We start from the raw sequence: 117862 nt of genomic DNA on the forward strand, positions 1-117862 counted from the left end.
AGCACCAGCCGCATTAGTCCTCAGTCCCATCGTGGACGGGTTTCGACTTACCAAGGTCCTCATGGACGGTGGCAGCGGACTAAACCTCATTTACGAGGACACACTCCACAAAATGGAAATAGACATGAGCCGTATCAAGCAAAGTAGCACAATCTTCCGAGGAATCATTCCTAGTCGGGAGGCGCGATGCGCGGGAAAAATCACACTTGACGTGGTATTCGGCACGCCCGAGAATTATCGGTCCGAAGACATCACTTTTCAAGTGGCCCCTTTCAGCAGTGGATACCACGCGCTGTTGGGGCGGGACGCTTTTACACGCTTCCAAGCCATACCTCATTGCGGGTATATGAAGCTCAAGATGCCCAGACCAAACAGTATTATCACCCTCGTCAGTGATCCGGACATAGCACTCCGCGCTGAAAACAAAACAGCATCCCTCGCCCTTGAGGCGCTATCCGAAGCCCTTGCGGCTGAAAAACTAACCGCACCACACTCTACGGTGGACAGGAATGATGTGATCCTCGACAAACGCCCCAAATCCACCTCCTTCAAACCAGTAGAAGAAATAGTCAAATTCCAGGTCCACCCAACGGACCCCAAGAAGACAGCATCCATCGGAGCGCAACTGAACCCAACAGTCGACGCCGCATTACAAGAGTTCCTGCGTGAAAACTGGGACATATTTGCCTGGCACCCTTCAGATATGCCAGGGATCCCACGCAAGCTCGCCGAACATAACCTCAATATATTAAAGGGATTCAAACTGGTCAAGCAAGCACTGCGATGCTTTTCCAAACCCAAGCCACAAGCCATGGGGGAGGAGCTGGCCAAGCTTATCGAAGCCGGATTCATTAGAGAAATCAAACATCCGGACTAGCTGGCAAACCTGGTGATGGTACCAAAGAAGGACAAATCCTAGCGCATGTGTGTCGATTTCAAGGACCTCAACAAGGCTTGCCTTAAGGATCCCTTCCCCCTCCCCCGCATTGATCAAATCATCGACGCCACCGCAGGACATGACTCACCGTGTTTCCTCGACGCATATTCCGGATACCATCAAATCAAAATGAAGGAGTCCGACCAAGCTACAACAGCATTTATTACCCCATATGGGCCATTTTGCTTCAACACCATGCCCTTTGGGCTCAAGAACGCCGGCGCCACATACCAACGCATGATCCAAACATGCCTGGAGAAGCAGACCCGCAAGACAGTTGAAGCTTACGTGGACGACGTCGTCATCAAAACTAGGCACGTCGAAACACTAATAGACAACTTACGTCTTACATTCGACAACCTCCGTGCGTATGACACTAAGCTCAACCCGGAAAAATGTGTCTTCGGCGTCCCTGCTGGAAAACTGCTGGGCTTCATCATTTCCAATAGAGGAATAGAAGCAAATCCAGCTAAAATCCGAGCTCTGTCACAGTTGGCTACGCCAACAGACCTCAAACAAGTTCAAAAACTAGCTGGTTGCATGGTAGCGTTAAGTCGCTTTATCTCCACATTAGGAGAAAAGGCACTACCACTTTATCGCCTTTTACGGCACACCGATAACCTCGAATGGACAGACACGGCGACTGCCGGACTGGAGGAAATAAAGGCCCTCCTAGCAAGCAACCCAATCCTGGCCGCACCAAACGCTGGCGAACCCATGTTGCTATACATATCGGCAACACACCAGGTGGTAAGTGATGTGCTCGTCGTCGAACGAGAGCAGGACGGACACAAATTCCCACTTCAAAAACCAATGTACTACGTATCTACTGTTCTCACACCATGCAAATCCCGGTACCCCCATTATCAAAAGATAGCATACGCGGTCTTCATGGCATCACGAAAGCTACGACACTACTTCCAGGAGTGTTCAATCACGGTGGCCTCTGAAGTACCACTGAATGACATAATAAACAACCGCGATACCACCGGCCGGATTGCCAAATGGGCTATCAAGATACTTCCATTCAACATAACATACAAGCCCCGTCAAGCCATCAAATCCCAAGTACTGGCAGACTTTGTCGCCGAATGGACAGAGGCCGAACTCCCTAAAGAGTACGGCACATATTCCAATTGGGTTATGTATTTTAACGGCTCCAAAATGTTGGCAGGGCTGGGAGCGGGCGTCATATTAACGTCCCCCACTGGAGATGTTGTCCAGTATGTACTCCAAATATTATACACAGACTCCAACAATGCAGCCGAATACGAGGCCCTATTGCACGGTCTGCAGATGGCCGTATCCATGGGCATACAACGCCTGGAGGTGCGCGGGGACTCAAACCTCGCAATATCTCAAATAAGCGGAGACTTTGATGCCAAAGATCCAAAGATGGCAGCTTATCGCAATGCCGTCATACAAATGTCGGCTCGGTTCGAGGGGCTTGAATTTCATCACGTCGCCCGAGAAAGTAACCAGGCGGCGGACGTCCTTGCTCGCATTGGCGCTAAGCGCGACCCCATCCCACCTAACATCTTCCTGGAAAGGCTTTTTAAGCCATCCGTGGTGTGGCAAGGGGAGGGCGGCAACAACAGTCCAGATCCGAACACAACCCCAGATTCCGAACACACCGATATCATCGGGGGCTCAGCCACCGAAATTACACCATCGGCCCATCTCATTATGGCAGTCATTGCCCCATGGACCAAACCCTTCTTGGCCTACATTGATAGGAAGGAGCTTCCCGAAGACCAGAACGAGGCCCGCCGCATTGTCCGGCGCTCGAAGGCTTACAAGGTTCACGACGGAGAGCTCTACAAGAAAAGCACTACCGGAGTACTTCAAAGCTGTATCTCCCAGGAGGAGGGGCGGCAGCTTTTGGCAGAAATTCACGCCGGTCTCGGTGGACACCACGCCGCAGCTCGGGCTCTCGTTAGCAAGGCCTTCCGCACTGGGTTTTATTGGTCGACAGCCTGAGCAGATGCACAAGACCTCGTCCAGCGCTGCGTGGGATGCCAACTCTTCGCCAACCAAAGCCACATGCCCCCAACTGCCTTACAAACTATCCCCATTACTTGGCCTTTCGCGGTTTGGGGACTAGACATGGTCGGACCCCTTAAAGGGGGAAGCCATAAGAAAAAATATCTACTGGTTATGGTGGACAAATTCACTAAGTGGATAGAGGCTAAACCAGTCAAAACGGCTGAGTCCGGCCCGGTGATAGAATTCATATCCGGGGTGGTGCACCGTTATGGTGTTCCACACAGCATCATCACCGACAACGGCTCTAATTTCACAGCCGACGAGGTAAAAACCTGGTGTACTAATCTTGGCATTAAACTTGATTACGCCTCCGTCTACCACCCGCAAACCAACGGTCAAGTCGAACGAGCCAATGGTCTTATTATGAGCGGCATCAAACCCAGACTAGTGCGGTCTTTGAAAGAATCAGACAAGCACTGGGTTGAGGAGCTCGACTCCGTACTCTGGGGGCTGCGGACTATGCCCAACTGTACTACCGGATACACAGCTTTCTTCATGGTGTATGGTGCAGAGGCTGTGTTGCCCTGCGATATTTTACATGACTCACCTCGAGTGCGTATGTACGAAGAGAAAGAGGCCGAGTTGGATCAGCAGGACAGCCTAGATGCCCTGGAGGAGGAGCGCGACATCGCCAAAGCCCGTTCAGCATTTTATCAACAACAGGCTCAAAGATATCAAAGCAGAGAAGTACGAGCCAAGACTTACAACGTTGGCGAACTCGTTCTACGCTTGCCAGATAGAAAAAGGACAAACTCAAGCCCAAATGGGAGGGTCCCTTCATAATTGACGAAGTTCTTACCGGAGGAGCATACCGTCCTCGTGATGCATCAGACAATCGCCTAGAGCCGAACCCCTGGAACGCGGCCAGACTCCGAAGGTTCTATGCCTAGCACCAAATTCTTTGTTTGTCTCCTTCTCCTCTATAGTTTCCATTACTTTTTCTCTCTTTTCCGCTTTTACTTCTTCGCTTTAAAGCTCTCATACAGCTCGACCGAACACCATTGACGTACACATCTTTATATATGTACGTCCATTATACCTGGGGGCTTCTTGAACAGAAGCTTTTTTATTATTCACAGAGCATCAAGCTCTTCACATTTGCGTTTTCTTCCATATGTACCTTTTCTTCACCATTATATGCATCGATATGACTTAAGTTTTGGCCAAGCTGGGTTGCCTGGCTCCTGTGCTTATGCCCTACGTTCCCGCTAGTTCGGCTAGGGCATAAAGGGAGCACCTCTGCGATTGTTACTGCCGGGTCATCCGGATGTGTACCTCAGACTGGGTGAAGCCGAAAGCTAGCGTTCTTAAGGGAATATTCGGTTAGTGAATTAAAGACGTTTTTGCATTTACTCCATTGTGAACCCCCAGAAGTTACATACACCATGATTTTTCAATCATAATTCGGACATGTACATTAGTACATGCACACCCAGGGAAAGGAACCCTTAACGGAACTATTCTCTCTAGAAGATGTTTCTTACGATCTTAATGTAATATAACATAACTAGCAGAATACAACTTGTCTGTTCAAGCAACTATGACCCCTACGCCTAGTTTTCTAGGCATACCCCGGTCTATTCGGCCGCGAGGGTATTCAGAAACACTCCGCACCCTCAGGTCCAGAGGTAGAAGCGAAAAGGTCTACCATGACAAATGCTATACAATTCAGCTAGAATTACACATGGTAAGGAAAGTACATAGTCACTTGGACTCAAACACTTCCTCCTCTATACCGTCCAACAGGCAGTCTAACTTACAATCCTGTTGGGAATATTTGGCGGCCACCTCTACTTGGTCATATACTAAACTAACGGGAATTTCTTCCCCATTTGACCCTAGCGGTGCAACCCGGGCCATGTGATTCGGATCCAGCTTGGTATATCGCGTTTTCACCATGGCCTAGGCTTCTCGCGCACCCTCTCGGCAGGCCGATATCTTCCATAGCAGGATACGCCGCCGCTCTCCCTTGAACAACTCTACAAGCTCCTCCATACTTCTTGGAGGGGAGGCGGATGGCCATAAGGCCTTGGCAACACTCCGCATGGCCAGCCGGGCATGCTCGTGCACTTGCGACAGACTTTGCAGCAGATCACTTGATGATCCGGACACCTCCTCTTCAGGACGGTCCGTCAATATGCCTGCAAACATAACTATATCAGTTCCACTTCTCTCCGAACTACTCTAAAAATAAGTTCAGATACATATTGAATATGCCGCCCCGCAACTTCTTATTCTCCTTCACGGAGTCAGCCAGCTGGGCCCGCACATCTTTCAACTCTTCACCCAATGTGGTGTTGGAATCCTGTAGCTTGTTTTTCTCGTCCCTGACGCGGGTCAGCACACACTTGCCTGTGGCGTGTAGCCTTTTCGCCACTCTTTCTCCCTCTTGGGCGATCTTCAACTTCTCTTCACGTTGATCAGGCGATCCTATTATGCGATCAGCAACAGTATTAGCACAGTTGATATAAAATTATTGTTCCTCGATGGAGGGGAACGTTACCGGAAGACGCCTTCTTGAAATTTTCCAGTTCGGCGGTAGCGGCATTCAGCTGCGCCCGACACTGCTCCATCTCTTGGGCTAGCAAAGCATTCTTCTCGGTAAATACCTGATTGTACAACGATCCTTAAATCAGTTGTGCCAACTACTTTGAGTCTCGGGGGCTACGGGCACATGGTTATCCTTTTTTGGACAAAGAAAACTTACCTGCACATCCGTCAGATATTGCTCCGTGGCTTTTCTAAGCCCGTCTCGAGCAGCCCGGATGTATGCGTCGCCTGAGCTAAAGGCATTGAATGCCTCTTCCGAGAACTTGGGGTCTCGTAAAACAGCCCTGCAGCGCCGATGATTCATGGCACTCTCTACCTCCGAGTTGGTGACGGACATATTTTCTGAACCCTCAGCCGAAGGGCAGTCCGGCGTTGTTCCTACACCGACCCCCCGTCTCTCCGACAGGACCTGAATCCCGGTCGACAGGAACACGGCTGGCCGGGCCCCCGGACATAGTCCGACGGACCCTTTTCCTGGAACTGGACGAACACACAAAGTCACAGTCGGGTGCGGCCGCTGAAAAAACATATTTATGGATCTGTACCTCTTCGATGAAAGCCTGGTTGTGTCCTCGCCGGCCTTCCTCTTCGAAGGCTGGCCCGGTGTGGGAGCCGATCTCCTCGGAATCGCCGAACGCCTCCTCTTTGGAGCACGAGATAGTATGGTGGGTAATGTAGAATAAGAGCACTCTTTTAAAAGGAGGTGTCTCTTGATTACTTACGCGCGAAATGGGAAGAAGGCCAGGGTAGTCGGTGGTGATGGCCACTTCTGTGCCATCATAGCTTGTCTGGTAAAACACTCCCTCTGCGAGCACCACGAATATATCCGGATCCTCCTCAAACCCAGGATCAAGCTCCCGGTTGTGGTTCTCCAACTGTGGGGCGGGACTATGAACTCCTTCGGTGACCTTTCGCCAGTGCTGTCATAACAAAAGGATTTGAAATTGATCAAAAGTAATCTGGAAGTGGAATGAGTGAAACAGAGGGGTTGAGGCTTACCCAGCTGGGGGGATCATACATAGAATACCCATCTCTGCGCTTAATGCGAAGAAATTCCTCTTCCTCCCCTTTAAACAGCTCGGCGAATATCTTGGCCAGAGCGGCGGGGGTATCCGGACCTTTCCGGCCACAGCGGGAGGCGTCATCCTCTCCATTATAGTGCCACATCGGCAGCCCTCTGTATTGTAGCGGCTGAACCCCTCGCACTATGGAGGTCGCCATTACCTCGATTATTGTGAGTCCGGACTGAGCGAGCGTCTTTATCTTGCTCATGAGTTGACGAACTTCTGCACTGTCATCCTCTTCAAGACTCCGGGGACGCCAACTGTGGCGTTTCTTCAGTGGAACACTCGCGAATTCGGGAAGACCCTTTCGAACTGGGTCAGGAAGTGCGACGTCCTCAATGTAGAACCATTCGGAAGGCCATTCTTCAGATGCCTTCCTTGGTGTGCTGGACAGATATCCGGTATTGGCGATACGCCACACTTCGGCTCCGCCCACTTCAAATATTGACCCCTCATGATTGCGCGGGACAAGACAGAACAATTTCCTCCACAACTCAAAATGGGCTTCAATGCCCAGGAATAATTCGATAAAGCGACATAACCCGCAATGTGCAGAATGGAGGCAGGGGTGAAGTTGTGCAGCTGGAGGCCATAGTATTCCAGAAGCCCTCGGAGGAACGGATGGATGGGAAATCCAACGCCTCTTAGCAGGTAGGGGATGAAACATACTCGCTCTCCCCGGATGGATTGGGAAAGTCCTCTGCCTGAGTCTCACCGTTGAAGAGGTCTAGCCCTGCTCGAACAGGGACTAGATCTGCAGGGGGAAGAAATCCCTGCGTCTGCAACTTTGTCAATTGACTATGGGACACTGAACACCTCTCCCACTCGCCTTTCTCTGGGCCGGAACGGGTGGAGGAGATGGGGACGCTAGCCATGCTGGAATGGTTTCTCTTAAATAGTCTCCGGGGATTTTTTTTCTCTGCGTGGTGCCGAATGAATCTAAGATCCAATCTCTTTAATAGGCGCTCTTCCTTGCATGGACGGGGTGTTATCTGCAAAAATACCCTGACCTTCCACCTTCGCTCGACACGTGGAAGACAAAGTTATTTAACACGCGGAAGCTGAGGGGAGCGACATTGGATCAATGGCCGAATACATTACTTGGAGATCATTAAAGGAGGAACCCGCCTTGTAATGCCGAAGACAATTTGTGTGCCGAACACTGCGCTATTAAAGACCGGTTCGGGGGCTACTGAGGGAGTCCTGGACTAAGGGGTCCTCGGGCGTCCGGCCTGTTATCCATGGGCCAGACTAATGGGCTGTGAAGGCATGAAGGCCGAAGACTACACCCGTGTCCGGATTGGACTCTACTTGGCGTGGAAGGCAAGCTTGACGACCGACTATGAAGATTCCTTCTTGTGTAACCGACTCTATGTAACCCTAGATCCCTCCGGTGTCTATATAAACTGGAGGGCGTAGTCCGGATAGGATACATTCATTACCATAGTCATACAGGCTAGGCTTTTAGGGTTTAGCCATTACGATCTCGTGGTAGATCAACTCTTGTAATACTCATATTCATCAAGATCAATCAAGCAGGAAGTAGGGTATTACCTCCATAGAGAGGGCCCGAACCTGGGTAAACATCGTGTCCCCCGTCTCCTGTTACCATCGATCCTAGACGCACGGTTCGGGACCCCCTACCCGAGATCCGCCGGTTTTGACACCGACACCAGCTAAAGGCCCGCCATGTTTTTTCAGACACTAGTGGGCTGGCCCGTTAATAGCCTGCCATGTTTTGGGCCAAATTGAGGCCCATAGCAGATCAGGCCTGTTCACATCCTGCTGTGTTTTTGGCCAAATTACGGCCCATATCGGATCAGGCCCGTTAACAGGCCACTGTTCTTTTGGGCCCATTCTAAGACAGGTTTGTATTTCAGCCTGTTAAATGCCTGTTAACCAGTTTGGCCCGATAATAGTTTCGGCCTGTTAGCGGCCCGTGGTGCATCTGGGACGTTGTTGGCCCGGTTTAACTTTAGGCCCTTTAACGGCCCATGCAAAAACTGGGCTATTTCTTGTCCGAAGTAACTTTAGGCCTCTTAACGGCCCGTAGTCTTCGTGGATAAATTTTAGCCCAACAGGCCTATCGGCCTATTAATGGCCTGTGGAACAGTTGGGCCTAATTACAGCCCGCGTTGAATCAGGCCTGCTTACAGCCCATCTGATAATGGCCCGTGAAACTTTTGGGCCTATGGCCCGCGTGGATACCGGCCTGCTTAAGGCCCATAATTTTATTGGGCCAAACTGGCCCGAGATATATTTTGGCCTGTTAACTGCTCGTCCTATTTGGGCCAAACATGGGCCTTAGGCAGTTTTGGCCTGTATTGGCCCGTGAATTTTTCGGCCTAACGCTGGCCCAATCTAGGTTTTAGCCTGTTAAAGCACATGGTATTCTCTGGCCCAGCTGGCTAGAACTTTACTCGGCCTGTTAAAGGTGGGAAACTACTATAGGTTTAGACCTGCTAATGGCCCAAGATGATTATAGGCCCACATTTTGGCCCATATGAGTAACGGGCCGGCCTGAAGACCAACAACACTGAGATCCACTGAACCTTTCGGCCCAAATTACAGCATACCGACCAAAGAATAAACCTAGACTATACAATAAAGAAATTACGGCATATTACATCCACTGGGAATTGAAGTTCGCTGCCGGTGCTAATAAAGCGCAACGTGATCGCGGATTACATACACTGGGCATCAAAGGTCGCCACCAGTGCATATAAACGCGCCGACAAAAGAATATACAAAACTAAGAGCACTTCAGAAGGCACTAGGCCTGGCCAGGACGGGCCCCGCAAGCAGCCGAACAAGCTGATGAGACCTCAGTTGTGTCAATGATAGATGCTCCATCCCTAGCTGTATGGCACGATAGTGTGCATGGCAGTCCTCTGACATCTTCTTTGCATCTTTGACTTCAAGTCGGAGCTGAGCTGAAGCAAGCCTTTCCGCTTTAAGTTGAGACTGAAGCAGTCAAACTGATTGAGGCAGCGACTGCACAGAGGTTGTCTCACACCTGCTGGTGAGTAGCTTCAACTCACTGTCTTCATCAAGACAGGACCTTGGGGTCATCTCGCTGTCCTCCATATGATTTGGCTCACTATCTTCCCTAAAGTTCTGCCTGGCATAAGAGATATGACTCTGAAAGAGAAACAAGGAGACACGTAACAGGTTTCACAATTATATAAGCAAATAAATGGATTTGTTCTGCATAAGGAACATGTTTTTACAACTACAATTTAAAACTGGTAGTTGTTGCAAACATCCAATCAGATGTAAACGGCAAAGTAAACAACAGTGGAGGAAATGATGCCTATCCAACTCTATACTAGAACAAAGTTTGAAGGCTTGAGAAGGATGAACTTACATTACATGTTAACACGGGCTGGACAAAGCCCATCTCCATGTTGATGGAAGGATAATTCAATAAATTCCCCAAAGAAAATTCTTTATAAGCGTTGCCATTTTTCTACATTTTGCAAAGAGTAAATATAGATCAAATAATATTGGAAGAAACAGAGGATAATGAAGCTCGGGTGCAGACTGATGACACATAATCAAATAGCAATTATAAGAACAGGGTTACAAGGCAAAAGGTACTGACAAGAGGAATGCAGACATCAATGTGTGCAGTGGCATTGCCTTTATTCAACATTTTGGTAAGAGTAAATGTAGATATGATAATTTGGAGAAAGTGGAGGGCAGGGCAGATAAGATGCAGAGTAATGTTAGACAATCAACTATCTCGCGATGCAAGTACAGTAATACCACCACTGTCCGTTATTACTTGTCGCTCAAATGGATGTATCTAGCACTATTAAGTTCTAAATACATCCAATTGATCAACAATTAATTTGATACAGAGGGAGTACATGACAACAGGTACATACATGAGCAATCCAAAACTTCATAACCATTGTGTTAATTCTACATTTATCTAAGAGTAAATATAGATCTTATAATTTCAAGCAAAGGGAGGATAAAGAAGCGAACATTTACAGTGATGCTACATAATCAAATAGCAATGAGTGTAAGTATGCTGACAAAGGGCAAGAGGTACTGACAAGAGCAATGCAGATCCCAGTATTGTTGTGAGATCCTATGATCCTTCGAGCAAGGAGCTTCATCTGGAATTAGTTTTCATACAAGAGAGAAGGTAAGGCACATGCAGAAATTTAGGAGTTCAAATTTTGAATTGATATCATAGACAGTACCTGACGCTGGGCTCTCAGCAGTTCTAATAGGGGTTTGGCCAGTGGAGTAGGGGTAGAGTGTGGTACAGTTGGGCCTGTGTTTTCTGTGGCTCCTGATCTATCTGATTTATCAGGTATCACTACCTTTTCCAAATACCTAGTTTGTACTCCTTGAGGATCTGCACTCACCCTCTTCCTTTTGGACATCTATTACGAAAGAACAACATTTGACTAGAAAAACATAGTATGACGACACATGGAATAGGTACAGAAAATGGATAGGTATGGCATATACTCATATATGATGCTTAAACTAAGCAGATGGTGTAACAAAGTAGAAGTAGTGCAAGAGGTCAGATGCAAAATATGTGTGACCAATTGCTACCTCTTGAGCAAGCGTTGGTTTTCCCTTGAAGAGGAAAGGGTGATGCAGCAAAGTAGCGTAAGTATTTCCCTAAGTTTTTTAGAACCAAGGTATCAATCCAGTAGAAGACTACACGCAAATCGCCTAGTACCTGCACAAATAATCAAGAACCTTGCAACCAACGCGATAAAGGGGTTGTCAATCCCTTCACGGCCACTTGCAAAAGTGAGATCTGATAAAAGATAATAAGATAGATATTTTTGGTATTTTTGTTGTATAGATTGAAAAGTAAAGATTGCAAAATAAACGGCAACAGAAATAGCTAGTTGACAGGAAACTAATATGATGTAAAATAGACCCGGGGGCCATAGGTTTCACTAGTGGCTTCTCTCATGATAGCATATATTACGGTGGGTGAACAAATTACTGCTGAGCAATTGATAGAAAAGTGCATAGTTATGAGAATATCTAGGCATGATCATGAACATAGGCATCACATCCGTGTCAAGTAGACCGAAACAATTCTGCATCTACTACTATTACTCCACACATCGACCGCTATCCAGCATGCATCTAGAGTATTAAGTTCATAAGAACAGAGTAACGCATTAGGCAAGATGACATGATGTAGAAGGATAAACTCAAGCAATATGATATAAACCCCATCTTCTTATCCTCGATGGCAACAATACAATACGTGTCGGTTCCCTTTCTGTCACTAGGATCGAGCACCGCAAGATTGAACCCAAAGCTAAGCACTTCTCCCATTGCAAGAAAGATCAATCTAGTAGGCCAAACTAAACCGATAATTCAAAGAGACTTGCAAAGATATCAAATCATGCATATAAGAATTCAGAGAAGAATCAAATATTGTTCATAGATAATCTTGATCATAAACCCACAATTCATCGGATCTCGACAAACACACCGCAAAAAGTATTACATCGAATAGATCTCCAAGAACATCGAGGAGAACTTTGTATTGAGAACCAAAGAGAGAGAAGAAGCAATCTAGCTAATAACTATGGACCCGAAGGTCTGTGGTAAACTACTCACACATCATCGGAGAGGCTATGGTGTTAATGTAGAAGCCCTCCGTGATCGAATCCCCCTCCGGTGGAGCGCCGAAAAAGGCCCCAAGATGGGATCTCACGGGTACAGAAGGTTGCGGCGGTGGAAAAGTGGTTTCCTGGCTCCCCTGGATGTTTTCAGGGTATAAGAGTATATATAGGCGAAAGAAGTAGGTCGGTCGAGCTACGAGGGGCCCACGAGGGTGGGGGCGCGCCCACCTGCTTCGTGGCCGCCTTGTTGCTTCCTTGACTTCCACTCGAAGTCTCCTGGATTGCGTTTGTTCCAAAAAAGTTCCTCGCGAAGGTTTCGTTCCGTTTGATATTCCTTTTCTGCGAAACACTGAAATAGGCAAAAAAAAACAGCATTTTGCACTGGGCCTTCGGTTAATAGGTTAGTCCCAAAAATAATATAAAAGAGTATATTAAAGCCCATTAAACATCCAAAACAGATAATATAATAGCATGGAACAATCAAAAATTATAGATACGTTGGAGACGTATCAGCATCCCCAAGCTTAATTCCTGCTCGTCCTCGAGTACGTAAATGATAAAAACAGAATTTTTGATGTGGAATGCTACCTAACATAATTTCCAATGTAATTTTTTATTGTGGCATGAATGTTTTGATCCAAAAGATTCTCGACAAAAGTTTAATATTGAAATAAAAATAATAATACTTCAAGCATGCTAACCAAGCAATTATGTCTTATCAAAATAACGTAGCCAAAGAAAGCTTATCCCTACAAAATCATATAGTTTGGTCATGCTTCATTTTCGTCACACAAAATGCTCCCATCATGCACAACCCCGATGACAAGCCAAGCAATTATTTCATACTTAGCATTTTCAAACTCTTTCAACTTTCACGCAATATATGAGCGCGAGCCATGGACATAGCACTATGGGTGGAATAGAATATGATGATGGAGGTTGTGTGAGAAGACAAAAAGGGAGAAAGTCTCACATTGACGCGGCTAATCAACGGGCTATGGAGATGCCCATTAATTGATGTCAATGCAAGGAGTAGGAATTGCCATGCAACGGATGCACTAGAGCTATAAATATATGAAAGCTCAACAAAAGAAACTAAGTGGGTGTCCATCCAACTTGCTTGCTCATGAATACCTAGGGCATTTTGAGGAAGCCCATCATTGGAATATACAAGCCAAGTTCTGTAATGAAAAATTCCCACTAGTATATGAAAGTGACAAAATAAGAGACTCTCTATCATGAAAATCATGGTGCTACTTTGAAGCACAAGTGTGGAAAAAGGATAGTAACATTGCCCCTTCTCTCTTTTTCTCTAATTTTTTTTTATTTGGGCCTTCTCTCTTTTTTTATGGCCTCTTTTTTTGGCTTCTTTGGCCTCTTTTATTTTATTTTTTTTATTTTTCGTCCGGAGGCTCATCCCGACTTGTGGGGGAATCATAGTCTCCATCATCCTTTCCTCACATGGGACAATGCTCTAATAATTAAAGTCATCACACTTTTATTTACTTATAACTCAAGAATTACAACTCAATGCTTAGAACAAAATATGACTCTATGTGAATGCCTCCGGCGGTGTACCGGGATATGCAATGAATCAAGAGTGACATGTATGAAAGAATTACGAAGGTGGCTTTGCCACAAATACAATGTCAACTACATGATCATGCAAAGCAATATGACAATGATGGAGCGTGTCATAATAAACGGAACGGTGGAAAGTTGCATGGCAATATATCTCGGAATGGCTATGGAAATGCCATAATACGTAGGTATGGTGGCTGTTTTGAGGAAGATATAAGGAGGCTTATGTGTGATAGAGCGTATCATATCACGGGGTTTGGACGCACCGGCGAAGTTTGCACCAACTCTTGAGGTGAGAAAGGGCAATGCACGGTACAGAAGAGGCTAGCAATGATGGAAGGGTGAGAGTGCGTATAATCCATGGACTCAACATTAGTCATAAAGAACTCACATACTTATTGCAGAAATCTACAAGTCATCAAAACCAAGCACTACGCGCATGCTCCTAGGGGGATAGATTGGTAGGAAAAGACCGTCGCTCGTCCCCGACCGCCACTCATAAGGAAAGCAATCAAAGAACACCTCATGCTTCAAATGTGTCACACAACGTTTACCATACGTGCATGGTACGGGACTTGCAAACTTCAACACAAGTATTTCTCAATTCCACAATTACTCAACTAGCACGACTCTAATATTACCATCTTTATATCTCAAAACAACTATCAAGTATCAAACTTCTCATAGTATTTAATGCACTCTATATGAAAGTTTTTATTATACCCATCTTGGATGCCTATCATATTAGGACTAATTTTATAGCCAAAGCAAATTACCATGCTGTTCTAAAAGACTCTCAAAATAATATAAGTGAAGCATGAGAGATCAATAATTTCTATAAAATAAAACCACCACCATGCTCTAAAAAGGTATAAGTGAAGCACTAGAGCAAAATTATCAAGCTCAAAAGATATAAGTGAAGCACATAGAGTATTCTAATAAATTCCGATTCATGTGTGTCTCTCCAAAAGGTGTGTACAGCAAGGATGATTGTGGTAAACTAAAAAGCAAAGACTCAAATCATACAAGACGCTCCAAGCAAAACACATACCATGTGGTGAATAAAAATATAGCCTCAAGTAAAGTTACCGATAGACGAAGACGAAAGAGGGGATGCCTTCCGGGGCATCCCCAAGCTAGGCTTTTGGTTGCCCTTGAATTTTACCTTGGGGTGCCTTGTGAATCCCCAAACTTAGGCTCTTGCCACGCCTTATTCCAAAATCCATCAAATCTTTACCCAAAAACTTGAAAACTTCACAACACAAAACTTAAACAGAAAATCTCATGAGCTCCGTTAGTGCAAGAAAACAAACCACCACTTTAAGGTACTGTAATAAAATCATTCTTTATTTATATTGGTGTTAAACCTACTGTATTCCAACTTCTCTATGGTTCATACCCCCCGATACTAGCCATAGATTCATCAACATAAGCAAACAACACACGAAAAACAGAATCTGTCAAAAACAGAACAGTCTATAGTAATCTGTATCAAACGTATACATATGGAACTCCAAAAATTCTGAAATAAATTGTTGGACGTGAGGAATTTATCTATTAATCATATGAAAAAATAATCAACCTAAAATCACTCTCCAGTAAAAAATTGTAGCTAATCTCGTGAGTGCTAAAGTTTCTGTTTTTTACAGCAAGATCGCAAAGACTTCACCCAAATCTTCCAAAAGGTTCTACTTGGCACAAACACTAATTAAAACATAAAACCACATCTAAACAGAGGCTAGATGAATTATTTATTACTAAACAAGAACAAAAAGCAAGGAACAAAAATAAAATTGGGTTGCCTCCCAACAAGCGCTATCGTTTAACACCCCTAGCTAGGCATTGATAATTTTAATGATGCTCACATCAAAGACAAGAATTAAAGCAGAAAGAGAGCATCATATAACACGTGATAAACACATCTAAGTCTAACATACTTCCTATGCATAGGCATTTTATAAGCAAACAAATTATCATAGCAAGCAAAAATTAGCATATGCAAGGAAGAAGAAAGAGACAATAGCAATCTCAACATGACGAGAGGTAATTTAGTAAGATAAAAATTTCTACAACCATATTTTCCTCTCTCATAATAATTACATGTAGGATCATAGGCAAATCCAACAAAATGGCTGTCACATAACATATTCTCTAGATGATCCACATGCATGTGAAGTTGACACTCTTCCAAAATAGTGGGATTATCATTAACTAAAGTCATGACCTCTCCAAACCCACTTTTATCAAAAATACCATAAGATTGAACATTCTCCAAATATGTGGGATCTAAAGTTGACACTCTTCCAAACCCACTTTCAATATTATTGCAAACACTATTATCAATCTCATATTCATCATGGGGCTTAAACAAATTTTCAAGATCATAAGAAGAATCACCCCAATCATGATCATTGCAACAAGTAGTAGACATAGCAAAACTAGCATCCCCAAGCTTAGGGTTTTGCATATTATTAGCATAATTGACATCAAGAGAATTTATAGTAAAATCATTACAATCATGCTTTTTATTCAAGGAGCTATCATGAATCTCTTCATAAATTTCTTCATCACAATTTTCAGATTCATGAATTTCAAGCAAAACCTCATAAAGATAATCTAGTGCACTCAAATCACTAGAAATTGGTTCATCATAATTGGATCTCTTAAAAATATTAGCAAGGGGATGAGGATCCATAAACTTTTAGCAAGCGAAGATGCAAGCAAAAAGAAGGCACATGGTAACACAAGATCGAACGGAAGGAGGGCGAAGAAAAGGCAAAGGTTTTTGGAAATCGTTTTAGAAGTGGGGGAGAGGAAAACGAGAGGCGAATGGCAAATAATGTAATGCAAGGGAGAAGAGTTTGTGATGGGTACTTGGTATGTCTTGACTTGAGCGTAGATCTCCTCGGCAACGGCGCCAGAAATCCTTCTTGCTACCTCTTGAGCATGTGTTGGTTTTCCCTTGAAGAGGAAAGGGTGATGCAGCAAAGTAGCATAAGTATTTCCCTCGGTTTTTGAGAACCAAGGTATCAATCCAGTAGGAGACTACACGCAAATCGCCTAGTACCTGCACAAACAATCAAGAACCTTGCAACCAACGCGATAAAGGGGTTGGCAATCCCTTCACGGCCACTTGCAAAAGTGAGATCTGATAAAAGATAATAAGATAAATATTTTTGGTATTTTTGTTGTATAGATTGAGAAGTAAAGATTGCAAAATAAACGGTGACAGAAATAGCTAGTTGACGGGAAACTAATATGATGTAAAATAGACCCGGGGGCCATAGGTTTCACTAGTGGCTTCTCTTATGATAGCATATATTACGGTGGGTGAACAAATTACTGCTGAGCAATTGGTAGAAAAGCGCATAGTTATGAGAATATCTAGGCATGATCATGAACATAGGTATCACGTCTGTGTCAAGTAGACCGGTTATTTTACTTCCTCTATACCGGAGTAGTACTATTTGTTGCACAGTATTAGTGACCGCCATATTTGAGCACAACATTATTATGCATGGACCTTGACTGTGTATGTCACCATGTGTCCAGATCTGAGATGCGCGTGTACCAGATGAACGGCACCGAGATCGACCCCCGTGATGCTACGTGGGTGCCGAGGAAGACTCTTGGAGAGTACTCACTTTTCATTGGGGACACCTACCCCATTGTGAAGCGGATGCCGCCTTCCGTGCACGACACCGAAGGTCTGCCGTTCATGAAGCATGGTTGTGTCTTTAGTGCGCACCGCCAGATGAACGACATGCTGGGACAGGCTATCCCTGATTTATGCCGCTTCAGCTTGGATTAGTCTCCATCGTGTGGAACCGGACTAGAAAGCTGCGACAATGATTCTTGTTGCCCACCGCTATGCATCATGCCATCCATGAAGAACACCTGGGACTGGAACCTGGAGGAGGACATGTAGCCCAGCTATAACATGTAAGTGGGGTATGGTAAATTGTGAACGGTGGTGCTGTGAATATATGTAGACTAGTCGTGCACAAATTTATCACATGAATTGGAGATGAACTTGTGTGGCATACTGGCATTTGTCCTTTACAATTTATTGCTAGTAAATGTGTTATGTGTATGTGCAACTTGTGTGGTTGTTGCATGGGATCCAACACGCTCTTTGAGAAAAAAAAAAGGTGGCACAGCTTTGGATATAGGTGACGTGGCGGCATCATACAGTAGCATCGTTCGCTATAGTTGTAATACTCCTACTAGGATGACAACTCCTATAAAACCTTGCACTTGGCTCTTTGCCTCTTCGGGAGGTTCAACAGTTCGTACTCGTGTGAACCTTGCACTTGGCTCTTCGCCTCTTCGGAAGGTCCAACAATGATGATACTACAGTACAATATGCTTCTGGCAATCTGACACCGATTGAACTGATGCACGTCCACTGCGAGGGCAAGGGTGAGCGAGAGGGAGAGGGAGAGGGTGCTGTAGTCAAAACCCTCTCCTCGTCCTGCGAGCCACCACGTGCGTGGGCGAGGAAGAGGCGTAGTAAGCAAGCTTCTCCTCGTTCGGCGAGTTGACGGGACACATCAAAGCAGTACTAGTACTAGTCCTTTCCGGTAATATGGCTTAATTTGAAACGAGAAAAATACACTGGCGGTCAGCGTATGTAACAATACGCTCTTTACGGTCACTATATATAGTTTTGCGGTGATTATACGATCACTAGCTCATCGTAGAGCACCTTATTGCACCCTACTGGCTGGCCACATAGTCGACGTGGCACTTTGTTGACTAGTTAAATTGTCACCTGGTTTCTGGGTCCCACCTGTCAGTTGGCAGAGCAAAGAAATCAGTTAAACAAAACTTTACGCAGGCACGACAGGAGTCCAACCCTTGCGCGCGAACCACCCTGGCTGTGTATGTGAGTGCATGCACGTGTACTCCCTCGGTCTTCCAACAAAGAGTGCACATCGGCTAAAAACAAAGAGTGTACATCTACACTTCCAATGCATTTAGCCTTTAATCTAAAATCGATATTGATTGACTAATGCACCAACTTGTGCTCTAGCTATAGGCTACATGTCTATCCTTAATTACAGCATGCAACAACCTTGATTTAATCTTCTTCTCTCAATGGTCACATGCACACATAAGTCTGCTACTTTTGGGCGTTAATTATGCCCTGGTCAATGTGTAAATCTCTAAATGTACAGTCCATGATGGACGTAGGGAGTAGGTTGAGCACTTGAGCGTGAGCGTGTGTGTTGCGTCGTGTGATGTGTGCCGCATGGGTGCGTGAGTGTTGCGTGCGTCCATGTGTACGTGTGAATGTTGCATGTTGCATGCAGGCATGCATGAGGCTTTTACTCCCTCCCATTGACATGTTCATATTTCAAGCTTCCTCTGTTCCCTCCATATGGTGATACTCCCTCTGTTCTCAAATATGGAGTAAAAGCCTCCCTCTGTTCCGAAATACGGAGTATCTATATTTCTAGAGATTTCAACAAGTGACTACATACGGAGCAAAATGAGTGAATCTACACTCTAAAATATGTCTACATACATCCGTATGTTGTATTCCATTTCAATGTCTAAAAAGACAATATTTAGGAATAGAGGGAGTAGCGAATAAACATTAAGTTCTCTTGTTTTTCCCTCCTTGGTCACGGTGCACAACCAAAGATGACTTATTCACCTGGGTGGAGGGAGTAGATGGTCAAAGTTTGACACAAAATTAATGCATTGGTAACATTATTTTTTGAGGAAAACGAGTGCATTAATTGAGTGTTTTTGCAAACTACAAAAATTATTCCACCACTCATCATCTACCTTGGTTGATGAGATTTTTGAATTGAGCCCTATAAACCGGAAAGGAGGTAGTACTAGTACTCCTACATTATTGGCGCCGGGTGCCTTGGCCAATGTTTCATCTTGTTAGACAGGATGATGAGCGTACAGGCATAGGGATACTGTAGATAGGAAGTCTTCGCGATCCATTATTCCCCATCTTGGTCAGAGAGAACTATTCAACTAGTCTTCACGGTGAAGTGACAATACACGCTGCAGCAGATGGGACACTTAATTAATAAGCTGAACCAGCGTGTTGGTGTTACTAAATCAGCCTTACCCAGTACTGCCATCATGTTTGCTAGTGGAGCACGCTTCCGCAAATATGACTACGCACCTCTCTCCTCCATTAACTGACATATGGGCCCTCTTGAGGTAGACCCATATGTCATCGACGTAACTATTTACACTCCGAAGGACGGTATATCCTGGTAGTAGTACTAGTAGAATTGAGATTTAATGCACTTTCTTCCCCGTCTTTCACTCTTCTTCCTCCTCTCTTCTTCTTCCTCCTCTCTTCCCCATCGTCGGCCGCACACCATTTCCCCCCGCTCACTGCTCACCTGCCTGCGCCATCTTCCTTGGTAGCTCGCGCGTACCATATCCCCCCGCTCACTGCTCGGCCACACACGCCATCTTCTTCGCTCGCCCGCCCGAATCCACTTCCCCGCTGGCTCGCTGGCACCGAAAACCCCAGTCACTCAGCGCCCTAAAAAAACCTATGGCAGAACCGACTGACACGCAGAGCTGCGATTGGAATTCCCTCCCCGATGTTCTCTTGGAGCAGATATGTAATCGTATGGACCTGCTCAGCACCGTCCGTGTGGCCGCATGCTCGGTGTCTTTGTACCATCTACTCGTCTGCAACCGGCCGGCTCTTTTCAAGACACCCTGCTTGCTGATGCCCGATCCTCCCAGGTGGTCCAGACACTGACTTAATGATCCTATGGAGGTTGCCGTGGTGCCCCTCGACATGCTACCACTACCCGTCCACCTGTCCTTCATGCACGGCCACTACTGGGCGGGCATGAAGGCCAACTGGATCGTCCTCGTCCACCAATCCGGTAGTCCGTGGTGTCTCGTGGATATCTACACCCAGCGAGAGATCACCCTTCCATCGTTGGATACCACCGCCATCAAGCCTCGCGGCCCGCCGGACACTCCTGCCTACTACGCACGAGACGCGTCGAGCTTTTGGCTCGACCTCTGTTTGCTGAAGGTTGTAATCTGCGAAGTGCCCACACCATCAGAAGACTACATGGATTACAAGCTCATTGACGTGTTCAACATGGGATTAGTCTATCTGGAATCCGGTCGCCATACATGGTTATGGCTCATCGTCAATCCTCTTCAGCCAACATTTCTGTCTATTGCTATAGTGCATGATGGCATCATTTACGCGGTCGATGCACAGATTGGCTGCCTATACTGGTGGAATCTATCGTCGTGTAATTGTTCTATCTCATCTCATCTTTACCTTATGAATACAACTGCCTGTTCATTGTTACAAATTTAGAATATATAGTATGTCTATAACCACATCATTGCTATATGTTCCTCTAATTTCCTAGATTTTTATGACCACACATGTTATTGTTAGAGTTGATATGAGAACAATTGGCATCTAATGATTGTTAGAATAGATATTATGAGTATAACCTCATGATTGCTATATGTTACTCTCATTTCCAGGATTTTTATAACAACGCATGTTATTGCTTAGAGTTGATATGATAACTGTAGTAAGTGTTATGGTAGAATATGAGTAGGTCTTGTCATATCTGTTTTCCTCTCATTGTTACATGATGTTTGGACCATGATATGTTGCTAGAATATGAAAGCCATTGGCTTAGTTTTTTAACTTGGGGTATGATTATGACCACGGCATTGCAATTCTCTGTCTATGATATGTGTGACTGTTATAATAATCTTAATTCCACACATACTCTGAACATGATTGTTTATTTTTTGTCCTTTTGGTCTCCAATTTGAATTGTTGCAGCACACGCAAATGCGCTGGCCTTCGTGATTCCAGGACCTGGAATCATACCAGCCGACGGGTGGTGGTTTATCGCTCATTCAACTGACAGCGGTCATTTGATGCTCATTTGCACGTACCAAATTGACCAAACCATTTCATCAAACCACATGCAGTACAATGCCTAGGGCGTTCGTGACATTGATGGCTATAGCTGCTTCGTGTTCGAGAAAGATCCCAGCTCCGTTGGGCCAGGCGTATTCAACTGGAGGCGGGTTTACAGCCTCGGCAACCACTCCATGTTCCTCGGTCTCAATTATCCGATCATCCAACCAATCATCGATCATATCACCAGCGATGATTACCGTGCTATGCAACTTCCATTCGCCAGGGGGAACTGTGTTTACACATCATACCATGGGTTTCATGAATCACCATATCCAGATATTCGTCGACACAGCTTGTTGCCAGATAATCTTCAGCGTGTGAAAGGCATCAAGCTTCCATGCGATGGCTGGCTTTTGGAAACCCGACATGCGGCGATGTGGTTCATGCCAACAGCAAATATGCACAACTTGATTCATACTGATATCTAGACTGAGCCATGTATCCTGTTGCTGTAGCATAACCCTCTTTTGTTGGATATTATGTACTGTTGTTAGTTTGAAGCACTCCTCTGGTTTGAAGGATAGATACCTTTCTGGGATCAAGTGCATCCTAACTCACCTGCGTAGGATGTACTTAAAATGATATATATATATATATATATATATATATATATATATATATATATATCAATTAGGCTTCAAGTGTGTACTTGTTGGTGAAAGTGTTGTCCAATGGGAATTATATTTTGTATTACTCATATAGCCTACAAAGTCTGTCGCACAGCCTTGTAACTTCTTACCCCATTTCTAAATTTGTACTAGTCCTCTATACCATATATTGCGCTACTCGTACTACTACCTCCCTCCTGGTTTACTGGTCCGCTTCGTAATTTGTGTCAAATTTTGACCATAAATTTCACTAACTAAATGTTAATGCATGTCACAAAAAATTATATCGTTTTATTCATATTTGAGCATAGTTTCCAATGGAATAATTTTTGGTGACATACATTGACATTTTGTTAGTTAAACCTATGGTTAAAATGTGACACTAAATACGACTAGTAAGTAGTACAGTAGCAGTACTAGTATAGGTCGGTCAAATTATTCATCATGTCCTCACATTGAATTGGCATGACAACATGCTGCACGTGAGGTGACACAAGAATCCCGACGGCGTGTTCGGGTATTGTGGACTTCAGATTTGGAGTACTACCACTTATCTGTCGAAATCTTTCACCATTCACTTAAAACAGTCGATTGATCATACATTGAGTACCATATAACTGAAATTAACCGATGCAACTCCAAGAAGGATTGGCCGGTGCTGCCGGCCGGCGTCAAGTTCGATCCCACGGATCAGGAGCTGATCGAGCACCTTGAGGCCAAAGTGAGTGCTGACAGTGTGAGATCTCACCCTCTCATCGATTTGTTCATACCAACCGTCGACAGCGAGCACGGCATATGCTACACCCATCCTGAGAAACTTCCAGGTAAGACACCGATCGGCCATCTACTTGCACAAACATATTCCTTTGTTTATAGCTCTATTTTTCTTTTTAGACGCAGACCTAGTGAAGCAATTACAATTTGACAGTTAATAAAAAGTGAAACAAGTGACTGCAACATGCCAAAGATGTTACGAAAATGCCAACTACGCACACTAAAATCTGTATTCGACAATACTGCAGGTATCACACTGAGTGGCCTAAGCAAGCATTTCTTCCAGCGCAATTCCAGGGCGTTCAAAAGGGGCACGTGGACGCGTTGCAAGATACAGTCGGAGTGCGGCATGCACACGATGTGGCATAAGACCGGCAATACCTTGCCGGTGATGGTCAATGGCCAGCAGACGGGCAGCAAAAAGGTTCTAGTGCTGCACACCAACAAGAACTTCGACCATTCCCGCAAAAAAAGAACATCGACCAGCAGAGGACCAACTGGGTGATGCACCAGTACCACCTCGGGGACCTGGAGCAAGAGAAGGAGCGGGACCTGGTCCTCTGCAAGATTTTCTACCAGACGAACACTAGGGCCAGTCTAAAAAGATTATAAGTTAGTTTGGTATTGGTACTTGTACTACCTTGTCGTCCGCAAGTTGGTATTGCTGTTAACGATCTTTCGGTATGAACTTGGCATTTGCTTCCAACCATCATGCCGAGGGTCGACATGGATAAGCTGAATCATTTGTTTCAAAACGAATTTTCAGGCACCTGATTTTTATTTGATGGGTAGCATAAGCACCTGCCGTTCGAATTCCCAGTTCTCCAAATTTTTCGAAACAAGTGCATGCACTTATTATCACGATGAAAAAACAATATACATGCTGCATCCCAGTTACCAGTCTGTACTTGCAGCATTCTCTCGTTTATTGAGCAGGTATATTGCTTTTTCAGGTCGAGCAAGTTTCAACTGGGCTGTAGACTGCCCAGGCTTGGTTTTGTTTTTCACAGGCCTAGCCCATGACGACAACGGGGCACAAAGATCCAGCAGGTATCTACTGGCCTCTGGCCCGCTAGCATTAGTTATATTTTGTCTTACAACATCCGGAAGCAGTTTTTTTACTAAATCAAACACACAGCCCAGTTCTATTTTCCTCTTGAAACGCCATGTCCTACTTCCGTTTTCTAATCTCTACCTATAGTTTTACTAGTTCATATACATGTATCATTATATTGAAAATACATAAAGTTCCCTTTTCATATTTACATCCTTATTTTTGTTGTTGTTTTCCCTCCCGGCGCTGATTTTTTTACCACTGGTTTTCCCTTAAACCAACTCAATTGTCCCACGTCTTGTTTGCCTACAAAAACAAAACGATTTTTTTGGCAAATCAATAAGTTCTTAAAAAAATGTTTATCAATTCGGGATTACAATAGTTCGGACTCCACCGAAATATGCAAAATAAGGTTGAACTGTTTGACCGTGGTCCTGGGCAGAAAATGGGTTGTAATAAATTACTTAAGGATTAGCAAATGGGCTACAAATTATTAAAAAATAGCAAATGGGCTCTATGTTGTCTGCCACAGATTTGGAGGCTGACTTGTGGGCCTACTAAGTTCATGCGTACACAAGGTTTCTCAAAAAAAGAAACTTAGTCAACAATCGACTCTACCAGCGTCAGACCGTTAGATGTCAATCTAATGGCAATCGTGCTTCTTCAGTCTGTGATCTTCCTGCTCCAGCCGCCCAAACCAGCGCCGGCGGAACCACCTGCTCCCGCCTCCCGTGGTCGGCTGTGCTGCTGGGCAAGCCTCACGGCCCCACCATACTTGCATCCCTGGCCTGGCTATCCCTCTACTCACCCACACCTCCTGTTATTTTTCAGTGACGGCAACCGAACCAGTCAACCCTCATACTTCCCATCGCGTGGGCAGCCACTGCCGTGTCTTCCCGGGCTCTGTGTCGTTCCCTTCGTAGGCCTCGCCGCCGTCCACCGCCCTGGTGCTCTCGGCGCGGCGTGGTCGACGAACGACATCCATCGGAAGTGGACTGTACGTGGAGAGGCTGACAGCTGGGTCCACGGCCGCACACAAGGAAATGCCTCCTTATTATGCGCAAAATAATGATTCCTCCACCTGACATCTGGGACCAACCGAAAGGGCCTCTGTATTTCGCGAAAAAAATGTTCCCGCCGCTGACAGCTAGGACCCACCAGCTATATCTTCGCACGCAAGGAAGTGCTTCCTTATTACGCACAAAAAATGAATACTCCCCCTGCTAGCTGGGACCCACCATATGGGAGGCTGACTTGTGGGCCTACTAAGATGACAGGGACGGAGGGCTTTGTCAACTTAGTCAATATGAATGATTCTAGCTCCAGTGACCGTACGATGTCCATCCAACGGCCGTAGTGCTTCTTCAACCTCTGGTCTTCTTGCTCCAACCGCCCAAACAAGCGTCGGTCGTGCCGCCTGCTCCTGCCTCCCGTGTCCGGCTGTGCTGCCACAGCTAGCCATGCCATCCGTCTATACTCACCCACACCTCCTATTATTCTCCGATGACGACAGCCTCACACCGCAGCCGAAGCAGTCAACCCACGTACTCCCCTCCGCGTGGGCATCCACTGCCGCGTCTTCCCCGGCTCCGCGTTGTCCCCTTCCTAGGCCTCGCCGTTGTCCACCGCCTTGGTGCTCTCGGCGCGGCGTGGTCAATGTGGTCAACGACCGACTTCCATCGGAAGGGCAATGTACATGGAGAGGCTAACAGCTGGGTCCACGGCCGCAGCAAGGAAGTGTCTCCTTATTACGCGCAAAATAATTATTCCTCCACCTGACAGCAGGGACCCACCGGACGGGCCACCGTATTTCACGAAAAAAAGTTTCCCCCCTAACTGTTGGGACCCACTAGCTACATCTTCACACGCAAGGAAGTGCGTCCATATTACGGGCAAAAAAATGATTCGCCCCCCTAACTGCTGGGACCCACCAGCTACATCTTCGCACGCAAGAAAGTGCGTGACAGTCAGGACCCACCTGGTCGAAGCGTACATAGTGTTGTTATTCTGGTCGCGAACGTGTACGTACATACGTTCGGTCTGTCTGCAGGCTGCAGCGATGAACCGTGGGCATGTAAGGAAGGGCACGTGTCATAGTAGAGGCGCGCACGTGTCGTAGTAGAGGCGCGCACGTAGCATGTACACATACGTACATCAGCCAGGGTGCAAGAAAGTAAATACATCCACGTACATACATATGGGTGGGGTCTCGAACGCCTACTCGTGCATACGTACGGCTAGGCTCATGTACATGGTTGGGTCGGAACGGAGAAACTGCATCGTTGTCATGTTCATGGGGAGGCAACGGAATGCATCGTGTTCATCGGGAGGCAATGGAATGCGTGCTGTTCATCGGGAGCCAACCGGCTTGGACGGAACAGCCGATGGAAACGAGGCCAGGCGTACTGCAGAATGGAGGAAACGGCCTTGTGTTCAACCGGCCACGGTCGAAATAGGGTCCTGTTCATCGGGAGGGGTCTGGCGTACCACAAAACGGAGGAAACGGACCTCCTACAGTGGAAACGGGGTCCTGTTGATCGGGAGGGGTGTGGCGTACCGCAAAACGAATGAAACGGACTTGTGTTGGAGCGCTACGGTTGAAACAGGGGTCTTGTTGCGTACCGCAAAACAGGACTCCACGGGATACTGTTCATCTCCACCGTCGACCTGCTCCAGCCTCCACGGGCTACTATTCATCCACCGTCGACCTCCTCCAGCCTCCACCTGCGACTGTTCATCCACGGGTTCCTGTTCATCCAGCCTCCACCGCGCGCTCCTCCACCGGCTACTGTTCAACCAGCCCTCTCCATGGGGTCCTGTTCAACCACCCCTCCACGGGCTACTGTTCATCCAGCCCTCCACCGGCTACTGTTCAACCAGCCCTCCATGGGGTCGTCCTGTTCATCCACCCCTTCACGGGGTCATGTTCATCCACCGGCTCGATCGATCGGGGTCCTGTTCATCCAGCGGCAACGGCCCCTACTACCACGGGGTCATGTTCATCCAACCCCCCACCGGGAACTGTTCATCCAAACCCCCCCAACAATGCTCACTGTTCATCAAGGGAAGGAGGCAGCAGTGTTCGATCGGCTTCAGTTAGCAGAAGTAGTGAAGGAATCACTCGGGTTCAGTTAACAGCAAGGGATCGATCGATCGCTCGGGTTCAGTAACGCATAGCCTGCAGTGCAATCGCTCGGGTTCAGTTAGAGCCCAACGCCTCGCTCGGGTTCAGTTAGAGCCCAACGCATTGCACACACACGCGTACGTACGAGAGAAACGTGCATCGCTCGGCCCCCGACCACCCACCATAACCGGGAACTCCCTGATATTTTCCTCGCCCTCACTTCTACCATAGTTTTTTCCGTCATGGACGGCCCAAAGAATGTGATGCATCTGCGTCTCCGGCCCGCCCAGGATGAAAAGCCCATTTTCTGTCATGATTTTTTGTCATAGAAGTAGGAGCCCACCACATCTATGATAATACCGGGTTTTGTCACAATTATCGTCATGGAAGTGTCATAAGTATGACAGGAAAAATTTCGTTCGGCCCAAAATGTCATGGATGTGTCTTTTTTTGTAGTGATTGCATTGAGAATCAAAAGAGAGAACAAACCATCCAGCTACTGCCTACTGACCCGTAGGTGTATGGTGAACTACTCATGCATCATCAGAGGAGCACCAATGAGGATAATGAACCCCTCTGTGATCGTGTTCCCCTCCGGCAGGGTACCAGAATAGGGCTCTAGATTGGATCCTGTGGTTCTAGAACTTACGACGGCTGGAATTGTGTTTTGTCGACTCCCCTAGGGTTTTTGGAATATTTGGGAATTTATAGAGCTAAGAGGTGGTGGAAAGGACTCCAGTTGGCCCACCACCCACCTGGGCACGCCAGGGGCCTCTGGCGCGCCTCGGTGGGTTCTTGGCCCCACAGGCGTCCCTTCTGGTGATTCCTTGGCTCCCAAGTTGTCTTCTGGTCCAAAAAAATCTCCAAAAAGTTTCGTGGCATTTGGACTTCGTTTGGTACTGATATTCTGCGAAGTAAAAAGCAACCAAAAAACAACAACTGGCACTGGGCACTATGTCAATAGATTAGTCCCAAAAAATGATATGAAGTTGCTATAAAATGAATGTAAAACATCCAAGAATGAAAATATAACAGCATGGAACAGTCAAAAATTATAGATACGTTAGAAGCGTATCAATATCTCACCCAAAACTTGAAAACTTCAATCACACAAAACTTAACGGAACTTCGTGAAATGCGTTAGTATAATAAAACAAATCATTCACTTGGGTACTATCAAGACAAGGTTCATCATTGTTTCCACATAATTCCTACTTTACTCCAACATTTCCACAATTCATATTGAGCAATATAAGCCATAGAAACTATAAAACAAGCAAACTATGCATTGAAAAATGAATCAATCGAAAAAAGAACAGTATATAATGATATGAATAAGCACCATACGTATGCAACTCCAAAAATTCTAAAAAAATTAGGAAAACGTAGAGAATGTGGATATAAATCATGTGTAAAAAATTTAGATCAAAATCATGTTCCAGAAAAATATAGGAATTTTTGCACTGAACGCAAAAGTTTCTGTTTTTCACAGAATCGAGTCAACTATCATCCACACTATCCCAAGGGCTTTAGTTGGTACTTTATTGAAACAAAAGCTATAAAACACGATTGCTATAGTATATTAGTCATGTGAACACGCAGAAACAGTCAGTAAAAGTATTGGGTTATCTCCCAATAAGAGCTTTTCTTTAATGCATTTTTAGCTAGGCATGATGATTCCAATGATGCTCGTATAAGAATAGTAATTGCAACATGCAAGAGAGCATCATGAATCACGTGGCAAACACATTTAAGCCTAACCCACTTCCTATGCATAGGGATTTTGTGAGCAAACAATTTATGGGAGGAAGAATCAACTAGCACAGGAAGGCAAAACAAGCATGACTTCAAAACTTTCAACACATAGAGAGGAAACTTGATATTACTGAGATATGTAAAAGCATATGTTCCTCTCTCATAATAATTTTTAGTAGCATCATGAATGAATTGAACAATATAGCTATCACATAAAGCATTCTTTTCATGATCCACAAGCATGGAAATTTTATTACTCTCCACACAAGCGAATTTGTTGTCATTCATAGGAGCGGGAATATCATATGAAACTAGAATACTATAAATTGTTTCCACATTAAAAGAGTATTGTTCAGTAAAAGGGTATTCATAATTATAAAAGTAATTATCACTACTTTTCATAATATAAGTATCATCAAAATAATCATCGTAAGTAGCAACTTTGTTCTCATCATAATCAATTGAAACCTCTTCCAAGATAGTGGAACCATTACTAAATAAAGTCATGACCTCTCCAAATCCACTTTTATCATTGTAATAAGATTCAACACCGTCCAAAATAAATATTGCAATCATCATTAATAGGAGGCATGCAATCATCATAACAAATTTGATCATTAAAAGTAGGGGGCTAAAAAGATCATCTTTATTAAGCAAAGCATCCCCAAGCTTGTGGTTTTGCATATCATTAGCATAATCACTCTTTCCATTAATATTATGAATAGCGCCAATAGTAGCAATTCTGTCATCATAATTTTCCAAGTTGGAGCAAAAAACATTCTCAAGATTATAAGAAGTGTCACTATCTTTCCAATCATAATTATCACAATTAATAATAGGCATAACAAAATCATCCTCAATAGTTCCTTCGGACATCGAGCCATAGGACAAAGAAGCAATATCATCATCAAGTGTATCATCTTCCACAATTATATTTGATTCATCCTCATGAGGTGCAACAATAATAGGAGCAACTTTATTTGGGAGAGATACCTTTTTACCTCTACTTTTTCATGTTTTCTTCTTCTTCACCACATCGTGTGTGGGTTTAATCAATTTTTTCGAGCTTCTTATTGATGAGATTGGTTGGATAGGAAGCTCCTTCTCGTCACCTGTTTCATCACGAGAGACAATAGGAGGGAAAGTGGAAATCTTTACCCTTTCATTAGCATTCATTTTGTATTATATTGGTTTTCCTGTCTTTCTATAGTTGGCAATATAAGCATTCTCATTGCAATTTACCACACAAAACATATAGATTTCTTGTAGACTAGTTTCAGTATAGTCTTGAAAATGAATGCTTCAAGCCAACTATTCTTATGTGTAAATTCTTCACACCCCAAAAATAGACAAAGTTCATTATAAAATTCAAGTGTGATCAAGTTATTACAATATTTGGCCACGATTCGATCATGAAAAAGTACGCATTGGAAATTAAAATGACCAACCCTATTGCAAAGTTCACAAGCATGGGATGAACAGAGCATAATTTTGTAGCAAATTCATCTATCACTCTAAGCCACCAATTGGTTTTATCATGTTTATGCTTCTTACAAAATCTATCATCCCTATAAAGCATGTCTTCACAAACTTTATGCACTCCACAAAAATTGACATGCTTAAAAGAAATCTTTTTCTCATGACTAGTACAATCATCATTAGTATTATGGATATTCATAGCAAGCATAATAACAGCATTGCAATCATGCTCATCATTCAAAGTATTTATTCCAAACATTTTATTGAATTCTTCTTCTAACGCTTTGGCACAATTTTCCTATCCATCATTTTCAAGAAACACATCATAAAGATAAAGAACTTGATGCAACTTCTATTCCATTTTCTTGTAGTTTTCTATTATAAAACCAAACTAGAAAATAAACAAGAAACTAAAAGATTCAATTGCAAGATCTAAATATATACCTTCAAGCACTCACCTCTCGGGCATAGTTTTGTAGGACAGTAGCAATTTTCCCTCAAGTGGATGACCTAAGGTTTATCAATCCGTGGGAGGTGTAGGATGAAGATGGTCTCTCTCAAATAACCCTGCAATCAAATACAAGAAATATCTTGTGTCTCCAACACACCCAATACAATGGTAAATTGTATAGGTGCACTAGTTTGGCGAAGAGATGGTGATACAAGTGTAGTATGGATAGTAGATATAGGTTTTTGTAATCTGAAAATATAAAATAGCAAGTGATAAAAGTGAGCACAAGCGGTATTGCAATGCTTGGAAACAAAGCCTAGGGTTCATAATTTCACTACTGCAATCTCTCAACAGTGGTAACATAAATGAATCACGTAACGATCCCTCAACGTGTGACAAAGAATCACTCCAAAGTTCTTATCTAGCGGAGAACATAAGATAAAATTGTTGTAGGGTTCGAAGCCAGCTCAAAGTTATCTTTTCCAATCAATCTATTGGGCCATCCCTATAAGTGTCACAAACATCCCTGTAGTTCGTACCAAAATAACACCATATGATACGCATCAACGAACTCTAATGTCACCTAGATACTCCAATGTCACTACAAGTATCCGTGAGTTGATTATTTCATATGCATCAAACAACTTCAGATTCAGAATATTCAATCAGACACAAAGAACTTCAAAGAGTGCCCCAAGGTTTCTACCGGAGAATGTAGGACGAAAACGTGTATCAACCCCTATGCATAGATTACCCCAATGTCACGATAATCTGCAAGTTGAATACCAAAACATATATCAAGTGAATCAATAGAACACCCGATTGTCACCATGGGTATCCACATGCAAGACATGCATCAAGTGTTCTCAAATCCAAAGAAGTATTCAATCCGATAATAGTGAGACCTCAAAGGTAAAAACTCAATTCATGACAACAAGATACAAAAGGGAGAAACACCATATGATCCAACTATATTAACAAATCTCGCAGAACATCAAGATCATGTCATTGGGATGATGAAGATGGCCTCCGGTGATGATTTGCCCCTCCGGCAGGGTGCCGGAATAGTGCTTCGATGGAGGTCGCTTTGGTACAGAGACTTGCGGCAGCGGAAGAACTCATCTAGGTCAAGTTTTGGAGTTTTTGGAATTTATAGGAATATTTGGCGTCGGTTTCACGTCAGGGGGGCCCACGAGGGAGCGACAAGCTCAATAAGCGTGCCCACCAAGCTTTTCGCTTCCTCGTGAGGCTTCTGGTCCTTCCTCGAAGCTTCGGGGGTCTCTTTTTGTCCATGAAAAATCACTGTAAGTTTTCATCCCATTCCGAGAACATTTATTTCTGCACAAAAAACAACACCACTGTAGTTCTGCTGAAAACAGTGTCAGCCCGGGATAGTTCCATTCAAATCATACCAAAACCATATAAAATTATTGTGAACATGGCACGAATACTTCATAAGTTATAGATACGTTGGAGACGTATCAGTGTTCACTTAGACGGACGTGCTTTGAAGGGACTCGGCGAGGTTGCTCCTGTCATTGATGGATCCCTGAAGACTGTAGATGTCCGAGTAGTGGTGTTGGCTTCTTCTTGTGGTGCTTCCTCTTGAGACTGCTCTTCTTCTTCATTGACAGTGAGTTATGCTTCATCAACTTGTTCTAGTTCAGCGGCCTCTTGGTCATGCATAATCATCGATCAATTGTTGTAAATGTTGTCTAAGAATTGCTAGGCTTGTGAGTGTGATTGCAATTTACAACCACACTAAAAAGCTGCTCAAACTTTTTGTACGTGTGAAACTGCGGAAAACGAGGTAATCACCATGCGTCTTGAGAATAATGCTAGGACGTATTGTTTTGCATGTTCATCTAATGCCACTGATACAAGAATTCGAACTAACCGGACTAATTTCATTCAAACACGACCATATTTCATATAAAGATGCCAGATTTCATTACATTTCAGACATTCTTCAACTAAAAAGCGTTGCTCGTCCAGCTCTGTAGGTATAATTAATTAACCTAATCTATGATCTACGGCGCCCATTCCCCGTGTCCGGCTGAGACCCGAAAACTAAAGCTTCTTCTCCAGCTCCACCTCGCCGCTCTCCAGCTCCGCCTCCGGAGCCATGGGAAATGAAGCTGTCCGACTCCACATTGCTGCCAAGCAGCTAATCGGCCATTGATATTCAACCCACCAGGCTTGGCTCAACCTGAGGGGAGGAGCGGTGGCCTTACTTGGACCCGAGTGGCGGCAACCTACCGTCTTCTACTCTTCCTCGTTTTGTGTGTGACACGGCCTTGTTACTAGCGGGGTGGGACCTTGGCGGAGCTGGTGATGTCGTCTGCCTCGTTGCCGGTGGCGCATGGCCTCGGCGGAGCTGGCAATGTCCTCCGCCTCGTTGCCGGTGGGGCGGGGCCTTGGTGGAGCCGGCGATATCCTCCGCTTCGTCGTAGGCCTCGCCAAACAGCGACTCGCATGTCTCGTCGCCCTCCTTGTAGGCGGCTGCAACGTCAACCACACGTTGGCGGTACCGCCAGCGTGCGAGGCGGCTCTCATGGGTGGAGCGGTACGACTCAAGCAGCGCCTCCTGCTCCTCAGCGATCTGCTCCTCCGCCTGTAGTTACTCCTGGAGGAGCTGGTGATTCTAGGCGGCGTCGGCTTGCGCCTCCCGGAACTACTCCTCTTGCTGATCCCTCACCATGTCCATGTATTGGGCACGGGCCTCACTGATGGTCATGGTGCAATGCACCGGCGAGGATGGCGCGGAGGAGGAGGTTGGCGCCAGCTTGTCGACGACCACGTTCTCCATTGGGACGTCGTCATCCTCCGGCTGCCTGCCGGCCAGCCAGCCAGTAGCAATGTCAGACATCTCCTTCTTCCGGTCCGTCGTCCGCCCGTCCCGGAGAGCGGTGGAGCGCGAGGAAGCCACGGTGGGAGTGGTGTGGCGAGGAGAAAGGGAATAAAGGCAGATGACTGCGGCTATGGCCATGGCAGCAGTTTATATAGCAATGGTGGGCCGTAGAGGGACAGACGGGTGGTGCCGAAGCAGCCGCCTTAGCAACCGCATGTCATTAATGTGGACGGCGGATGGGAGACAGTTGTGTCATTTTAATGTGGAGCAGTCACTTGCACCGGGAAGCGACGTTGACCGTTTTGGACGGGAAGCACACGCGGGCGAGGAGGGGGTTTGGGTGGGCCAAGGTGGTCAGGTCCAGCAGTCGAACATGCTGACTCGCCAGCAAGCTCGCCGAGCTCAGCGACGACTACCAGACGATGGACGAGGCTTCCGACCAGGAGCCGGCGCCACCGCCCGCGTTGGTTCATGACGTGTTACCATAGAGCAAGTGCGAGCGCACTTCGACGCCCTAATGGCAGAAGAGCTACTAGCGCTGCCAGAATCGGTGTTCCAGCAAGCGCGGGAGGACCAGTGTTCCAACGAGCACCGGCTCGCGGAGGGATAAATTGCCGGTGAATAGACGAACGACAATGCCATCACGGACATGGGGGCGATGATCCTAACTTCCTAAATGAGCAGCGGGTGCTGTACCAGACCATCTGTAGGGCCTGCGAGGTCCTCTCTATCATCCTCCGCCTTGTTGCGCTTGTCGTGGCGCCGCCGTCTCATGTTGTCAATATGGTCAGCAAACGAGAGGAATTAGGAGATGACTGTACGCGGAGAAGATGACAGTAGAGACCCACCACGGCCATGACCGTACGCAAGCAAGTGCCTCTGTTACTACAAGAAAAAGTAAAACTTCCTCCTAATGGTTTCATGACATCTGGGTCCCATCCCATTGTCAACGTAGTCAATAAAGGAGAGAATTGCACAAGGAGTGGCTAACAGTAGAGACCCAGCAGCTCGTGCAGTTTTTTAGCGATATTTTTCGTTCCTGAGATGGAGCAGGGTATCAACTAAGTTGTGCGGTGGTTGTGGCCCGTGTAGCCCGGGCTATTATTTTATTTTGACCAAATAACCAGCCCAGGGTTTTTTTCCTTTTTGAAAAGGCTAGCCCAACTTTATTTTTTCTTGACCGAATACCCAACGCAGGCCAACTTGTTTTTCTTCGCTCGGCTGGGTTGCAAAGATGAGGAGGGATGCATTCGCCTTGCCCAGAAGATGGACTTTAAGTAATAATAAATGGGTTGTAAATATAAAAAAACACAGCAAACTAGTAATTAGTTTCAAAATTTATTTTTTATGGATTTTGAGATTTTTAATTTCATTACATTTTTGTTGCGCGCACAAAATATCATTGGATTTTAACCTAATATAGATTTATTTTGAAATTAGATTGAATGTGACTCAGAATTCTGGGATAAAAATAGCTCGGATCACACCAAAAAAATTAACCCTGGTCCTGGCTAGAAAATGTGTTGTAATGTTAACAAACAGTAAATGGGCTGCAGTAAATTTCATAAGAATTAAAAATGGGTTGTAAATTATTAAAAATAGCAAATGGGTTGTATGTTGTCCGCCACAGATGTGATGCTGACTTGTTGGCCTACTAAGTTGACATGTACGCAAGGTTTTGTCAACTTATATTCAACACACGATTCTAGCAGCAGTGGCCTTGCATGTCCATCCAACGGCTGTCGTAGTTCGTCAATCTCAGATCTTCTTGCTTCAGCCGCCCAAACCACCGAAGGTGAGACCGCATGCTCCCGCCTGCCATGGCCAGCTGTGCTACCGCACAGACCTCACATGCCCACCCTACTCCCATCGCTGTCCAGGACATCCCTCTACTCACCCACACCTCATGTTATTCTTCAGCGACGGCAGCCTCACACCGCAGCCAAACCAGTCAACTCCCGTACTCCCCTCCACGTGGGCATCCACTACTCTGTCTTCACCGACTCCTGGTCGTTCCTTTCCTAGGCCTCACCGGCGTCCACCGCATTGGTTCTCTCGGCGCGGCGTGGTCAACATGGTCAACAAACAACAACCATCGAAAGAGGGATATACATGGAGAGGCTAACAGTAGCGATCCACATGGTCCATGGCCACACTTGCCTCCTTATTATGCGAAATAAAATGATTCCTGCCCCTGAGAGCTAGGACCCACGAGCTACATCTTCGCATGCAAGCAAGTGCTTCATTATTACGTGGGAAAAACAAGCTTCCTCCACCTGATAGATGGGACCCACCAGACATATCTTTGCATGCAAGGAAGTGCCTCCTTATTATGGGCAAAAAAATGATTCTCCACCTGACAGTTGGGACCCACCAGCTATATCTTTGCACGAAAGGAACCGTTTCCTTATTATGCGGGACAAAAAAAGCTTACTCCCCATGACACTGGGACCCACCAGCTGCATCTTCAGACGCAAAGAAGTGCCTCCATATTATGCGCAAAAAAAGATTCCTCCCCTGATAGTTGGGACCCACCGCCGATATCTTCGAACGCAAGAAACTGTTTGCTTATCCCCCTGACAGTTGGGACCCACCAGGTCCAAGAGTACGTACCATTATCTGTCTGGTCGCAAATGTGTACGTGCATACTGGTCGATCGGTTTCTATGCAACCATGAACCGTGGGCGTGTAAGGAGTGGCAAGTGTCGTAGTAGAGCCCCCGACGTAGCAGTTCAAGTAGCCCCATCTAAATCGTGTACACGTACGTACAGTCACGCTGCAAAAAATGCAACCACGTACGTACATACATGCGGGGTCTGGAACGCGTACTTGCGCAACGTATGGCTAGGGCTCAGTACATGGAGAGACAACGGACGGCAGCAATGGCATCCTATTCATCGGCAACCAACCGGCTAGGTCGAAACGGAGAAACGGCATCGTGTTCATCGGGAGGCAATCGACTAGGCCAGAATGCGTCGTTCATCGAGATCCAATCGTCTTGGACATAACAGCCAAGGTCATGTTCATCGACTCGGGGTCTGGCGTACCGTAAAACGGAGGAAACAGAGTTCTCTTCGACCACCTACGGTCGAAACGGGGTCCTGTTCATCGGGAGGGGTCTGGCGTACTGCAAAAAGGAGGAAACGGACTTCTATTCAACCGCCTACAGTCGAAACGGGGTCATGTTGATCGAGAGGGGTCAGACGTAGCTAGCCTATGGTCGAAATGGAGTTGTTCATCGGGAGGGGTGTGGTGTACCATAAAACGGGACTCCACGGTCTAATGTTCATCCACAGTCGACTTCCTCCAGCCTCCACCAGCTATTGTTCATCCACCATCGACTTCCTCCAGCCTCCACCGGCTACTGTTCATCCAGCCTCCACGTGGTCATTTTCATCCACCACCAACCGGCTGGGATGTGGTGGCCTCCTCGGGATCCTGTTCATCCAACGCCAACCGCATACACGGTTGGGGTCCTGTTCATCCACAACCAACCAACCAGCCAGACTCACCACACGTCTCGACTGGTTTTATGTACGTATCTGGTGCGCGCAGCAACATGCACTGTTCATCCAGAGGCAACCCAAAAGGCTAGCTACGTCTCGCATGGGGGATCGATAAGCTTCAGTAAGCAGCGAGAAGGATCGATCAGGTTCAGTTAGCAGGGAAGGAGTCGGTCGGGTTAAGTTAGCAGCGAAGGAATCGTTCGGGTTTAGTTAGCAGTGAAGGAATCGATCGATCGGCTTCAGCACATAGCAGTGTGATCGCTCGGGTTTAGTAAGCAAACGCCTCGCTCAGGTTCAGTTGGCGAACGCCTCGCACACACACACGTACAAGATAAACGCACAAACCACACTGCATCGCTCAACCCCTACCACCCAGCGTAACCGGGTACTCACCAAAAATTTCCTCGGCCTCACTTCTACCATGATTTTTTACGTCATGGACGGCCCAAAGAATGTCATGCAGGTCCGTCTCCGGCCCGCCCAGGACAAAAAAACTCATTTTGTCATAATTTTTTACCATAGAAGTAGGAGCCCACCACATCTATGATGATACATGTTTTTGTCACAATTATCGTCATAGAAGTGTCATAACCATGAAAGAAAAAGTTTTCGTTCGGGCCATAATGTCACGGATGTGTCTTTTTTTGTAGTGCTAGCAGGCCATACGACCACGCATACGAGCGTGTGTGGTCATATGGAACGTCGTCTTTTGCGTTGGCTCTTCGTGTGCGCCTCCCACTTGATCTCCTCTATCTCCTCTTTACTCCTTTCCATGTCTTGACTTGATTTCGTCCAGAAAAAACCCATTTCATGTGGAAACTAAAAAATAGGTTATTTGGATTCCTTTGCATTCATTAGTCATTAGTAGCAATATCGGAGCGAATATCTTGGTTTTTATGAAATATCTCTATGTAAACTCGGGTTTGATGAGCTTAAAATAACAGTCATCAGTTATATAGGCGAAATATTCTGAGGACCTAAATAATAGAGAGCTCTAATATTGATTAAGAGGCCCGTAGAAATTATGTTGGGGCTTTGGGCTAAAGAAAATAATAAAGGCCTAATAGGAAAATTTATTGGGCCCAATTGTGGGAGGCACCTCCTTACGGCTTGTTGGTCAAGCTAGAGGGGAAGGGGAGTTGGACGAGGACTCCTCGCCCTATGCGGTTCTCTTCCTCCCTCCTCTAATTCTTTGGTGATGCTGAACTCTGGACGACGAAGCTCTGCCGGATCATGAAGCCCGTATGCATGCAATCCGTACAGAGGTCGTGCTTTCGGTCTTCGATTCGAGGGATCATCATGGATGGACCGAGGGACTTCAAGAACGGTCTACACCAACTCTTCTTCCACTAAACTCGAAGTTAGTAACGATCTGATCTAACCTTGTGTGCATCTTCATAGTGATCCGGGAGTATGATCCGTATGGACAAAAATATATTTTCTACTACGTTTTCCAAAAAGCTACATGTAGATCCTGCATGGGCATGTGAGGACTTGCCCATGCAGCTCATATCGGCCACCACGTGCTCCATGCCGCCTCTCTATTAAAGAAACATGGGATGCCTACTACAACGCCCACGCCTCGGTTGTCTACCTTGGCAAAATCTTAACGCATACCTACATCGAAAAGGTGTTGTGGGCAGAGAGCGGTCGTGCCATCTGCCACCACTACGAGGAGAAACAAGCAGAACTGGTGGTAGAGAGGGGATTAAGATAATTAAGTGCACTCATTTTAAAAAATACCTACATAAAGAAAATGTTTAATGTGTATTTTTTAAAAATGTTAAGTTTGTGTTAAAAATCCTTGTCTTTTTAAAAAGCATTCAGGTGTATTATAAGATGTTCAGCATACATGGAAAATTTTGCTTTATGACAAAATTATTAATAACTAAAAAGTGAGAGCAAAACATAATAAACAACAAAACTAAAAGGGAGCAACTGAAAAACCAACAAAAAAGGAAAACCAAAAAGGAAAATAATAAAAATAACTGAAATTGAAAGATAAAAGAAAAAGGGAAAACACAAAAGGGGGAAATAGAAACATCGGGGAAAACCCTACAAAAACTGATTGAGAGAAAAATACATGGAAAACTGGCTGAGAAAGCAAAAAAAAACTAAGGAAAAATAAAAGAGACTGGAAATTTGTTCACATGGTAGGTAACAGGAGACGACGAACTTGGATGGAGCGAGCGCTGATGTGCATAACTCTGTCTATTTGACACTCCACCGTCCATAAAAAAAATTGACAACCCACCAAGACTCTTTAAAAAAATAGTACAGGTTTTTTATTAATAAATATGCACAAATTACAGTCCTTAAAAAACTACAATTACACATAAAAATACAACAACCTACTTACAAAAAAGCGCAACCAAGAGTTTAATTATTATTTTTCCGTGCCACCGTATACACGGTATAATTGCAAAAATAAATCCCGATAAAGAATCCTTTCTGTCATTTTCTAGAACTTCATCCGTTCTACCTATACTCTCGGATAACCCATAACATTGGTTTTCTTGAAACCCACTATCTAATCCAAGTTTTCTTGAAACCCCCATCCCAAAATGTAAGACGCTTTTTGATACTATCACAATCTCAAAAAACGTCTTATATTTCAGGACGGAGGGAGTAGTATTTTGTAAAAAAAAAATTGCTCACCAAACCCAACACAAAACCATAGGAGCTATATCTCACTAAGTGCAAGTGCTCCTTCCGTCTCGCCTGAATCTCCGTCTCTGTACTATAGCTACTGGGCAGCCCATTTCGTGTATTTTATTTCATTCCCTGTGTTTCGTTCGGGTTCGCGGGGTTTAGTTCGTGGTTTTCTTCTGTTTTTCTTTTTGTGTGGGTTTCTTCTCCAGTTTTTGCCTTTTCTTAGTTTTTGCTGTGGCTTTGTACTTTCTTTGGGTTTTTATTTCTTCGCCTTTTTTTCTTTTTCTTTTTTGCTTCTCTTGTGTTTTCTCCTCTGTTTTTTGCACTGTTTTTCTCCGGTGGTCTTGTTTCCTTTTTCTCTTTGGTTACTTTTGTTTGATTCTTTTTTACTTTTTCATTACCTTTATTTTTGCTTTTCTGTTTCTTTCTTAGTTTCATCAGGTTTCTTTGTTTGTCTTAGGTTTTGTTTTTCTTTTCCCTCATTTTTCTTCGTTTTCTCATGGGTTTCATGGTTTTCTTTAGGTTTTTCATTTTCTTTCTTTTTGAGATATTTCTTTCGTTTCTTTCTTCCGTTACTTTGGTTTTCATTGTTTTTTCTACATTTTTCATACATTAAGAACACTTTTATACAGGTATGTGTGTGTGTGGTATTTAAAATGTATATATGGGAAATATTTGTTTTTCTTTTGGTTTTCATTTGTTTTTTGTATATATCGGAAATATTTTTCTGTACATATTTAATTTTTTTTAATAAATGGTTTATAATTTCTAAAAAAATTAAAATGTATTTTTGTAATATATATGTTTAGAATATTTAGAAGTATAAAAAAGTAAAATCAAAAACAAAAAGGAAGAAAAAAAAGAAAGTGGACGCCTGCGCACCTCGGCCAACCCGGTATGCTGTTCTCTTTAGGCGAGGCTACCATCGAACTCGTGTCGAGCGACGTATAGGCACGCCCACTGTCTTCTTTGTATATGTTGCTCTCTTGGACCAGTATAGAGGACTAGAGGTCCATCAAAGCACATAGAGAAAAAAAATACCGCGAGGATGTCTTCCTTACTGCAAGAACGATCCTCGTCTCATCGATGGCGCTCCTCTAATGAGCCGACGCAATATTGTAGCGTCCTGTGAGTGGTTTTTGGAAGTTTCTGTCGACCAGTTTGAATCTGTTTTAGAAGTTTCCGTGTGGGATTTTTTTTCTTTATTTTACATGTTTAGTATCGATTTCTTTGGGATTTTTTCTTTTTTTTTCAAATACATGTTGAATTTTTTACATAATATATATTTTCATATACATGTTAAACATTTTATAAGTTCAGGTTAAACATTTTTTATTCGAGCAAATGTTGGAAATTTTGTGTTCTTATATGCAGGTTGAACATTTTTCAGACCCACGTTGAACATTTTAATTTTCCTGTTAATTTATTTTCCAAATAAATGTTGAACATTTGTCAAATGCACATGGCACATTTTTTAAATACATGCTGAACTTTTTTAGAACACACAATGAACATTATTCCTAAATGCCATGGACATTTTTTGAAAACATGCAAAATATTTATCAAACGCATATTTTACAACAAATATTGTACATTTTTTGTAAATTTTATGACCATTTTAAATAATGCGTGAAACATTTTTTATGTACAGACTTCTTTTTAATGGTACAAAACATTTTTCCAAAATTAGGCTAATAGTTTTTTACATTGTATAAACCATTTCTAATGGGCCAGGAAGTTATTTTGAAAACACAAGAAGTTTTAAGTATGGTGAATAATTTTTCGAATGATATGATTTTATGTTTGACAAATCAATAAAACATGTTTTACATTACGTAAAAAAATTATGTATGGTAAAATTTTCTGAAATTATGTAAAGTCAATTAGTAATATATTTAGGGTAAAGCTATTCCAAGCGTGAGTGTAGAATAGCTTATTCTACACCCCAGTAACGTTATGTATAAAATATAGTAAAACATTGTATAAAATGTATTAATTCTGAAGAAAAAATTACTGTCCAAGTTTTTAATTTCCTACATTGTCAACAAAATTACTATATTCTGTATGCTACGTTACTATATTTTGTGTAGAGCATTACTATTTTACACCCACGCTTAGTTTAGTTTAGTGTGTGTGTGTGTGTGTGTGTGAGTGTGTGTGTGTGTATATATATATATATATATATATATATATATATAGAGAGAGAGAGAGAGAGAGAGAGAGTATTTCCGGTTATAAACAAAAGGAAAATAAAAAACAAAAATAAAGGAACGAAAGAAACCCGCCGCTGTCGACTGGTCCGGCCCATTCAGGGAGTCTCTTGAGGCGAATGGTTCTACGTCTCGCCTATTGCAAAACGTAGACGCTCCAGAAATATACACTCTTTTCGTCATTTCAACTGGGCCCAGTCCGAGAGAATAGACCATCCCCACCCACCCCCCACTACCCCACCCCCGTCGAAATCCATAGTTAAGCCCTTACTGTAGCAAAACTAAAAAAGTCATAGTGTGACTTATATCTCTGCAATTTATGAGTGACATATTTGTCGAAAAGCGACTCTTGAAACTCGAAAATGGAGCAGTCTTTATTAGAAAGATGTTATTGTTCTAGCTTTCATTAATATCAAATCTTTAGTTAGTTCATGAATCGGCCCGAGCTGCTCCTCTTGACGAATCCGCGTTCAGCGATCAACAACTCGTAGCTTCCCACAACAATCCATGCTCCGGGCAATGCTAATGCACGCAGGTCACGAGGCCACCAACAGGCAGCAAAAGTGATCAAGGTCCAACACCGACTTGATTTGCAGGCCTGCCAATTTGAGATCTGGGAAGAGCAGACAACCGAAAAATCCAACGGGATTATTAGGATTGGTGCACGACACTCCCACCCTCGTACAATCACGTGACATGTACTGCCAGTGTCAGGCCCACTCTGTCAACCGTGTATTCTTTTGAATTGTTCATACTAATGCAATAAAATAAAACTTGTAAAAAAATCCATTTTAATAAAAAAATGAACAATCTTCGTTTCTTAGATTAGGGGTCTGTTCTATATGGTCAATATCTAATCACATTGATTATTCATCTATTTATTCCAAGGCACATATAATAGATTTTATCCTATTCTACGTTCTTGCCAAATAAGCAGGTGAAATAGACACAAACCACATGAGGCACATATAGGGGCTATCCAGGTGTTCCAAAAAGCCCGAAGAATACTCATTGTTTTTCTTATAGAATATAGCTACAATTGTCACATTGATCTAACATGGTATAGCAATTCTTTGATCTGTTTATTGGATACAAAGATGTAGTGCGGCAAAAATGGCAGATATACCTATGAATCTACCATAGTAAAACATCAGCATGTCAGTCTGGTAGACACTCTTCTTATTGATATAGCACTTACTCCAAAGAAGCCTCGGTTGAACGGATTAAGAAAGGCAATCATTCACGTTCATCTTCCCAAGTGTACCTAAAGAGATCACAGTAAATATACCATCTTTTTTAGCTAAAAAAGAAGCATATATTAGAATTTTATAAAAGAAAAACATCCTCAAAATTCTCACAAAAAAGCAAAACGACAATTCGTCTATGAGGTACATCCTCCTTTTATTTGTAACATTGGATATCAGTGTCCGGCTTAAAATGATCGGGAGTGCTAAAAATTCTGACGTCTGGCTTTTAAGTATGGAAAATTGAACATTTTTATGGTGATTTTCTTTAGCCACAATTTTTGTCAGGGTTTGCCATGCTTGCTAAAGGAAAATACCATCCTTACGACAACATAAATTATTGCCATAGAAACATTTGATTTGCCATGCTAAAAAATTTGATGTTCGATTTGTAACAAAACACTAAAAAGATACCGACGGTGCAATGAGATTGTAAAAATTATGTTGGTAAGGACATGAAACAGTAAAAGCATCACCTATTATGATGTTAATATTTGTATTGACTTCATTGTATTAATTTCATTAAGCAATATATTCCCTTTTCCAAAAATACCATATAAAATAAAATGGTTCGCTAGGAACCAACATAAATATTAATACAGTGATGTGTGGTTTTAATTGTTACGTTCCGTGACTCAAACTATATACAGCTCAAATATTTTCATGGCATTGCATGTTTATTTTATAGTAAAGTACGCTCAACCAAAAAAAGAGAATGAAGCTAGAAGTCCCATATATTATTATTATGAACAACCGACAACCTGAATTTTGCCTTCATAAACCATTTTAAGTCAGATGTGTACTAATCTAATGTCACGTAGATACAACACATATGGTTATAATTATGGTGTTCTTTTTGGAAATGAAACATTATAATTATGCTTCCGCAAATTAAAGCTGATCAAATATAGTTCAATCAAATGGGATTAGAACCATTCTAACCGTGTAATATGAATATTATCACATTATGATTTAATTTTTATACACTTTTGACACATTTAAGATGATACCCTCGCAACCTGGTTAATTACACATAAAATTGCAACTACCTACTTCTGAAGAGTGCAACCAAGAGTTTGCTTTTTCCTCGCCACCGTTTACATGGTATAATTACATTTTTTCCCTTTTCCATTCGTAAAGCATCCTTTCTACCTTTGTTTAGAACTTGCATCCTATCTACTTATATACTCTTGCATGACCAACGACAATGGTTTTCTTCAAGCCCGCTATCTAGTCGTGACTGTTAGAGTAGTCATTATGGTATACGACTTCTAGTCCAAGTCAGTTTTGTACCCCTACCTCAAATCGGTTTGTACCCTCTTATATACTCTTGTATGCCGCACCAAATCATCAATAAGCAACAGTTTTATTCAGCTTTCATGGTATCAGATACCGGTCCCAGGGTTTAGGGTATGGCTCCGCCAACGCCACCGCCGCCGCCGCCGCCCGGCTACTTCGAGCGCCGGGCCGCACTCATCGCCAAGGCTGCCAACGCCGCGGCCGCTTCTCTCTCGGCCTTCACCATAGCTCCACAAAACTACCCTGCACCCATCCTCGCCGCACCAATATCTCTTACTGACACAATCTCCGACGTCAGCCCCTACATCCCCATAGTTCTTGATCTCGCCGCCCACAACTACTACCATTGGAGACATCTCTTCGGTCTCCACCTCGGCGGCTGCAACCTGCGCTCGCACGTCGCCGCCAACTGTCTTCCCCGCCCCGATGATCCGCAATGGTTGAAAGACGATCTCGCGATCGTCCAGTGGTTCTACACCCGCATCACCACCGAGATCTTCAACATGCTCGATCACGACGGCGCCACCGCTGCCAACATCTGGCACTCCCTCCGTCAGCTCTTCCAAAGCAACACCGATGCTCGGAAAAACGCTCTCCACACCAAGCTTCGCAATATGGTGCAAGGAGACGCCCCGGTGAACCTGTTCTGCCAGCGCGTTAAGACCATTGGTGATGAGCTCCGCGAACTCGGCGATACAGTTAGCGACTCACAGCTAATCAATATCGTCGTCGTCGGCCTCAGCGAAGACTTTGACAAGCAAGCCTCATTCATACCGATGATACGGCCCCCTCCTACCTTCGCTAAAGTTCGTTCCTTGCTACAACTCGCGGCGGAAACACAAGCTCGCAAGGACTCTCGCCCCAAGGTCTTTCATGCTGCGGCTCATCCTCCTCTGTCGTCTACACCAGCGCCGCCGGGCCATCCGCATCGTCATCTGTTCAACCGCCCCCAGGCTGGCGTCCTAGTCTGAACTACCGCGGCAAAAACCCTATCTACAGGCCGCCGTCGACTCGTTCGGTTCCGCCTACGACATCACCAGCACCGAGTCCTGCACCACCCACCAGTGCTCCATCTGCGGTTGCATGGCGGCCTCCTCATGATCCTTGGACGGGGCTTGTTCAAGCATGGCCCATGCCCTGGTCCGCTCCGTCCACCCTCGGTGCTCCGCCGGCATACTCAGGTGCCTGGCAACCCGGCCTTCGGCCGCCTACTGGTGCTCCCGGGGTTCTCAACCCCCGACAGCCGGCCAATGCCTATCACGCCGCCCCGACGTATGCTCCTTATGGTCATTACACCACCGAGGGCGGCGCCTACTACACACCTCAGCCGGCCCTGCTCCCGACGCCACCCCCACCACAGCCGGCCAATGCCTACTACACTCCCCAGCCGGCCCTACTGCCTTCACCATCGTATCCGCCGGCACTGCTTCCGACGCCACCCTCACCTGCGACGCTGAGCTGGGATCAAGCTGCCTTTCTCCAGGCCATGAATAACTTTGCTGCACAAGGAAACTCAGGTACGGATTGGATCTTTGATTCAGGGGCCTCTGGTCATATGTCTGCATCTAGTAATTGGTTATCTTCTTGCACTAAATCTCCTTTCCCTTCCATTATCCTTGGAGATGAATCATCTATTCCTATATATTGTGTTGGTCAGGCTCAACTTCCCTCTTCCACCAAACCTCTTTTACTTCGTGATGTTCTAGTTGCACCCGCCCTCATTAAAAATATTATCTCTGTTCGCCAATTTACTTGCGACAATCTAGTTTCGGCTGAATTTGACCCTTTTGGTTTATCTGTGAAGGATTACCTGACCAAGGCCGAGATCGCTCGCTTCAATAGCTCCGGTGATCTTTATTCTCTTAATGGAGTTCCTGCCGCCACCCCTCCAACATCCATGCTGGCCTCCGTCCATCTCTGGCATCGTCGCTTGGGCCATCCCAACCCCGCCGTCTTAACTTCTATGCTTAGTGAATTTACCATACCATGTAATAGGGACTCCATAATTCTGTGTTTTGCGAGTCTTGTCAATTAGGCAAACATGTGCGTCTTCCCTTTAGTTCCTCTAGTTCTTGTAGCACTTATCCCTTTGAATTAATACATTGTGATTTATGGACCTCTCCCATTGCAAGTGTTTCGGGTTTTAAATACTACCTTGTTATCCTAGATGATTTCACCCACTTTGTCTGGACTTTTCCTCTACGCAACAAATCCGAGGTCCATTCTCTTTTTCTTAATTTTCAACGCTATGTGTCTGTTCACTTCTTCCTCCCAATTCGCTTTATCCAATGTGACAATGGTCGCGAGTTTGATAACATTAAAAATTATACTTTCTTCTTACAACATGGCATCCTGCTTAGGTTCTCATGTCCCTACACATTCCCTCAAAATGGTAAAGCAGAACGCTCTCTTCGCACCCTCAATGATATAGTTCGCACTCTCCTCATTCAATCATCTATGCCTCCCAAGTTTTGGGCTGAAGCCCTACACATGGCCACCTTCCTTCTAAATATTCGACCTTCTAAAACTAAACCCACCACTACTCCCTATTATTCCCTCTTTCTTTCCCACCCCGACTACTCCGCGGTTCGTGTTTTCGGCTATCTCTGTTTTCCCAATGCCTACGCCACTTCTGCAAATAAATTGTCACCACGCTCTATCCCATGTGCTTTTCTCGGCTTCTCTGACGAGCACAAAGGCTATCGCTGTCTCGACCTTCACACCGGACACGTTCATGTCTCTCGTCATGTTACGTTTGCTGAGCATATTTTTCCTTTCTCACAACGCACTACTACACCATCCAACACCCCTAGCTCCGCAAACACCCCCTCTCCCCGTCCTTTCCAACTATATACTCCCCTACCCGCCGAACACAACTTATCACCACCACCATTAACACCCACCATAGCCAATCCCAACCATACACTCACCCCACCCGAGACGTCCCCAACACCCCCGGCCCCTGCTCCCTCCCCAACACCCCCGGCCCCTGCTCCCTCCCCAACACCCCCGGCCCCTACTCCCACTCCACCACCCAGCCCTGCTCCCACTCCACCACCCAACCCTACTCCATCGTCCGACTCTTCCGCTGCGCCGGACTCACCAGTACCCACCTTACCCCCTCGTGCTATTCCTACAGCAGCCCCGATTAATGATCATCGCATGCGTACTAGGGCCAAATCAGGATTTCATCAACCCCAAGACCGCCTAAACCTTCATACCTCCGTATCTCTCACTTCTCTTCCAAAGAATTACAAAACTGCTCTACTTGATCCCAATTGGGCCGCTGCCATGCAAGAAGAATATAATGCTTTACTTCAAAACAACACCTGGCAACTTGTTCCTCGTCCTCCCAATACAAATATTGTTTCTGGAAAATGGATTTTTCGCCAAAAGTTCCACTCCGATGGGAGCCTCTCACGATATAAAGCCAGGTGGGTTTGTCGTGGCTTTTCTCAGCAACAAGGAATTGATTACGAAGAAACCTTCTCTCCTGTTGTTAAACCTAGCACCATTCGCACCGTTCTTAGTGTTGTTGTCTCCTCTTCATGGCCCATTCACCAACTTGATGTTAAAAATGCTTTCCTCCATGGTTCCCTTCAAGAAACTGTCTACTGCCAGCAACCTCTGGGTTTTGAAAATCCATCCTTTCCAACTCATGTATGTCTTCTTCAGAAATCTCTCTACGGTATTAAACAGGCCCCACGAGCTTGGTTTCAACGCTTCTCCTCCTTCATTCAAACAATAGGCTTCACTCCATCTCTCTCCGACACCTCTCTTTTTGTGTATCATCAAACTTCTGACACTGCCTATTTACTTCTCTATGTAGATGATATCATTCTTACCGCCTCCTCTCCAAAGTTCTTAGATCATATTGTCTCTCTCCTTAGATCTGAATTTTCTATGACTGACCTAGGACTCCTTCATCATTTCTTAGGCATTGCTGTTGTTCGAGATTCCTCCAGCCTTTTTCTTTCCCAACGCCAGTATATTCTTGATCTTCTTAATCGTGCTGGTATGCTTGACTGTCAATCATCTCGCACTCCTGTCGATACTAGTTTTAAACTTTCGGCTACCGGTGAACCCTTTTCCGATCCTACTCTCTATCGTAGCCTAACAGGTGCTCTCCAATATCTCACCATTACTCGTCCTGAAATCTCTTTTGCTGTTCAACAAGCATGTCTCTATATGCATGATCCCCGGGTTCCTCACTATAATCATGTTAAACGCATGCTTCGGTATTTAAAAGGAACTCTCAATCATGGTCTCCACCTCAATAATTCTTCTCCAAACTCGCTTACCGCATACTCTGATGCGTCCTGAAATCTCTTTTGCTGTTCAACAAGCATGTCTCTATATGCATGATCCCCGGGTTCCTCACTATAATCATGTTAAACGCATGCTTCGGTATTTAAAAGGAACTCTCAATCATGGTCTCCACCTCAATAATTCTTCTCCAAACTCGCTTACCGCATACTCTGATGCAGACTGGGCTGGTTGTCCTGACACTCGAAGGTCCACTTCCGGTTTTTGTGTTTTTCTTGGTAACAATTTGATTTCTTGGTCTTCGAAAAGACAGGTTACAGTCTCACGTTCGTCGGCCGAGGCTGAGTATCGCGCTGTGGCACATGCCGTTGCAGATACAATCTGGATTCGGCAGTTACTCTCCGAGCTACACAGGCCTATTGAGCAGGCCACTATTGTCTATTGTGACAACATATCAGCAGTCTACATGACCAGCAATCCAGTTCAACACCGACGCACAAAGCATATTGAGATTGATATTCATTTTGTTCGTGAAAAGGTTGCTCTTGGTCAGGTTCGGGTGCTTCATGTTCCCTCTACGGCTCAGTTTACTGACATTTTCACCAAGGCACTGCCTACTAAGCCGTTTCAAGATATCTGTTTCAGTCTCAACGTCGTCGAGCCTGCCGTTGATACTGCGGGGGGATGTTAGAGTAGTCATTATGGTATACGACTTCTAGTCCAAGTCAGTTTTGTACCCCTACCCCAAGTCGGTCTGTACCCTCTTATATACTCTTGTATGCCGCACCAAATCATCAATAAGCAACAGTTTTATTCAGCTTTCAGTGACCAACAACAAACATCTTTTGTATTTTTTTGTTTGCTAACTATAGCCAACACGAAAGGTTGTCTTGTCTGTATATGCTGCTCACTTGGTCCAGTATAGAGGACTAGAGGTCCATGGGAGCACACAGAGGGAGATACATCACCAGGGCTATGTCTCGCTTACTGCGAGACATGGCGCATCTAGGTATAGCTTTATGCGAGAGCTAGCGTAGCCTCGCCTCAAGAGATATGCTAGTGGGCTGGCCAGTAACGCGCTTTCATCACACCTTCGGAAAATTTCCATGGACCTTTAAAGACATGTTGACAACATTAATGAAATGTTTGTGCCTTTGGAAATGGTTTACATACAAAAAATGGCCGTGACATATTCTCAAAAAATTATACAATGTAAAAAATGTTCGCGTAATTCAAAAAAATATAGTTCTTCCTATTCAAAAAAGTGTGTGCCTTTCAAAAAAAAGTTCACACGTATAAATGTGATATTTAAAAAATGTTTATAAAATGATCGTATAGTTTAAAAAATTCACGCCATTAAAAAATGTACAGTGTGCATTTGGAAAATGTTTAACATGTATTTTAAAAAGTTCAAAACAACTATTTGAAAAATTCTGCATCGTGTATTTGAAAAATGTTCAGCGTTTATTAAAAAAGGTTCCACGTGTATATGAAAGATGTATAATGAGAATTGAAAAAGTAGACGTGTGCCCATAAAAGAAAACGGAAAAGGAAACAAAGAAACAAAGGAAAACGAAGAAGAAACACATAAAACAGAAAAAGAATAAAACCGGGTTGAAGCATCTCAAACCAGTCGAAACTTGACATAGAAGCTTCCTAAAACCGCTTCCCAGTACCGTCTCACAGTAGGCGAGACATAGTATTCGCGGTGAGATGTACCCTCATACCGCCTTCGGCGCTCCTATAACGGGCCGACCCAATATTGTAGCTTTTGGGGAGTGATTTTGAAAAGCTTATGTGGACAAGTTCGAACTGGTTTTCGAAGCTTCGGTGCGGATTTTCTTCTACTTTGTTTCTATGTGTTTTTGTATTGGTTTTTCATCGATCCCTTTCTTCTTTCTGTTTTTTTATTTTTCTTTGTCTTTTCTTCTTCATTTTTTTAAAATACACATTGACTTTTTAAAAGACAGATTGTACATATTTAGTCTACACATTAAACATTTTTCATATACACATTGAACAGTTTTTTATTCGAGTCATGTTGAACATTTTGTCAAATTCCCATTGAAAAAGTTGTGTATGTTTTGACCACTTTCATATAAATTGAACATTTTTCAAATACTCACTGAAAACTATTCTGATATATGTTGAACATTTGTCAAGTGCACATTGAACATTTTTCAAATACATGGTGAACTTTTTTTGACACACATTGAACATATTCTTCATAAATGCCATGATTGTTTTTAAATGAGAAACATTTCTTAAGTGTTAAACATTCGTCAAATGCACATTGAACAACTTTAAAATACATGATGATTTTTATCCTAGATGAAACATTTAAAAAAATCCATGAACATTATTCAAGTGTCAAATATTTCTAAAAAGTCATAGAATTTTTATAATTGCTCGAAACATGTTTCCAAAATTATGCAATTTTTTACACTCTGTAAACATTTTGTAAAAATGTCACGAACATATTTCTGAAACACACAAACATTAAAAAACTGATATGAACAATTTAAAAATCATTTGAATAATATTTTTGACGTTGCATGAACATTTTTAATTCATAGTGAGTTTTTCAAAAAGTTAAGTAGTGTGTGTTCTTTTTTTTTAAATATACCTTTTCATTATTTCCACGGGGTCCTATCCGAGAGAACAGATCCAAACCTTATTAGGCGCCTTAAGTGCTCTTAAAGTTTATTTGGCAAACCGACGCACAAACACCCTCCACCTTGGTCTTGGCCCATTTATTTATTTTTTTCTGTCCTTCGCGGCCGTAATTTTCGGTCACTTCGTAGTGCAAAGAATGGATCAGCCCATGTAAGCGGTCGCTCTCTTGTTTTATTCCGAAACGTTCTCAGACAATGTTTTCAGTTTTTTCTTTTTCCATTTTGCTTTTTTGGCAAACTTTTTGCAAATGCGTTTTTCTTCAAATTTGTAGCCATTTTAAAACCCGCGAACTTTTTTTCAAATCCACGTATATTTCTTGAATGCATGAACTTGTCCAAATTTGCAAACTTTTTTTAAAATTTGTTAACCTTTTAAAAGTTCGTGAACTTTTTTAACAAATCCCGTGAAGTTTCTTCAAACTCATAAACTTTTCCAAACGCGCGAACTTTTTCTTGAACCCGTGAGTTTTTATTCAAATCCGTAAACACTATTTTTCAATTTATAAGTTTTTGAAATTTCCAATTTTTTTTCAAAAAGTCAACGGTCAACTACGAACCGAAGCGATTAGGAACCGGGAGAACCGGTGCGTCGCGGGCGCCGGGCGAGCTCATACATTACGTGGTGGCGCTTCACGTAAGTGCGCGCCCGCCCGCCCGCTCGTGCATGCTGGCCCCGGTCGGTGCGGTGGCACTTCACTTCCACATCCACAGCATACATACATTACGCACCCGCGGACAAAAACTGGCAGTGCGCCTCGCCTCGGCGGCAACGGGGCGTAGTAAAGTGCAGCACCACCGAACGAAACCACGAAACGAAAGCAGCGGCCAGCAATTACCAACCACCAGCGCACCTCGCCTCACGGGCGCTTTGGCCGGTCCTGCCATGCCATCCATGCCGTGGCCGGTCCTGCGAGTGCGTCGTCGCAGCGCACAAGCTCCGAGGCAGGCAGCAATTAAACTACTATCCCTTTGTCGACACCTGCCGCAGCCCGCTCCCGCGGCGTGGAGACCGGAGACGGAGAGGAACGCTGCGCCGCACCAGTCCACCACACCCGCACCGGCACGTCTCGCGGTGACCCAGAACTGCACCGTGCACGACACCAGTACAAGTAAAGTCGCCCGCCTGTCCAGTATAAACGCGACTCCGGCTGACTGACACATCGGGTGGTTGGCTGTTACCGGCGGTCCTAGAGTGGAGAGTGGAGAGTGGAGTGAACGAGCGAGCTCGTCCAAAAGCCACCCAGCCAGGGTCTCCTCTCCTCGTGCCAGCTACCGCAGTAGCACCCACCACCCAAGAAACGGAGAGAGGCCACGCTGCCGCCCCCTCCCTCATCCTCCCTACGCCTGCCGCCTCTCCCACTTGCAGCGGCATTGCCTCCGCTCTCACTCCAGTCCTCCCCCCTCCCCTCAGTCGCGCCGCTCGAGGGAGATAGCGTCGCGTGCAGCTCTGCCACTCCTGCCCGCTTAATTGCTCGCCGGAGGAGGTAGCTAAAGAAAGAGGTAAGAATTGACGAGCTTTTCTTTACCGGTTTTCTTGGCCACACTTCGCCGTTTCCGGTGCAAATTCTGCGGCGCAACCGGAAATCTCTATCTTCTTCATTAATTTCTCCCCGTCCTTGCAGCCGCTGTGGCAGGCGACGAAAAGGGGAAAACCCACCGACCATGGCAAGGCGGGGAATGCTGGCGCGCCGGCGCGAGTGAGCGATCTCGCAGATCTACGCCCGCCGCCGCACAGCGTCTGCTCTCCCAGAATCTCCAGCCGGATCGTCTGGGGCCGCCGATGGGTAGTACGATCTTCGCTCCGCGCGCGGATTAACGAGCCCGGCCGCATTCCGCTTCTCCGCGCCACCAAGGAGATCGGGTGATTCGTCGGGGGGAAGGGAGAAACCGGTGCCGCAGCGATGGCGAACGTGGGGGACCTGGCCAACATCGCGCAGCTCACGGGGCTGGACGCGGTGCGCCTCATCGGCCTCATCGTCAAGGCGGCGGCCACGGCGCGGATGCACAAGAGCAACTGCCGCCGCTTCGCGCAGCACCTCAAGCTCATCGGCGGCCTGCTGGAGCAGCTCCGGGTGTCGGAGCTCAAGAAGTACCCGGAGACGCGGGAGCCGCTGGAGCAGCTCGAGGACGCGCTCCGCCGGGGCTACCTGCTCGTCAACTCCTGCCAGGACCGCTCCTACCTCTACCTCCTCGCCATGGGCTGGAACATCGTCTACCGCTTCCGCACCGCGCAGACCGAGATCGACAACTACCTCCGCCTCGTGCCGCTCATCACGCTCGTCGACAACGCCCGCGTGCGGGTCGGTAATCAGTCACCTCTCCCAAACCTAATTGTTTGTTTACTACACTCTACTACTACTTGTGCTATAATAGTGTTATTAGACACCTAGATTGGTGCTAGGCTTTTAGGAGATGTTGATTTGTTATGTATTGATTCCATTCTGCTGGGATATACTCCTACTTACATGCTGGTCTAGAGAAAAAGGTGGTGTGCCTTTTGAGATTTGGTGGAATATGATTGAATTGGTGGCTTTCCTGAGTGAGTGCTCTGGTGGGGTGTCTTGTTTTCTGCCGACTGTCTAGGAAGTTGCTGTGAACCAAAAGATTCTATTGTAGAATGTTTCCTTCTCTCATTTCATTTGAGTAAAGACTAAAAACATACCGGCTTTTTGGCGATCATCGTTTTCATTGTTGATTTATGTACATTGTACGCCTACAAACTTGTACTGGATTGTTACTAGGAAGTCAGGCCATGAGGTCTGGTGGGTCACTGAACATGTGACCTTGGATTAGTCCACTGTTACCATCTTTTGCCGCTTCTCCCTGTATCATTTTGGCTTCAAGGCCTATTTTGATCATCATTTTTCTCTTATCTCAGGAGCGAATTGAGTACATTGAAAGGGATCAATGTGAATACTCTCTTGACGAGGAAGACAAGGAGGTCCAAGAAGCTCTGTTAAACCCTGACCCTAGTACAAATCCTTCGATAGTGCTCAAGAAGACCCTGTCCTGTTCTTATCCAAACTTGCCATTCAACGAAGCCCTTCGAAAGGAAAGTGAGAAGCTCCAGGTGGAGCTTCAAAGATCACAAAGCAACATGGATATGGCCCAGTGCGAGGTTATTCATCACCTGCTTGGAGTTACCAGAACCGTGGAAAGTTCTATTCCAGATGAAAGTACCGATGCTAAGGTGACCAAGAAAACCAAGTCAAAGTGCACAAAAGTTAATGAAGACAGTGCAAAATCATATGATGATGACTCTCCAAAGAAGCAAAAAGATGCCTATGTTGCACCACGGTTAGTAAGTTTAGCTAGACTCTCTTGGTGCCTGTTTATGTATGATATCGTTTCAAAGAACACAGAAGTAATTAACCATTTTGGGAGTCATGAATTCGTGTGCCTGGTTTAAAATTTGAAAATCTGTTATTTGGTGCTTCAATTTGTCTGATCCGATAGAAGATAACTGGGCTCTTTTTTATGATGTTTTGAAGGTTACCCTCCACAAATTGAACTTCCATATTATAAGACCCTTGATAGTTTTCATTGTACGCAGGAGTTCTTCACCTGTTCCCTACAACCATGATCTGGTCTCGAGTACAGCATCATACAGTGATGAGTGGCATGCAGATTTACTTGGTTGCTGTTCAGAGCCAGCTCTGTGTATGTCTACTTGTTTTCTCAGTGTATAAAGGAAATTTAATCATTATGCTCAGCACTGAGTTTTTTTTTATCTTTGTAGTTCTGTACATCCTATCTCAAGCACAGATATTCACATTTGTCAAATCACTCTCTAACATACTGATAACCACAGAGTTTATGCTTGATGGCGTAGTTCGGCACTCTATGTTGAGGCATTTTAATCTGAACACAACATTGAAATCCATGCAGTGGAATGCATATTAAACTGAAAAAAAAAACATAAATGGCTATAGGATGTTGCTATTCTTAACACTTCTTCAGATAATGCCGTTAATGTGTGAAAAACAATATGGGAGGAGGTATACTTGATGCTTATGAGTGATCGCAATGATTCTTACATATTTTTCTTGCTGTTTGTCTGCTTGTGATAACACAGGTCTGAAGACCTTCTTTTTTCCATGTGGAACGTTCTCAAGAATTGCTTCAATCGCCAAGAACAAGCCCATGTGTAAGAAAATTCTCTTAAACTTATCACATCACCTGTGCAGAGTTATGACAAGCAAATTCCCACACACCTTTTTTTATCTGTTAACCATTTGCCAAATCTTCTAATGTACTGAGCATCTTATAAATCAAAATTTCCATGGCAGCAAAGATCTTATACATCAGGTCTACTTCTAAAAATAATGCAGTCACACCTTATGTGAACCTAACTACCCTGTAAAACTAAGACTGATTTACATAGTTACTTTGTGTTGTTGTCAGCTTCGGGAGAAGCCTGCAATGATATTATGGCGTACTCCCTCATACTGTCTTGTTGCTGTTACACTTGCTGTGTAAGGAGAAAGCTTCGTCAAAGGCTAAATATTGCGGTACATATTCCTGGACATCTAAATTTATTGGTATCAGTTGGTTTATACCCCCCCCCCCCCCCCCCCACACACACACACCAGCGACTGTCCATGTTACACGCACAGTTAACTGGTTGCCAAACTAGATCATCTTAGGGAAACATCTGGTTTATGATTATTAGTAGAGTAAATTAAACAATACCTCCTCAATTCACAAATATAAGATGTTATAACTTTCTTCTGAATCGGATGTATATAGGCACGTTTTAGTGTGTTTGTTCACTCATTTCAGTTTGTATGTAGTCCAATTGAAATACCCAAAACATCTTATATTCGTGAACGGAGGGATTATTTTCTCTTTGTCCAGTACCAGTGTTGAGGTTTGATACAAGTCCCTAACACTATCTGCCAGAGTGTTCATATATACTATTGAACTCACAGCCCTGTATAGTACCTGAACTTCTGATTTTGTATGCTGCTGACAGGGAGGGTGTTGTGACGATTTCCTCTCACATGTGATGTGCTGTTGCTGTGCTCTTGTTCAAGAATGGCGCGAAGTAGAGATTCGTGGTGCATACGGTGAGTTTCCTATTCCCATGCCCACCAGTCAACCATGGACTATGATCTTCAGTTCTAACTTGATCATGTGATATGAGTTAGGACTGATATATCATTGTTCAAATTGAGCTCTTGACAAACGAATGACAGAAAATTATACTATATATCAAGCTGATACAATACTGAAGCCTCGTTGTTTATCTTATACTTAGGATAGAAACAATTCAAATTGCTTCGTTTTATGCAATGTTGTTTCGAATGTCCTGCAGGAGGGAAGACAAAGATAACCCCGCCGGCACACCAGTACATGGAGCACTGAGCAGCTACTCTGCGATCCCTCAAAAAAAAAAAAAAGCAGCTACTCCGCGAGAGGCCTGGACTCCTGTAAATTAAAGATATTGACCTAAAATTGTCAGAAACCGTACTGCCATGGTAGCGATACCCGTCCAACATGCTCTACTGTTTGTGTTGTATTTATGCGTCATCTTGGTATTATGGGTCTTGGAACTCAATTAGTTTGTAAAAAGTAACTAAACTCATCAATCTCAGGCCGGTTAGGGTCAGTGTTAACATTGCCATTGTTGTCTATATATTCCAAAGAGGACGTGTTTTTTGGCTCGTGTTTTCCCCTTCTTTTTCCGAGCAACCTGCCTTCCCATTTAGTTGAAACACAATTGAACATTTAGTAAAGTAAACTGGTTAAAAACCAAATTTTTACTTGTGTTTTACCTGAATGACAATACTTTGTTTGATTTTTACTAAATCAGCAACAATTAATATGGATCAAAGGGAGTAGAAAACAATTAATATGGATCAGAGGGAGTAGAAAACAATTAATATGGATTAGAGGGAGTAGAAGAAAAGTTTCACTGCTCACAGTTTGGAATGTTCATTCTAGTCAAGAGGGGATTTTGACAAGAAACATAACATGATTTAATTGCAAAGGGTGACCACACGTGAACATTTGTACTTCTCCAACACATAGGGCGACCAGTCATGTAAGAGCATTTACAGCCCCATACCACAAAAATGATGGACACGGATCCTCTGACGTAGTCAATCCTGCCTTTCACTGCCTTTCGGTCGCTGATAGGTGGGCTCCGCGCTTGATGGGACCAATGTGTCAGTCTCTCAATGGCAGGACAACCCACGTCAGGGGATCCTCGTCCAAAAAGGACACGGATCCTCTGACGTAGTCAACACTGCCTTTCAGTCGCTGACAGGTGGGCTCCGCGCTTGATGGGACCAATGTGTCAGTTTCTCAATGGCAGGACAACCCACGTCAGGGGATCCCTCGTATGTCTGGGCCTCTCCGTTGAGAGGACCTGGTCACCCATTATTTTTGGTCTGCTACAACACATACATCAAATTTGACACCTTAAGTTCATGCAACACTAAAAGCTATATCCGTTGTTCCTAAATATAAGGCCTTTTGGCAGTTCAATTTAAATTGCCAAAAGATCTTACATTCAGAAACAGAGGTAGTAAGTTTTTGAACTTGCTGGTGTAAGTTCTAAAACTTGTCGGTGCATATGTTTTGTAACTTGCATCTGCGCCATCCATCTCTGATCCTACGGCTCAAGTTAATTTTTTTTCGATTCTTTCACCACCAAGGCTGATTGTATTCTAGTACTAGCTAAACCATGTTCTTGCTATGTTGGCCTCCCTAGGACAGTGTTTGAAAACAACATCATATCAACTCTATAAAACTTCCCGTCAAAAGTAAAACTGTGCAAAAGAGTCTATATACTGGTTTTGAAGGGAAGGGGCCATCAAAACAATTATAGGCCTAGAGCAAGCGTACATAGTCAGACTGCCTACTACAACTTTTATGTATTTTTCATGCTACATGGAGCTCACTTGTCGGTGTGTTGCCGGACCTCGGCGGCTACCTCTGTGACCAGGAGAGGTAGAGCCGCCACCATGACCGAGGGTTTGCGGCGGCGGCGCTGGGCGCACGGAGGTCATCGGGCTTTGGATTTGAAGTCGCCGGCTTCACTGTAACATTCCAATAATCACTTAAAACATGTGGTGTCAACATTCAGAAGACAGTTAATGGCTAGCACTTGCTACCACTTCTCTAATCTGTTCCACGAGTTAACTAGCAACAGGCAGTACATTTCTCGCGCTCTGGACGTAGCAGAAAGACAGAACAGTGGGGAAAAAAAGATCCATCTTCTCGTGGCGCAAATATAAATACAGACTTCCCTACATGCAATCAAAAACAGCCGGTAAGAACTAGGAGCTAGTGCCCTCCGGTTCACTTGACCTGCTAGCCGTTCGAAGCCTTCACTCGCCTGAGGGACAGGTAGGCCAGCACCCGGTACCCGATGATCATCGCAACCAGGGCTCCGACTTCTGTCACGCCGTTATCCAGAGGTACGGAGGTCATCAGGATGTCCGGCACGGGGTCGTACTGCACCTTCAGCAGCAGCCTGTACGTGTGGTAGTTGAAGGACAGGTACCGGAGCCAGGATATGAATGGCGGAACTCTCTGCAGATCAGAGGGAAAAGGAGGGCAAATAGTCAGTAACCCAAGCCATATGCTAGTTATTACAAGATTGAAGACATGTGTTTGTTCAAGAAGCAATAATTCAGCCTTGCCCCTTCCATACGTAGTAGTAATAATTCAGCTTTATATCAGTTGATAGGTGTGAATGGTACTTGCTCTCACCTTTACAAAGAACCCTCCTGCTAGCATGAATGTCATGACTGTGACTGAAGCTAGAGTTGTTGCCTTCTTGATATCCAAGAGGGTAGCTCCAATTGCCAGTCCTAGTCCCTGCATACAACTTCCTTCTTGAGTCATAGATTTCAAATCACTGTTAATGTTCTTTTGAGGCATCGTGTAATATTATCATGTAGATTAGGAAACATTTTCCTTTACTTATAAGCAACACATCTGATGAAATGATAGACTAGAAAACGGTGTGCTTCTTTCCGAGGAAAAAAATAGCTTGCCATCTATTTATTTCGAGGCCTACTATTTAACATGAATTTGATGTTCGTTTTGTTTTATTAATCCAAAATAAAGTCTTTTTTTAACTAGTGCATGTATGGTGGCCACGTGGTTAAATAACAGAAAAAACTTTCAGAATATAAAATATCTAGGTTTACTTAGTTCACAAACAGCAATATAAGAGATGTCATGGGCATTGATTGTATGACTGAACCAGTTTTGACTGCCATACCTGAGCAGCAATGATGCTGAGAAAGACAGTCAACATGCTAAGAAAGAAACGCATGGCACTTGCTTTGAGGCCTGCCATGAAGTAGACAATCACCATAAATATGACTGGGAGGAAAAGGTCTAGTGGCAGATCACTTGTCGTTCTGGCCAAGAAGTATGCACTGAGCTTGTACATGTCAGCTGCACGCTCCTTGTTCAACATTGCCCTCTCTTGAGGGAATGTGAAGATGGCAGTAAACACAGGAAAGAAACCCCAAAACACGGCTATGAAAAACAGTAAGCCTGCCTGCATAGACGAGAGGGCAGTATCTTATGATGGTACATATCCTTAATTAGTTGTAGAAGTATTAAATTGACCAATTTAATTATCAATTACATGTATCAAATAATTATTTGTGTGCATATACCTGATCTTGTAGACCTTTTGGTGTGGTGGGATCAGAGTGCCACCAGAGCAAACCTAAGATAATTGATGTAGCTATGACCTGGGTGATTCTCATCCAGCTCAAATAATCATGCCGTCTTTCCTTGAGACCTCTACAGAAGAGGATGGAATACTGCTGGCACCAGTTTGTGCCCCACTCTCGTTTCGAAGATGTTATTGTTGCCTTCATATCATCACTGATCGGAAGTGGTGCTAGAAGCTTCTTCTTCTCCTTATATGCCACTCGATGCTCATAAGCATCAACAAGGTACTGCATGAAATCACATACAAATTATTCGTACAGATCTAAAACGATTTGTCTACTCACACACAAGCACATTGCTTTCATGTCTTCACCTCATGAACATCTTGTGCTGATGGCCTTAAGTTAATCTTGGAATTAGTATCCTGCAGATTCTGATTTTCCATGTGCACCTTGTCATCTAATTCGGAAGGAACAGAAACATCATTAGTGTTGCCATTGGCAAGATCCAGTAGAAACTCTGCTGGGTTCATTGCGATGAGCGGGTTGCATCCAATGGATGAAAAGTAGGGCATGGCTTCAGCTGTCTTCCCAAAGTAGAGCAAACTTCCTCTGCCCAGGAGGATAAGCTTGTCAAACTTATGAAACAGCCTGCTGGATGGTTGATGGATCGTGGTGATCACTGTCTTCCCAGTCTGCATCAAATAAACATAATTAAAGTTCAACTGAACTGTTGGGACAGCCAATGCGTAATTACTTTCATGTTACCTCAGCAATGTCATGTAGAAGTTGAACTATCCTAAGTGCTGTAGTTGAATCCAACCCGGATGTCGGCTCATCAAGGAAAAGCAAAGATGGATTGATTATAATCTCATTGCCGATGCAAACTCTTTTCCTTTCACCCCCTGAAACCCCACGCACAAAAGATCCTCCAATCATAGTGTCCTGGCACCTTCAAACACGCTCACACGATTAACCAAGCTGCCTTGTGAGAAGAGAAGAGCGATATGCATATAAACCAAAGAAAGTATATGCAGTATATACCTCTCGAGGCCCAGTTCATATATGATGTCCATTGCCCGTTCTTTCTTTTGCTCCCTTGTCATTGTTCTTGGGAGACGAAGTAATGCTGCGTATGTTAGTGTCTCCTTCACAGTAAGATGAGTAAAGAGAACATCATCTTGAGTCACAAATCCAATCCTGCAAGCCAAGTATAATTCCAATTGTATTATGTCAGAACAGCAATGGCATCGCAACTCGAGAGACATCCAAGCCTACTGCTAGCCTCACTAATCCTAATCCTCCAACAAAGAGTGCATGCAATGACGACAAGCAATATACTGTAGTTGGTTTCAGTCGACAACCAGAAACCAGGAGGACTATGGAGCACTGAACTGGGTCAGGAATTTTGCCGAACAGATTGTAGGCAGGTGGGTTCGCCGCGCACTGCTCGACCAAGAAGCAGGTACTTGATCTAACTCACTATCGTGACCGAATGAAGCACAGTCCTGAGCCACCGATTAAACCATGATGAGCGGCGCCCAAGAGATCGTCGTCGGTCGTCTTGGCATTTGTGGTGATGGGTAGAGCCGTAGAGGAGAGAGGACCCGGCTAGTGGTGGCAACCAAGCTTTCCGACAGGGTCATGACACGATGGTGAAGGGAACACGAAGAGACGAAGGATCGGGACACTAGGGGAAGGCGACGGCGAATGTCCTGATGCCGGAGAGATGCCTACAGAGTCGCCGGAGTTTGAGAAGACTCGCCGGCTCGCCGAGCAGGCCTCTCGCGCGTTGCCTGGCCCAAAAGAGGCCCAGCCACAGGGGCCCATACCCTTACTTGCCAAAGTTGCCATCACTGGCTCTATTTACCATGTTTGTCTAAAACAACCTTACCATTTTTTTTAGAATCCCATTCATTTTTTTAATAAAAAACCTAGCTATCTAGGCCGGTGCTAGGCGTCATCCGGCTGATTTCTTCAGGAAATCCGTCGGGTAGGTGGCCGTCCGATCTATCCCGCCCAAGCCGTTCGATGGGTCAACGCTTCGTCGCTTCCTTCCTCCCCCGAGTTCGTCGGTCCGTCGCTTTCTTCCTCCCGAGCACACGCAGCAGTTCGCTGCTACGTTGCCGACGGCAGCAAACGCCGGTGAGGGCTGCATCGCAGCACAAGACAGCCCACGACGGATGTTACATCGCAGCACAGGTGGCCGGCGACGGATGTTGCATCGCAGCCCCGGCGAAGCTCCAATGCAGCGCAGGGGTGCAGCAAAAGCTCCAAGGGAGGCCGGCGAAGCTCCATTGCAACGCCATGGCCGGTCCGTCGCGGTCGTCGTAGCAGCACCGGCGGAGCTCCATTGCAGCGCCGGAGTTGCAACTGCCATGGCCGGCCCGTTGCAGCACCGACAGAGCTCCATTGCATCGCCGGAGTTGCAACCGCCATGGCCGGTCCGTCGCGGTCGTCGTAGCAGCACCGGCGGAGCTCCATTGCAGCGCCGGAGTTGCAACCGCCATGGCCGGCCCGTCGCAGTCGCCGACGCAGCACCGGCGGAGCTCCATTGCAGTGCCGGAATTGCAACCGCCATGGCTGGCCCGTCGCGGTCGCCGACGCAACACCGACGAAGCTCCATTGCAGCCCGATGACCGTGCCAGCGCTCCAATGCATCAACGGCGAACGGCGGAGCTCCGCTGTAGCCTAATGACCACGGCGGCGCTCCAATGCATCAACGGCGGAGCTCCATTGCAGCCTGATGACCGCGGCGGTGCTCCATTGCAGCCCCGGCGAGCGACACAACGCAGCTGTTGTAGCACCGAAGAAGAGCTGCATCACCGCGCCCCTGTGCCTCTCTGCAGCGGCGTCAGTGCTGCATCGCCGGTAGTCATCGGCGACCCCCCATCGCGCATCACTGACGAGCGCTGCAAACGCAGCGCCGGGAAGTGGGCTTGGACAGCTCGCGTTGCAGCCGGGGGTAGCGGCGCATTGGCAGCTTGGGAGGCGCATCGATTTGGAGCTTGGGTGCCGTTGCTTGGAGCGCATCCATGGCCGCGGGAGTAGAGACCGTGCGGTGGTGGCGGCGGCCAGAGCAGGGAGCGGGCGGTGGGGACGAGGAGAGAAAGGGGATCGACCGAGTCAGGTGGAAGAGACGAGAAGATAAGGTTGATCGTGGGCGGGCCTGACCGGGACACGTGTCGCTCGTAGCGAGCGGTTTAAGCGAGGCAGTTTTCATCCGGTTGATAACAAACGTTTTCCAGCTATTTACCGAAAAGGAACCCTAAAAAACTGCACCAAAAATAAGCTCATAAGGAAAGAACTCGTCAACTCAAAAAACGGGAAAGAACTCGTCACTCTTTTTTCCAAGATGAAGAAAAAAAAACTGCCACTCTAGTCACACAGACAGGCACAGACACAAGACACAGACAGCACGTAGTGACAACCTAACTACTTAGAAAAATAATGCAACGGTAGACTGACAAGTCAAGCTACTTGCAGCCTCTATCTCAAAAGAAAAAAAGAGTCTTCACTTAATTAGACAAGGCAGCTGGAGGCCACCTTTTATCTTGCCGGCAAGCGAGGGAAGAACAAGAGCCACGAGATCGACCAGGACAGATTAGCAGGATAACCGTGAGTCGTGCCTAGCTAAGGCTCCTTTATTAGCCGATCGACACTTCTGACAGGCAACGGCCATGCATGGGCTACACGTACGTGACGTACCTGTAGCATGGGCTACACGTACCTCATGCACCTCCCATGCATCCATCGTGTTAAGCCACGCCACGCGATTTGATTAGGATTTGATTATTGAGAGATTATTCGTCGCAGGGCCTAATTAATGAGAGGTAAACTAAGCATGCCCTACTCTAGCTTTGGCTAGCTACGATTGCTAGGGTTAACTGGGTAGATAGAACTGGCTATGTGAAGTTACCTGCGCTTGAGGGACTTGCCGAAGGGCTCGTCGTTGTAGGAGATGCAGCCGTCGGCGGCGGTGGCCCTGCCGCCGAGCATGCTGAGCAGCGTGGTCTTGCCGCTGCCGGAGGGGCCCATCATCGCCAGCACCTCGCCGGGGCTCGCCGACCCCGATATCCCGCTCAGTATCTCCCTCGGCGTCCCCTTCACCGCCACCCTGTACTTCACCTCCGCAAACTGCATGCATGCATGGCAATGGCCGCCCCGGCGTACTCAGTTTAGGAGTCAGTTGTATGTGTTTGTTTTTGCTCTGCTTTGGTGTACTAGCAAGTGGAGTACTGTACGTACCTTGAGGTATATGGGCAGGGTGGGCTCTGCCATGAGGCTCTTGCGGCGCGTGGTGTCGGCGGCCTCGAGGTCGACGTCGTCGTCGCTGAAGGGCGCGAGCTCGGCGGAGGACATCATGTCCTGGGGCGGCGGGGTGAAGCCGGTGAAGGTGAAGGAGAAGCCGAGGCTGGCGCTGGAGGCGCGGCTGAGCGCGGCGCCGCTGCTGACGAGGTCCTCCATGTCCAGCTTCAGCTGCGCGCTGCGGGACTTGCGGATGTGGCTGCGCCCGTGGCTGTTCCCGCCGGCGCCGCTGCCGCCCGACGCGGAGCGCTTCCCGAAGCTGGACTTGCGCGACAGGCTGGCCACGTCGGCCGTGCTGAGCACCGTCTCCGCCGACGCCGTCCGGCTGAGCGACTGCGCCGTGGACGCCGACGCCGGCGCGGGCGGCAGCTGGTCCGACTTGCTCCGCCCGATCGTCCCGCCGTTGCCGTCCACCATCGGGCGCTCCATGATCGAGTCCATCGCCCGACCAACCTCGATCACCAGCTCGTACCACGTACCAACGTACAGGCAGAGTAGAGGACGTGTGTGTGTCGTAGACACTCTGACAGACAGACAGGTAGGTACAACTGTAGCTTTTACAGGAGCCGTGAGAGGTGATATATACATACATACGGGCAGGGCAGGGCCGGGCTGGGGAGCGCGAGCGATAGACGAGCAGCTGAGCTGAGCTGCATGCTCGGCGGGACGATGGGGAGGGGGGAGGGCGACGTGCGGGAGCGGGCGGAGGCAACGGAGGGGCGGAGGCGCGCCAGCGCAGCGCCGCGCATTGATGGCGCGGGAAAGTGGGGGTGTGGCTGGGCGCGCCCGGGCTGCCACCCTCCGCACATGTCCCCCCTCACGACGCCGTATCTCCCAGGGCACCCATCGGCCCGGCTGGAGGCGCCGCGCGTACCAGCGGCGCCGCGCGATGCGACGGGGTAGGGCCGGGGCCCGTCCATCGCCCGCCGGCCCGCCGTCGCCGTCGCCGCAAGCGCCGAAGCCAATCCGTCTGGCTGGCCTATCCTCGTGCGCGTGCCTGCTGCTTTTTCATGGATGGATGGATGGATCGGCTCGTCCGGAGCAGTAATTTGCTAACGTGGACGCACGCACGCATGACGTGCCAGGTGACCTCACGGACGGCTCAACCAGCCGGGCGGTACGCATCCAACAGTTGCACGGCTGACCCCAGTTCAGTCGGAGTCCAAGTACTTCACAGTTCACACTCACGTACAGTACGTAGAACGTACGAACGCCCCTGGCTTTATGCTTCCCATAATCATCGCACGTACAGCGCAATTAATCGGTCATCATGTGGGCTGCTCGTACGTACTGCACAATGGTGGACGATATTGATCGATCGTGTTTCCATCGATCGGCACCGAGTTTTCTCACTCACCTTCACTGTCTTGTTACGTGCTGACGAAACTGATTTACCAAGGCACAGTTGCATCCTAGCAGTGGCTAGACTGAGGCCTTGAATTTCATCCTCACAATGAAGGTCTTGGTCATGGGGAGGAGGAGTACGCTAAGTTCTGTTAGATTACCCCAAATGACAAGTACGTACGCGCTTTTGTGCTTTCCATAGTCAGACACACAACTCAATTGTTCATGTGAACTTCAACTAGTAACAATATATGGACTGAATGGTCGAGAATGACTTGGGCGCAACCCTAGCCCCCGCCACCCCGTCCCATCTCCTCCTGCCTATCTCGTCGTTGTCGGAGAAGCCATCAAGCTAGGCCAGTCGGGCCGCCGCCGACGGTTGGCTCGTCCCCTCGTTGCGGGGAGCCCTGCGGCTGGCGAGCGGCTTAGAGCATCTCTACCAGACCCCTTGTATTGCGCTGAACTGTAAAATAACCGTCACTTTACAGTTTTGGGCGGAAAAAACGGTCCGAACACACACCTTAAACGCCCCTCACCTTTAAAAATTTTGACGGGCGCGGTAAATCCCCCCCCCCCCCCCGACCCGTGAAAACACAGCCCCCCCTCCCGCCCTGTCGATGCCATGTATATTGCGAAAGCAGTTGGCAGGAGGGACATTTCAGCCCGCGCGCGTTCCCTCCCCCCTTCTGCAGCCCCGCCGTCATTGTCGCCCACCCGCCGCCTTCGATTCCGGCGCGCTGCTTCGCCGCCGCCCCGGATCCGCCGCGCCCAGCCGCCCCCGGGTCCCCGCCGCCCCATATCCGTCGTGCCCAGCCGTCCCCCGGGTCGCCGCCGCCCGCCCCGGATCCGCATGTGAGTCCTTTTCTATCCCTTCAAGTTTGATTTAGCGAAGGACTTCCGTTCATGCGAACCCGTTGCGATTTGTAGATGGATTTGAGCCCTTGCGAGGAATTTTTACTTGAGGATTCATCCTCGACTCAGACATAGAGACGCTACTCGAGAACAACCGGCAGTAGATGGTGGTGGCGGTCCTCACCGTGAAGGAGCTCGAGGATAGGAACAGAAAGAGACGCGGGAGGATCGACCGTCGGCCGTCTTTGCATCCCTCGCATCCGCCATCTCGGGAACGAGGTGCTCATGCAAGACTACTTCGCGGCGTCACCTACGTATCCGCCGCACCTCTTCCGGAGAAGGTATCGAATGCGCCGATCCATCTTCGTAAAAATAGTACAAGCTTGCGAGGAATTCTCGGTTTTTTACCCAAAGGAGAAACGCCGTAGCCGAAGGGTTTTAGCGCATATCAAAAAATCTCGGCAGCTATATATGCGGGTGATTGCATATGGCATTCTGGCTGACTGACTATGCCGACGAGTATCTTTGTATTGGCAAAGATACTACAATTGAGTCAGTGCGTAGGTTGGCCAAAGTGATCATCCGTGTCTTTGGTTCTGTCTATCTTCGGGCACCGAACGAGGAAGACACTAAAATGTTGATGGCAACAAATGAGAAGCGAGGTTGGCCGGGCATGCTAGGAAGCGTTGATTGCAAGCATTGGACTTGGAAAAACTGCCCGAAGGCATGGCACGGGCAGTATTGTGGCAAGTCACGTGATGCAACAATTGTGCTAGAGACCGCTGCATCCGAAAATTTATGAATTTGGCATTGCTTCTTTGGTTTGCCGGGTACTCTCAATGATATCAATATGTTGCATCGGTCTCATTTGTTTGCTAGACTTACTAATGGTGATGCTCCTGCTTGCAACTACGCGGTGAATGGGCATCAGTACACAAATGGCTACTATCTTGCTGATGGTATTTACCATTCTTGGTCTACATTTGTCAAGTTCATCAAGAAACCCAAAACTAGGAAGGAAATTGAATTTGTAAAGGTACAAGAGGCCGAGCGAAAAGATATTGAAAGAGCCTTTGGGTTTTTGCAAGCTAGGTTTGCCATTGTTTGTGGTCCTGATCGTTTTTGGGACAAGCGAACCCTGAAGAACATCATGACATGTTGTGTGATTCTTCACAACATGACCATCGAAGATGAGAGGGATATGATCTTGGAGTTCTTCTATGACAATGTCGGTAGCCGTGTGAAGCCATCCAGAAACCCTGACCGCATACAAGCATTTCCTCAGACATACCGGGAAATTGAAGACTCAAACACCCACCACCAGCTTCTGGGCGATCTCATTGAGCACCATTGGCAAAGGCATGGGTAGTAATAAAACCTGCCATTTTAAATTCATTTAATTTAATTCATGCGTGATTTGTATCTTGTTGTATTCGGGACAATTCTTGTATTGATTATAAGTTTAATTCTTAGATTTGAATAATTATTGTAATTTGGATGACTGTTGTATTGTAATATTCAGATTTTAATTTGTGTTTTATTTGTCAAAATCGCAGTCAATTGCTTTGTGTGTTTTGAGGGCCGAAATCGGCTGCGTCGGAACAGCGCCCAGAGCCCGGGTTTGCGGGCTCTGTTCCGCCGCAGCCGATTTCGGCCTTTAAACCATGGTTTTCTCGGCCCTTATCCGGGGTTTAAGGGTCGTAGCTTTAAGGGGTCTACTAGAGATGCTCTTAGTGGAGCCCGGACTGCTGGGCGGCGGCCCATGTGCCTATTGGTGGTTGTCGTGTCGCCATGGGCCATGGCTACAGGGACAGGGTGCTGGCAGCGATGGTGGTGGATCTGACCCTATTCCAATCCACAAAGGCTGGGGACGGAGGTTCTGGTTGACCGACAGCGTGATGCCTTTTCACATTTTGATCGTCGAGAGGGTTGGAGGGGCAGGGAGGACTAGATCATGACCTGGTCTGGTAAGGGCCAACCTCCCGTACATCGTCCACGTCTCATTCTTCATGACCCCTTCGACATAGATACACACAGTGATGCGACCGATGGAGCCGGTGGTTGTGGAAACTTAGCCGAAGAGGCTATTGGAGGTGATACATGCGATGTGGCCATGTGTCCCCGCGGGGTAGTCTCCCCCGCTTCTCGCCCATACGATGATGAAGTCTAATGAATATCTGTTGTATTTCGGTGATAGTTCGGGTGTGCTATGTATCGCCACAAGTAGATCTGGCATCTCAACAATTGTTCGATGTGTCGGTTTCATCCTATTCCGCGACTCTCATGCTAATCGGGACATCGTAGAAATATTATTTTGTGGCAAGATGGTGGCAACAACTTCGTAGGCGTTGTTTTCGTGACGCTATTTGAGTACCGGAAACTCGTAGGGTATGTAGGTGTAGGGCCACACACCTGCCAAGCCGTGCCAGCCACCCGATTGCCTCGCGATCCGCAAAGTCGTTGGATTTCGCATGAGGGCACAATTAATTTTAAGTTTTAGTTTCTAAAACTTATCATTTTGTCGCTAGTAGGTTCCGAAACTTACAAATTTATTGGTTTCTCATACTGTTTTAGAAGTTGAAACTTAAAGAAGTTTTAGAAAACTCATCAAAATAGATCTCATTGAAAGCCCTCGTCACCAGAAACACGAATATGTGGACAAAACTTAATTTGAAGCTTTTTGTTCTGAAGATATAAAATATTAAAATCAAAAGCCAAAATAAAGGGGGAGGGGGAGCGCGTGTCTCCGTCCTAGCATGCTACAAACCCCCCTCCCCTTCGAGTACCAGGCGTAAACTTTCCGGTGAAAATGTATGGACCAATTTCTTGACTAGTTTTAGATATCGTGTCATTCTAGAGACGGTGTGTAATCCATCCGATTCAGAATATGTGCCGTGGTTTTATCATCTCACTTACTTTGAATCGGGCTGAGTAATTAGTATCAACTTGATATTAATATGCTCTCTTCGTCCATGAGTAAAAAATGCATTGGTGCACCCATCGTATCTCTTCTTTTTAATTACCCCACTCTCAATACTAGAAAACTAAATGGACATAGAAAGTGAGGAAGCCATGTGTTTTGGTCTTGATTATCGTGTGATAAGAGAGATAATATTTTTTTTTACTTTAAAATGCATTGGGAAGATAAAACTACACTCTTTTGTGGACAAATTTTAAATATCGCATGTACATTTATTCATGGACGGATGGAATATTACCTTTTATCATAAAAATATGGATTGAATGGTCGATTTGGCACTGAGTTTTCGTAATCACATTCACAGTGATCACAACTTTTTCCTTTTGATAATACAAAATGATCACAACTTGTCTCCTCACGTACGAACTGACGAGACTGAAAGAACGAGGGAGGCACTGCCACTTCCACTGTCGCAGTGGCAAGTTGTGTCGACAAGAGCGGTCCCTTCCACGAATTAATGTGTACGTTCGGTACCAACTGAAAAGGAAAGTGTTGTCTTAGTAGGAAAAAAATGGTCTCTCATTAGTCAAGACTTGGAGCTCCATTGAAAAACAAAGACTAGCTTGGAGCAAGCACGCACACAATTGGAAAATGCAGTTGGCATGCCCACGAGGGTACACAAAAATTCCTATGGTCAATGGCGACTGCGTCGTAATTTAGTAGTTGGAACGACTTGGAAGAATATTTCTTTCTGAAGACTTCTGAGTACCGGTTCTTAGCTTATGGTGTCGTCAAAATAATGGATGTGACACTTCCCTGAGGTAGAGCGGAGGAATTTGTACTGATATGTAAATGCTATGAAGAACACTGGCGTACACGTTCTCAGGTGCAATTTACCATAAGGCATAAGGGCATCAAAAGTGTTCTTGTGAGCTCGAGCTCACATGCACTCTTTGCTACAGTAAAATCTGAAAATTTATTAAATATTCAAAACAATTTGAATTTTTTGACAACATACATTGATGTATTTTTCACATGCATGCAAATTTACACGGTGAAAATGACGTTCATGCAACTTTTGGCACAAAAAATATCAATGCTTCAAAATGCTTCCAAAAACAGTCAACATCAAGTTTTTTTTTCTGCCAAGACCCATTGTAAAAAGTTACACGCATGTGAAACACACATCAATGTTTGTTACCACAGAAAATCAGTTCTTTCTTGAATTTTTTAGCATTTTCCAGATTTTATTGTAGAAAGAGTGCATATGAGCTCGATCTCAAAAACTATTGTCTGGTTATCATTTTAAATTCTCAGGTCTTTTATGTTCAAGATCATCGGGTTCTCATTCAAATGGGGTGCAACAGGCAAAATATGCACATACACATAGCTTCACACTTCTTACCAATGCTAGGAGCGCGGTCTCCCTCCTTATACTCATAGCTTCAGCATTGGTAGTGTGAGATGAACATACCGCTCATCGTCAACTAACCAAAAAGGTCATACTTTTTTAACATAATACATACACAGACACTCATAGATATGTATATACACGTATCCCTATTGATGCACAGACGCACGGCAAATTTAACAAATTTGACCTGTGGACAAAATCAAATCACAGAATGAACTGCCCGTGAAACTATTTCACGCGGCTGACCTTTTTGTGTGACGCCCGACACAAAGGCGCCACACTACATTATGCAACGCCTCACAGGTAGGCGCTACACGCCTGGCCAGCGTTGCACCCCAGACTGCCTAAAAATTGCTAAGTCATTGTGCAGAGCCTAAGAGCTAGGCGCTGCACTGTATAGTGTGGCGCCTAGCTCTCAGGCGTTGCACTAGTGGTTGCACTACAAAATGAAGCAACCACTAGTGCAACGCCTAGAAGCTAGGCGCTACACTGTATAGTGTGGCGCCTAGCTCTCAGGCGCTGCACACTGACTTAGTAATTTTCGGATCACACGGGTGCGACGCTGGCCAGGCGTGTAGCGCCTAGCTCTCAGGCGCTGCACACTGACTTAGTAATTTTCGGATCACACGGGTGCGATGCTGGCCAGGCGTGTAGCGCCTATCTGTGAGGCGTTGCACAGTGTAGTGTGGCGCCTTCGTGTCGGGCGTCACACAAAAAAGTCAGCCGCGTGAAATAGTTTCACGAACAGTTCATTCTGTGATTTGATTTCGTCCATAGGTCAAATTTGTCAATTTTGCCCAGGCACACACCCTTCCCTATAAGTACTTTCGAGAGACTAAGTCAGCATATTATCTTGAGATTGACGAAGTCGCTATAAACATCTTCGTAGTTGATGAAATGTCTCCTCTCACTAAATGCACGTCGTCGAAAGGCCTGAAATAAATTCTAAAAATGCGAGCATCGATTTCAAATTCAGGACTTGAGTCTGATAGGCTGGGGATACCACTGTCACTTTAACCATCTAACCACATGTTGATTCGTTGGACAACTAAATCCACGACATTAATTTTCTCAGCGTGTCTCCTCACGTATGAATCGACGAGACGAATGCACTGCCACTGTTGCGGCGGGCCCTTCGCAGTGAGCAACTTGTGTCGACAAGAGCGCGGCCCTTCCGTGCATAGGTACGTTCAGTACCAACTGAAAAGGAAAGTGTTGTCCCAAGAGGAAAAAATGGCACCTACTACTGCACCAGTATCTCAATATTTTTGACCGAACTGTACCAGTATCTCATTAGTGAAGACTAGCTTGGAGCTAGCACGCGCCAATTGGAAAAATGGAGTTAGCATGGCCATGAGGGTACACAAGAAAGTTCCCACAGTCACTTGCAGGCGCTCATCAGTCGTAATTTAGTTATATTGCAGCGACTTGGAAGAATATTCTTCGTATGATTCAGACTTCTGAGTACCCGTTCTGGCTTATAGCGTCTGCAAAATGATGGATACAGCCGAGGAATTCGTACTGACATGTATAGCCGAACAATAACATTGAAAGGAAAAACACGGAGGTACAAGTTTTCAGGTGCAATGTAGTGTGCAGACATGCAGTAATGCACGACAAGGATTCCAGTCCTTGACGTTTCCACATTCCAGTACCATGCATGGCATGTTGTTTTAGAAGGGTGATGGCAGTTAGCTGGCTGGTACACGGTCTCGTAATGCTCTGAAAGGCTCACAAACAACCTGACGTAGACCATGGAAGTTTCTTTCGTTACTTTTTCCGAGTTAAATTGTTCTGATTGCAGGTCCTTCTAACGCTCAATGCACCCTTTTTTCTCACATTATTACTTCAATTTTACCCTGGTCGACAAACGATTTCCACCGATTGCATGTATACTTATCCAAAAACAGGGTGCCTAGGTAACACATGACCTGTCGATCAATCCCGGCGAGATTAGAGAGACATAACACATGATATAGCGGAGGAGTTTGTACTGACATGTATAGCAACGAAATATCAGATGAACACGGAGGAGGTACAAGTTTTTCAGATGCGATGTACCATATATATGGACTAAAGGGCTATTGAACAATTTGCTGGCTGATTTGTTTTCGAAAATGTTAAGGAGTTGACATTCTTTGGAAACATTTTTTTTAGGGAACACCCTCTGGTGCATTCGATCCCGCACACGAATCTCAAAGCAGCGACACTTCCTTTTGTGGGAGTGACACATAGGTTCCCTCCCATACACCATCCCGAGCAAACGACCTTGTGTATATCATGATAATTACTGGAGCATGTGTGGCAAATTCTCTGTGTATCATGGTAATTCGCCCTGCTGTAGGTTGTAGCATGGCAGTTCCTGAACATATGGGCAACTTTTTATTTTTCTTAGCCTCACAATTATCTCTTCTGCAACATGGCAAATCCCTGAAATGCAAGGCAATTTTCTCCGCTACAGCATGGCAAATCCATGCTGACAATTATCTCTTCTTAGCATGGCAAATTTCTCTGTTATAGCACGACAAATCTTTCTGTTATAGCATGTCAATTCCCGAACGTCCCCTGTGTGAGTATTTTTAAGAACGTTTGCTCGAATGATTCTCCCTGAGGAAACTTTTTCGCACCAGGGTCCTCCAGTAGGGAACGTCAACTCCCTATTGGCGTCCTTTTTTTTTATTCTCAGACTTTTTTGGCCCGATCATCGGGTTTGCATCCAAATGTCGGTGTTTTTCATTTCTAGTCCGTGTTTTGCTTTCGATAAACATGGATGGTTATTGGGCTGACTCAGTATGCAACTATGGATCTGCCTTTTAGTAGAGATAAACCATGTCTAAGGAAAAAAATCTACTATAAAAAAAGCAATGCCGAATTATAATTTATCTATAGTATACCAAATTTAAGGAGTAGTTTTGCCTCTAAAAAGAAGCAAAAGGGAAAACCACAAAAACATTATATAAAATTTGCACCCTCTTTGTGCAAAAGCTGCACCTCTTGTATCATGGTAATTCAAGTTAAAAGTAGGGCAAGTTTCAAATCCAATACCTTTGAGGTGCTCATGTACCAAAATAAGGTACTCCCTCTTATTCATATTAATTATCGCTCAAACGGATGTATCTACACGTATTTCAATGCTAGATTCATCCGTTTGAGCAATAATTAATATGAATCGGAGGGAGTAATACTTGTCACATGCTTCCTCCGTTCCAAATTACTCGTCGTGGTTTTAGTTCAAATTTAAACGAAAACCATGACGAGTAATTTGGAACAGAGGGAGTAGTACTTATAATGATAGTGATGTGCAACCTCTCAGAAGAAGTTCTTTTAAGTTCCATGGGATGGCCGGCCCAATATGGTAGTCGTGTCGATTCTTTCAGTAAACACATGGAATTTCATCGTTTATTATTTTTACCATTCATTTTTCTTTCTTTTTCTATTTCCCCTTTTTTTGACACTCTTCTATTTTCCCTTTCCCTTTCTCTTTTTTGTAATTTATTTCTCCTTTTTGTTTGTCTTTCTTTTTGAGAATTACATAACATTTCAAAAAAATGTATGACCATATATTCTGACACGTATGCATATATACTTTCTTCTTGAAAAACATGATAGTGAGGGGGGGGGGGATTTAGACTCATTATATATTTAATTTAATATTTAAATTAATAAATGATTGGTAGCAAGAAGACATGTGACTAGTATGCCCTAGGCGCGCCCACCACCCCTGGGCACGCCCTCCACCCTCGTGGCTCCCCTTACCGACTTCTTTTGCCTATATATTCCCATATACCCTAAAACCTTCGGGGAACAGAATAGATCGGGAGTTCCGCCGCCGCAAGCCTCTGTAGCCACCAAAAACCAATCGGGACCCTGTTCCGGCACCCTGCCAGAGGGGGGAACCCTCACCGGTGGCCATCTTCATCATCCCGGCGCTCTCCATGACGAGGAGGGAGTAGTTCACCCTCGGGGCTGAGGGTATGTACCAGTAGCTATGTGTTTTGATCTCCTTCTCTCTCGTGTTCTTGATTTGGCACGATCTTGATGTATCGCGAGCTTTGCTATTATAGTTGGATCTTATGTTGCTTCTCCCCCTCTATTCTCTTGTAATGGATTGAGTTTTCCCTTTGAAGTAATCTTATCGGATTGAGTCTTTAATGATTTGAGAACACTTGATGTATGTCTTGCCGTGCGTATCTGTGGTGACAATGGGATATCACGTGATTCACTTGATGTATGTTTTGGTGATCAACTTGCGGGTTCCGCCCATGAACCTATGCATAGGGGTTGGCACACGTTTTCGTCTTGATTCTCCGGTAGAAACTTTGGGGCACTCTTTGAGGTTCTGTTGGTTGAATAGATGAATCTGAGATTGTGTGATGCATATCGTATAATCATACCCACAGATACTTGAGGTGACAATGGAGTATCTAGGTGAAAGAAGTATGTCAGGGGAGCCACGAGGGGCCCACGAGGGTGGAGGGCGCGCCCAGGGGGTGGGCGCGCCCCCCTGCCTCGTGCCTTCCTTGTTGCTTCCTTGACGTGGACTCCAAGTCCCCCGGGTTGCTTTCCTTCAAAAAATAACTTCTCCAGAAGGTTTCATTCCGTTTTGACTCCGTTTGATATTCCTTTTTCTTCGAAACACTGAAACAAGGGAAAAAACAGGAACTGGCACTGGGCTCTGGGTCAATAGGTTAGTCCCAAAAGTAATATAAAAGTGTAAAATAAAGCCCATAAACATCCAAGATGGATAATATAATAGCATGGAACAATCAAAAATTATAGATACATTGGAGACGTATCAGCATCCCCAAGCTTAATTCCTACTCGTCCTCGAGTAGGTAAATGATAAAAACAGAATTTTTGATGTGGAATGCTACTTGGCATAATTTCAATGTAATTCTTCTTAATTGTGATATGAATATTCAGATCAAAAAGATTCAAGATAAAAGTTTAATATTGACATGAAAACAATAATACTTCAAGCATACTAACAAAGCAATCATGTCTTCTCAAAATAACATGGCCAAAGCAAGTTATCCCTACAAAATCATATAGTCTGGCTATGCTCTATCTTCATCACACAAAATATTTAGATCATGCACAACCCCGATGACAAGCCAAGCAATTGTTTCATACTTTTGATGTTCTCAAACTTTTTCAATCTTCACGCAATACATGAGCGTGAGCCATGGACATAGCACTATGTGTGGAATAGAATGGTGGTTGTGGAGAAGACAAAAAGGAGAAGATAGTCTCACATCAACTAGGCGTATCAATGGGCTATGGAGATGCCCATCAATAGATATCAATGTGAGTGAGTAGGAATTGCCATGCAACGGATGCACTAGAGCTATAAGTGTATGAAAGCTCAAAAAGAAACTAAGTGGGTGTGCATCCAACTCGCTTGCTCACGAAGACCTAGGGCATTTTGAGGAAGCCCATCATTGGAATATACAAGCCGAGTTCTATAATGAAAGATTCCCACTAGTATATGAAAGTGATATCATAGGAGACTCTCTATCATGAAGATCATGGTGCTACTTTGAAGCACAAGTGTGGTAAAAGGATAGTAGCATTGTCCCTTCTCTCTTTTTCTCTCATTTTTTTATTTTTTATTTGGGCCTTTTTCTCTTTTTTTATGGCCTCTTTTTTTTCGTCCGGAGCCTCATCCCGACTTGTGGGGGAATCATAGTCTCCATCATCCTTTCCTCACTGGAACAATGCTCTAATAATGATGATCATCACATTTTTATTTACTTACAACTCGATACTTAGAACAAAATATGACTCTATATGAATGCCTCCGGTGGTGTACCGGGATATGCAATGAATCAAGAGTGACATGTATGAAAGAATTATGAACGGCGGCTTTTCCACAAATACGATGTCAACTACATGATCATGCAAAGCAATATGACAATGATGGAGCGTGTCATAATAAACGGAACGGTGGAAAGTTGCATGGCAATATATCTCGGAATGGCTATGGAAATTCCATAATAGGTAGGTATGGTGGCTGTTTTGAGGAAGGTTTATGGTGGGTGTATGATACCGGCGAAAAGTGCGCGATTAGAGAGGCTAGCAATGGTGGAAGGAAGAAGAGTGCGTATAATCCATGGACTCAACATTAGTCATAAAGAACTCATATACTTATTGCAAAAATCTACAAGTTATCAAAGCAAAGTATACGCGCATGCTCCTAGGGGGATAGATTGGTAGGAAAAGACCATCGCTCGTCCCCGACCGCCACTCATAAGGAAGACAATCAATAAATAAATCATGCTCCGACTTCATCACATAACGGTTCACCATACGTGCATGCTACAGGAATCACAAACTTTAACTCAAGTATTTCTCAAATTCACAACTACTCAACTAGCATGACTCTAATATCACCATCTCCATATCTGAAAACAATCATCAAGCATCAAACTTCTCTTAGTATTCAACACACTCATAAGAAAGTTTTTACTAGTCTTGAATACCTAGCATATTAGGATTAAGCACATTACCATGCTGTTTAATACTCTCAAAATAATATAAGTGAAGCATGAGAGTTCATCTATTTCTTCAAAATAAAACCACCATTGTGCTCTAAAAGATATAAGTGAAGCACTAGAGCAAACGACAAACTACTCCAAAAAGATATGAGTGAAGATCAATGAGTAGTTAAATAATTATACAACTATGTGAAGACTCTCCCATTTAATAATTTTAGATCTTAGTATTTTATTCAAACAGCAAGCAAAACAAAATAAAATAAAATGACGCTCCAAGCAAAACACATATCATGTGGTGAATAAAAATATAGCTCCAAGTAAAGTTACCGATGGACGGAGACGAAAGAGGGGATGCCTTCCGGGGCATCCCCAAGCTTAGGCTCTTGGTATCCTTGAATATTACCTTGGGGTGCCTTGGGCATCCCTAAGCTTAGGCTCTTTCCACTCCTTATTCCATAGTCCATCGAATCTTTACCAAAAACTTGAAAACTTCACAACACAAAACTTAACAGAAAATCTCGTGAGCTCCGTTAGCGAAAGAAAACAAAACACCACTTCATGGTACTGTAATGAACTCATTCTTTATTTATATTGGTGTTAAACCTACTGTATTCCAACTTCTCTATGGTTTATAAACTATTTTACTACCCATACAGTCATCAAAATAAGCAAACAACACACGAAAAACAGAATCTGTCAAAAACAGAACAGTCTGTAGTAATCTGTAACTAACGCAAACTTCTGGAACTCCAAAAATTCTAAAATAAACAGGTAGACCTGAGGAATTTGTCTAGTAATCATCTGCAAAAAGAATCAACTAAATAGCACTCTCCAGTAAAAAGTTTTAGCTAATCTCGTGAGCGCTAAAGTTTCTGTTTTTTACAGCATGATCATAAAGACTTCACCCGAGTCTTCCCAAAGGTTCTACTTGGCACAAACACTAATTAAAACACAAAACCACATATAAACAGAATCTATATGGATTATTTATTCCTAAACAGAACCAAAAAGCAAGAAACTAAAATAAAATTGGGTTGCCTCCCAACAAGCGCTATCGTTTAACGCCCCTAGCTAGGCATGATGATTTCAATGATGCTCATATATGACATAGGAATTGAAACATAAAGAGAGCATCATGAAGAATATGATTAGCACATTTAAGCCTAACCCACTTCCTATGCATAGGGATTTTGTGAGCAAATAATTTATGGGAGTAAGAATCATCTAGCATAGGAAGGAAAAACAAGCATAGCTTCAAGATTTTCAACACATAGAGAGGAAACATGATATTATTGCAATATGTAGAAGCATATGATCCTCTCTCATAGTAATTTTCGGTAGCATCATGAATTAATTCAACAATATAACCATCACATAAAGCATTATTTTCATGATCTATAAGCATAGAATTTTTATTACTCTCCACATAAGCAAATCTACTCTCATCAATAGTAGTGGGAGCAAACTCAACAAAATAACTATCATGTGATTGAAAATTAAGATCAAGATGACAAGTTTCATGGTTATAATTATTCTTTATAGCATACGTGTCATCACAATAATCATCATAGATAGGAGGCATGCTTTCATCACAATAAATTTGCTCATCAAAACTTGGGGGACAAAAAATATCATCTTCATCGAACATAGCTTCCCCAAGCTTGTGGCTTTGCATATCATTAGCATCATGGGTATTGAAGGAATTCATACTAACAACATTGCAATCATGCTCACCATTCACATATTTTATGCCAAGCATTCTATGTAATTCTTCTTCTAGTACTTGAGCACAATTTTCCTTCCCATCATTTTCACGAAAGACATTAAAAAGATGAAGCATATGAGGCACCCTCAATTCCATATTTTTTTGTAGTTCACTTTTATAAACTGAACTAGTGATAAAACAAGAAACTAAAAGATTCGATTACAAGATCTAAAGATATACCTTCAAGCACTAACCTCCCCGGCAACGGCGCCAGAAAAGAGCTTGATGTCTACTATGCAACCTTCTTCTTGTAGACGTTGTTGGGCCTACAAGTGCAATATGGATGGTAGATATAGGTATTTGTAATCTGAAAATATAAAAACAGCAAGGTAACAAGTGTTAAAAGTGAGCACAAACGGTATTGCAATGCTAGGAAACAAGGCCTAGGGTTCATACTTTCACTAGTGCAAGTTCTCTCAACAATAATAACATAATTGGATCATATAACTATCCCTCAACATGCAACAAAGAGTCACTCCAAAGTCACTAATAGCGGAGAACAAACGAAGAGATTATGGTAGGGTACGAAACCACCTCATAGTTATTCTTTCCAATCAATCCGTTGGGCTATTCCTATAAGTGTCACAAACAGCCCTAGAGTTCGTACTAGAATAACACCTTAAGACACAAATCAACCAAAACCCTAATGTCACCTAGATACTCCAATGTCACCTCAAGTATCCGTGGGTATGATTATGCGATATGCATCACACAATCTCAGATTCATCTATTCAACCAACACATAGAACCTCAAAGAGTGCCCCAAAGTTTCTACCGGAGAATCAAGAAGAAAACGTGTGCCAACCCCTATGCATAGGTTCATGGGCGGAACCCGCAAGTTGATCACCAAAACATACATCAAGTGAATCACGTGATATCCCATTGTCACCACAGATACGCACGGCAAGACATACATCAAGTGTTCTCAAATCATTAAAGACTCAATTCGATAAGATTACTTCAAAGGGAAAACTCAATCCATTACAAGAGAGTAGAGGGGGAGAAACATCATAAGATCCAACTATAATAGCAAAGCTCGCGATACATCAAGATCGTGCCAAATCAAGAACACGAGAGAGAGAGAGATCAAACACATAGCTACTGGTACATACCCTCAGCCCCGAGGGTGAACTACTCCCTCCTCGTCATGGAGAGCGCCGGGATGATGAAGATGGCCACCGGTGAGGGATCCCCCCTCCGGCAGGGTGCCGGAACAGGGTCCCGATTGGTTTTTGGTGGCTACAGAGGCTTGCGGCGGCGGAACTCCCGATCTATTCTGTTCCCCGATCGTTTTAGGGTATATGGGTATATATAGGTGAAAGAAGTACGTCAGGGGAGCCACGAGGGGCCCACGAGGGTGGTGGGCGCGCCCAGGGGGGTGGGCGCCCCCTACCTCGTGCCTTCCTCGTTGCTTCCTTGACGTGGACTCCAAGTCCCCCGGGTTGCTTTCCTTCCAAAAATAACTTCTCCAGAAGGTTTCATTCTGTTTCGACTGCGTTTGATATTCCTTTTCTTCGAAACACTGAAACAAGGGAAAAAACAGGAACTGGCACTGGGCTCAGGGTCAATAGGTTAGTCCCAAAAGTAATATAAAAGTGTAAAATAAAGCCCATAAACATCCAAGATGGATAATATAATAGCATGGAACAATCAAAAATTATAGATACGTTGGAGACGTATCAATGCCTCACATGATAATTATTTTGTTGAGTTTGCTCCCCTATTATTCATGAGAAGAATTTGCTTATGTGGAGAGTAATAAAATTTCTATGCAAGTAGATCATGAAAAGAATGCTTTATGTGATGGTTATATTGTTGAATTCATTCATGATGCTACTGAAAATTATTATGAGGGAGGAATGTATGCTTGTAGGAATCGCAATAATATCAAGTTTCCTCTCTATGTGCTTAAAGTTTAAAAGTTATGCTTGTTTTGCCTTCCTATGCTAGTTGATTATTGTTCCCATAAGTTGTTTGCTCACAAAATCCCTATGCATATGAAGTGGGTTAGACTTAAATGTGCTTGCCATGTGCTTTATGATGCTCTCTTTATGTTTCAATTCTTATCTTTTATGTGAGCATCATTGAAATCATCATGCCTAGCTAGGGGCGTTAAACGTTAGCGCTTGTTGGGAGGCAACCCAATTTTATTTTAGTTCTTGCTTTTTGGTTCTGTTTAGGAATAAATAATCCATCTAGATTCTGTTTAGATGTGGTTTTGTGTTTTAATTAGTGTTTGTGCCAAGTAGAATCTTTGGGAAGACTTGGGTGAAGTCTTTATGATCATGCTGTAAAAAACAGAAACTTTAGCGCTCACGAGATTAGCTAAAACTTTTTACTGGAGAGTGATATTTAGTTGATTCTTTTTGCAGATGATTACTAGACAAATTCCTCAGGTCCATCAATTTATTTTAGAATTTGTGGAGTTCCAGAAGTATACGTTTGATACAGATTACTACAGACTGTTCTGTTTTTGACAGATTCTGTTTTTCGTGTGTTGTTTGCTTATTTTGATGACTCTATGGCTAGTAAAATAGTTTATAAACCATAGATAAGTTGGAATACAGTAGGTTTAACACCAATATAAATAAAGAATGAGTTCATTACAGTACTTTGAAGTGGTGTTTTGTTTTCTTTCGCTAACGGAGCTCACGAGTTTTCTGTCAAGTTTTTGTGTTGTGAAGTTTTCAAGTTTTGCGTAAAGATTCGATGGACTATGGAATAAGGAGTGGCAAGAGCCTAAGCTTGGGGATGCCCAAGGCACCCCAAGGTAATATTCAAGGATAACCAAGCGTCTAAGCTTGGGGATGCCCCGGAAGGCATCCCCTCTTTCGTCTTCGTTCATCGGTAACTTTACTTGGAGCTATATTTTTATTCACCACATGATATGTGTTTTGCTTGGAGCGTCATTTTATTTTATTTTGTTTTGCTTGCTGTTTGAATAAAGTATCAAGATCTGAAATTATTAAATAGGAGAGTCTTCACATAGTTGCATAATTATTCAACTACTCATTGATCTTCACTCATATCTTTTGGAGTAGTCTGTCGTTTGCTCTAGTGCTTCACTTATATCTTTTAGAGCACAATGGTGGTTTTATTTTGAAGAAATAGATGAACTCTCATGCTTCACTTATATTATTTTAAGAGTCTTAAACAGCATGGTAATTTGTTTAATCCTAATATGCTAGGTATTCAAGACTAGTAAAAACTTTCTTATGAGTGTGTTGAATACTAAGAGAAGTTTGATGCTTGACGATTGTTTTGAGATATGGAGGTAGTGATATTAAAGTTGTGCTATTTGAGTAGTTGTGAATTTGAGAAATACTTGTGTTAAAGTTTGCAAGTCCCGTAGCATGCATGTATGGTAAACGTTATGTAACAAATTTGAAACATGAGGTGTTCTTTGATTGTCCTCCTTATGAGTGGCGGTCGGGGACGAGCGATGGTCTTTTCCTACCAATCTATCCCCCTAGGAGCATGCGCGTAGTGCTTGGTTTTTGATGACTTGTATGTGAGTTCTTTATGACTAATGTTGAGTCCATGGATTATACGTACTCTCACCTTTCCACCATTGCTAGCCTCTTCGGTACCGTGCATTGCCCTTTCTCACATTGAGAGTTGGTGCAAACTTCGCCGGTGCATCCAAACCCCGTGATATGATACGCTCTTTCACACATAAACCTCCTTATATCTTCCTCAAAACAGCCACCATACCTACCTATTATGGCATTTCCATAGCCATTCCAAGATATATTGCCATGCAACTTTCCACCATCCCGTTTATCATGACACGTTCATCATTGTCATATTGCTTTGCATGATCATGTAGTTGACATAGTATTTGTGGCAAAGCCACCGTTCATAATTCTTTCATACATGTCACTCTTGGTTCATTGCATATCCCGGTACACCGCCGGAGGCATTCATATAGAGTCATACTTTGTTCTAGTATCGAGTTGTAATCATTGAGTTGTAAATAAATAGAAGTGTGATGATCATCATTTTCTAGAGCATTGTCCCAAGTGAGGAATAAAAAAAAGGCCATAAAAAAGAGAAGGCCCAAAAAAATGAGAGAAAAAGTGAGAAGGGATAATGTTACTGTCCTTTTACCACACTTGTGCTTCAAAGTAGCACCATAATCTTCATGGTAGAGAGTCTCTTGTTTTGTTCATATACTAGTGGGAATTTTTCATTATAGAACTTGGCTTGTATATTCCAACAATGGGCCTCCTCAAGTGCCCTAGGTCTTCGTGAGCAAGCAAGTTGGATGCACACCCACTTAGTTTCTTTTGTTGAGCTTTCATATATTTATAGCTCTAGTGCATCCGTTGCATGGCAATCCCTACTCCTTGCATTAACATCAATCGATGGGCATATCCATAGCTCATTGATTAGCCTCGTTGATGTGAGACTTTCTCCTTTTTTGTCTTCTCCACATAACCCCCATCATCATATTCTATTCCACCCATAGTGCTATGTCCATGGCTCGCGCTTATGTATTGCGTGAGGGTTTATAAGTTTGAGATTACTAAAGTATGAAACAATTGCTTGGCTTGTCATCGGGGTTGTGCATGATAAGAGCATTCTTGTGTGACGAAGATGGAGCATCACTAAACTATATGATTTTGTAGGGATGAACTTTCTTTGGCCATGTTATTTTGAGAGGACATAATTGCTTAGTTAGTATGCTCGAAGTATTATTATTATTATGTCAAATATTAACTTTTATCTTGAATCTTTCGGATCTGAATATTCATACCACAATTAAGAAGAATTACATTGAAATTATGCCAAGTAGCATTCCACATCAAATTTTTTGTTTTTATCATTTACCTACTCGAGGACGAGCAGGAATTAAGCTTGGGGATGCTGATACGTCTCCAACGTATCTATAATTTTTTATTGTTCCATGCTATTATATTATCCATCTTGGATGTTTATGGGATTTATTAAACATTTTTATATTATTTTTGGGACTAACCTATTGACCCAGAGCCTAGTGCCAGTTCCTGTTTTTTCCCTTGTTTCAGTGTTTCGAAGAAAAGGAATATCAAACGGAGTCGAAACGGAATGAAACCTTCTGGAGTAGTTATTTTTGGAAGGAAAGCAACCCGGGAGACTTGGAGTCCACGTCAAGAAAGCAACGAGGAAGGCACGAGGCAGGGGGGCGCGCCCACCCCCCTGGGCGCGCCCTCCACCCTCGTGGGCCCCTCGTGGCTCCCCTGACGTATTTCTTCCGCCTATATATATCCATATACCCTAAAACGATCGGGGAATAAAACAGATCTGGAGTTCCGCCGCCGCAAGCCTCTGTAGCCACCAAAAGTCAATCGGGACCCTGTTCCGGCAACCTGCCGGAGGGGGTGTAACACCCCGGATGTAACTTTCCATAATTGTAACTCCAACTCTTGCCATTTTCGGCTATGTGTTATGATATTCCCTCCGTGGTCAGGTTTTGTTTTTCGTTTTGCATTTTGTTCATGTCATGCATCCCATATCATGTCATCATGTGCATCTCATTTACATACGTGTTCGTCTCATGCGTCCGAGCATTTTCCCCGTTGTCCGTTTTGCAATCCGGCACTCCCACCTCCTCCGGCGCACCCCTCTTGTTTCTTTTCGTGAGCGGGTGTTGAACGTTCTCGGAATGGACCGAGGTTTGCCAAGTGGCCTTGGTATACCACCGGTAGACCACCTGTCAAGTTTCGTGCCATTTGGAGGCCGTTTGACGCTCCAACGGTTAACCGGGTAACCGCAAAGTCCTTTTGTGTGTTACAGCAAAACCCCCCTCCAAACAGCCCAAAACCCCTCTAGGTTACTTCCATGCTCTAGGTCGTTCGATCACGATCACGTGGGCGAAAACCGCACCCCGTTTGGACTCTCCTAGCTCCCTCTGCCTATATATTTGCACCTCCCCCCGAAATTTCGCGGATGAAACCCTAGCCTCCTTCCACCTCGCGCCACCGGACAAAAACCTCCCCGCCCGGACATGTCCGCCCGTCAACTGCGCCGCCGCCCCCGCCCACTCATGGCGCGCCATGTCACCCCGCCACCGTCTTCCACCGCGCGCCGCCGCCAGGGCCCGCCAAGCCCATCGCCAGCCCGCCCGAGCCCATCGGGCCCCGGACGAGCCCGCGCACCGCCGCCCTTCGCCGTACTCCGCCACCGCTCGCCCGAGGTGCCCGCCGCCGCCGTCTTGCCGCGCCGGAGCGCCGCGCCTCTCCCTCCGCGTCCCCGCCGCCTTCGCCTCCTCCGCCGACGGTCGCCGTCACCTCTCCCTCCGCGCCGCCGCGCCGGAACCGCGCCGGCCCGCGCCTCTGCCTCCGTCCTCCGGCGAGCTCGAGATCGAGCTCGGCCCGATCTGGATCTGAGACCGCAAGGGTTGACTTCTCTCCCCTCCCCTCGATTTCTCCAAGTCCTTTATTTTTTTTGCATAATATGCCTCTGTTCATTGCATCATATCTCTCTGCATATAGCTCCGTTTCATGCGTGTAATATATCAAAATGTTCCTCTCGAGATGCTCTTCATTTTATTACATTATGCTATGTTCATTTGAGTCCATCTTGATGCCCAAATCTCTGGTGCAAGAGTGCTAATTGCTGTTAACTGCTGTTACTTATCAGAACTTGAGGATTTGTTATTTTTGTTGCTTTTGATGTGTGCATCTTATGGGCATGAGCTCTACATGTGTTTTGATGTATGCCATGCCATCTTTACTGAGGTGTATGCCATGTATTTTTGTGATCTCTGTGGTGACTAGCACAAGCATGCAAACTAGGCTTCGTAATGTTTTTGATTTCAGGGACTTAGTAATTTTACTGTCTGTGACTGCTGTTATTTTGTTGCTATGTATCCATGTGGCTACAGAGAGATCCATGCTTATTTTGGTGATGTTCAGTAAGGATGTTTTGTAGATATTGTTGAATTTGATCCATCCATGCCCTTGTTTGCAATTATGGAGTGCCATAGCATGACTCAATCTTGCTCTACTTTTGCTATAAAATATTTCTGGCAGATTGCGAATATGATATTCAATTTTGCCAAGCTTGTTGTAGTTGTTTCATACATGCTATGTACTTGATCTTCCCATGGATAGCTTCATAAACATGCCATCTTGCAGTAGGTATACTTTTTTGTCATGCATTGCTTTGTGGTGAGTGCATCAAGCTCACCAAGATGCCTTCATATTATTGTTTCTGCCATGCTCTGTTTTCTGCCAAGTCTGAAACCTGTTAACGAAACTTGCTATGTTTACATGGTTTCCATCATATCTTCTGATCCTTTTTGGCTTATGGTCAGTAAGGGATTTTTGTTCTATGCATTTAGTAGATTCATGTCATGCCTTGTTTTGCCATGTTAAGTTCCTGTAGCATGTGTTTTTCTTGCTCTGAACATTGCTACCTGATGCTGTTTCAGGCATGTCCAGTAATTTCATCAAGTCTGTGAACCTGATATCTTTTGCACTTTTGCCATGCTTGTTTGAACCTGTTGTGTTGTGATCTAGCCGTAGCTCAGTGTTCATCTTTTGTCAACCATCACCTGTAGATTACTGGCATATGCTTTGTTGCTATGTTGGAGTGCTGTAGCATTGTTACTTGTTGCATTTTACGTGCTATCATGCTGTTAATCGCAGATTCGTGTCATTCTTATTTTGCTTGCCATTTGCAAACCGTGCATCCGTTTCCGGTGATCTTCATATCGATTTCGACTGAAATCATTTCACCTTTCCAGTGGCATGCTTGGTTTGCCAAGTTACTGCCTTGTTCATCACTTTTCTTCCGGAGCACGCATATGCATCACATATCATATCTTGCATATCATTCATGTATTGCATCATGTTGCTTGTGCATTTCCCGTGATTAATTGTCGTTTCGTTGCTTGTGTTATTGTTTTGGGTAGAGCCGGGAGACGAGTTCGTGAACGAGGAACCTGTTGAGTACGCTTACGAGGATCAAGCTTTCGACAACTCTGAGAACCTTGCAGGCAAGATGACCATACCCTCGAAATCACTTCTATCTTTGCTTGCTAGTTGTTTGCTCTATTGCTATGCTGCGTTACCTACCACTTGCTATATCATGCCTCCCACATTGCCATGTCAAGCCTCTAACCATCCTTTCCTAGCAAACCGTTGTTTGGCTAAGTTACCGCTTTTGCTCAGCCCTTCTTATAGCGTTGCTAGTTGCAGGTGAAGTTGAAGTTGGTTCCATGTTGGAACATGGATATTTTGGATATCACAATATATCTTATTTAATTAATGCATATATATACTTGTTAAAGGGTGGAAGGCTCGGCCTTATGCCTGGTGTTTTGTTCCACTCTTGCCGCCCTAGTTTTCCGTCATACCGGTGTTATGTTCCTTGATTTTGCATTCCTTACGCGGTTGGGTGATTTATGGGACCCCCTTGACAGTTCGCTTTGAATAAAACTCCTCCAGCAAGGCCAACCTTGGTTTTTACCATTTTCTACCACCTATCCCCTTTTCCCTTGGGTTCTGCAGACTCAAGGGTCATCTTTATTTTAGACCCCCCCGGGCCAGTGCTCCTTCGAGTGTTGGTCCGAACCGAGCAGCCTGCGGGGCCACCTCGGCGAAACTCGAGGTCTGGTTTTACTCGTAGCTTGACTTATCTGGTGTGCCCTGAGAACGAGATATGTGCAGCTCCTATCGGGATTTGTCGGCACATCGGGCGGCTTTCCTGGTCTTGTTTTACCATTGTCGAAATGTCTTGTAAACCGGGATTCCGAGACTGATCGGGTCTTTCCGGGAGAAGGTTTATCCTTCGTTGACCGTGAGAGCTTATAATGGGCCAAGTTGGGACACCCCTGCAGGGTATTATCTTTCGAAAGCCGTGCCCGCGGTTATGTGGCAGATGGGAATTTGTTAATATCCGGTTGTAGAGAACTTGTCACTTGACACTCGATTTAATTAAAACGCATCAACCGCGTGTGTAGCCGTGATGGTCTCTTTTCGGCGGAGTCCGGGAAGTGAACACGGTTCTTGTGTTATGTTTGACGTAAGTAGGAGTTCAGGATCACTTCTTGATCATTGCTAGTTGATGACCGTTCCGTTGCTTCTCTTCTCGCTCTCTTTTGCGTATGTTAGCCACCATATATGTTTAGTGCCTGCTGCAGCTCCACCTCATTACACCATCCTTTCCTATAAGCTTAAATAGTCTTGATCTCGCGGGTATGAGATTGCTGAGTCCTCGTGACTCACAGATACTTCCAAACAGTTGCAGGTGCCGATGATACCAGTGCAGGTGACGCAACTGAGCTCAAGTGGGAGCTCGATGAAGATCTTGTTCGTTGTGTTGTTCCTTTTCATGTTGATCAGTAGTGGAGCCCAGTTGGGACGATCGGGGATCTAGCATTTGGGGTTGTCTTCTTTTCTTTTGGTTCCGTAGTCGGACCTATGTGTGTACTCTGATTGATGTATGATTTATTTATGTATTGTGTGAAGTGGCGATTGTAAGCCAACTCTTTATCCCATTCTTGTTAATTAAATGGGATTGTGTGAAGATGACCCTTCTTGCGACAAAACCACAATGCGGTTATGCCTCTAAGTCGTGCCTCGACATGTGGGAGATATAGCCGCATCGTGGGTGTTACAGGGGGGAACCCTCACCGGTGGCCATCTTCATCATCCCGACGCTCTCCATGACGAGGAGGGAGTAGTTCACCCTCGGGGCTGAGGGTATGTACCAGTAGCTATGTGTTTTGATCTCTCTCTCTCTCTCTCTCTCTCTCGTGTTTTGATTTGGCACGATCTTGATGTATCGCGAGCTTTGCTATTATAGTTGGATCTTATGTTGCTTCTCCCCCTCTATTCTCTTGTAATGGATTGAGTTTTCCCTTTGAAGTAATCTTATCGGATTGAGTCTTTAATGATTTGAGAACACTTGATGTATGTCTTGCCGTGCGTATCTGTGGTGACAATGGGATATCACGTGATTCACTTGATGTATGTTTTGGTGATCAACTTGCGGGTTCCGCCCATGAACCTATGCATAGGGGTTGGCACACGTTTTCGTCTTGATTCTCCGGTAGAAACTTTGGGACACTCTTTGAGGTTCTATGTGTTGGTTGAATAGATGAATCTGAGATTGTGTGATGCATATCGTATAATCATACCCACGGATACCTGAGGTGACATTGGAGTATCTAGGTGACATTAGGGTTTTGGTTGATTTGTGTCTTAATGTGTTATTCTAGTATGAACTCTAGGGATGTTTGTGACACTTATAGGAATAGTCCAACGGATTGATTGGAAAGAATAACTTTGAGGTGGTTTTCGTACCCTACCATAATCTTTTCGTTTGTTCTCCGCTATTAGTGACTTTGGAGTGACTCTTTGTTGCATGTTGAGGGATAGTTTTATGATCCAATTATGTTATTATTGTTGAGAGAACTTGCACTAGTGAAAGTATGAACCCTAGGCCTTGTTTCAACTCATTGCAATATCATTTACACTCACTTTTACCATTTGTTACCTTGCTGTTTTTATATTTTCAGATTACAAAAACCTATATCTACCATCTATATTGCACTTGTATCACCATCTCTTCGCCGAACTAGTGCACCTATACAATTTACCATTGTATTGGGTGTGTTGGGGACACAAGAGACTCTTTGTTATTTGGTTGCAGGGTTGTTTGAGAGAGACCATCTTCATCCTACGCCTCCCACGGATTGATAAACCTTAGGTCATCCACTTGAGGAAAATTTGCTACTGTCCTACAAACCTCTGCACTTGGAGGCCCAACAACGTCTACAAGAAAAAGGTTGCGTAGTAGACATCAGATATCACGTGATCCACTTGATGTATGTTTTGGTGATCAACTTGCGGGTTCCGCCCATGAACCTATGCATAGGGGTTGGCACATGTTTTCGTCTTGACTCTCCGGTAGAAACTTTGGGGCACTCTTTGAGGTTCTATGTGTTGGTTGAATAGATGAATCTGAGATTGTGTGATGCATATCGTATAATCATACCCACGGATACTTGAGGTGACATTGGAGTATCTAGGTGACATTAGGGTTTTTGGTTGATGTGTGTCTTAAGGTGTTATTTTACTACAAACTCTAGGGTTGTTTGTGACACTTATAGGAATAGCCCAATGGATTGATCGGAAAGAATAACTTTGAGGTGGTTTCGTACCCTACCATAATCTCTTCGTTTGTTCTCCGCTATTAGTGACTTTGGAGTGACTTTTTGTTGCATGTTGAGGGATAGTTATATGATCCAATTATGTTATTATTGTTGAGAGAACTTGCACTAGTGAAAGTATGAACCCTAGGCCTTGTTTCCTAGCATTGCAATACCGTTTACGCTCACTTTTATCATTAGTTACCTTGCTGTTTTTATAATTTCAGATTACAAAAACCTATATCAACCATCCATATTGCACTTGTATCACCATCTCTTCGCCGAACTAGTGCACCTATACAATTTACCATTGTATTGGGTGTGTTGGGGACACAAGAGACTCTTTGTTGTTTGGTTGCAGGGTTGCTTGAGAGAGACTATCTTCATCCTACGCCTCCCACGGATTGATAAACCTTAGGCCATCCACTCGAGGGAAATTTGCTACTGTCCTACAAACCTCTGCACTTGGAGGCCCAACAACGTCTAAAAAAGAAGGTTGCGTAGTAGACATCAAGCAGTTTCTGGCGCCGTTGCCGGGGAGGCTAGGTAAGCGGCACTCACACCCCGTCAACTAAGCTCTTTTCTGGCGCCGTTGCCGGGGAGGTGAGTGCTTGAAGGTATATCTTTAGATCTTGCAATCGAATCTTTTTGTTTCTTGTTTTCGCACTAGTTTAGTTTATAAAAGAAAATAAAAAAATGGAATTGAGTTTGCCTCATACGCTTTATCTTTTTAATATCTTTCGTGAAAATGATGGAAAGGAAAATTGTGCTCAAGTGCTAGAAGAAGAATGCATTAGAATGTTTGGCACTAAATATTTAGATGATGAGCATGATTGCAATGTTGTTAGTATGAATTCCTTGAATATCCATGATGCTAATGATATGCAAAGCCACAAGCTTGGGGAAGCTATGTTTGATGAAGATGATATTTTTTGTCCCCCAAGCTTTGATGAGCAAATTTACTATGATGAAAGCATGCCTCCTATTTATGATGATTATTGTGATGACACGTATGCTATAAAGAATAATGATAACCATGAAACTTATCATCTTGATCTTAATTTTCAATCACATGATAGTTGTTTTGTTGAGTTTACTCCCACTGTTCCGAATGAGAAGAAATTTGCTTCTCTGGAGAGTAATAAAAATTATATGCATGTAGATCATGAAAAGAATGCTTTATGTGATGGTTATATGGTTGAATTCATTCATGATGCTACTGAAAATTATTATGAGAGAGGATCATATGCTTCTATGAATTGCAATAATATCAAGTTTCCTCTCTATGTGCTTAAAGTTTTGAAGTTATGCTTGTTTTGCCTTCCTATGCTAGTTGATTATTGTTTCCATAAGTTGTTTGCCCACAAAATCCCTATGCATAGGAAGTGGGTTAGTCTTAAATGTGCTAGTCATATTTTTCATGATGCTCTTTTTATGTTTCAATTCTTATCTTTTATGCGAGCATCATTGAAATCATCATGCCTAGCTAGGGGCGTTAAACGTTAGCGCTTGTTGGGAGGCAACCCAATTTTATTTTAGTTTCTTGCTTTTTGGTTCTGTTTAGTAATAAATAAATCATCTAGCCTCTGGTTATATGTGGTTTTATGTTTTCATTAGTGTTTGTGCCAAGTAAGACCTATAGGATCTTCTTGGATGATAGTTATTTGATCTTGCTGAAAATTCCAGAAACTTTCTGTTCACGAAAACAATTGTTTAAAATCACCAGAACGTGATAAAATACTGATTCCAATTGCAGCAGATCAATAATCAAATTATCTATGTCGAGTTTGCGTTAGTTACAAATTACTACAGACTGTTCAAAACTATGTGGTGACAAACTATCTGAGCGGAATTCAAACGTAATTCAATCTTGTCGAGTTTCCCCAAATTTTTAGTTGATTTCAATTAATTTGTGAAAAATTGGTGGTTAAACGGAAATGTAAAACGAGCGTCGATTTTCCTAGTGTAAAGGAGAAAAGAGGGCGACTATAGTTTCCACTCGTTCCGACTATATCGCCGTGTGTGTGTGTGTGGGGGGGGGGGTGTTCTCCTCCCCTTGGATGTATGCACGTTGGTTCTGTGATTTTATGGGTGAGATTGTCCTTTATCACCAGTGGAGTTGGTGCAGTGACAACTTGAGACTAATGGCTCATTGAATTTTCCCAAGTCGACTACTTCCATCGGAGCAGCGTTGACAAAGTCGAGGATGGTGTTGATCCGCAATCGTTCAGCCCGCCGTGATTAGGGTTTTGTCACAGCATGGCGTTTTAACGAGGGGACAACATCGTGACGTGATTTTGTTCTCCAGTTCCTTCTTGGTCCGATAAAGTTTAGCCAGATGCGGCTGGAACTTGCGAGGTTTGTGTCCCTCTCCTCTGTCTCCCCAAACTTCAGATTATCTTCTGGCCCCTGCCTGGCGCTAGCCTTCTCGGGTCATCGATTAGTCCATATAGTGGTCAAAGACGTCTTCTGATCTATATCGATGACTTCTCCACCTCTGCTTATTCAACTCTTGAACAAGGTTGCTCCAGTAATACAAGGACCTAGAGTCAGAACTCTACTCGCGACGCGCCGCTGATGGTTGCAGAAGGAGGACAATGTTGGTTTCATGAGTGATTTGCTTGTAATTTCATATTCTTTCAAGGCAACTTGTGCATGAGTTAATATTACTTTATAATTAAAAACGAAAGGCAAAATTGTATCAAACCGAAAATTTGAACATTTACAAAATCAGTTCATATTACAAAGAAGGAAGTTATAAAGAGAGCAATTTAACATCAGTAAAATAAAATAAAATGAAAAATAGAGAGCGACCAGCGAACGCAATAGTGTGTGGGCTAAGCTAGGGAGCGGCGAAGCAAGTGGAACAGTCGACCCGGCCGGCCTCCCCACCTGAATCCAGATCCCTCTCCGCTCCGCTCTCCTCACCTACCTCGTCGCCACGGACAAAACCCCCGGCCGCTCTCCACCCTGAACCGCCGAGCCGCGGCGGCGATGCAGTCGCCGGAGTCCTCCTCCTCCGCCGCGCCGGTCCTCCTCAACATCGGTCCGCCCCTTATTCCTCTCTCCCGTCTGGCCCACGCGGCCGCGAATTCGAGGCTTATCACTGCGGTGTTGTCTGTGCCGCAGGGGGGACGAAGTACGCGACCACCGCCGAGACGCTCACGCAGCGGGAGCCCGACTCCATGCTCGCCGCCATGTTCAGCGGCAGGCACACGCTCCCGCAGCACCCCACCACGGTACGGTCCCTAGACTGCGCTCCCTGCCTCTCTCGTTGCGATTTTCCGGCAGCTGTAGGCTCAGAGGCTCAGTGTGGGTGCAGGGGGCGGTGTTCGTGGACAGGGATGGGAAGCATTTCAGGCACATCCTCAATTGGCTAAGGGACGGTGCCATCCCCACGCTCTCAGAGTCCGAGTACCACCAACTCCTGCGAGAAGCGGAGTACTACCAGTTGCTCGTAATAGATTCAGAAACTCACCATTGTACATTTGATTTAATGGGTTCTAGCTTCGGAATCAGATGTAGTCATATCATGATGATTTGTTTTGTAGGGTTTGGCTGATTACATAAATGAGAAATTGGCTTTGAAAAAGACTGACAATTCGTGCGAGGCCGAATTGACACGCAAAGATGTGATCAAGTGCATTCAAGCCCAGAAAATCAGATTTCGTGGACTGAATCTATCTGGCCTTGATCTATCTAAGCTTGTAAGATTCCAGGGAGACTCTGCTTGTTGTTCTCTATTGCCACTACTGTTTACAGCTGCGATTCCTGTACTTAGTCAGCTTATCTTACATAGATGATAAAGTCGAACAAGCAATTTTCTTTTTTCCTAAGTTTTTCCTTGTATACTAATTGCACTATTTTAAATGCATTTTTTGGTACTTTGCAGGACTTATCAGAGGTGGACTTCAGCTATGCGTGCATCGAGAGAACCAACTTTTCGTGTGCTAATCTTCATAAAGCAAAGTTTAGGGTATATCACATTATCACTCACACCAAGATTCTGCACTGTCAGTTATCTTCTTTTGAAGCAGTTCAATCCAGTTTCACTAGCTAAATGGAACTTTCCAAGACATTCTTGTATGGAATATGAAATACTGTATCATTAACGCGTTGCTCTGCATGTTTTTTGCAGCTGGTGGAAGCTGCACATTCTACATTTGAACAGGCAAATTTACATGAGTAAGATACACCATCAATCTTCTTCTGGTCTCATAGATAGTATCTAAGATGATATTTTCTATCCTTTTCTTTTTGTATGGGTGCCTAAGAAACTGGTTAATATCCATTTGTCTCCTTATATGCTGATTTTTGTTTGTATATGCTGTTTGTAAGTGCTCATTTTTGGATAATAACAGGTGTGAGCTTACTGGAGCAAATCTTCAAGAAGCTGTCCTGGACAGAGCAAACGTTCAAAGCGCAAACCTGCAAGGTATACGATCCCCCCACCCTACCCCAAATCATGTATTTAACTTGATCACAGCTTATTTTGCAATTTTTTATTTTTGTTTACACACACTGTATATCGCTAAAGTAAATCTGAAGCTTTCCCTATTTCTACGTTTTCTTTCCTTTGTGACCACTGTTTCACTAGGGCAGTTCTTTGTAACTTACCATGTCAGGGCATCTCCAAAGCGGACGCGGTCTAGATGTGTTTAGCCATCCAACGTGGGCCTGTATCGGTCAACCGACCGGTCCCCGCAAAGCCGAAATAAACTTGGGGGGGGGGGGGGGGGGGCTTTGCGGGAGTCAGCAGCCACGTAGAACTCCGACACTCCTGTCCCACCCAAAACCCCTCTCGGACCCCGCGCCTCCATCCTCCCACCTTTCTCTGCATCCATTTTCTCTTGCATCCGCGGCCCCGACCTCCCGCCACACCCTTGCCGCGACGACTCCGTTTCCCCCTTGCCCAGAAACAAGAAGCAGCTAGAAAGGATGTTGAGAGGGCATCGTTTTGCAGTTGTTCGTGGACCTGCAAAACAATGGGATCCGGAGACCTTGTGGGAGGTGATGATATGTTGTGTGATCATGCACAACATGATCGTGGAGGATGAGGGTGAGGATGCTGCCATAGCTCTTGAATTTGAGAACATGGGTGATCCTATCGAACTTCCAGACCAGAATCCGGCCACATTTGAGGAGTTTGTTCAAATGCATCAACAAATTCTTTATCGGGCAACTCATGAGCAACTGAAGGAAGATTTGATTGAGCATCTCTGGGAGGTCAAAGGGGACAACTAGTACATATGTGGTAGTTAAATTCAAGTTTGAACTATTACAATTTGAATACTTTGTTGGATTGTAATATTTAAATTAGAACTACTGTTGCATTTGAACATTTTTTTAATCTAAACTGGAACTAGATATGCGGCTATTTTGAGCGTGCGGACTTAAAAGAAACCGGGTGGCCGGCTCCCGCATCCATGTCCATGGACTGCCCCCCCCGCCCCCCGGATGCCCTTAAGCTGTCCTTTGCCCTCTCTTTCCCTGTGGGGCGTGCTAAAGTAGATTTAATCATATACTTGAAAAGATTCTTATAAGTTGCTATGGTTCAAAAAACCAAGTATGAAGCGATTGATTTGCTAGACCAATTTTGCAGATGCATGCTTAATGGGATGTAGCTTCATTGAGACAGATGTCCGTTCAGCCCATTTACAGGTTTGCAAATTGTTGTGAGTATTGTATTTCTTCATAAACGTTCCCTGTTTTGTGTTTTGCTGCTGAAAGTCCCTGCTGACATAGTGACATATGAAGTCGCTGTGCACCATACAAAATAATCATAATGAACAACACCATACACATAGCATTGTTTATAAGGCATCCCGCCTTAGTCGCTTAGGCGGCAAGACGCCCTGGCAGCGCCTTACAATTATGTCTGCTTTAGGCGCTTAGGTGTCAGGGTGGTTGGTGCTCGTCTTACCGCCGTATAAACAATGACGCAAAGCATACTTCTTAGATGCTAATTCTGCCACTAGTGGCACTTAGGTATATCTATTTTCCACCTCTGCAACGTGTGTAGCATCCGAAATATGTAAGCAGAGTCCTGCACATGCCCAAAGTATTAACTGCATACATGACATATGTTTTATCTATTTGTATTTATAGTTCCATGTCATTCTTCCCTAGATAGTCACATGTAAAAGCTTCCTGTGGAGTTACTTTTAGCAATTCAAAAAGCATCAGACTAATGCCTGAATTTTGAACTTCATACAGGACAAATTTCTATCTTTTTGTCCCCATAGGTCCATGTCGTTCTTCTCTAGACAGTCACACATAGAAGATTCCTATAAATATTCTTTTTAGTAATTAGAAAACGTCAACGTTTGGGTGTTGATTATTTCATTTCTTGTGTCTTATTGTAAATTCCAATGAACTTTCAGAATGCTAATCTTACGGGTGCTGATTTGAATGGAGCTAACCTTGAAGGGGCCAATCTCAAGGTAAAATAACTTTATGATAGAAATTTATTAAAACGAAAACCTCACCGCTACAGTCTGCTGATTATCTGGTTGATATCTAGTGTGGCACAATATCTTGTTGTCAAACTATTGTAGCAAATCTTATGTTACACATTCTATATCATACATGCCTGTTCATCGTAAAGCTTGAAGTTTAATTTTATGGATTTGTAGTCTGTCTTTACTTTCATGTTTGGAACTGAAGAGTTTGAAGCTTCCAGCTAAAATAAAGTGTGCTATCATCTTAAATGTTCTTCCGTACTAAGTAGTGTCATAATGTCAACATATACAAACATCTATTTAGATTAAAAAACATGGTTAAAGGGGGGATTTCCCTCCCTTAACTGTATGTTTTTTAGGTAGAAATGTGACCTCCCTGTGGATCGAACGTGGCTGGCCAAGCTTACACCTGTGAGCTCTAGCCATCCAAGCCAGCGCTCAGTTCTCACAAACATCTACTCCCTCTGTAAACAAATATAAGACGTCTAACATTCACACAAGTTATTCTGTTTACAGAGGGAGTATCTATCAGGGCTTTCTTTAGTTCTCTGTAAGCATCTAACATTCACACAAGTTAAAGTGTACTAACCCTCAGTAAACTATCATAGCATGGAGTCAGTACCCATCATCTTTGTCCAGAATATTGACTGTTCGATATGTTATGTAAGCCATGTTGTTTACCTATTCTGTTTGATGAAGCATGCATAAATGAAAGACATTAGTTAAGTCAAACATTTTTTTCTGGTGTCTTACCTGACAATGTATTCGCATACTTGTCCTCATTATGTCATTCATACACCTATGCTAAGCTAGTCTGGTTTGCAGGGGGCTAAGTTGTCGGGTGCAAACTTGCAAGGGGCAAATCTTCAGCGAGCCTACTTGAGAGAAGTTGATTTGCGTGAAACTGTATGTTGTCCTGTTTGCTATTTATTTTACCTGAATAATAGTAAATATTTTACTTCATGCATAATTCGAACAATTTATCTACCCCAATTATTTTGAGAATACAAAGAGCAATAATTTGTTATATATTCTTGTTTCATTTTTTGGTTATATAGGATTAGAAATCCTGAAGAATCTTGCATTCTTTTGTTTACCTCCTTTATCTTAAATATTAAACTATGTCTGCTCTGGTAACAGGATTTAACCGGTGCTAAGCTTGGAGGAGCAAATCTTCTTGGAGCTATCAGATAGTACAAGAAGAGAGGCTGACATCATGTACACTTTACAAAATTGATCTGTCACCTGCAATGTCTTGCGGTTTTGATCTTAGTGGTTGTGATGGAGAAGAGCAGTACGTCTGAAGAGAAACTCGAATGCAAATGGGTACGCAAACGTTCAGGCATTCGGTTTACCAAAACACATGCACGCCGGGGCAAATAGTTTCTTGCTATCATGCCTCTCAGTGTTGATTGTTGTACAAAGAATTGTTGCATCACACTCCGGCTAGAATTCGATGAGTCTGGCTAGTTGTTAATGTTAGATACCTGTGCTAAATCTTCGTCGTGGCGCAAGGAATTCGATATGCGCACAGCTGTTGCATATGGGGTTGCTGTATCTGTATCTGAATTGTTGGAGGAGGCTGGTGTATGCTGTTTCTTCTGCGTGGATTGCAAAGTACACGTGGTGTATGCCTGGTTTGTGGATTGTTTCAGGCACTTGCGTTCTCAGAGCAGTCACATTCTCACTTATTTTGAGGCAAAGTTTTATCTTTTCCTTGTTTTGACAGCAGCAGGGCGCTAGGTATAGCGTATGTACAACCACCGATCGGATGCGTAAGTTGCAGGGACTGAGATCATATTTGCACGTTTTTTAGGCCACGTATCTCCAGCAAGGACAGAAATCATATGGGGCGCGGTTGGTTGAGTGCATTAGGTACAACCAGACCCGTGCGATGCAGTTTTGGCATGTTTGGTTGCTGTCTAGCACCAAAATCTTAGCCTGCACGAACCTTAAAGCACCTTCGGGCTTGGTTGAGGAGGAACGCTTGAATCAACCGTTTTTTCACAGCCAGGCCCGAGTGATGCAACTCGAGGCACATGTGCATTGGAGGCTACACGCGAGGAGCCATGCTCTCCTTGAGAGTGCTTCCGGAAGCGCCGCCATAACTCCCCTCATCCTTCTCTCACCACTCACTCTTCCCTTTCTCCACTCTCACACTGGCGGCGGCGAGCACAAGATTTGGACGGTGAGCATCGGCGTTGAGCATCGGAGTGAAGATTTGGACGGTGAGCACTGGCGTCGATCAATGGCCTCATCACCTCACCAGTAGGCGTTAGTCAATGTCAGTAAGCCCTTTGTCCTCGATGGAATCGATTTATCATGCCCACATTCTATTACGCATCGCACACTGGCATCCAATCCACCACCCATCACCGCTTGTGACCCTTGTTACATTTTTTGATTTTGGTTAAATTTTATCTAGTTTCAGTGTGTTTTGACGTTCTTCCAGCCCCTTAATTGAAAATTCAAGCTCAGCCTGACGACTGGATTCCCGCGCACTGACGCGCTCGACTACAGCCGGAGATGCCCAAATCTCCCGCCCGTGCCTGTCGCCCCCACCCACCGCTGTCATGGGACAATCCACCCGCCGAGGCAGGGAGGACGCCCTATGAGGGGCTATCGAGGTCGTGGGCCGAGGAAAGACAATGAGGTAGAGATAGGAGAGGAAGGCAGGGGAGAGGGGGTGCGAGGGCGAGCCATGGACCGACGATGTTGGATCTGCTCGAAAGAAACAGGAGATTTTTATTTTCAGAAGAGGAAGGGACGGAAGGTTAGAGAAGAGGGGAGGGGAGGCATGGTGGGCCGTGGGTGTGTCAAAATTGGGGTCACCCAGCAAAATCAATTCTCCTCAATTGATTCTTAGCCCTTCCACCCTTAGGGAGCTTAGTGATATAGAAGATGTATCAAACCCCTTAAGTGTGTTTTAGTGTTCATGACATATGATTAGTGGGACTAACACTTTAACTGAGCGACCCTCAGGTGTTTAGTCGCAATTGATGAAAAGGATGGAGGTGAGAGACCTCCATTCAGGTAAAAAGGTGTCGACTACTGCAAAAGGTAAGAGAATCTTGTCTTTTAAGTCATAGGAGGGTGAACTATTAAGTGGGGTTTAGGTCTTGTATAAGTTTGGGGATCATGATACACCATTTTCATCAAAACCAACACCAAAGATCCATACACAAAGCCATGTTAGAAAAACCCATCTCAAACCCAACACTGGCATCCCCTCCGTATACCTCGGAACTCCAAGGGTCCAAGGCCCCCGGATCTCGAGGGTCCAGTTGGCATCGCCGTTGGACACCCGGAACTCCAACCCTGACCCCTGGATCTTCGGGGTACCCAATGTCACCTTCTCTGGGTAGGCTGGATCTCTAGGGCTCCATACCTAGGATTTCCGGGATACCGATCCTCAGGTTTTGGTTCTGGATAGGGCTGATCTCAAGGGCTCCGGCCCCTGACCTCTGGATTGCGCTGCAAGTAGGGGTAACAATTTCATTTAAAGGGGGCTATATAAGCCACCCTTCCTCTACCTCTAGACCCAATCCTGGAAATCTGAGCCGCCCTCCCCCTTTGTTGAACGGAAAAATCTCATCCCCCATTGATTCCTCGGACAAATATTTGAGGATTCAAAGAGGAACCCTAGATCTACAGTTCCACCAAAGAAAATCGTGATCTTCCTACTTGTGCTATACCAAACTTGTTACCCTTAGAGTTTTGGGAATCTTAGGCGGAGGAGTCTTTCCTGGAAGTATCCTTGCATGTGGTGTGCTCCCGTAAGTTTGTAAAGGTCTGATGATTGCCTTCATGACAAACCATCAGTGATTTGAGGATGTATATTAAATATTGATCTTCCCTAGTAGTTTCACGCCAAATAATATTTGAACAAGTGAGGCTACAATTCACAGTTGATACGGGAAACGAATAGTTAATCAAAATAAATCAAAGAAACAATCATATGTGCAGGTGAGAAATTACAAGTACAATGACACCTCGTCGATAATAATAGTGGTAGTGTATATGTCCAGAAATGATTTGCTAATACTGGTAGCATTTGTTCTAGTAGTCGAACTGGCGCCAGGTGGTGAAGGTTTGTCCAAACTGCCACCAGGCCGGCACAACATCCTGAAAGACAAGGTACTGGCCTCCGGTGGAGGTGATGGCAAAGCTGAGCGCCTGGCCCACCAGTCCCGAGAGGCAGTGCCAGTTGGCGCCCCAGTTCCTGGACATCGGGATCCAGGCGGTGTTGGTCCCTTTCACCGACATGCTCTTAATCGACCCGCTCCCGGCGATGTTGGTCACGAGCACCAGCTCAAAGTAGTTGAAGCCGTTGATGGTGAACCGCACACCACCCTGCCTCCAGCACTTGACCTGTTGGTAGAAGACGGGGATGATGCCGGCGCGGTAGATGCCGATGTTCTCCTAGGCGGGCTGGGACATGTCGAAGTGGTGTCGGGGAGGGTTGCACCACCCGCCGTTGTCGCTGGGGAGATCCCAGTTGGGAGGGCAGAAGTTGGTGGCAGAGACGGTGATGGAGGTTCCAGGCTTGCACATATCCGACTCGCTCGTGTCGCAAATGATGACGTAACACTGCCCACATGATGCGCCGTCGTTGAACAGCGCCGTGCTCAGCGCCACGTTGTTGATCCCGTACCCCGCAACGTATAGGTTCTCGTACCCACACGCGCCACCTTCACATTGCACATGCAAACACATTCAGAGTTTCAGACACACGCAAACATGGATGGCATTACATGCGTAGCATGCATAAACCGTACTGTAGTAGTATTGTGACAATTGATGGTGCCGGGGCAAGCCGGAATTAACGCTAGATTAGCGAGCTTACCCATTGTGTCGGAGCCGTCGGCGCCGCCGTAGAAGGTGGCGGTGGCCGGGATCCAGTTGGAATTGGCCGGCGCGAAGCAGAACGCAAGAACGGCGGTGAACAGCTGCAGGAAGCGCATCCCAGTTGCCATGTTTCTGCTCGAGGGAGTCCCAGAAACAGGTAAGTAGATGATTGAGCTTCTCTCGCACCTAGCTAGCTTGCTAGATGTTGTGGCGACCGAGAGTGGATTTGGAGGTGAGGAATGATTGCGACAATGATGGTACTTAAATAGGATCTAGCTAGCATATGAGATCGAGAGGAATGATTGTCGTCTTAATTAACTAACATATGAGATCGCGGTTCCAACGATCGTATGGATGCACCTCCACCGATTGACTTGCGCGCTCTAATCATTGAACGCAGGTCTGACAGATAGATGTCGTTTCTTAACTGAATACTTTCAATATGATAGGTTAACTGAATACAACTAATTTGACATGCTTCCAGAGTTTTGCTACTCTACTAAGTCTATAGCTTAGCTCGTTTTTGTTCAGCGCGCACAAATATTCCTGCAAGAGGCTTCTACTGAACTGCTATTAAAAGTGTACACGTTTATGATTTTTTTTCTTCTGCTTAGCCAATGTATGTTTTTTAGCACCACAGAAGACGCAGCAGTTCAATTTTGTTTGCGACCTACATTGGACCATACAATTTTCAACTAGACAGGCGAGTAACTGAAAGCGAAAGCCAGAGTATTTTAAAATTTAAAATTGGTCTTTAGGTTGTGCTAGAATTCCCGGTAGCCACCACTAATTGTAACTGTCTCTAACTGCAAGCCCAACTCTCTTCAAATCTTTGCAGCTCCCCAACCGACTGTCGCTTTCTAAACTAACTACTGGCGATCGAACTAATCATTGATGTAGTCAAACAATATGCATGCATTGCATCCTCTTGTTTGCTTCTTGTTGAGGCCAAACGACTAAACCAACATTATTACTTGGTAGCCTAATTTATTTAGAGAAAACATGCATGATTACTTGATTAATCTAATATTTCCTCAATAGTTGTATTATATATGTGGGTTATCCTTATCAGTTCTCCTGTTTGAATTACACTAGGATTGCAGCATAAAAACATGATAACCACAACCAATGCATCATTGCATGTACAAGCATATATTAATTACTTAATCCTTGTCAACTGAATAAGCCATATGATCAAATACAATTATGCAACTATACGACAGTTATGTCTGCAACATATTTTGTAGGTGAAACTCTTCACGCTGGTTTTGTTATATGAATACCATTAAACTTGCTTCATGCATCCAATGTCTATGCTAACTTAAAAAACCCATATGAAAGTTGATCACTTATTTGTGGAGAAAACCAATTAGTGCTCTAGGGTTGTCGGGTTGACCAAACTTTGCAAATTACTTGAACGCCCCTTTGATTCAATGGGATTATTAAAGAATATTTGAATGCGTGTAATCCTCATAAATGTTCCCTATGTGTTTTGCTTTATTTGTACTATCACAATTCATGCATGAATTATTTTGTTAAGATTCCTTTGTGTCAAATTTAATGAGAAAACTTCAATTAACATCAAGATTTTGGAAATATTCATACGCTTTTATGTGGCACCATCAATCATTATTTGTTGCAAATTCTTATCTTATCCAATTTTCTAGATTTTGTGTCCTATCATGTTAAATGAAGAGGCCATGTAGCTATAAGGTTGGGCAAATTGTTTTAAGATCCAAAGATAATATGTCCTACTCGAAGCATTGAATGATCAAAACATTTGCAGTAACAATTCATGGGCAGCACTAGGGATCAGACTACTGCTAATTGCTTTTCATCAGACCAGTCGAAGACCGTAGGATTAGAAGAATAGTAGCCGTCCAATCTGCTAGTGGCCACGCATGGTTTGTTGGATAGGAAATGGTCCCCACGCTAATAACTGTGCATAGCCTTGCGTGGTTAAAGGATACTAATAACTGTGCACTGATCACGTGATTGGAGGGAACAGATCCATGATTTTAGGAAGCAAAACTTATCTTAGGAAACTAATTCTGCATTTTAACGGAAGATAATCAATGTGGCGAAATAAGCTTCCGCACCATGCAGTTGTTTCCATACGCGGCAAACTTTGCATCCAATGTACCAAAATTTGCTTCCTATGCAAATATAAGTTATTTTTACACTCCAAAAAAGTCGTTTCTATTCGTTTGCAATGCACCAAATCTATGCTTTCATCGACTAAGTTTTTTGCTTCCACTGAAAATTAACATGCTTCATCGCTTCGTATAACATGTTTCCAACAACGTAAATATTTGCTTCCTTCTCGTCTCCGATATCATAGTGCTTCATCATAATAATTGTTTCGAAGGACCTAAATATTTGCTTCATTCTGATCGCCAAAATTTTGCTTCCATATCAACATAACTTAACATGCTTCATATCATCTGTTACGTCTTCTACATAATATTTGCTTTTGACTCCGCTGTTTGTGTGCTTCCCTATGTGGTTTATATTTTGAACAAGCCAGCAACCGTTGCGGACCGGGAGTCCGTTGTGATCAAATTCGAAGAATGCGTTCATTGAAACATGAAAGCAAGTTGTATGAAGTACAGAAAACGTATGTACACGAAGCAAGCGTCCAAGGAAGCATGAAACAAGTTGAATAAAGCAGAAAAACTTGTAACTTAGTCACATTAGTCGCCGAGAAATTGTTTCATGCCAGCGGATGATTGCTTCGATCTAGTGAAAATTTGTGTACAATATATCATTGTATTTTCTTTGCTATGTATAGACAATACAACGACCGAAAACTTGTTTCAAGTGTAAAATGAAATTGCTCCCAACAGAAAAAATCCATCAACCAGACATTGCTTCTAGAGATACTAGAATCTGCTTCCGAAGAAAATATAATTTGCATCCAAGGAAATCAAAACTTTCTTAAAAGCTAGAGGCACATTGTTTATTCTGTAGACAATATCGTCACTAGCCTCTATCTTATCCACCCATGATCTCCTCACTAAGCATGGCACGGTCACAGGCTCTTTTCTGTCTTCTACAACACCGCAAATGTCGCGCGTACAACTTGAGGCTATGGCCACCGCGCGTCATCAAGGGCAGCGCCGAGCAGAACTCACAGATGGTTTGATCACCTACATTCCAGAAAGCTTATAGAATTTGATTGAGCTATGGATGGAAAGCACTGTTTCAAAATAAAAAAAAAACTATGGAAGCAAATTATCATGTGGTGCAAAACAGTAGTATATTAGAAGCACCCGTTGCACACACATATTCATTGCAATGCCAGACGAAGCACTAGCAAAAATATATGCCAGATCAAGCACTAGCGGCAACAAAAGAAAGATGAACGTGCAGACCTCGGCGAAGTCGACAGTATGTATCAAGGCCTTGTACGACTGCGGCAGTGTGCAGGTAGGCTGGCGTGAGTTCCATCTTCTACTGGTGGAACACACCATATGCATAGGTGATGAGGGGCCCGCCGAAGCCGGATGGGTCGGAGGCGAGGCCGCTCACGAACCTGGCGGCCTCGTCGGGGGACGAGGCGCCAAGCATGCATGCACATCATATGCATAGGTGATTGACAACAACGAGAAGGCAACGTTGCCGTCACCCGCGGTCAGCATTTTTGCCAAGCGGAGCGCGAATGCCGTCAGGCCGCCAGAGCGCACCGCAGGCTGTGGCGGAGACGCGCGCGCCTTCTTGCTTAGCCTTGCCTGATCCTCCATTCTGGTTGACATGATTGATGCTCGTGAACACAAGTAGGTGAAGGTGAATTAACATGACTAGGCAAGGGTATATATAAGGTACCTGATTTAACCTGACGAAGCACGAATCATAGATGAGGATAGGAGGCTCGATCCCTAACGCCAGGATGGCGCACTAGCGTTGTCGCCCGAGGGTCGCAGCAGTGGAGAAGACGACATGACTTGGAGAAGGCGAGGAGGGTAGGAGGCACCTGCGTGCGAAGAGGGGGTGAGGGGATCTGGGCGTGGTGAAGGGAGATCGGGCCGGAAGTGGCTGCGAGGGAGAGATCAGGGGAGAGATTAGCGAGAGGTTTACGTGCGGGGGCTGCGGGTAGTTAGTTATTGCCGATGTTTTTTTAGTCAAGGAACACAAATTGTGAGGCGTCAGATTTCGGTTGAATCGACGGTGTTGGACAGGTCTGGCGCTGAACTTCTATCAGACTATAGATAGAAAGTGTTTCCCAACAATTCAAGCTAGATTTACCATTTATTCTGTTAGTACCAAAGAAAATGGTACTGTGTATCATTCAGTTCTTTCATGGAGTAAATTAAAAGTACCAACTTTTTAATTCGACAGTCAAGGTACAACAACTCTTCTAGATCCAATTTAATATAGGATTTGATACAATAGGATTGTGGACTATGTCATAATAAATCTTTGCTTTATAAGGCACATCTCCCTTGGAGATCAGCCAAGCATCCTGCTTACAATCTTCTCTTGAGAGTGAAGAGATTAGATCCTTCAAAACCCCAAATTCCTGATAGGCCTGGGCAAAAAGAGGTAGATTGAAGGATTGTATAAAATCATCACTGTCTAAAACCTCCTTGGCTGAAACCAACATATCTGTTGCATAAGAGAACAATCTCTTAATCCTCTACTGCGAACGTACAACTAAGCCATCCATCCTCTATTGATCAGACCAAAAAAGGACATAGTACCTTTGGTTGACTTCTACCCAAGAAATGGCCCTAAACTTGTCAAAACAGGCTTGCAATATCTTTCCACCAAAAGGAGCCACACAAAGAAGTAGCATGTGGCACTCTACCATGATAGTGGGAATTCCATATCAGATGCACCCAAGGAATATCATGTTTGTTATATAATTTATGTGCATGCTTTAAAAACAAAGCCTCGTTCTGAACCCTAAGATAGATAATACCCAAACCTCCCTTGTTTTTGGTCTACAAACCAAATCCCATGCAGCCAAGAATGTTGCGGGTTCCTGTCTGTTCTTCCTCCATACACACTATCTCTGAATTCTCTGCGGTTGCTTAGCTTTTTGCTGGGTGTATTTTCGAAAGCACTCGGCAAAGATCTATTTGTCAAGTGCCCGCAGGAAAACACTTGGCAAACACTCCGACACATAACAAAGAAGCATATTTTCGTAGTGAACCCTTGAACATGTGGGGTTGCATATTTTTACGGTTCAGTCTTCACTCTTTAGTGTATTGCCACTCGATCAGGACTGAACAGTTAATCAAAATAAATCAAAGACACAATCATAGGTACAGATGAGAAATTACATGTACATCGTCACCTCTTCGACAATACTAGTAGTATGCATATATGTCTGGAAATGAGTTGATAATACTATAGTGTTTGTTCTAATAGTCGAACTGACGCCAGGTGGTGAAGGTTTGCCCGAACTGCCACTAGGCCGACACGACGTCTTGAAAGACGAGGTATTGGTCACCGGTGGAGGTGATGGCGAAGCTGAGCGCCTGCCCAACTAGCCCCGAGAGGCAGTGCCAGTTGGCGCCCCAGTTCCTGGACATGGGGATCCACGCGGTGTTGGCCCCTTTCACCGACATGCTCTTGATCGACCCGCTCCCGCCAATGTTGGCCATGAGCACCAGCTCGAAGTAGTTGAAGCCGTTGATGGTGAACCGCACGCCGCCCTGCCTCCAGCACTTGACCTGCTGGTAGAAGACCGGGATGATGCCGGCACGGTAGATGCCGATGTTCTCCCAGGCAGGCTGCGACATGTCGAAGTGGTGGCGGGGTGGGTTGCAATGGGTACAGGGAAGTTTATCTATTCGAATAGCCGTGATCTTCGGTAACAGGACGACTTGGAGTTGTAACTTGACCTTATGACAACTAGAACTGGATACTTAATAAAACACACCCTTCCAAGTGCCAGATATAACCCGGTGATCGCTCTCTAACATGGCAACGAGGAGGGGATCGCCGGGTAGGATTATGCTATGCGACGATACTTGGTGAACTTACCATCTACTCTCTTCTACATGCTGCAAGATGGAGGCTGCCAGAAGCGTAGTCTTCGATAGGACTAGCTATCCCCCTCTTATTCTGGCATTCTGCAGTTCAGTCCACCGATATGGCCCCTTTATACATATACCCATGCATATGTAGTATAGATCCTTTGCTTGCGAGTACTTTGGATGAGTACTCACGGTTGCTTTTCTCCCCCTTTCCCCCCTTTCTTTTCTTCCTGGTTGTCGCAACCAGATGCTGGAGCCCAGGAGCCAGACGCCACCGTCGACGACGACTCCTACTACACCGGAGGTGCCTACTACTACGTGCAGGCCGCTGACGACGACCAGGAGTAGTTTAGGAGGATCCCAGGCAGGAGGCCTGCGCCTCTTTCGATCTGGATCCCTGTTTGTGCTAGCCTTCTTAAGGCAAACTTGTTTAACTAATGTCTGTACTCAGATATTGTTGCTTCCGCTGACTCGTCTATGATCGAGCACTTGTATTCGAGCCCTCGAGGCCCCTGTCTTGTATTATGATGCTTGTATGACTTATTTATGTTTTAGAGTTGTGTTGTGATATCTTCCCGTGAGTCCCAGATCTTGATCGTACACGTTTGCGTGCATGATTAGTGTACGATTGAATCGGGGGCGTCACACACTCCGCACATAACAAAGAAGCATATTTTGGTAGTGAACCCTTGAACATGTGGGGTTGCATATTTTTACGGTTCAGTCTTCACTCTTTAGTGTATTGCCACTCGATCAGGACTGAACAGTTAATCAAAATAAATCAAAGAAACAATCATAGGTACAGATAAGAAATTACATGTACATCGTCACCTCTTCGACAATACTAGTAGTGTGCATATATGTCTGGAAATGAGTTGATAATACTATAGTGTTTGTTCTAATAGTCGAACTGACGCCAGGTGGTGAAGGTTTGCCCGAACTGCCACCAGGCCGGCACGACGTCTTGAAAGACGAGGTATTGGCCACCGGTGGAGGTGATGGCGAAGCTGAGCGCCTGCCCAACTAGCCCCGAGAGGCAGTGCCAGTTGGCGCCCCAGTTCCTGAACATGGGGATCCATGCGGTGTTGGTCCCTTTCACCGACATGCTCTTGATCGACCCGCTCCCGCCAATGTTGGCCACGAGCACCAGCTCGAAGTAGTTGAAGCCGTTGATGGTGAACCGCACGCCGCCCTGCCTCCAGCACTTGACCTGCTGGTAGAAGACCGGGATGATGCCGGCACGGTAGATGCCGATGTTCTCCCAGGCAGGCTGCGACATGTCGAAGTGATGGCGGGGTGGGTTGCACCACCCGCCGTTGTCGCTGGGGAGATCCCAGTTGGGAGGGCAGAAGTTGGTGGCGGACACGGTGATGGACGTGCCGGGCTTGCACATATCCGACTTGCTGGTGTCGCAGATGATGACGTAGCACTGCCCGCACGATGCACCGTCATTGAACAGCGCCGTGCTCAGCGCCACGTTGTTGATCCCGTACCCCGCAACGTACAGGTTCTCGTACCCACACGCGCCACCTGAATATTGCACATGCAAACACATTTAGACACGCACACACGCATTGCATTGCATGCGTACCATAAATTGTAATATCGGGAAAATTCATGGTGCCGGAGCAAGCCGGAATTAACTCTTGATTAGCTAGCTTACCCATTGTGTCGGAGCCGTCGGCGCCGCCGTAGAATGTGGCCGTGGCCGGGATCCAGTTGGAATTGGCCGGCGTGAAGCAGAACGGGAGAACGACGGTGAACAGCTGCAGGAAGCGCATCCCAGCTGCCATCTTTCTGCTCGAGAGTCCCAGAAATATGGAGAGATGATTGAGCTTCTCTCGCAGCTAGCTAGCTTGCTAGATATTGTGGCGATCGAGAGTGGATTTGGAGGTGAGGAATGATTGCGACAATGGTGGTGCTTAAGTAGGATCTAGCTAGCATATGAGATCGAGAGGAATGATTGTCGTCTTAATTAACTAACATATGAGATCGCGGTTCCAACGATCGTATGGATGCAACCTCCACCGATGGACTTGCGCGCTCTAATCATCGAACGCAGGTCTGATCGATGGGTATGTCGTTCCTTAATTAAGTACATTCAAAATGATAGGTTAACTGAATACAACTAATTTGACATGCTTCGGGAGTCTAGTCTACTAAGTCTATAGCTTGTAGTAGCAGCAAAAGCTAGCTCGCTTTTGAGCAATTAGAGATGATTAGCAACCGTTCAATTAACGTATCGGGAGAGAATTTCTTCCTATACACTGATTGAGAGAAGATGCAACCGTTCAATTAAGGCATCAGTCGTATTTCGCACCAGAGAATATGCAACCGTTCAGTTTTCTTTGCTATACCTACATTCGGACTGTACAATATTCTACTGGATAGGCAAGTAGCTGAAAGCGAAAGCCGGAGTATTTTACATTAAAAATTGTTCTGTAGGTAGTGCTGGAATTCCCGCTAGCCAACACTAACTAAAACTGTCTCTAACTGCAAGCCCAACTCTCTCCAAATCCTTGCAGCTCCACAACCGACTGTCGCATTCTAAACTAACTACCGGATATCGAGCAAACCATTGAAGTAGTCAAACAATATGCATCCATTGCATCCTCTTGTTTGCTTCTTGCTGAAAGCGAAAGCCGGAGTATTTTTACCTTAAAAATTGTTCTTTAGGTAGTGCTGCAATTCCCGCTAGCCAACACGAACTAAAACTGTCTTTTTCTTTTGTGAAGGAACTAAAACTGTCTCTAACTGCAAGCCCAACTCCCTCCAAATCCTTGAAGCGCGGCAACTGAATGTGGCCTTCTAAACTAACTACCGGAGACGAGCAAACCATTGAAGTAGTCAACATGCATTGCTTCTTGTTCAAGGTCAATCGACTACACAAACCTTTACTTGAAGGCCCCTTTGATTCAATGGGATTATTAAAGAATACTTGAATGAGTGTACACCTTATAAAGTTTCCCTATGTGCTTTGCTTTAATTTTATGATCAAAATTCGTGTACGAATTCTTTTGTTAAGATTCCTTTGTGTCAAATTTAATGAGAAAACTTCTATTAACATCAACCTTTTGGAAATATTCATATGCTTTTATGTGGCACTCACTAGTAGAAAAAGGGCCTATTGTCCCGGTTTGTAAGGCCCATTTGTCCCGGTTTTTGAACCGGGACTAAAGGGTCGTTACTAAAGCCCTAGGCCGACCCCTCCCCCTCCTCCCCCTCCCCCTCCCGTGTCGCTCCCGCGAGCGACCAGGGGGGGAAACCCTAGCCGCCTCCCCTCCTCGCCGTTGCCAGGCAGCGCCGGCGGGCAAAGCCCGCGGGCGTCGGCGTCGGCGGGGCCCCTTCATCCTTTCGCCCTGCGGCGGCTGGCGCGAGCCGGCGGCGGCGGGCGTTACGTCGTGCTGGCGAGGGGCGCGGCGGCGAGCTCTGGCGGCGGGGTTGCGAGCACGTGGCGGCGGCGTGGTGGGCTTCGCGGGCGTGCGCGCGTCCTGGGCTGGGGCGGCGGCTGGGCCTGGCTCGGCCAGATCCGCGGCTTGGCGGCCTTGGACGGCGCGGGCCATCTCGCCGGCGGGTCGCGGTGCATCTGCTGCGGCTCGTGCGGCTGCCGGTGGCCGATGTGCAAGGCCCGGCGTGGCACCTCCTGTGGTCATCTCCAGGACGGATCTGACCGTCTGCGCGTCCTCGTCGTCAGCCGGGTGTTCGACGTGCTCCTCGCTGATCTGATCTGGAGGCCGTGGTGGGGCGTTGCAGGGGGCAACGTGAGGAGGCTGGCTGGAGGGATGGGTGGTCTGCCCACCCGTCACTGGCGCGGGGGTGTGCCGGTCGAGGTCTCGCACCGCTCCGCCCCCTCCTCTTCTCCCTGGCCTGGTTGCCTCCGGCTCCATCTCGAGGCGCTGGCGGCTCCAACGATGGTGGGGGTCTGCTGGTGGTGGTGATTCGTTCCTTTGGGCGGTCGTTGGGGGTGTCGGGTGGCAGGGCGGCGGCTCTGCGGTGGGAGCTGCGGTGTTCGTGAGCGGAGCTCGCAGCTCGGGTGCGGACTGGTGACCTTGGTCGCGTGGGCGGCGGGGTGGCTCGGGCTCGGCCACCCGTGGTGATCGGAGATGGAGAGGTATACCGGGGTGAAATCCTTGTCTGACCACGGTCAGACCGACGGTGGCGGCGTCCGCGGGCGTTGTCCCATTCCTGTAGGCTCCGTCGCGGTCTCTCCTGATTCTCCGTGTTGCTCCGGATGAAAATCTTGATCTTTGGATCGGGTGGTGTCAGCGCTCCGGTGTCGTGCCCTTCCTGAAGGCACTACCTTGGAGCTCATGGTTCGTCGGCGATCAGCTATGTTCTTCACGGTGGCTTGTTTTCGGTGGAGGGCTCCGTCATCTTCGTAGTGATGCTTGTTGTACATCCCTTGTCCGCTTCGAGTTGGCTTAGCTGATCTCCGGCACCTTTGTATCTTGCTCTCTGTGTGTGTTTGGGTGTTGTGTTGTGTGGTTCGTTTGTATGAGGGTCATTGCTTTATATATAAACAGGGCGGAAGCCTTTTTCGGTAAAGCTCTAGGCCTTTATTCCCGGTTCTTACACGAACCGGGACAGATGGGGCTCCACGTGGCCGGTGCTGCGAGCCCAGGCAGGAGGGCCTTTAGTCCCGGTTGGTGGCACCAACCGGGACCAGTAGGCATCCACGCGTCAGCAGCTGGCAGGAGCTGATGTTTTTGTTTTTTTTTCTTCTGAAAGGGGCTGGTTTAGGGGGTAATTTAGGGTGTGTTAGCTAAGCTAACAAAGAGAAGTGTCCTCTCTTATTTCCGTGCTTGGTTTACCAACGCTACTGCTATGCCTAAACATGGCTTAGATTAAAGTGAAGGCAACATGTGGTGCATGTCGAAAGTAATACTAATCCTAACTTGATCAAGTTTGGAGATTAGTACTACTTTCTACGTGCACCACATGCATGTTGACTTCACTTCAATCCAATCCATGTTCATTTCACCCACTGATATATAATAACTCTTCATGCTCGCATCATGCATCATCATAATAATAAGTCCTACTAATCATCATCATACAACTTCTACTCATTATTAATAACAAGTCATACGATCATCATCCTCGTAGTCATCGAACCAACCCTACTTAATTGTTCTTAGCACATGATCATCAGTATTAGGTAGGACCTAAATACCCTCTTTAAGGTAAAATATCATAAAACAATATCGACCCTGACTCTCCATTATGGAGAATGGAGATCATCTTGTCTCCAATTCTTGCGCTTCGCTTCCTTTTGCTTCCAAGAATCTCCTTACGACTGTCCATACATTTTTTCCATTCTTTGATTTTCATGTCTCCACTTCTTTTAGAAATCCGGTATGGATAGTTGAGATTCGTAGGATGACCTGGCTGTGTGTTCAAAACATCAAGGCTACCATTCTGATACATCAAATGAGGCACACAATCCTCTGGGATTATCTATTGAAAAACATAGTAATAACTTCATAGGTTAGCAATGATGTACTAGTTTTAGAAGTATGCAAAAGATGCACGAATGTCGTAATAGTAAAAAATCTTACCAGGGTATCTCCATAGTAGTTACCGTTGTTCAACACGTGCACTAGTGGCACGTATTGACCATAATGTTGAGGAGTTTGATTGTAGATATTGTAATTCTCAAGATCAGTACAAAATGTGATCAGATGATTTTTCTCCTGATAAGTTAATTTGGAGCCTTCGGTGTAGTAGGTTCTGTCTACCATCTTCCGCACATTTTTTGAAGAATGAAAATAAGCTGTCAATGGAAATAAGCTGTCAACTATTTTGAAATAAACAATATAAATTAGCTAATAACTATGTTTGAGAAACTCACATAGCGGTAGAATTGGAGGCGTATCAACAAGGACCCAAATGTCCATATTGTCTTGCTCGATTTCAGGATCACCAAGATCCATGGTGACAAGCATATCCTCATGAAACCATACATCTTGCAAAGTGCTTCCATTTTTTGCAACCAAAATGGGTTACGCTCTCAGAATTGTACAACTTTACTTCAAAATCTACACCATGATGGGTCCTTAGGTGATTTTTCTTTGTTTCAAAACTTTCATGGTTCAAAACCCATCCTCTCCAAGACATAGCGTCTTGCATGGCATGGGATAAGCTAGTCGAATTGTAAAAGATGAAAATTACACGTTGAAATAGTTGAAGTCGTGCTTAATTACGAAAAAAACACTTGTCATCGTTGCGTACCGTTTCAACATCGAAGGTCTCCTCTAGCTTAATGTTGAAGCGTCGATCTTCGTCCAGGTGAGGCCTGTCGCACAGACCTCGGTCGTCGTGGCACCAGTCGCACTCCCCCGGGAGACTTTCGTCGTCCGAGTACGACATTTCCTATGTTCATAATTCAAATATTAAACTTATACAATTAAATATATGTACTTAAAAAACCTAAATTAGATCATTATTATTCATCATAGGCAGACTATCGGTCTGTCGAGTCTTTTTTTGAAAACTCTTAGCTCACGTGGTGTACATATTCGACCGTCGGTGAGCATTCAATAAACAAAACCAAATCGTAAAATAAAGTAGTATTCAAATTAGCATGCATTCAATTATAAGCAAAACTACATCATCTCTTGCGTCCGTACATCGTCGAATATTATTGCTAATACACCTCGAATACTATCATACATATAGCATCGCTAATACAGCTAGAACCGTAGAGCCCGACGGGTATCGGCGCGGGCGGTGGACACCTAAAGAGAAGGAACCATCACAGGATCATAGCTCCAGTGAGGTCCCTGAAGAACCTGCCAGGTATTGTCGTACCTGCCCTCCAACGCAACCATGTAGCGACGGACGTGCTCGTCCTCCTCGCTGACACGGTAACGTACCACTTCCACGGTGTCCGGAAGCCTCAGCACCGTCACTGGCCCACGCGACTGCCACCAAACAAGGATCGGATCAACGACGGGCTGGCTCCTCACCAACCTACGCCCCCCGGAAGGTAGCACCTCCCAATACCAGCCCGACGGAGCCCAGTCCCAGACATGGCCCCTCTGATCAAGCCCGCCTCGTCCGCCAAGTCGACGACGAGGATGCGGGATAGACATCGTCGACGTCGATGCAGGAATAATTGTTTGAACTAAAAAAATAAACTAGTTCTATTAATTTTCTTGCTAAAAATAAACTACTTTTATATATAGTAAAATAAAGTAGTTTTCTTAAATCAACTAGTTCAACTACTACTAAGCAATTAATTACTATAAATAAAATAAAGTAGTACTTACTAAAAATAAACTACTTCTATATATAGTAAAATAAAGTAGTTTTATTAAATCAACTAGTTCAACTAGTAAGCACTTACTATAATAAAATAAAGTAGTATTTACTAAAAATAAACTACTTCTATATATAGTAAAATAAAGTAGTTTTATTAAATCAACTAGTTCAACTACTCATTAAGCACTTACTATAAATAAAATAAAGTAGTACTTACTAAAAATAAACTACTTCTATAGTAAAATAAAGTAGTTTTATTAAATCAATAGTTCAACTACTAAGCACTTACTATAAATAAAATAAAGTAGTACTTACTAAAAATAAACTAGTTTAACTAGTTCTATTATTTATCGACCCCCCCTCATGTCGAAGTTATCGGGGAGGGGGTATATCGAGAACGACATACCCGATAAAAAATAAGAAGAGGAAGAAGAAGAAAAAAAGAGGAGAAGAAGAAAGGAATAGAGGAGAAGATCGAAGAAAAAAAGAAGAAAAAAAAGAGGAGAAGAAGAAAGGAATAGAGGAGAAGAAGAAAAAATAGAAAATAAGATTTCTCCTCTTTTTTCCTCTTCTTCTTCGTCTCCTCTTCTTCTCCTTCTTCTTCTCCTTCTTCCTCTCCTTCTTTTTCTTCTTCTTCTTCTTCTTCTTCTTCTTCTTCCTTCTTTCCTTCTTCCTCTTTTCTTCCTTTTCCTTATTTTACCTTTTCCTCTACACTAACCTAAAATGCACTAACCTAAAATCGATATCTACTAACAACCCAAATAAAAAATCTGAAAAAACAGGACATATAATCATATATACACACATACGTATAATCACACACATATATATACATATAATCTAAAAAAACCATAGGGGGCGCCGCGGCGCGGCGGCAGCGGCGGCGGCCAGTACAGGGAGGAGGAGGAGGGGATCGGGGCAGTGCTGACAGCGGGCGCGGCGACGACGTCAGTGCAGGGCGCGGCGACGGCGATGAGGAGGCAGGGCCGGCGGTGTCGGGGCAGGGGTGGCACGGGGCGGCGCGGGGCGGCGTAGGGGCGGCGCGGGACGACGTCGGAGGCAGCGCGATGACGGCGACGGCGAGGCAGAGGGGCAGCCTGGCGGCGTCGTCGGGGCGGGGAAGACGAACTGAATGAAAATTTCGACAAGTGCTGTATATATAGCCAGAGCTTTGGTCCCGGTTCGTGGTACCAACCGGGACCAATGACCCCATTAGTCCCGGTTTGTGGCACCAACCGGGACCAAAGGTCTCTTTTCAGCAGCCCAAAGGGCGGGAAGCAGAGGCCTTTGGTCCCGGTTGGTTGCACAAACCGGGAGTAAAGGGTGGGCATTGGTACCGGTTGTTGGCATGAACCGGTACCAATGCATACCTTTAGTCCCGGTTGGTGGTACCAACACCAACCGGGACTAAAGGCCTTGTGCTGCCCGTGTCGCGGCACGAAAGTTTAGTCCCACCTCGCTAGTTAAGGGAGCTCGAGAGTGGTTTATAAGCCCCACTCCCGCTGCCCTCTCGAGCTCCTCTTAAATGTAGGCTTTCGGGCCTAAACACACTGTATCTGCCTGTGGGCCCGCTAGGCCTTCTGCGGGCCTGAATCCTGGCCCAACTAGCTGGGTTTCTAGTCGTATTCAGGCCGTGGTGGCCCAGTAGGTGGCATTTTTTTTATTTTTTTTCCAGTTTTTTTGTTTTCTTTGTTGCTTTATTTTTTATTTTGTTTCTACTTATTTATTTTATAAAAGTTTATTTTATTTTGTTTCTACTTATTTATTTTATTTTATTTTATTTTGTTTCTACTTATTTATAAAAGTTTATTTTGTTTATACTTATTTATTTTATTTTATTTTTTGCTTTTTGTATTTATTTTATGAAAAATCTTTTTTGCTTTTAATGTTTTGAACAGAAAATACTTGATAATTCTTTCTACTTATTTATAAAAGTTTATTTTGTTCCTACTTATATATTTTATTAAAGTTTATTTTATTTTATTTGGTTTCTACTTACATCATCAATTTTCAACCCTTTCTGACTTCATTTGTTATTTTTCATGCATTTACTGATTATTTTGAGCTATAAGACCCTGAAATTGAAAAGCATTTCAAATGAACTCTGAAAAGGTTGAAAGTTGGCATGGTATCATCATTTCATCCACATAGCATGTGCAAGAAAGTTGAGAGGGTTACGGCAAAAACTGGATGCACTTCGTGTACAAAACGGACAATCTGTTTTGAAGTATCAGGTTCTCATACGGGAACTCGTCTGTTACAAAGGGATTTCATTTTTTTAAACTTATTTGAACTCCTGACTTTTTGTGTGTTCAAAATGCACCATTCAAAGCCACATCATTAATTTTCAACCCTTTCTGACTTCATTTGTTATTTTTCATGCATTTACTGATTATTTTGAGCTATAAGACCCTGAAATTGAAAAGCATTTCAAATGAACTCTGAAAAGGTTGAAAGTTGGCATGGTATCATCATTTCATCCGCATAGCATGTGCAAGAAAGTTGAGAGGGGCAAAAACTAGATGCACTTCGTGTACAAAACGGACAATCTCTTTCGAAGTATCAGGATTTCATACGGAAACTCGTCTGTTCAAAGGGATTTCATTTTTAAAACTTATTTGAACTCCTGACTTTTTGTGTGTTCAAAATGCACCATTCAAAGCCACATCACCAATTTTCAACCCTTTCTGACTTCATTTGTTATTTTTCGTGCA

At 44.7% G+C, this 117862-nt stretch overlaps 6 protein-coding genes across 6 annotated transcripts; 2 read left to right on the forward strand and 4 right to left on the reverse strand.

The window, feature by feature from the left end:
* The first annotated feature begins 52844 nt into the window (after nt 1-52844).
* LOC109779084 (cell number regulator 13) lies at nt 52845-57372 on the forward strand. Its single transcript, XM_020337686.4, has 8 exons — nt 52845-53204; nt 53327-54004; nt 54583-55001; nt 55258-55364; nt 55780-55851; nt 56109-56215; nt 56680-56773; nt 57022-57372. Exons 2-8 carry the CDS (start codon nt 53606-53608, stop codon nt 57069-57071), a joined length of 1248 nt encoding a protein of 415 aa, XP_020193275.1. The 5' UTR covers nt 52845-53204; nt 53327-53605; the 3' UTR covers nt 57072-57372.
* Nucleotides 57373-58746: 1374 nt separating this feature from the next.
* On the reverse strand, nt 58747-65430 carry LOC109779083 (ABC transporter G family member 22). The gene is made up of 9 exons (XM_020337684.4): nt 64598-65430; nt 64269-64486; nt 61394-61549; nt 61118-61301; nt 60724-61044; nt 60350-60637; nt 59944-60228; nt 59427-59534; nt 58747-59246 (listed from the first exon to the last, which is right to left on the reverse strand). Exons 1-9 carry the CDS (start codon nt 65243-65245, stop codon nt 59025-59027), a joined length of 2430 nt encoding a protein of 809 aa, XP_020193273.1. The 5' UTR covers nt 65246-65430; the 3' UTR covers nt 58747-59024.
* A 28017-nt stretch (nt 65431-93447) lies between these two features.
* LOC109779082 (FH protein interacting protein FIP2) lies at nt 93448-98707 on the forward strand. Its single transcript, XM_020337683.4, has 11 exons — nt 93448-93638; nt 93722-93831; nt 93915-94049; nt 94144-94299; nt 94485-94568; nt 94731-94777; nt 94954-95027; nt 96195-96253; nt 96976-97035; nt 97879-97959; nt 98194-98707. The coding sequence occupies exons 1-11, from the start codon at nt 93587-93589 to the stop codon at nt 98245-98247; spliced, it is 912 nt and encodes a 303-aa protein (XP_020193272.1). The 5' UTR covers nt 93448-93586; the 3' UTR covers nt 98248-98707.
* Nucleotides 98708-101059: 2352 nt separating this feature from the next.
* LOC109779070 (expansin-A31-like) lies at nt 101060-102073 on the reverse strand. The gene is made up of 2 exons (XM_073497370.1): nt 101900-102073; nt 101060-101744 (listed from the first exon to the last, which is right to left on the reverse strand). The coding sequence occupies exons 1-2, from the start codon at nt 102027-102029 to the stop codon at nt 101476-101478; spliced, it is 399 nt and encodes a 132-aa protein (XP_073353471.1). The 5' UTR covers nt 102030-102073; the 3' UTR covers nt 101060-101475.
* A 5242-nt stretch (nt 102074-107315) lies between these two features.
* LOC109779069 (expansin-A19-like) lies at nt 107316-107648 on the reverse strand. Its single transcript, XM_020337668.2, has one exon. It carries the CDS (start codon nt 107646-107648, stop codon nt 107316-107318), a length of 333 nt encoding a protein of 110 aa, XP_020193257.1.
* An 859-nt stretch (nt 107649-108507) lies between these two features.
* LOC109779068 (expansin-A19-like) lies at nt 108508-109740 on the reverse strand. The gene is made up of 2 exons (XM_020337667.4): nt 109549-109740; nt 108508-109415 (listed from the first exon to the last, which is right to left on the reverse strand). The coding sequence occupies exons 1-2, from the start codon at nt 109676-109678 to the stop codon at nt 108784-108786; spliced, it is 762 nt and encodes a 253-aa protein (XP_020193256.1). The 5' UTR covers nt 109679-109740; the 3' UTR covers nt 108508-108783.
* Between the last annotated feature and the right edge of the window lie 8122 nt (nt 109741-117862).

Source organism: Aegilops tauschii, chromosome 4 (assembly GCF_002575655.3).
Source record: "Aegilops tauschii subsp. strangulata cultivar AL8/78 chromosome 4, Aet v6.0, whole genome shotgun sequence".
Taxonomy (NCBI): Eukaryota; Viridiplantae; Streptophyta; class Magnoliopsida; order Poales; family Poaceae; genus Aegilops; species Aegilops tauschii.

Excerpts from the sequence above, each read along its gene's own strand:
- LOC109779084 (XM_020337686.4), top strand. The coding sequence starts at position 53,606 with ATGGCGAACGTGGGGGACCTGGCCAACATCGCGCAGCTCACGGGGCTG. Across the intron at positions 55,002-55,257 it reads GATGCCTATGTTGCACCACG|GAGTTCTTCACCTGTTCCCT; the intron begins GTTAGTAAGTTT and ends CATTGTACGCAG. Across the intron at positions 55,365-55,779 it reads CTGTTCAGAGCCAGCTCTGT|GTCTGAAGACCTTCTTTTTT; the intron begins GTATGTCTACTT and ends GTGATAACACAG.
- LOC109779083 (XM_020337684.4), bottom strand. The coding sequence starts at position 65,245 with ATGTATATATCACCTCTCACGGCTCCTGTAAAAGCTACAGTTGTACCT. Across the intron at positions 64,487-64,597 it reads CCCTGCCCATATACCTCAAG|TTTGCGGAGGTGAAGTACAG; the intron begins GTACGTACAGTA and ends GCATGCATGCAG. Across the intron at positions 61,045-61,117 it reads TTCTACATGACATTGCTGAG|ACTGGGAAGACAGTGATCAC; the intron begins GTAACATGAAAG and ends TATTTGATGCAG.
- LOC109779082 (XM_020337683.4), top strand. The coding sequence starts at position 93,587 with ATGCAGTCGCCGGAGTCCTCCTCCTCCGCCGCGCCGGTCCTCCTCAAC. Across the intron at positions 93,639-93,721 it reads GCCGGTCCTCCTCAACATCG|GGGGGACGAAGTACGCGACC; the intron begins GTCCGCCCCTTA and ends TCTGTGCCGCAG. Across the intron at positions 93,832-93,914 it reads TCCCGCAGCACCCCACCACG|GGGGCGGTGTTCGTGGACAG; the intron begins GTACGGTCCCTA and ends GTGTGGGTGCAG.
- LOC109779070 (XM_073497370.1), bottom strand. The coding sequence starts at position 102,029 with ATGGCAACTGGGATGCGCTTCCTGCAGCTGTTCACCGCCGTTCTTGCG. Across the intron at positions 101,745-101,899 it reads CGACGGCTCCGACACAATGG|GTGGCGCGTGTGGGTACGAG; the intron begins GTAAGCTCGCTA and ends TGCAATGTGAAG.
- LOC109779069 (XM_020337668.2), bottom strand. The coding sequence starts at position 107,648 with ATGTCGCAGCCTGCCTGGGAGAACATCGGCATCTACCGTGCCGGCATC.
- LOC109779068 (XM_020337667.4), bottom strand. The coding sequence starts at position 109,678 with ATGGCAGCTGGGATGCGCTTCCTGCAGCTGTTCACCGTCGTTCTCCCG. Across the intron at positions 109,416-109,548 it reads CGACGGCTCCGACACAATGG|GTGGCGCGTGTGGGTACGAG; the intron begins GTAAGCTAGCTA and ends TGCAATATTCAG.